Source organism: Rhinopithecus roxellana, chromosome 3 (genome assembly GCF_007565055.1).
Source record: "Rhinopithecus roxellana isolate Shanxi Qingling chromosome 3, ASM756505v1, whole genome shotgun sequence".
Lineage (NCBI taxonomy): Eukaryota > Metazoa > Chordata > Mammalia > Primates > Cercopithecidae > Rhinopithecus > Rhinopithecus roxellana.
Window position 1 is genome coordinate 109,149,681 of NC_044551.1, and position 144,179 is coordinate 109,293,859.

The window sequence follows — 144,179 nt, forward strand, 5'->3', positions numbered from 1 at the left end:
AGGGTTAAGTGACTTAGTTATCACTAATGGAATGCAAGTGTAAATAATGTGCATCACTTCCGGGCATGGGTTTTAAGAGTGGATGTATCTCTCTTGGTCGGTCGCCAATTTTAACCAGTTTCTAGCAGATGGCAGTGGCAAAAGTTGGAAGGAACCCAAATTCCTAAATCATAATTTGGAGAAAAGCCACCTACTAACTACCAACTCCAGTCTGTGATATGAGCAAGAATTTAATGTCTATTGTGTGTGAGCCATTATACATGTGGGGATTTGTTAACAGCAGTTTAATCTATATATGTTTTTTAAAGACCTAAGGAATAATAATAGTAGGCATGAGGGAATTAGGGCAGTAATTGGAGCAGACCTAAAAACTTTGGTCAAAATGAAAACCATTACAAAATACAAATGATAAAACCACATCTTGATTGTCTACTTAAGCATTATCAACTAATTAAAAGTTTAGAATGCTGGATTCATCATTCTGTTAGCAGCAATGCTGAGGACTTGGTTTCTTTAGCTTGTGTGTCATGCTAAAGCAAATCTGATTACAGTGCCCCATTGCAGAGCTGAACTATTTTTGACACCAACTAAAAAACATTGTAAAATATAGCATGTTGTTTTTGTAAACATAAGCATAGAGATTTTCTTTCCAAGCTGATTTTCAAAACACCTAAGTATTACTTTATGTTAGCCTAATAGGAATAGATATGCAAAACAAATTCATTTTAGCAAGTACCCATTCAGAGGTAAAGTTATTCATTCTGATGAAATGTACACTTATCTGAAGAGATCTTCATGAGAACAGAAAATTCTAGGAAGACGCCTCTGAGTAGCCAAAGCTTACTCTCAAGTAGTGCCACTTTAGTTAAGTGATGTGCCGTGACAATTTGCTAGTCAGAATTTCCCTTTTGCCCTTTTCTTTCTCGTGTATGTCCTAGTAGCTATCAGTTCTTCCTTTTTCCCCCTTGCGCCTGCTGGCTGAGCATTTAATTGGGTGGAAATGTTAAGTGCAAAGAGACAGATACTCAGACCTCACATATTTTCTAAAGAAAAGAATAAAGACATTAAAACTATGATCTTCCCAAACATAGGGAAGGCAGAGAGAAAACATTGCTTGTATAATATTCTAATCCTTTATCAAGATTGTTGTATATTGAGTTAACTAACTGGGGAATATTGGGCAGGGAACCAATAAGACCCAAACAATTCTAGGCTCTGGTTTTATAATAAACTCAGAGAAGCAGAACTACAGAATAATGTCTTTAAATTAGGAAGAAATAAAATTTTCTGAATTGGAAGAAAAGAAATAGAATTAGAGACTCTGGAATTAAAAAGAAACACGTATTTTTTTGAAAAACTCTTCTGGGTCAGGTACTGATTTGCAAAGATACCAAAAGTAGAATATGCAGGAGTAGGAAAAGTCATAGGAAGCATATGTGTTAGTAAGTATGCTAGATCAAGCAAGAGTGAGGGCCGCTCTCACCAGGAGAGGATCCTGGTTAATAACTACAAAAGACAGTATGAAAGAGAAAGATGGATATTGAATAGGAATGGGAAAGTGCTGAAGGACAGAGTGGGGCTGGAGGAAATCATATAGGGTTAAGTCATCTTCAGAGAAAAGTAAAACAAAAAAGAAACCCAGAGATTTAACAACTACAGTATTTTTGCTTCACCACCTCTTATGATAATATATGTCATCAATTTCCGAATACTCTAAAAACCAAATTCATAAGTATGTGCTCAAGGATCACTAAGAGCAAACAGTGATGCCCACATCTGCAACCTGGGAGGAGACAAGAAAGCCAGAAATCTTGCATCGGAGAGCACAAAAAAGAAATTGGGGGAAAGTCAGAATAGAAATACTTGTCAACTACCTTTAATGACTAAAGGTTGTTCCAGAGATTGAAACCTTACCAGCAAGGAGCATTTTTAGCTTCCATATGCCATAATCTGACTTAGAATTGTGATGCAATTATTATGTTAATTTTTTCCATTTAATATTCCAATAAGAGGTCTAAAAAATATCCATTGAACTTGCCTTTGCCATGTATCACATCATTCCAAGACTACTGGAATATAAGGGTCATAGGGTGGGAGTTTGGAGTTTTGAGAGGACATCTCACCAAATATGATGTCTTATGCATATCACTATGGCTATTGTTATTATATTGTTGTGATTGGTTTTTGTTGGTTTGGTTTAATTTTGCTTCGCGTTTTGGTATTTCTTGATGATTTATTATACTGTGAACTTCATGAGGCCTGGACTGTGTCTTATTTATTTTTGTATTCTGTTACTTAGTCTAGTACCTGGTACAGACTTGAAACTCAATAAATCCTTTTTGATTGGGTGAATGAAGGAATCAAGCTAATTACTTAATGATCTTATAGAAAGTTGAACTAATATGTTTGTTTAAAATGTATGAGGACTTTCACTGATAGGAAAATGGAGTAGATGCAATTTTCCTTATGCCTCCTGCAAAGTACAACTATTAGCCGTATATCCTATATAGAAAACAAATACAAGAAAACTCTGAAAGTTGGAAAGAGACTATCCTTTCCGCTGTTTTCTGCCTAGAGATCTTGAGAACCCATGGAAAGTTACAGTGGTGAGTTCTCTAGGGTTTCTTTTTGCTGCATATACCCAGAGATGGAGCTGAAAAAGCCAGAAACCCAGTGTATTAGTCTGTTTTCATGCTGCTGATAAAGACATTGCCAACACTGGGCAATTTACAAAAGAAAGAGGTTTAACGGACTCGCAGTTTCACATGGTTGGGGAGGTCTCACAATCATGGTGGAAGGCAAGGAGGAGCAAGTTATGTCTTACATGGATGGCAGCTGGCAAAGAGAGAGCTTGTGCAGGGAAACTCACCCTTATAAAACCATCAAGATCTTGTGAGACTTACTCACTATCGCAGGAACAGCATGGGAAAGACCCGCCCCCATGATTCAATTACCTCCCACCAGGTCCTTCCCACAACACACAGAAATTATATGAGCTACAATTCAAGATGAGATTTGGGTGGGAACACAGCCAAACCATATCATGCAGTAAGGTCAACAGTCACAGGCCAAAAACAAAAGGTCCCAACAAAAACTTGCTGGTTCAAGCCAAAGGACCAGGAAAGGGACAGCCTAGCAAGACATAAAACCTTTGACAATAAGTGTACTACTCTAGCCAGACACCACAGAAAACTATGTCCCAATCTGTATCCATATCAGAAGAGGCCAGGCACAGAGCTGAAGTTCTATAGTGAGGCACACCAATTTTCCTGCTAGGGAGGTATCAGATAAGGTTGAATGGAGATCCTGAACTTCCACCCCTGCCTGGCAGCAATGAGATGTCTATCCCTCTGCCCACTGGGGTAGTATCAGAGGAGGCCTGATAGAGAGTAAGAACTTTCATCACAGTCTAATGGTAATCAGATCACCCCACTCCACTCCATGTCTCCCCTGGTCAGCAGAGACTATGTAGGGAGCAGTAATAAGGCACTATCATCCTTTCCAGCAAGAGAAGTATCAGTGGAGCCTAGTGGGGACTGTAAACTCCTAACCACACTAGAAGTAAAAAGAAACTGGATACTCATTCATTGCTGGTGGGAATGTAATATGGTTCACCCACTGTGGAAAACAGTTTGACAGTTTCTTAAAAAATTAAACATGCAACTACCATATGATCAAATAATTTAGCCCAGAGAAATGAAAACTTGTGCTCATACCAAAACCTGTATATGAATGATAATAGCAACTTTATTTACAAGAGCCAAATATTGGACACAGTCCAAACACTTCCACGAGTAAATGCTTAAACATTCTGATTGACATCCTTATCATGGAATACTACTCAGTAATAAAATAGAATAAACTACGGATACACTAAACAATCTGTATGAATTTCCCAAAAATTATCCTAGTGAAAAAAGCCAGTTTCAAAAGGCCACTTACTGTACAATTCCATTTATGTAACATTCTTGAAATGACAAAATGATAGAAATGGAGAAGAGACTAATGATTTCCTGTGGTTAAGGGGTGAGAGTAGGCAGGAAGAAGATGGGTGCAGCTGAAAAAGGGCAATGTGGGGAATCCTTGTGGTGATGAAAATGTTTTACATCTTGATTATATCGTTGGCAATATCCTGGTTGTCACATTGTACTATAGTTTTACAAAATGTTACATTATGAGAAATGAGTAAAGCATACATAGTAACTTTCTGTACTATTTCTTAGAATTGCATGTGACTACAATGATCTCAAAATACAGAGTTAAATTTTAAAAAAAGTACTTTCTTACACAGTAGAAAAAGAATATATGAGGACATATTCACTAGAAATATAATGGTCAATCTTGCATGGAGCACCACATTTCTTTATATATAGTGTGCCTTCCACAAATCTGGTTATTATCTTTTAATATCATTTCATGGTTCATCACACAGGATATATCATTATGATTACTTTTGATATTTTTGCTTTACAGAAATTTTAAGGTTAGTTTTAATATGTTCTCAATTTTCAGAAGAAAAAGGAGATGAAGATTACATGTACAAAGTCTATATTAACTGGAAATGAAGCTATAATCGAGATTTATAGTTGTGTCAGTACCAAAAAAGTGACAAACAGTGGGATATAAAATGCCAAAAATCTTTTGCTGGGAGCATTAAAATCCACTGTAAATCAATTTTTCAATCCAAAATACAACAGTTTTCAAATATTAAAATTTCTAGTCTGTACCTCTGTTAAATGGCCTTCTGAATGAGAACTAGAGTTTCTACTGAATTCTCTCATTGAGTTCATAGGGTCATGAGAATTTTTGATAGCTAGTCTTGATCTGAGAAGCAAGTTTTTGAATTTTTTTACTCCAAGATCTGACACAGACTTGATGGGTAACTTTGAAACAGAAATAATATTTCTTTAAAATTTCCTTTGCCTGTCAGGTTTATGAGAATTGCAGATACCAAGGTCCCTTAGTGTCTCTTTTTACCTTCTCTTGGCGAGACTTAGGAAGAACAAGCTGAAGGACAGAAGTCAGAGTCATGGCCTTGGCTGATGCAGAACAACACAACATACATCTATGGAGAGAATCAATCCACAACCATCATTCAGTGGATGATAAACCCTTCCCTTCTGTAAAATTCATTTCAGTTTCTGTTCTCCCTTCTTCCTCCAGCTTTCTTCATTTGATACAAGCTCCCAAGAACTTCAAGGCTCCACAGAACCTGCTGGGACAGAGTGGGGGTACTCATTGCCCTGTTTTCTCTGGGGCTGTAGAAGGACACACAAGACATTCCTGGACTGCCTTTTCATCTGTGCACTCTTCTCTACAAGAGGAAAGTGGAAGGGCGGAGGAAGAATGGGTCCCTACAATATTTTACTCTAACTCACTGTTAATTTTCTGATAGAACATCTCTGAGATCATCAGAATAGAAATTGCCCACTCAGTGAAGAAATGCTTTGCTTTACAGATACTCTACAAAATGTCTCAGATGAATGCCTACCAGGACTGCCAAAAACAGTTTAGCAGCTCCCTGGAATTTACATATGCATATTTAGGACTTTCCACCTTTAGATCACAGTCAGCTAAAGTAGGTGTCAGGTTATTGCCCACCATGAATTACCCAAGGCTCTAACAATCATGGCATCTGTTCTGCCTTCCCTTTGCAGTTCAAATAAGCAGAACTTTCCAATGTTGGGAGCTCAAGATACTATCAGATGTCTGTAAAGAGGAATAGTTTTTAAAACCAGGAGACTTGAATTAAAACCATCATTCTAAGAACCAAAGTAGACTTGGTGAGAAATAAAGCTTGCGAGGAAATGTATTCTATCCATTGTTTGTCAGGGCTTATCTATTCCGGAAGATAAGTAAGCATCAGCATCTTAGAGATGGAAGGAAGTAACTCCGCCTCCCTCAAGTGCCCCACTGTAAGAATAAAGGCAATGGGCACATTATTAATGATATAAACAGGACTAGACAGTGGGCACATTGTTAAGAATACAAATGGGATGAAACTTCTTTCTTTTATTTCTTCCATCATTTATTCTTTCAATAGACATTATATATATACACACATACATGTACACACATACATGTGTGTGTATATAGTATGTGTGTATATATATATATGCATGTGTGTATATATGTGTATATACTTAATATATCTATTTAGTAAAAGCCTGATATGTGCTTCTGCCATATTTATTCTGGAAAGTTCCAGTACAAATTATTCTTACCTTAGAGAATTGTCTCTGAAGAATCGTCTATAAGTCATGTTTATCAGGATCACCTGGGAAACGAATTAAAAATTCCAAGTTCCTGGGCCCTAGTCGAGAATATGTTATAGAATATTGCAAGCTCTATACAACTTGAAAGATTTTAAGTCATTTTTATATAAATTGCATTGGCACAAAGAATCAAAATTTTAAAAATTTAGGCTGAATCAACAACTGCAATTTCTGTTTGAGGAGAAAGGAGGGACTCTTGAAACTTTTTCCCCAGTAGTCACGGCTAGAGAAGGACAACACCCCTAGTTACAATTTAGATAAAATTTTCAAAGATATAAATAATCAATGAACCCATAGAAACTTTTATCTAAAAAGATTTGAATCCATAAATTCACATTTCTTTCAAAATGTTCTTATCTAAAGTGTTGCAGGGGTGTGGCAGTTTCCTATAAAATAAGAAATATATAAAATTCAAAAACACACACACTAAGGAAGCATGGGTGAGAAAACAGGTAAGTGAGGAAGAGGACACTTTAAATACGTGAAGGTTCTCTCCCTGCCCTTGGAATACAAAGAAAGGCAGACAGGTATTTGTCACATTGTTTATAAACAATACCGAAGTTAAATCTTTCCCCTGAACAACTTCAGTCCCTTTGTAGTAAGTAAGGAGTAAATAACTATGAGTTTTGAAAACATGTTGAGTTTATAGCTCACTAGGTTGTCTTTACGGATTTGAGAACGTTTTCAAATTTGGAAAATTAGTGTTAGACTGAAATGTAGCTTCTGTAAGCACTACAATGACTTTTTGATGAGTGACACTGCAAGTACAGTTAGCTATATTTATATGAGGTGGGTTTTTTTTTCACATGTATTATTCTACAAGAGTTTTGTAGGTTTTTTTTTCTTTTCAACTTAGTCACTTACGAACAGAGCAATTGAATCTCAGTTACTGAGTCTTGAATAAGTGAGAATTTCTTCCGTAAACACTAAACACTAAAAATTATTTCAATCATTATATTCAAACAAGAAAAGACATGGACTTAAATGCCATGAATGTGAAGTAATTACCTTGCTAACCATATCCAGTCAAATAAAGCTGTCAACGGTATATACAGCTGTCCCAGGGTATCCTGGGGGATTCATTGGAGGACTCCTGAGGATACCAAAGTCAGATTTCTAACCTCTCCAATGACACTGTAATGACTCTTTTCTTTTTCTTTTTTTTAATTCAGTAGCTGTTGTATCTCCCCTTTCTCTAGAATAACTGAGTATAGACCTAGCATATGCTTGAGGCAAATTTTAATGTCTAATCCTACACATCAATATGCATTTGTAAACAACCTATGTACATCTTCCAGTATACTTTAAATCATGTTTAGCCTGAGCATTATGGCTCATGCCTGTAATTCCAACACTCTGGGAGGCTGAGGTGGGAGGACTGCTTGAGGTCAGGGGTTTGAGACCAGCCTGTGCAACATAACAAGACCTTGGCTCTACAAAAAGTGAAATAAATGAAAAAAAAAAAAAAATAGCTGGGCATGGTGGCATGCACGTGTAGTCGCAGCAGCTTGGAAGACTAAGGCAGGAGGATCACTCGAGACCACTTGAGCCCATGGTTTTGAGCATACCACTGCATTCTAGCCTAGGTGACAGAACAAGAGACTGTCTCTAACAGAAAAAAAAAAAGAAAATATATATATCTAGATTACTTCTAATACGTAAAACAGTATAAATGCTTTGTAAATAGTCGTTATAGTTGTTATATTGTATTGGTTTTTAAATTTCATATGACTTTTATTTCTATATTATACTTATTGTTTTTGTTTTTATTCACCCAACATTGGTTGACTCTGAGGATGCAGAACTCATGGATACAGAGAGCCAACTGTAATTTATGTCACCTCCTCACTTAAAATGGTGAACATAGAATTTCATTTTTACAAACAAATGGTGGCACAACAGCAAGGATTCATGTCATTCCAGGGCCCTCAATAGCAATAAAGGCTTCCAAGCATGGGTGTTTTAATGCTGGCTGAAGGCTGAATGCAGTCTGATCTACTTCCTAGGGTAGTTTCAATGTTATTGTCCAACATTCAGTGAGAAAATGACTGGGGAAACACCAGCAACCATGTGGATTGCACCGTAAGGTTTTAACTTTTGAGAATTTGTTATGTTATCCAATATGCCTTAACTATCTCTCATTGGCTTTCCATTTCACTTCTCTCCAGGGGACAGGGAAGCTTATAAGAAGAGCAATATTTATGCAGAATAATTCAGAAGTGAAACTTTCGGGGAATGAAATATGTATGTTGGCCAGTGAAAAGGAAACTGCTCATCTTCCCAAGACTCATGAATAATCCTTGTTTACTCTATAATAGCTATGAATTTATCAAATGCGCATGCACACACACTCTCAAGTATTCGCTGGAATTATGATTGAGGAACCCCGTGCTGCCATCTTGTTGGAAAAACTAAATAATATGATTTGTGCTTCAAAACACTGTTTTGATAGCCTAGAATTATCAAAATTAAGGATGGTAATAATCTGATAATTAAAAGCAATTTATTTTATCACTACAGAAATGGCATGATACAAACAACAGTGACCTATAATTTCCTTCACATGAGATTTGCATATATTATCACTAAATTTGTAATTACCCCAGCAGTCACCCAAAATATTGCTTATCATTTGCTCATAAGATGTCAGGGATGTTAAAGTGGACTGGATCACCCAATTTTCCAGAGCTACTGAACAAAAGGTCATTGCAAAAGAGAAAACTAAACACAATGTGACAAGTACAGCGAAAAGGTAATTAGTGTCATTATATCTTTCTTGCTAACTTTTTGGTAATAGACAGGTATGTATATATGCAGAATTTTTTAAAGCCAATTTATTTCGCTTTTGTGTTGCCTCCACTGTAATTAAAACTGGAATTAAATAGCAGAGGGTTAAAAAGTTAAACAAAATAAACAGTAACTGAATTCTAATAGAGTTTTATTCCTCTCTGGATCTATGCCTGGATTTTCCTTTGGTGTAGAGGCAATCTGTGAATGAACATCTTGCTGCCAGGGAGACTTTCATTTGAGCTTTCAGAACTCAGATTTCTAACTTCTCCAAGGACACTGTACTTCCTGGGTTTTTTTTTTTTTTTTTTTTTTTTTTTTTTTTTTTTTTTTTTTTTTTTTGAGACGGAGTCTCGCTCTGAGTTTCAGGCTCCCTCACCTCTAAAGTGGGCATGAGACACACATGCTGCCTTACAGGATTCATATACGCTATCTGTCAAGTGTGATGCAAACATGTACGAAGAGGCTTTACAAACTGTGATGTTCAATTCACATGTAAAGAGTTCGTGCTGATATTCTTTTACTGTCAGTAGAATGGATGCTCTAGAGATGTGTATAGAATATGTACTCTGTTAAGTTATTTTAGAGAAAGGGAGATAGAACAGCTACTTCCTGGTTTTTTATTAAGTAGCTGTTCTATCTCCCTTTCTCCAAAATAACTTAACAGAGTACAGGACTAGAATATGCTTGAGGCAAAACTTTAATGCCTAATCCTACATATCCATATTCTATACACATCTCTAGAGCATCCATTCTACTGACAGTAAAAGATTATCAGCACTAACTCTTTACATGTGAATTGAACATCACAGTTTGTAAAGCCTCTTCGTACATGTTTGCATCACACTTGACAGATAGCGTATATGAATCCTGTAAGGCAGCATGTGTGTCTCATGCCCACTTTAGAGGTAAGGGAGCCTGAAACTCAGTTGACATGATTTGCCTAAGAGCCAGGAAGGGGGGACCTTGGGGACAAGTGTACTACTTGGTTCTCCGTGAGCAGCCATTTTCACTACTTAATAGCCTGTATTTGTCCACAATATTTGTTTTCAGATTATTGAGTTTAAAGAAAGAAATTTGACTGAATAAGATTCTTTGTAGACTGGAGAAGTTATTTTCATCAGGATGAAGGTAATATGACTTCCACACATGAAAACATAGACATCACCATTTACAAAAAGTTAATGAAAGACAAGATTTCAAAAATTAAGGTGTATTTATCTTAATATTGTTTGCTTATATGTCTAAGGTAATAAAGGCAGAACATATGTGCTTTTCTTTGATTGGTTAGTTGGTTCACTTTGAAAAATAATATTTTACATGGCAATAGAAATCAAACAATATAAAAAGCTAAACAAAGAATAATACATTTATCTTCTATCCTCATTCCCACTCTCATCAGAGCAACACCTGCTGTCAGTTACTGACTGTATTCCTAGAGAATAAGACTACACACACACACACACACACACACACACACTGCCTGTACATATAGAGGGTATAATATTTCAAACAAATACTGTATGCTGTACACTGTTTTTTCACATAGCACTGCAGCCTAGATATTATTCATATAAGTCATATGTTTGCTTCACTCTTTAAATGCTGTAACACTTCCATTTTATAGCTGTACCATGCTTTATTTAACCTGTGCCCAACAAAGAAACATTTGTGGTATTTCTGTGATTGTGTGATTACAAATACCACATCAATACATATCCTATATAGATATTTTGTGGGGGTATGCAGATTATCTTGGAATTACTCTATGAATTATATACATATATATTGCAAAAATCAATGTTCATAAAGCTGTTTACCCAAAGAACTTTGACTTTGAAATATATCCTTTATTGGCTAGGCGCCATGGCTCATGCCTATAATCCCAGTACTTGGGAGGCAGAGGCGGGTTGATCTCCTGAGGTCGGAAGTTCAAGACCAGCCTGACCAACATGGAGAAACCCCATCTCTACTAAAAATACAAAATTAGCCGGGCATGGTGGCACATGCCTGTAGTCCCAGCTACTCAGAAGGCTGAGGCAGGAGAATTGCTTGAACCCAGGAGGTGAAGGTTGCAGTGAGCCGAGATCATGCCATTGCCTGATCATGCCTGGGCAACAAGAGCACAACTCTGTCTCAAAAAAAAGAAAAGAAAAGAAAAAAAAAGAAAAGAAAAGAAAAGAAAAGAAAAAAAAAGAAAAGAAAAGAAAAAAAAAGAAAAGAAAAGAAAAGAAAAGAAAAAAAAAGAAAAGAAAAGAAAAAAAAAGAAAAAGAAATATATTCTTTATTTAATGAGGCTTCTTTGAAATTGATAGGAAATGCACCAAGAAAATAAGAGAAAGTGAGAATCAGGATTGTAATAGTTTATTAGAGACTATACTCCATATATAACTGCAGCCTATCATTTTGTAATTTCACTTTTTACTTTATTCCTATTTACCTTTAATATCTGAAAAATAATGATGTTGAAGAAAATGGTTTTATTAGTCATTTTATATATATATAATTTCTAATTTTTTTGTTAAATATTAAGATATACAAAAAAGAAACAAAACTCACCACATAAACTTCACAGTAACATAAAAAATTAGTATGCACATATGGTTAGTAAAAATCAAACATTAAAAAAAAAGTAAAACTTTCCCCTCCCATAGATAAACTCCCCATAGGATCTTCTCTGAAAACTAACCACTGTTAGATTCTTATAATTCCTTTTAAATAAAAGAGGAAAGAATTTATATACAAATTACGTATGCTTAATATATATACATACACATATGTTTTGAAAAAATAAACAAAAATGTCTGCACTCCTGACAATGAAATATGCATTTCTCCAAATATCAGTATTTGGTATAATCAAATTTTGTATTATTTAGACACAAAAAAGATATTTTATTCTTCTTTAAAAAATTAATCATGAATAAGTTTGAAATCAGCCTTTTTTTTTTTCCCCCAAATTCCAGCTTAAACATCTCACTGTTTTCTTCTGGGTGTCCATACTTTTATCTATGAATTCTATTTTGTTTGCTTAGAAAGTTCTTTGTCACTTGAAAATCAGATTTGTCTCTTCTTTCTTCTAGAACTTCCTTTCTTTTCAAACTTCTTTTTCATTTGGCGTTTATGTTGGTACAAGGAGCGAGGTAGAAATGTTGCTGCTCAGTGCTTGATGCCTTTCAACCAAACCATTGAGTAATATCCTTTATTCCAATAAATCTGACATAGCGCCTATATTGCAAACTATATTGCTAACTGTATTGGGGGCTATTTCTGAACTTTCTATCACAGACATTTCTAGTATCTCCTGGGTGCAGAGAAGCCAGTGCTTCTCAACCCCTTTGCAGTTAGGCAAGGCCATTTTTTTATCTAATTACTTCATTGCCAGGCTGAGACAGAGGAAATAAATATTCGTGATTCTCCAAGTTGTTTACCCTGCTGGGAAGATTGAAGAAAAACTTTGTTGAGTTGATACTGCTAGAACGTATGAGTCAACATTACACTGCGTTCCTGAATGACTACACAGATCTGAGCCCCCTACACTTCACTGACCAATAATAGACTTGAAGTATGAACGAAAAACTTTCATTCTGTTAAATCTTCAAGATTTCAGGGTTACTTTGTTATTACCTAGCTTACCCCAGATAAGATTCTCCATATTATATTTCTTTGATGTGTTTATTGCTTCCATAATATTTCATATAGTTGTGGTTGTTATGCAATATAAGTTGGAAAAATCTTGAAGAAAAAACAGTGAGAGAATGACCCTACAGGATAACAACCACAACTATATTTTATTTTTCCTTTTTTTTTTTTCTTGAGACAGAGTTTTGCTCTTGTTGCCCAGGCTGGAGCGCAATGGCGCCATCTCAGTTCACTGCAACCTCCGCCTCCTGGGTTCAAGCAATTCTCCTGCCTCAACCTCCCAAGTAGCTGGAATTACAGGCATGTGCCACCATGCCCAGCTAATTTTGTATTTTTAGTAGAGGTGGGGTTTCTCCATGTTGGTGAGGCTGGTCTCAAACTCCCGACCTCAGGTGATCCACCCACCTCAGCTTCCCAAAGTGCTGGAATTACAGGCATGAGTCACTATGCCTGACCACAACTATATTTTTCAAGATAGATTTTAGCATTGTTTTAGGTTCTAGGTTCTAGGCAAAATAAACTGCTATTTTCATGGAGATTGGATGAATGTATAGATTAATTGAGGCAAAATGAACATGTATAATAGGGCTTAAAACAATTTACCACATACAGACTTCACAATTTTTGTTAATTTGCATCTAAATATTTTAATTTTTAGTCACTATCAGAAACACTTTCTTTCAGTTATATGATCTAATTACTATTTATATATAAGAAACATATTGAATTTTACAGATTGATTTTTAGAAGGTACTAGCTTGCTGAATTCTCCTAATCTTTTAAATTATTTTGGATGTTCTATGTAAACAATAATATTCATTGTTCTAAATAATTATTTTCTTCTCATTTCAAACATTTTTGCTCTTTATTTCTTTCTCATGTTTAGTAGTGTTGGCTACTGTGTTTCCAAAGCAGTGGTGAAACATCATGGCAATAACTGCTAATCTGGTTTCTGTTACTATAGAGAAGTTTGCATTTTCTAGCATTGTAAATAAGTAGAATCCCATAGTGTGTACTCTTCTTTCTAGCAATGGCCAGGGCAAGAGAGGTGGGGGGAACAGGTGGTAAGGATTACAAAGGGATTCAAGGAATTTTTTAGGGATAGTGAATATGTTCATTATTTTACACATAGTAATTGTTTCACAAGTGTACACCTATGTCAAAACTTACATATTTTAAATATGTGCAGTTTAAATATGTGCAGTTTATTTCATCGTAAAAGAAATCAACTACACCTCAATAAAAATGTAAAAAACAGTAGCGATAATGAGTATCCTTCTCTTGTTTCTGACTTTGGTTAAAGATCTATCTTTAGATTAGATTGGCCAGATGATTGATGATTGATTGATTGATTGATTGATTGACAGATAGACAGAATGTATATATTTCTTATGTTAAAGAACTATCCATCTACAGTATTCCTACTTTCTCAATTTTTGGCATCAGAAATACATGGCAAATATTGCCAAAAAGCTTTTTGGCAATATTTAAATGACTGGTGGTTTTTTTTATTTCATTTATCCAAGAACATATTGTATTATCAATAAATTTCCTAATATGAATAGGCCTTCTATTCTAGAAATGAACTATAATTGTTTATGGAATATTTATAACTACTGAATTTGATTTGTTAGTGAAATTTTTTTTTTTTCACTTCAGGATAATGTACGTTCTGAGAGATTTGCCTAACTATTTGAAAATTGTCCAAGGTAAGTTCATTCTGTCCATCAAAAGCAACGGGTGTGCCAACCAACTTATTTTAAAACATTATTAATGGCCGGGCGCGGTGGCTCAAGCCTGTAATCCCAGCACTTTGAGAGGCCGAGACGGGCGGATCACGAGGTCAGGAGATCGAGACCATCCTGGCTAACACGGTGAAACCCCGTCTCTACTAAAAATACAAAAAACTAGCCGGGCGAGGTGGCGGCGCCTGTAGTCCCAGCTACTCGGGAGGCTGAGGCAGGAGAATGGCGTGAACCCGGGAGGTGGAGCTTGCAGTGAGCTGAGATCCGGCCACTGCACCCCAGCCTGGGCGACAGAGCGAGACTCCGTCTCAAAACAAAACAAAACAAAACAAGAAAACCCCACATTATTAACATAAATAATATCATAAAAAACAAGATAATTATCTTAATAATATAGTCTTGAAAACAAGCTAAACAACATCTAAAATGGCAAGAGAACAAGGTTAACATGCTTTCTAGTGGTTACATTACTCTGAAAATTGCCTCAGTTCTCTACATCATTTTCAATGTGGATGGGCTGAATGCCCTTCTTACCAGAAGGAAGAGAGCACCTAAGGTACTTAGAGTTCCCAAAAGCTTTTTAATCATATTGAGCAGCTTCCTTAACTGTTCAGTGATCACATTACTGTGATCTGTCTAATATAGAACAGTCTTTCTCAGCGAGTGGCCCCCTGACAAGCAGCACTAGCCTCACCTGAGAAGTTGTTAGAAACACAAATTGTTGGATCCATTCCAAGCCTACTGAACCAGAAATTCGGTGATGGGGCACAGCAATCTGTGTTGGCATCCCAGTAATTGTGATGCACACTATAGTTTGAGAACAACCCATATACAAGTACACTTAAGTTTAACTCTTCAATCAACTACTTTAACTTAATATCCTAAGCTACTTCCATTCTTTTCAAAAAAATTCTGAATTATTTGAAGACAGTCAATGTACTTACTCCAAGCTCATGACCCAGCAGAGTATAAATGGCATTAACACACTTGTAATGTTTTGATATTTCTTTAAAAAAGAGGAAATTTTTAATTTTCAGGTATAGCTTCAAGAAAAATGGATCTTTTCAACCTTTTGGAAAAGAAGAGAAATGTTTATGGTGATGCAATTCAGCACACACTACCTTCAAAATGTGGCACCTTGGCATTTGAGAAAACAGAAGCAGGAAGGTCACTTTCACCTTCCCTCATCCTTCTCTCTTGATACAGGTCATAAATCCTAGAAAATATTCTCTGACCTTACACTGAGGCAGGTCATAAGACCCTCACTTGAGAGGTGCCTTCCCTATACGCAGAGGAAAGTAAAATCCTTATCTCTAAAGATAACAGGGTCACAAATAAGAATCTGAACAAATAGTTCTTACTAAATTCTTCCTGGTTTATATTACCATTAAATCATACTTTTAAATCCAATCATCTTCTCTATTTCATCCACTTACTCCTCAAAGCTAGTATAAAAAAATACACGGGTTCTGCCATTTCTTCTGGTCTTCATTTCCTTATGAAGGCTCCTATGTCATGTAAAACTTACATTATTAATAAATGTCATGCTTCCCTTTTGTTAATTTGTCTTTTGTTGCAGGGACCCCTTCATAAATCTGGATGGGTTCAGAAAAGATATATCTCCTCCCCTACAATGAAGTGATATCAATGAATGCAAATAATGAATAAACTAGGTATTTCTTAATGAACTTCAGTGGCAGCAAGCAATAGACACATTAAATAGCCTCACAGAAAAGCAAAAACAGCTTAGTAAATTATCTCAGCAACTTATTATCAGGCAGCAAAGAGGACCCAAAAAAGCATAAAACTATAAACTGGAAACCAAACACATTGACAAAGCAGTAATGTTTAAAAAAACAAAACAACAAAAAACAGCTGAGATGAAGATTATGAGAAAGTAGGTTGTTGAGCACAGAAAACAAACAAAAAAAGGACAGCTCTCAGGGAGGCAGAGGCGGGAGGATAGCTTTAGCCCAGGAGTTCGAGACCTGCCTGGGTAATACAGCGAGACCCCGTTCTCCACAAAAAGGAAAAAAAAAAAAAAAAGACAAAAAAAAACAAAACAAACAAAAAACAGCTGAGATGAAGATTATGAGAAAGTAGGTTGTTGAGCACAGAAAACAAACAAAAAAAGGAAAGGCATACAAAAATTGGAGAGCAGCGGGCAAGAAGAGGCAAAGGAAATCCATACATAAAACAAAAAATGTGAGCATGAGAATTTGTAGAAAAGGTCAGAGCTGGATTTAACACTAAAGGAAACAGCTTTCAGGATTAGGAATTCTTCAGCTAAGAGACGGTTTACTTTTAATTGAGCCACTCAGAAACGAAGAGGTAAAAAGATGCCAAAAGCTACAGTCAACATAAAATGAAAGAATAAAGTAAGTGCTTTTATTGTTGAATAAATGACCCCTAACTAGGCCATTTTTGAAAATTTCTGTTTCACTCATGTGATAGAAATAATTTAACAGAATCTATGGTTTCTTCCCTCAGCTCCAAACTCTCCTTCTCCGTGTCCCCTTCCTTCTTTATCCCTTTCCCTTTTCATCTGCCTTCTTGATGAATTTCATTGTTATAGCTATTTGCCTACCATCACCATTTCTTTATTATTGTACCTTGTTTGCACAGAAGGAGTCCTTGCTGTTATTTTATTTTCATTAATGCTTCCATCTTGAAATTTTCAAAAATGCAGTTTTAAACAGAGGATGCTCCCAGATTTGCCCTTGCATCATGACAGAGAACATTTCAGCCCTAGCCAGTGGTGTGCCCATGGAAACTGGGAGTCATTGTATCCTAGGAAACTATGGCAACCAACAGAGACAAACTGAAAACAGCCCATTGTCATCATTTTTAACGAGTCAAAGATGTGAGTATCCTCTACAATGAATTCAACTGTCATTTGCCAAAGAGAAGATGCAATTCAAGTTGGCTCCAATAATTAGAACAGATAAGTATTTGAAAGCATACATATATGATTGATTTTATTCCTATTGTTCTTTAACAATAAACACTTATTAAGTGGGTTCCAAAAATAACCAGAAAAATCAACAGATATAATCAGCTCTTATGAGCAGCTTCTTCCACATTATTATTAAATACGTTGCACTATCCAATGTTCTAGCAATTTATCTGTGTACACAGATAAGTGGTTGTTATCACAGCACAAAGATGCTCAGAGATAATTTCGATTTCTTCTGTGGTTTTGTGCATCAAAAATTACTTGAATAATGAATTTAGATTCTTACTGTTTAGTGTTGGTTTATCCACTTTGGGCTCCCAATTATACTGAGAATCTTCTTCAGACTCTACTAAATAGTTTAGCTGTCTAATCAAACCAAGTTAATGAGAGGCCATATAGGTCATCCACGTAGATATAGCATCTATTATTTTGACAAATGAGTTTACAGCATGAAAGCAGAACTCCCACTGCATTGCAGTTTGTTTGAGTTCATTTATTTTGCATATCATGTGTAGTTTAATTCCAAAACTTTTCTCCCCAAGGAAATCTGGGTCATATCTTTCATTTATCCTTACAAAAATAGAGCTGGGTAAAATAATATTTACAAGAAGTCTTCATGCATGTGTGTGTGTGTGTGTGTATGTGTGTGTGAATGTGTGTGAGAGAGTGCATGCACACACATATATATTTATTATTTTGAATTTAAACTTTTTTTTACAACATGTCAAATGATATTTATTGAAATTTAGTTGCTCCCAGAAAAACAAAGGTTAGAAAATAGAGTGGAATATTGTTGACAGTGATTTGCAATCTTAAAAGTGTACCCCCACAAGTAAAGTGCCACACAAAGAAGAAAAGCAAAAGATTCTAGACAAGAAACAACTATTATTTGCAGAACTCATGCATTTGCTAAACTCTGGTCTGTTCCTTGGTTAAAGCAGGAAACCAGAAAAGTGAAACATATATTCTAAGTATTTCAACTTAAGTATGTAAAACAAAGTAATTCACAAATATTTTGTTAAGGCCTTTTGTTTGATAATGAGTCCACTGATTAGTTTCCTATCGTCTTCTTGGAGTAATGCATTATCTATAATCTCAAATTTTAGTTCTTTAAAAAATATCGAAAACTCAATGTTCTGTGGAACAATGTAAGTATAAAATCTTTATAGATTTTTACATATTTCAATCTTTCACCATTTTCTGGCTGACATCTATTTTGACAGCATTATTTATTAGCACATTACTTTTCCAAATACGTATTTCACAGATGATATTTTCTTAATTCCAAACGTATTCATCCATTTACATAATATTCAATTAAATCATATAATTCTTAAAACAGTCAACTGGAATTAACAAGTTTGGGAACAAGCAAAGTGATTACTGGTAAGTATAATCAGAATTATACAGACATACTAGGGAGTGGCCTGTTATCCATGAACATTCAGAGTAGCATGAGAAATACTGTGTATGTTTTAGAAAAGAAATTAAGGTACAAATTGGTTGTGTTGAGACTACTGAAAAGAGTTTCTACTGTATATACTTATTTGTGGGATGGGCAGCAGCAGGCTGTAGAGGTTACACCTTAGTGGTATACAGGTTCCCCATGTGAGTGTAGAGATTGGACCAGATTTAGGTCCAATAAGATAGATTTAGAAGAACGTCATAAACAGGAGTGGAGTAATCTATACATGCTGTGTGTTGAAAGATGCTCAAATCCATATTTTATTCAAGTGTAGATGAAGAGGTACAAAATAAAGTACTGGGCCTACTGAAAAATAGTAGAGACCAAGAGAGAAAAAATAACATTCGGAAAATTCAGAGGAAAAAGATGCCTTTGAAAAATGATCTGTAGTATGGAGAAGAAAGTTCCAGGGAATTGCATGCTCAGGATAATGCAAAAATAATCATAATAATAAAGCTGAGGAGGAACTTGTAAAAGAGAAAATAGATAAATGAAAAGAGAATACCTTACTAGGGAATTAATGGCTTAAAATAAAAACAATACAATTTATTTTGGAGTCAACAAAGGGAAAGACTATATGAAAAATCTAATGAGAGATAGAGAGGAAAATCTCAAGGAGGTTTCCCAAAATTCAGAAGAAAACAATGATACAGTTTATAGATAGAAAAGAGAAACAAAATTAAACATAAACAATTTGGATTCTCAAAGAACATAATGGAACAAGTGGAACAAAAAACAATACTGACAGATATAATAGAAGAAATTTTTCCTAAGCTGGCAAAAAGATTCATTTATGTAGAGAAAAACTGAGGCTCAGGAAAGCAACAGTAGAATGGATAAACCGCAGAGCTGGATGTTTGCAAAATGTATACTGAAAAAGATAAATTCTAGAAAGATTTATCAGGTAAAATAAAAAATCAGAAATGAAATATAATCAGATAGTGCAACAGGATTATAGTCAATAATAATTTAACTGTACATTTCAAAATAACTAAAAGTATAATTGGATTGTTTGAAATTGGATAAAGGCTTAGGGGATGGATACCCCATTTTTCATGATGTTATTATTACATTGTGCATGTCTGTACCAAAATATCTCATATGCCCCATAAATATATACATCTACTATATATGCAAATAAACTAAAAATCAAAAAATATTTTAAAGAAATATAACCAGAGAATTATAGATTTTAAAATCCTATAGAAAATATTTCATAAAGGGCCAAGCGCGGTGGCCCAAGCCTGTAATCCCAGCACTTTGGGAGGCCGAGACGGGCGGATCACGAGGTCAGGAGATCGAGACCATCCTGGCTAACCCGGTGAAACCCCGTCTCTACTAAAAAATAAAATAAACTAGCTGGGCGAGGTGGCGGCGCCTGTAGTCCCAGCTACTCGGGAGGCTGAGGCAGGAGAATGGCGTGAACCCGGGAGGCGGAGCTTGCAGTGAGCTGAGATCCGGCCACTGCACTCCAGCCCGGGCGACAGAGCGAGACTCCGCCTCAAAAAAAAAAAAAAAAAAGAAAAGAAAATATTTCATAAAATGTCAATATATTTTACTATATGTGAAAACCTTGATAATGTATATTTTAGAAAGCATAAATTATCATATTTAACCCAAGAAGATTAGAATTCTAAATAACCCTTGAAGAATTTGAAAATGCTGACAAAGAACTACTCTAATATTTAACATAATCCCAATAAAAGTTTCAATGAGATCTCCTGAAGAACTTGAAAGATAATCCCGATGATCACCCAGAAGAGAAAAAAAAAAGCAAGAATAACCTAGATCTTTTTTACATTAAAGATTAATAATGAGAGAGAAATTATCCTATTGGTTAAAGTATATTATAAAACTATAGTAATTAAAACTTAGTGGCACTGTGAAAAAACAGTGGATTGGATCTGTGGATTGGAGTGGAAAATCTATAAATAGATCAAATGTAAGCATATAATAAAGGTATCAATTCAAATAAAAAAGGATGGGTTATTTAATACATTATATTTGAAAACTGTCTATTCATTTGGGGGAAGTAAAGATATCTACTTTAAATTTCACCCTAGGATAAATTCCAGATAGATTAACGACATAAATATGTAAAAAAAGAATAACTATGGAACCTTCAAAAGCATATAGATTAATATTTATATAATAGTGAAGACATCTTTTTCCTTCCTAAAAATGTGATATGTGGAAACCATAAAGGAAAAAAATTGATTGATTTGACTATGCACAAAGTAACTATATATATGTATATATATACACACACACATACTTCCACTCAGAATGTAGAAAGCCATAAGTTAATATCACTCCAAACTTAACTGTAAGAAAAAGACAGATGACCTACAAAATCATACCTTCTCTGGAGCTGAGCAAGCTAGGCACTAAGTGAACTAAATTCCAAAGAGAGGTAAATCCTTCCAAGCACAGACAAGGCATACAACTATTTCATCTTTGACAGAGCGTGAGAAAAAGAAGTAGGCAGCATACAAGCAAGTAAGGAGAAGTCAACTAAAATTTTAAGAAATTAATTAAGGCCAAGCATGTACTACTAGACTGTCAGTATAGAATAGCCGGGAACTCCAGACTCATAGTGAGCTTCCTGGCTACCCTGCTTTCCCACAAGAAAGCCTGGAGGCAGAACAAAGGAGGCAAAAGAGAATCTCCCACCTCTACCCCACAAAGTTAGTCGGATGTTGCAGCCTGCAGGAGGTGATCAACAGCTGCTGGAGAGAGGAAAAAACACTGCCTATTTCCCCAGACCCTTCCCTCCTATGAAGCAAGTGCCGTATCTGCCAGCAGAGGGCAGCAAACTCTCCTGCCCCAAGGCGCAGGCATACACAGCTTACCAGGAGGGACAGGGGTTCAGACAAGTCTCTCACTGGGGAGGGGATGGGAAGCCATCTTTCCCACAGGACCTAGGGGAAGAGGCACTGTTACTAGGAAACGGGTTAGAAGCAAAAGATTTCTGCTCCTGGGAGAGAAAACTCTCATCTCATCCTTTCATTCTCACATGTACCTAACTCTTGCCCTTCTGTGCTCACCAAGCAAGTTTATACTCACCTTAGCACATTTTTAAAAATTGAGGTAATATTCACATAACAAACCACTAACCATTTTAAAATACACAATTCAGTGGCATTTAGTACATTCACGGTGTCCTCAACAATCACCCTTACCTGTTTCCAAAACATTTTCATCACACCTGTAGAAAACTCCATAAAACATAAGCAGTCATCCTCCACCACCACCCCAGTCCCTGGCAACGATTAATCTCCTTTCTGTCTTTATGGACTAATCTATTCTGGATAGTTCACATAAAAGGAATTAAAAGGAATGATACAATATGTAGCCTTTTGTGACTGGCTTCTTTCACTTAACCTAATGTTTTCAAGGTTCATCCATGTCATAGCATGTATCAATCCTTCATTTGTTTTTAAGGCTGAATAATATTCCATAGCATGGATATACCACATTTTGTTTTTCCATTCAACTGCTGATGGACATTAGAGTTGTTTCCACCTTCTGGCTATTGTGAATAGTGCTGCTATAAATGTAGCAGGACGAGCCCCAGACAAAACTCTTCAGACACCGAGTTAAAGAAGGAAGGGGTTTATTCAGCCACAGGCATCGGCAAGACTCCTATCTCAAGAGTCGAGCTGCCCGATTCAGCAATTCCTGTCCCTTTTAAGGGCTCACAACTCTAAGGGGCTGCGTGTGAGAGGGTCATGATTGATTGAGCAAGCCGGGGGTATGTGACTGGGGGCAGCATGCACCAGTAATTAGATCGGAACAAAACAAGATAGGGGTTTGCACAGTGCATTTCTATACAATATCTGTAATCTATAGATAACATAACCGATTAGGTCAGGGATTGATCTTTAACTACCAGGCCCAGGGTGCGGTGCCGGGCTGTCTGCCTGTGGATTTCACTTCTGCCTTTTAGTTTTTACTTCTTTCTTTGGAGGCAGCAATTGGACATAAGATGATATGAGGGGTGGTCTCCTCCCTTATAAATACTCGCCTTCAAACATTTATGCCAGCTGTTCTCAATATCTGGAACTCCTTTCTGGAGAATCACTGCACACTTGGCTCCTTCTTATCATTCAGGTCTCACTGTAAATGTTACCTCTTTGAATCGGTTTCACAATCACAATTCCAGTGCAACTCCCCGGGTGCTGGCTGCCCCCGTTCTCAGCTTAGCATGTCTCCCTGCCTAAGATTCTTCCATTTGTTTGCCTATTAGTTCTCCCACTAGAATTATATCCTCATGGAAGAAAGGAACTTTTCTGTCTTGTTTTATACTTTCCCCTCACTCCTTGAAGAGTTCCTGGTACATAATAGGTATTCAATAAATACCTGTTAAATGAAGGAATAAATTAGATAAGCAAAATAAAATAATACACAATATTTTTTGCCTGTCAGCTTGACAGAAATTTAAAAGAGCCCTGTTAATCAATAGAACTACAATGAGGTCTCCAGAAAACAGCCGTCCCATCCACTGCCAGAGGAAAGATAACATGAAGCAAACTTTCTTGAGAGCAATTTGGCAATAAATACCTGAAAGCTGAAAAATACCTATTCTTTGCATCAGTCATCTACTTCTGCATATTTACAGAAAAAAAAAAAAAGTAGATCTCAAAGATGCAGACCAAAGAATATTTTTGCAACATTTTAAAAATAGCAAAAAAATAAAAAATAAAAAAAAATAAAAATAGCAAAAAGATGAGTCCCTATGATATCCACTCATAAGACACTAGTAGAACTACAGGGAATCAATCCAAGGAGCTGCATAGGGTGATTACAGGAGATAATATGAATATATATTAGTATGAAAACATGTTCATAGATTTTTGCCAATTATAAAAGCTAGGTACAAAATGTATGTAAAGAAGGATTTAATTTTGGTAAGAAATTATATGTATGGTGACACGAAAGGGAGAACAAAAGAGAGGAGAATGATAATCATTATGATTGGGGGATACAATTATAGCAAATGTTTTGCTTTTTTGACTAATAGTTTTTATTCTTACATCTTCCAAAAGACACCTCTTAATTGTAACTATAGCCAGGCACAGTGGCTCATGCCTGTAATCCCAGCACTTTGGGAGGCCAAGGAGTGCTTGGATCCTCCCAAGGAGTGAGTGGATCACCTGAGGTCAGGAGTTCAAGACCAGCCTAGCCAACATGGCAAGACCCTGTCTCTACTAAAAATACAAAAATTAAGCGTGGTGGCGCACACCTATAATTCCAGCAACTTGGGAGGCTGAAGCAGGAGAATCACTTGAACCTGGGAGGCAGAGGTTGCAATGAGCTGAGATCAAGCCATTGCACTCCACCCTGGGCAAAAGAGCAAAACTCCATCTAAAAAGAAATAATTGTAATTATAAAAACAAACGATGAAAATAAAAATAATCTCAGGTACATAATGCAGTTAGTTCTTCCTCTTGAAAATATGAAGCAGAAATAATATTCTTATTTGAGACATGTGTATCATTTAAGTAGACACCAAATTCAGGTGGAATTTTCTGAATTTCAGAATACTTAGCATTTCTGTATTGACTCATCCTAAGTGTGATCAATAACTGTTTTTCCTCTTAAAATTTCTAGCACTATTAACAACACATTTAGCAGATTATATATAATTCCCTATTGTCAATGATCTTTGAATGTTATAAAGTATGCTAATGATTTCACCCTTCAGGAACTCTTTTGAATTCAGTGCACTAAGTCATAGACACACAGGACATTTTCAGGGCATGCTACCTATTATGTCTCCAGGGAAATCTGAATTTAAAATTTTCTTAGGGAAACAACAGTTTTGTCTTTTGCTAAACGCTATGCAGGTGGAGAGTACGTAAATATGCTTGGGAAACAAAACTCTAGAATCCAGGAATAGTTAGGCAGCTTGCAAGGATACTTATCTAGGATCTGAATGCAGCCACAAAGGAAGCTGAGCAATGCAAAGCATGGTGTCCAGCGGGGGCAGAGTTAGGAAGATGCTTATAAAGCCAAAACAAGTTTACGAGGTTAAATATGTGGTGCGGAGGGTGTGGCATCTGTGTGAGTGCAATCAGGCAAGCAGTAGTTTAATGCAGTTGAAGAGCATGGTGATTCTGGGCCACCAGATGATTCACTGGGGTGATAAAGAAACCAAGACAGGAGCCTACATGCAAAACACAGATCAACACTCTGGAAAAGGAAAGGTCTGTGGCTTGAATGCACAGCATGGTTTGCACTCATGTCTGGCACACCACCTGCCTGATCTAGAACAGTTTAACTTGCAGCTCTGACTCAATGAGGGCTGCAGCTGCTGCCTTGTCAAAATTAAGCAAGGGAAGAGGTTGTGTTAATCTTGGCCCATAGAGTGGGATATAGGTGATTTCTGCAGAGAGGGTCAAAAAAGGCAGACATTGATGCTTTAATTGACATAAAAGTGAATAAAGCAGATCCTCGACAACAAAGTGCTTACCATGTCATCAGGCAGGAAAGACATAACAGTAGAGATAAAGAACCTTATGTGTAGTGAAAAATGGGGCAGGTGCGTTTTGAGTTATAGAGGAAGGCCAGCTGCAGCAAGTCTTGAAAGCCCAAATGCGGTGTTCAGTCTTTATCTTATAGGCATGGGGAAGCCTTCATAGTTTTTGAATAAGGGGATGACATCATAAAGGTAATATTTTAAAGCAATAGATCTGGTTGTAATGGGTAGGAAGAGGCTGGCGTGTTTACTAAAGATACATGTTTTAAGTATAATCTCTCTCTTCCTTGTTGGAGTTTTTCCATTTTTTCCCTCAGTGTCCTCAGATTCCTGACTCTGCTCTGTCATATACACCAACATGCCAGCACTCTAGGGCCTTGACATTCCAGAAAGGAGTACAGTAAAAATGGCAGCAAGTATGACCATAGCAGTAATAATAAATATCATTTTGTAGCCAAGTGGAGCTCATAGTTGCAAACAAACTTCAATTCATTTGGGTACTTTTTAGAGATATATAGACTGTCACTCTTCACATCTCATTTTCAAAATTCAAGAACCCTACCTGCTAATGGACAAGTACTCAGAAGTTATTTAAAATATTTGATTCTTTGTTCTAAGAATAATGGAAGCCAGAGAACCACAGAAAAGAATTTTTGTGACGAAGTCAACTTAAGTATGAATTAACTACATCTAATTAAGAGAATTCTTTAAAATATCAAGCACTAAAACTGACAAAAATGAAATGTCATTGGCCATACTCTTTCCAACATCCTTCCTAACACGTGAGTCTCCTGAGAATTGTTTAATCTTAAAGAGCCATGAACTCACCTCTGCATTGTATGTTTCATGTGGTGATGATGAGCTATTAGAATACGATGCCCCATTCCCAGTTCCTTTCTCTCCCTTTGGGATTTTGTCCATCTTCCTTTTTATTTGCATCATCTTTCAGATTCCTGGAGTTGTTCAGTGCTAAACCTAGGCAACTTGAGGGCCTTAATGTTCTATGAAGTAACAACAATATTGTCAGAAGACAGTAGAAACAGTCATCAGTAGTGATAACATTCTATACGCATTCTATCACTACATCACTAATTGCAACATGACCATAAAGCTGTGGAACTTGAAGGAGAAAAGAGATGATGAGGTCATCCAGAGCATTAGTCAGTCTTTCTAATTGCTAGCATACAGTTCCAAGGTTTCCAGGAGAAACCCTTATTTTCAGGATTTTATAACTTGGCACTTGTGATCCACTGCCGACTTAAACTCGACATGAAAGGCCCCAGGCATAGGAACATAATTAATATATTCTGAGTCATATAAAAAAGGGGCAACCAACATAAACTCCAATCATTCACAAACGGCTCTGTTTTAAAATGACCTTTTTCAAGCAGCCATTCCTCAGGTGCTCATGCAGCCAGTGGTGCCATGGTCGTCCCCATCCATCACCCACAGAGAATTCTGGAAGGCAGGAGCCACACATACCGTCAAATAACCTCACAGGCTCTTGGCAAAGATATGATTTTTCAGGCCAGGTCTCTATGTCTATTGTTTCAAGCCCATGAAAATGGTCTGCATATTAAAGATTTTATTGCTACTTAATTTTTTTAAACTGTGAATTTGTACCAAAAATGTGATTTAAATACGTTTTGTGGCAGTTACAGCACTTTTCTTCCCTTATTGGCACTACTGTTCTGGTAATGACTGGAGGCCACAATTAACCAACCAGCTGCCCTTGGCTAGCCTCTGCTCAGGGTGTTCAAAGCCCATCAGATGATTCGCAACATGTCATTATTATTGCTAAGCAACAACTGACTACAGCCAACTGAGTAAAGCAAGTGGTGTTTTAGAAATTCTACAGAAAATCGGCCGGGCGCGGTGGCTCAAGCCTGTAATCCCAGCGCTTTGGGAGGCCGAGACGGGCGGATCACGAGGTCAGAAGATCGAGACCATCCTGCCTAACATGGTGAAACCCCGTCTCTACTAAAAAATACAAAAAACTAGCCGGGTGAGGTGGCGGGCGCCTGTAGTCCCAGCTACTGGGGAGGCTGAGGCAGGAGAATGGCGTAAACCCGGGAGGCGGAGCTTGCAGTGAGCTGAGATCCGGCCACTGCACTCCAGCCCGGGCAACAGAGCGAGACTCCGTCTCAAAAAAAAAAAAAAAAAAAAAAAAAAAAAAAAAAAAAAGAAATTCTACAGAAAATCTTCATTGTGCAAAGACCCAGAGGACTACCTGGGGAAAAAGAGGTTATGATAATAAAGCAGTGCTGATGAAAATAATAATAATGACAGTGGTGTTTATTTTAGGACACACCCACAAATAAGGAAGTCAGCAACTCCTCATTACAGTGTATCACTCAAACTGACTTGGGCAGATTTCCTTAGCCTATACTTATTTATTAACCATTTACACATATTGAGCAATGTAAAAAGTCAGGCTATAATTCTCATCTACAGGGGCTTATGAGCTAGTTATAAAGAAGTTAACACATACCAAACAATCTGTGGAAACATCAAGACAATAATTAAATGTTGATTTGTGAGAGTTGAGAGAAGATGAATGGGACTGAAATAGTGAGAGAAGCCTTGGCTGAATCATAGGGTTCTGATCAGTGGAAAGAAGAGAAGACTCATTGCAAATGAGAGCATCCATGTTAGAAAAGGTAAGAGATTGAAAACATACCAGTTACAGGTGAATCTTAAACTCTGCATAGCACCTAAGCAAAATACTAGGAAGTCACTGTTAACACTTAAAGGCTGTTTTATTCTGACAACTGAGCATGTAAGAAATGAAGACTCAGACCTGCCCCAGACCTATTGAATCAGAATGTGCATTTTAACAAGATTCCCAGGTGATGCTTACCTGGACTCTAGTCAGATAAACACCACCACAGACTATGCAGGAAAGACTAGAAGGCCAGAGAGGAGACTAGGAGAGCCTAGGACACCACCCAGTTCTGTCACTTACTTGCAGGGACAACTTGGCAGATCATTTAACTTGGTAGGACCTCAGTTCCCCCATCTATAGAGGAAGGTAGACTAGAAATGATCATCAAAATTCTCTAACAGAAAAATGATTTTTGTCAATTAAAATCTGATATGAAACCCAAATGTGTCAAACCAATACAAGTAAAGTGCCCATCTACTCCACATAAAATGCATCTGAAGGCCAAAACTGGAGGACATTGTGTGATGCCAGAAAGTACTGTTTTTCTTCATTCTGAGGGGATATCTTAGAATTCTTTTGTTACCCAGGGATAAACACATGTAAAGGAAACTGTGGGGTGAAGACTCGATAATATTCCTCTTCTCTCTGTGTGAATGTCTCTCTAGCCATAGTATCTCCCACTGGAGAATGGACATCGACCTCATTAACCACTTCAAGTCACAAGTATTTATTAAGCGTTTCCATTTTATCTAGATCCTAAACCATTTCCCAGGAAGAAGTCAACATAAATATTAAATACATATATATGTGTGTGTGTGTGTGTATGTGTGTGTTTACACAGAGGTGTTCTCAAATGTGGCTGGCTTTAACAGAATGACAAGGAGAGGCGCATCAGGAAACCAATCTTTATTAAGCACTTACTAAACACCAGATTCTATGCTAGATAACTTTCCATGAATGATCTCATTTAGTTTTAACAGCACCCCCACAGAAAGGTGCTATTATTATAATTTTAAAAGTAGGACACCAAAGTACAGAGGTTAAACAAAGTCACACTGCTAGGAAATGATGATGACAGCTTTAGATTCAATCTCTTTCTCCATAGGCTTTTTAATTAACCCCAACTCATGATAAACCTGTCAAAAGGGAAAGGATTGCGAACTTCCCTACCCCCAGGGCATCATGATTGCCTTGACGAAATCTTTCCAGATTGATTTTTCTCAACCTTGGTTATATAATAGAGCTACCTGGGGAGCCTTTTGAAATCCAGATGGGTAGACTAAATCCCAGATGGATCAAATGGAACCAAGTTCAGGCTTGGTCCCCAAAGTCCCAGCTGAAGTGATCAGGAGGCTGAGGATTTAAAAGATTTGTTGACTTTCTTTCTAGGGAAATGTATCTAGGAAAGCTTTGCCATGGTCAATAACTAGAGATGCAGTCTACATAGACAGTTACCTACGTTTTGGAGACTAGACATGCTAGGAAGCCTTCTTTTAAATGTAGGTCTTCAGATGAAAATACTATATTTTTGAAATTTTTCTAAGACTTCTTTATTCATGTACAAATGTACCTTTAACCAGCCTTTTAACTAACAACAACAACAAAAATAAAAACACACGATGAGGTCTGTGAGCTGTCTGGCTGAGCCTCACTTGAAAAACAATTGAAAATGAACTGAGTCCACTCCGGCTGTCACCACATCTGTTGTGTCCTGTTTATTCCCTTGGCAGCTGCCACTAATACACATACTCTGGGTCTGATGTCAAGAGGGGATCCCAAAAGAGCCTGCTGGATCCCAAAATGCCAAGGGGGAAATGAGAGAAGGATGGAGAGCAGAAAAGATTGCACATTCTAAAACCTGAGCACCTTCAAAACATGGTCTTTAAAAAAAAAAAAAAAATCAATTAATGCCATGTGATATCTTAATTGGAACTAAGAAAATCTCAGAATGGGATTTTGGGAAATCTTGCAGATAGGATTTTTTTAAATTAGCATTATGCAAAATAAGCAAGAAAAATTTTTTTTTTTTATTAACATCCTGCAAAATTACCCAAATGCTTTGAGTCTAGTAGGAGTACTGGTTCCACAACTGCCACAGTGAGGGACAGGGTTGCCAGTTCTGCATGTGGGTTCTTTTGACATGCTTTGATCACCACTCTTTAAGCAGCCAACTCTGTTTTTCCAGCCCCTGCTGGATGTATTCAACTATCACCAACAGTGACTTCAATGAGAGTTCACAATTCCCAACAAGAGCCACCAAATAGACAAGTAAAAATGCATCAAAGGTGAACTATGAGTGTGACATTGCCAAATTCAGAGAGAAGAGAATTTTCCAATCATCAGACAAATAATAATAATAATAAAACAAACAAAACCAGACACTCTTACCTACCTTTGATAAACAATGTCAAAGAGAGTCACAAGTTAATCTTCTCAGAACCCAGTCAATTCAAGTCCTGACTTGAATCCTTATCAACTTTGTGGCTCTCATGAGTTACTGACTATCTCTGAGCCTGTTGTTACAGTTTTAAAACAGAGTTGTGATAGCTCCTACCTCATGAGGTTGCTTTGAAGAATAAAGAAGGTAATGCTTAGACCAGAGTCTGGTATATAATATATTCTCGATAAATGGTAGCTGCTATCATTATTGTTGCCTCTATCAGCATTTCCAAACAATTCATCTCTCTGGGTCTAGTCTATTTAAAGATGAGAAGTTATCAAGTACTGGTCTGTTTGTTCCTAATTGTCTTTGTAAACTAATGAGGCTGTGATTTTCTTAAGAGCACTAACTAAATATGGCTTTGTTGGAGATGGAGCAGGGTGGGGGACTGGGGGAAATCAAAACAAAAGAAACAGCAACTCAGCCAGTCATGCAGATGCCCTCCCTGTGCTGTGTGTGGGGTCTCTGGGGACAGCCTCTGCTCTGCCTTACTACGCAAGCAAAAGCCTCGCTCTCTCTTGCCACAGCTGTCTGCTCTGTCTTCACCTACATTCTTTTCACTGAAAGCCACTTTCTATCAGGCTAAATTGGCCAAATTGAATGAAGTTCAAACAAGAACAAAAGAAAGCTAAAAACTATGGTACAGACATGCTTTCAACCAGCAGCATCCATGAATTTCAGCCTTCAGAGCTTAATCAAATATTTGGGTTACTATCCCTCATCTATGAAATAAAATTCTAACTCTATTTTACTTATCAAAAAGTATCCATAGCAATAAAAATCAATTTAGTTCTATCTTATATATTACTTAAATAATGTATACTATAAGTATACATCTAGTATATAACATATATACTATGCTATACATTGAGGAAAAAATGGTATAAAATCACCAAATAATAGACTGATAGAGGAATGGTTTGACTATATAATATTTCTGTTATTTTTTTAAGAGTGCCCATAGCTAATATACAAAAAAGCAAAAGTAGGTTATCAACTTGTCATTAAAAAGTTATGTTGCATAAAACACATTCAGATAAATCCCATAGTATAATAATGAGAGACAGAAGTGCCCTGGCTAGTAGTAGCAACTGGGTTCAAATCCCAGTGCTGTCACCTACTGCTATATGACCATAGACAAGTTAATGACTCTATTGCTTCTCTCTAGATTGGGGATAATATCACTAGTACTAGGCCGGGCGCGGTGGCTCACACTTGTAATCCCAGCACTTTGGGAGGCCGAGGCATGTGGATCACAAGGTCAGGAGTTCGAGATCAGCCTGACCAACATGGTGAAACTCCATCTCTACTAAAAATACAAAAATTAGGCAGACACAGTGGCAAGCGCCTGTAATCCCAACTACTTGGGAGGTTGAGGCAGAAGAATCACTTGAACCTGGGCAGCAGAGGTTGCAGTGAGCTGAGATCGCATCGCTGCACTCCAGCCTGGCATCAGAGTGAGACTCCATCTAAAAATATATGTATATATTTATATATATGTACCTTATATATATATATCACTAGTTATTATCACATAGGATTGTTTGAGATTAAGTTACTATCTTTCTATAAGTTAACATATTTAAAGCACTTAGACTGGTACCAGCACATAGTTAATGCAATTTAAGAGTTTACTTTCATTATTATTATTTTGTAAAATACCTAATCAGTCTTTTTTGAAAGTGAGTATTCCTGTGGGGTTGGGTTGAGATAGTGTTAGTTCCTTCCCAAGATATAAATAACCACAGTCCCTTTGTAACTGCGGGACCCGCCCAAACTTAGCCTACTATGTTGATAACAAAATATTGAGTTACCTAGTAGGTGTGACAGAGCCAAAAACAAGTCATGTAGCCTGGACAATACAAAAAGCCTTGGTCTCTAACAATACTTAGGACCAGCAATTCCTCTCCTCAGAGCCAAGACTGGGACATGACCAGAACCTGAACACAAGAGCTCTTTCAGAAGCAAGGTGTCCATTGGCCTGGAAGATCTGGGGCTAAAATCCGCCTCGGTGTGCCTTACCATAAATTGTCGAGTTTGAAGCCCCTTCAATCAGAACTGCCAAGCCAACATCCCTAAATCCTTTCCCTTTCCCTCTGATTCCTTAAAACTTGCCCCAGACCCTAAACCTGGGAGACAGATTTGATCTTGACTACTGTCTTCTTACTGGCTGGTTTTGCAATAGAGGTTTTCTTTTCTCAAAAGCCACTGCCATTGCAATTGGCTTTTGTGCACATTAGGAAGTGAGTCTATTTGCTCAAGGACACCCTCTTGGGTGGGAATCCACAATCATGTTTTCTTCTCTTAACTCCTGGAGCATTCAGAAGGTATAATTTTCCATGTATCATTTGTGACTCTGTCTTTTTTAACCTTTTCCTATACATTTAAATATCAAATATACTCTAAGCATTTGAGGGAAAGGAAATATGACTTACTGGTTTTCTGATCCCTTTAACACCGAGCACCTAGTAAGAGCTCAATAAATCTTTGGATGAATGAATGAATGAGCCTGATCTCAGCTGATTAACATATTTGGAGACAACTTGGATGAACACCTGAGTTCATGATTATCCAATTAGTTGAAAACTTAAGACTGTTAACTTTCTGAGAACAGTTAGAACCACTTAGAAGACTCAGCACCAGATCCTCAACACAGTACATAGAAACTTTGAGCAACAGACCCGATATTCTAGCTTTCCTTATTATCATTTTAGTCTCAGTAAAGTTAAATTGCTTGCATTTTCCCAAACATATCAGGCTCTTTTTGCTCTTATGATTTTCTTTAACTTTCTTTTTTGGATAACTCAAACTCATCCTCTAACTTAAAATAAGTGAACTTCTTGTGTACTGTAAGAAGGTCTTATATAAGTGACCTTCTTACAACTCTAAGAAACCATCCCTAAAACCCAAATAGATGTTCCACTTATCTATTACAGTGTAACAATTCCCCCACTAACCCCACCCCCCAATGAAAATTTCAGTAACTTAAAACAAAATTGCTTTTATTATTTCTCATGGTTCTGTCAGTGGACTGGGCTCATGCAGGTTGTCCCATGAGGTTATAGTTAGATACTAGCTGGCAAAGCAGTCATGGAAAGTCTTGACTGGGCTCGGTACTCAAAATGGACTGTTGTTATGGCTGGCAGTTGATCCTGGCTATCTGTTGGGAGTTCAGCTGTGGCTACGGATAGGGGCACCTACACAAGGCTTCATCAGGTGGCTTTGGAGTCTCACATCCTGGCAGGTGGATTACCCAGAGAAAACACTGCAAGAATAAGCATTTCCAGATACCGGAAGTAGAAGCTGCTGGCAATGAACCATATGGTTAGGACCTGCAAACTGGCACAGCATCGCTTCTGCCATGTTCTATTAATCAAACCAGTCATAGAACCCAACCAGAACTAAAGGACAGGGAACACAAACCCACCTCTCAATAGAGAAATGTCAAAAAATTTGTGGCTGTCTTTTATCTGTCACAATGGTCATACGTGCACCTTTGGACACCTGGATATACCTAGTTTAAAATTTTAAAATTGCAAAATGTTGATATCAAAACACTTGGATTCTCACTCTAAGCTTCTTTAGTAAGTGGCAAGCACTGTGCTGGGTACAAATTAGATATTAAGTACATACACATAGATTGAATTAAATTAACATTAGCTTGGGAGAAATAATAAATATTTTGGAAGAGAGACTCAGTATTCAAAAATCTCTAGAGATGAGTATGAACCAAAACCCATTTTAATTTATATTTCCAGAAAATTATGTACTGTTCTGGTAATAATGGCTTTAGAAAAAAAAAAATTGATTGAAGACTTGTAGAAAACATTAAGTTTTAAATTACAAACAAAATTTTTATAACTTTTTTTGCTTATATCTCTCTTTCCAGATGCAGCAAACTCCTTTATTTCTCTTAGTTACCACATTTAATGTGTCTAATGTGTTTCCCTCAAATTGCCTCTGACCCACATATTATTTTCATGCATGCTCAACCAGGCTTCCAGCAGCCAGCCTCTGCATCTTTAAAGAGTAGATGTGAGAACTACCAGAGGAAGTCCCTGTCCAATGACTAATGGATGTGGGGGCATAAATGCCCCTTCTCCTTTACTCCTTGGCAGGATAATTCTAAGACTTGTGTTTTACACTACCTTTCTAGATTTTCTCCATGCAATTATGCTACACCACTGTGAGAGGTGGCCTAATAATTCACTTGTTATTTTCTCTTTCCTTCCCTGTATCAATTCCCCTTGCCCAAGCCAGTGTTCCTTGACTTCCAAATAACTTCTGCACTCAAATTGTTGACTCAAGATCTACTTCCAGGGGAACTGAAACTAAAATAGTCAATGAGCAAACTCTTAAGAAAATAATACGTATTTCTTATGACTAAAATTTTAGTGAGATACAAGCTTAATCTGACTCAAGTCTGCTCCTGGACAGACTTAAAAACAAAACCTGTTTCATAAACAGGTCACTACTTCTCACCTGTCAGTGTCAATATTTATAAGTAACAGGCAGGATTTTAATCCAGTCCCTGAATGTTTATGGGTTCATAGGCTAAAGTAATCACCTAAAACTCAAACACAGATGAACCGAAAAAGGCAAAGTCTTTTTTTTCTTTTTAAAACAACATGACAAAAGTAAGTAAAACAAAATGGTCCTCCAGAGACTCCAAGCTTTCTCATGACTGTGCTTACTAAGAAAGCTCCACGAGAACCCGCACGGGGCTTGGGAGGCCGGGGATGAAGGACGTGTCTTGAGGAAGTGGTTTGTATGGGATGGTCAGACCACGGTGAATAGTATTTGACATAGTTGATATATATGTACTGGATAGTTCTTCAGCTGTATAAGGATCCTGGGAATGAATGTTCAGTATGTCAGATTGATCTGTTTCTTTACTCAGTTCTAAGTATCTATCCCATTTTTTTCCTCACATACTTGGAGAAAGGTCTGCTGCTCTGGTTTGAAGTTTTTTTTTGTTTTTTTTTTTTTGAGATGGAGTCTCGCTCTGTCACCCAGGCTGGAGTGCAGTGGCCGGATCTCAGCTCACTGCAAGCTCCGCCTCCCGGGTTCACGCCATTCTCCTGCCTCAGCCTCCTGAGTAGCTGGGACTACAGGCGCCGCCACCTCCCCCGGCTAGTTTTTTGTATTTTTTAGTAGAGACGGGGTTTCACCGTGTTAGCCAGGATGGTCTCGATCTCCTGACCTCGTGATCCACCCGTCTCGGCCTCCCAAAGTGCTGGGATTACAGGCTTGAGCCACCGCGCCCGGCCTGGTTTGAAGTATTGAAGGAGAATGAACATGGTAGGGACTGTCACCAAATCCTACAGACTTCCTCTGTGCTAAATGTCCTTGTGGCCAGGCCACTCAGCCTCTGAACAGCACTGTCCTCCACCCCTAGTTTTACTTCTTGTATTCAGGATGCTTGTTAGGCAAGGATGCAGGGCAAGGGCACTAGTGGGAGAGGCCCACCCACCCCAGGACTGCCTCAGGGATCTGGATAGCAAAGGGCCTCACTCAGTGTTCTCTCACACTAGGCTTGGAAGCAGCCTAAGCACAACTGACTCTTGTGGTCCAACAGCCACCATTTCCATTTCAGGCCCTTGTTCTAGGAGAGCCAGTAATGGAAGCAAAACGAGTTTATCCAAAGGAGCTTGGCTCAAGGTCTCTACAGCCTAATATGGAATCTCCTTGCCTCTTTGTTGTGGCCAATATCATCTTGGTCACGTCACTTAGTTGCTCTGAGCCTCAGGCTCTTATTTATTATTTTGTATTTAAATTAGCTCACACTTAGCCTGATGCCAGGATTTGTGTAAGTGCTTGGTAAGTGGTAAATATCATCTTCTCCTGAAATGCTTAGATAGCCTGCTCAAAATTCAGCTGGGTGTGTTCATACATTTATTAACTAGCTTTACTCTGAGTCCTAAAGCCCTGCCTGGAACTCAGATGATTTCAGTAGAAGGGGTTTTATTTCTCTTACATTGAAAAATTCTAATTTCGAGGTCTCATCCCATATCAACTGAAATCAAATGTCTACAAAGGAAGTAAAATTTGTCAAGTTTCTCCAGGCAATTCAAATGCATTGGCAGGGTTGAGACTCCTTAAAGTCATCTTACTTGGCCAAAACAAGCTGGAATTTGTGGAGAGATACTGTCATTTCGTGCAGAGGTGACTGGTCTGATAAAACTCTGAAAACTGAAAACTTTTTTCTCTGAGAAATGGTTGGAGGAAGTGAATATGTCTAACCTTGGGAAAGAGGTTGAGGGGGAGACTCAGGTGGTGACCTGAAAACTTTCTTCAAACATTTGAAGAGTCCTAAGATAACTATTTTTATTTTTTATTTTTTATTTTATTTATTTATTTATTTATTTATTTTTGAGATGGAGTCTCGCTCTGTCGCCCAGGCTGGAGTGCAGTGGCCAGATCTCAGCTCACTGCAAGCTCCGCCTCCCAGGTTCACGCCATTCTCCTGCCTCAGCCTCCCGAGTAGCTGGGACTACAGGCGCCGCCACCTCGCCCGGCTAGATTTTTGTATTTTTAGTAGAGACGGGGTTTCACCGTGTTAGCCAGGATGGTCTCGATCTCCTGACCTGGTGATCCGCCCGTCTCGGCCTCCCAAAGTGCTGGGATTACAGGTTTGAGCCACCGCGCCCAGCCTATTTTTAAATGAAATGATTAATCATCTTCTTTGTATTGCTCTGAGATGTAGAAATTACAGGTATGCAGATTTAATCTCAAGCTTCTAGTAATTTCCCCAAAGAGAATGACTCTCTAAAACATAATGAGTTTCTAATCACTAGAAAGGCTCAAGTGAGGCTAGATGATTATCTTCAGAAAGAGATTAGACTGACGATCTCAAAGGTTGCTTCTTATCTAAGATTTTATGAATTAAGATTAAGTAATTTTTATTCTCTTTTGTAATAGGTCTTCCCCCTCTCATGTGCCATGGCCAAAGGAATGCTTTCAAATGAAGCAGAGGGCTTTCAAAAGCCACTTGAAATAATAGAGTAAAAATAAAACCAACATAAGAAGTATTTGTTTCATTTAATTTGGCCTTAGTATTCATAGATTTCCAAGAGTTTTCACAAAATAATAAGATATTCTTCTTTAAAAAAAAATTGTTCTTATCTCTCTGCCTGAATATTGCAGTTGTAGACTTTATGGAAACACATGGCTACATAAACCCGGCACAACCTTGTCTTTGTGAGCCAGTTCCCATATCACACACACACTTGATAGCATCTTTCTATTGAGAAGCTCACAAAAAGCAGACAAATGCAGGGTCAAAACCCTGAGATCACAGGCAGTTATTTACAGGGAAGGGATTAGGGAGTCCCTGTCAGATGTCAGTCAACTCAGAAAAACCTTCAGGACGTTTGACTTCTTCCAAGTGAAATATGTCAAATGCTTATTATTTTGATATTTACTACTGTTCAGAAAACAATAATTGGTCTCCAATATGGTTGCCACCTAACTAGCCCTCCAAAGTGATATGCTGAATGCCATAATAAGACGTTTTTAATAAAGTCTCTTTTTTTACTCAGGATCATTTTTATTTTACAGACCCTTTGCTATAAAAAGGAGCACTGGTTCTTGTCGTCTGCCTGTCAGGATTTATTCCTCTTTGACGAGAAGGAATTTTTAAAAACTGAACTTCCAGAATAAACAACAATCACTGTTAGAGCTTGATGTTAAGATGCAAAGCAATGATTTGCAGCTTTAAGAAAAGACTTCAAAAGCATCAGAAGTGAAATGCAGAGTTTTTCCCACGCACTTGACTTCAACTTGGAGAAAAAGATAAAGATGAAATACATTTTCTCTCTTATGCATGCCTAGCTTTATTCGTGTGGCTTAATTTTGATGAATGGATTAAATTTTTCTCTGAGTTATACCTTGTCTTTTTTTCTTTGCTTAGAGCTTACTTCAGTCAAAGAGTTTAGAGATACAGATTCTGATTGTCCTCAGCACTGGAACAAATTATATTAGATACTTTTGAATAGTCAAGGAAAATAGAAAAACTGGCCTTTTCACTTTGTTCATTTGCTGTTCTCTCATCCACCTTGGTATGAGTGTGCTAGCCTGTTTTTTTGCCCTTGCAGCAGCAGGTTCATAAATAGCCCTAGTTATTGTGATAAACCTCTATAGAAATTATATTTATTCAAAAAAATCAGACTTCTAATGTTTAATAGAACATATTTTAATACCATTATAAGGAAGACAATGGCACAAACATGCATTTGATTGAAGTAATTTTGTGAATGTATCTAAAATAAATTCTTAAATCCTTATTCTTGAAAAAATAAATGTCTCTCCCAACTTGGAGTCCAATCACTTGTGGATGGCGATCAGCCTCCAGGAGAACTGACCACAGGCCTGTCTGGGGATAAGGATTTGCTGAATGAATCAGCGAAAGTACTAGCCAAGGTGGAAGTGAGATAAAGTAGGCAAACCCCAAAAGGCTCCCATAGAGAAACATTTTCATCTCCCATCTTCCTTTGCAATCCTGAAGGTAACTCTAATTGGCACAGAAAACAAACAAGGGACTCTTTAAATATCGAATGCTAAAATTTGTTGCTACTTTAATAAATAGAATATGTGATAAATGCATATCTTGCTATACATATTCTATCTACTTTAATAAATAGAATCTGTGATAAATGGTGGTTATTGATATCTCTTCTAATATTCTGATAAAGCATCTATAAAATCACTAAAATATAAAAATCACATAGTGACACTAAAAAAAATACTTAAAAATTATAAGAAAAATCTACTTATACAAAACCTACAAGTAAGCTTTGATTAATCTTGGGCAACTGACACAGGCTTTAGCAAGAGAAAACAAGCCGACACAGCAGCCTGAAGGGAACTAGACATACTCCCCTGTTTGAGCTGCTCTTCTGCCTGTCCTCCAACTCAGTAACCCAGCCCTGTACCATTTAGAATCATCAGCCACAGCCCCACTGCTATAAGAGGTGGCTAGAGAAAAGCATCCCAATAGAAATCCTGTTATATTCACCAGACAGTTTCAACTCCACCATAACAATAAAACAGGAGTAAAGGGAGGAAGGAGCTGTGTCGCTTTTCATCTTGATAAGTTTAATTCCTGTAAATTTGTCCAAAAATTTAAAAGAGTGGACGTCTTTTTAAAGCCTCAAAGCACTACATTCTGGGGAGTATGAATTTTCATCCACCCTGCTGAATAAGGTTATCAGTGAATCAAATGGGATTAACACAGGAGAAGAGACCTTTACTATGTCGACTGGCAAGTACTGGGTCTGCAGAGATCTCCCCTCATTCCAGGATGAATAAACAAGAAAACAGCAAAAACAAGAAGCAAGATACGTAAGAAGATATACATCAGGACAGTGAGAGAGAAATACCATCCTAATAATTCAGAAGAAGATTATAATGGATATCTTTTGGGTTTGGTGACCAAAAACCTACTTCCTTTCCTAACAGATCTTTTTATATTTGAGGAATTCATATTTTTCTATTGGAGGCAATACCTTGAGACTGTATTTGGGAAGTTCTGCTGGTTTCTAGCCAAGAGGCAGTTATCTGACTCAATTGAGATAAACTAGGTACCCCTGTCTGGCATTTTAGTCTTGAAGAGGGATTGGAGGTTTTCATCACTACAATAGTGTGTGATTCCTACCATCAGCCTGTGACCTTAGCTCCTTCCAGTCCCCCTGGTTTTGTAAGTCATTGAACATATTTCTTCTTCCTTAATTTAGAGTCATTTTCTGTTGTATGCACCAAAAAAATCTCAATGGACACAAGGAACCACTCTCAAAATTATTTCTGATGAGCAACCGGAATAAAATTAAAGAAATAAATGAATGAAAGAAGTGTTGTGTTTGGAGAAATGGAGTAAAAGCCATGATGAAAGAATTCAAGAGAAAATAAAAGGTAGCAGTATAAGACAAAGAAAGGATATAAAGAAACTGAAGCTATAATTCACAATTAAAATATACTTCAGTGCTAGTGTAAGAAGCATTTTTGGATCTCAGGAAAATGGAGTCAGTGTGAAGACACTTAAGAAGTTCTCAGATAGGCAGAGAGATAAAAAAAATTAGAAAACATGGGAATAGAGGAGAGTTAAACAACAATATATAATGTTTCAAGAGGAGAGATCAAAATTACTGGAACAAAATAAGCAACAAGGAAGGAGAAAGAGAAGGAAAAAAATAGAGAGCAAAAAAAATACAACTTTCCAGATCCTTCAGATTGAAGGCATTATGAAACCACCAAGAGGCCGGGCGCGGTGGCTCATGCCTGTAATCCCAGCACTTTGGGAGGCCGAGACGGGCGGATCACGAGGTCAGGAGATCAAGACCATCCTGACTAACACGGTGAAACCCCGTCTCTACTAAAAACACAAAAATTAGCCAGGCGCGGTGGTGGGTGCCTGTAGTCCCAGCTACATGGGAAGCTGAGGCAGGAGAATGGCGTAAACCCGGGAGGCGGAGCTTGCAGTGAGCTGAGATCCGGCCACTGCACTCCAGCCTGGGCGACAGAGCGAGACTCCGTCTCAAAAAAAAAAAAAAAAAAAAAAAAAAAAAGCCACCAAAAAAACTCATGAAAAGAGATTCAGATGTAAATATGTACTAATCTACAAAAATGAAGAAAAACATCTTTTCAGAATCTAGGCAGAAATGAAAGTGTATCTGTAAATGAAGAAAAATTAGACTGCCTCAGAATTATGTAATATAACACTTCATCCCAAAAATAACTTTGAAAATATTCTTAAGTGTTTTTAATCACCCCGTTAGCCATAATTTATATAAATAAAATGTATCCATTTTAAATGTACAATTCAATGAGTTCAGATAAATGTACACATCTGGGTAACGACCATCTTAATCAAGATTCAGAACATTTCCATTAGTCACAAAAATGTCCTCATTCTTCTTTGTTGAGACTCCCCATTTCTTCTCCCAGCCCATCCTGATTTGCGTTTAGGGACTATAGTTTTATCTACTATAGGCTTTCCTATAAAAGGAATGATAAAAATATATCTTCTTTTAGTTTGGTTTCTTTCATTCAGCATAATGTATTTTATATTCATCCAAGTTTTTGCATGTTTCAGTAATTTATTCCTTTTTACTGCTAAGTAGCACCCAATTGTACAAAAATACTATAATTTGTTTCTTCATTCATATGCTGATGGATATTTGGCTTGTTTCCAGGCTTTGACAATTTTGCATAAAAGCAGTATGGGCATTTTTGTACAAACATATGTTTTCATTTCTGGTTGTATGGTTAACTTTATAAGAAATTGTTATACTGTTTTCAAAAGTGCTTGAGCCATTTCACATTTCCACCAGCAGTGCATTAAAGTTCTAGTTGCTCCATATCTTCATCAACACTGCATTTTAAGTCTTTTCAATATGAGTCTTCTTAGTGGATATGTAGTGTTAATTCCCTATAATTTGCATTTCCATAGATTATCGGGGGAACCTGCCCCCAATATTTCAACATAGGTTCTATTTTCCATAAGTGTCAGCTGGCTGAGAAATAAAGAGAAAGAGTACAAAGAGAGGAATTTTACAGCTGGGCCACCAGGGGTGACATCACATATCAGGAGGACTGTGATGCCCACCTGAACCACAAAACCAGCAGGTTTTTATTAAGGGTTTCAGAAGGGGAGGGGGTGTATGAACAGGGACTAGGTCACATGCTTCAAAGGGCAAAAAGCAGAACAAAGATCACATGCTTCTGAGGACACAGGACAAAGGACAAAAGGCAGAACTTCTGATAAGCGTCTATGTTCAGTAGTGCATGTATTGTCTTGATAAACATCTTAACAGAAAACAGGGTTCAAGAGCAGAGAACCAGTCTGACCAAAAATTTACCAGGATGGAGTTTCCCAATCCTGAGGGTACAGCAGGAGACCAGGGCATATCTCAGTCCTTATCTCAACCACATAGGACAGACACTCAGAGTGGCCGTTTATAGACCTCCCCCCAGGAATGCATTCCTTCCCCAGGGTATTAATTATTATTATTCCTTGCTAGGAAAAGAATTTAGTGATATCTTCCCTACTTGCATGTCTGTTTATAGGCTTTCTGCAAAAAGAAAAATATGGCTGTATTTTGCCCAACCCCACAGGCAGTGAGGCCTTATGGTTGTCTTCCATTGTTCTCTGAAAATCGCTCTTATTATTCTTTTTCAAGGTGCACTGATTTCATATTGTTCAAACACACATGTTTTACGATCAATTTGTACAATTAACACAATCATTGCAGTAGTCCTGAGGTGATATACATCCTCAACTTACAAAGATAACAGGATTAAGAGATTAAAATAAGACAGGCATAAGAAATTATAAAAGTATTACTTGGCAACTGATAAATGTCCATGAAATCTTCACAATTTATGTTCCTCTGCCGCACTCTAGTCGATCTCTCCATTCAGGGTCCCTGACTTCCCGCAACACTAGATGACTAATGATTTTGAGCATTATTTTCATGTAAAATCCCATTAGAAAACAAGTCAAAGATTTGAATGAACACTTTGCCAGTGAGTATACCGTAGTCTCTCGTTATCAGCACAGGATAAATTCCAGGAGTCCCCATACAAACTGTCCCTCAGTATCCATGGGAGATTTGTTCTAGGCACCCTGTGGCTAGTAAAATCTGCAAATGCTCAAGTCATTTAAATAAAATAGCCCAGTATTTGCCATATAACCTATGTGCCTTCTCCCATATACTTTAAATTATCTCTAGGTTACTTATAATACTTAATATATTATAAATGCTATGGTAATAGTTGTTCCTTGCTATAGATTATGAAAAAATGACAAGAAAAACATCTGTATATTATTACAGTGGCAACCATTGTAGACCTAACTACAATTTCAAGCCATGGTTGGTTGAACCCACAGACACAGAACCTGTGGATACAAGGCTGATTGCATTCTATGACTTTTTCCTATATTTACTTACCTATGATAAAGTTTAATTTATAAATTGGATATAGAAAGAAATTAACAAAATTAATAACAAAATAGTACAATTATAATAATAGAGCAATAAAAGCTTATATGAATTTGGTCTCTTTCTCTCAAAATATCTTACTATTTTCAAACTGCAGTCAACTGCAAAAAGTGAAACTGTAGATACAGGGGAACAACTGTATACAGATAGCAAATAAACACAGGAAAAGATATTCAATGTCATTAGCCACTAGGGATAGGCAAATTAAAGTTACAATGAGATACTCCTATATTACCTATTAGAGATACCTATTAGAATGGCTAAAATAAAAAATACTGATAATACCAAGTGCTGTCAAGGATGTAGAGCAATCATACCTCTAGTACACTGCTGATGGGAATGTAAAATGTAGTGTCTCTGGAAAGCAGTTCAGTATCTTCTTTTTTTTTTTTTGTATTTTTTTTTTTTTGAGACGGAGTCTCGCTCTATCGCCCAGGCTGGAGTGCAGTGGCCGGATCTCAGCTGACTGCAAGCTCCGCCTCCCGGGTTCACGCCATTCTCCTGCCTCAGCCTCCCGAGTAGCTGGGACTACAGGCGCCACCACCTCGCCCAGCTAGTTTTTTTTTGTATTTTTTAGTAGAGACGGGGTTTCACCGTGTTAGCCAGGATGGTCTCGATCTCCTGACCTCGTGATCCGCCTGTCTCGGCCTCCCAAAGTGCTGGGATTACAGGCGTGAGCCACCGTGCCCGGCAATAAAAATAATTTTTCTAAAAGGCAAGGAGGGGTGATATAAATTTACCTGGAGGAATATATAAATACCAAGCGGTGATTCCATACCCAAGGTTTCCTTAAAGTCACCAATTCAAATAATTCTCTCCCAGAGACCTTGTGAGTCTACAGACACTGTCTCCACAATCATCCCCCTTTACCTTTTGGTTGAGAAAATATGCTCACCTCTCTTACTGTGTGTATGGTTTAAACTTGATCTATGAGAGTCAAGTGACTGGTTTTATCTTAGTAAGTAAATAATACCTGCTGAAAAATTAAATTCTATGCTACATTCTTGGCATTTTTGTTCATTTTTTTAAACTGCTCTTTTAAGTTCATTCCCTGTTATTGGTAAGTAAATCACATAATTTTGAAACTGTGAAAAAAAAAAAAAAACAAACTTCCTAACAGGGAAATATATTCAGTAGCTGATTTACTATGAGTGATTGGAAAAATGAAGGCAAAATGGTTTCCCCAAGGTCTCCAGGTAAGTTACCACAATTTTTAGGTTTTCACACACACACAAAATGATTATGGAAATTTTAAATGGAAATATACAACTGTTTAACCTCCTGGTAGCCCTGCATATTAAAGAAGACAAACGGGGAACCAAATCAATCATGTCAGGAATACAGAGCAATATAGTCCTGTCTGTTACAATTAGGGAAAAATAACTTTTCTCAATATTGTTTTTATGCCAATTAAACTGTAACTCATTGCCTTGAGATATATATGTATAAATAGGAATTACTATATGTGGATAAACAATGTATCTTTTATTATTTATTTTATAGGCATAATCATTTACTAGAAAAATATTTCAACAGTTAAATGATGGTAGACAAGGGATCAGGAAACTTTGTTCTGTAAATATTCTAAGATATTTGTTATCCTAAAAGGTTGTGTGGAATTCACAGCAACTACTCAACTCAAAGACACTACAGACACAAGTAAACAAATGGGTGTGGTGATGTTCCAATAAAACATTATTTATAATAACAGGCTGCAGGCCAGATTTGACCTGATGGCCATATTTGCCAACCCCTGCTCTGAAATATGATGTGTGTATGAGTAGTGCGTGTGCACCCAGGTGCATGTAGTACTATGTGTCACTGCACCTACCTTTCTCTCACATCAGAACTGCTCAATACGAATTTAGTTCCCTTTGGCAGTTTTCCTCAGATAGTGCTAAAGGTGAGTATTCGCTTCAATGGACATATTATACAGCATATAATAGTGATATATCCCTAAATATAAATGGTGATAGTGACACCCTATCATTATTACATGACGTATGGTATACAGTTAAATGTATCATGTAATGTGTATGACATATTCCTAAATACAAATCCTATAATAATGATGATGATGAGCAAGATCACTGCAATTATGAGCCAGAAAACTTACCTTAAATAGATGATTCTCATGGCAGTCTTCCAAAATGAAAACAATTTTCCTCACTTCCCTTGTCTCCAAATACTAGCCCTGAAAATCTGGTTTATTCTATTTCCCTATTTCATAATGTTTCCTGGAATGTGAACATGATATGCAGACCAGGGAAGCTTGGTTAAGCTGATTATAATTTAGCGATTATTGTATTTAATAAGAAAGTGTTCAAGTTATACTCTGAAGATTATTTCTAAGAGGAATTATCTTTAAGAATTTTTCTTTTAATTACATATTTATATTAAACAAAAAAGCCTCTGTTTTCTCAATTTTATACATCCAGTAAATCCTTTGCTTGTTTTCTGTCTCAGTTTATATGTAACTGTTTCTCTCATAAAATAAAGGCTGAAAAGTTTCACCATATATTTTGATTGGATTGGATTTTTCCTGCAAATTTTAAAGCAAATAAACACCAGATTCAAAAACAGGAATAGGAAGCAGGGTCAGCTTCATGTTCCATTCAGCAGACCCCCATGTTTGGTTTAACGCTCTGCTGCTGCCATCTCAAAATTCTTAATTTTGAACAAGGGCCTCATACTTCATTTTGCACTGGGCCCCAAAAATTATGTAGCTGGTCCTGCAGGGCAAGATTAGAACTCAACAAAGGCAGAAAAGCTGTCTGAATGAAGCAGTTTATGCAAGTTTGGATCCTGAAATCTCAATAAAAGATCGATTTGCTTGACTTCAAATGAAGTTCCCCACTGATGTCAACTCTTCAGAAGGCAGAGAAAACAAGAAGGGTGTCACAGAGGATAAATAAAAAATTCGCTTTGCATTTCTGAAAAAATAGATAATAATAATAATTGCATTCCTTTTGTTTCTCCTAAAAATGTCAGAAACAGCCAGGCCAATTATGGAAGACTGACTTTTCCTCCTCCATCCCAATGATTTTCCTAATAAAGTGAATGGAGGACAAGTAGGCACCATGATTAATGTAAATCCTGATATGAAAAAGGAGAAAGAAGGCTGTCCTTTTATTCAACAAGGCATTGGAATAAGTTAAAGATGTAAGTAGGTAACACACACATAATATGTTTTATCCTCATGGCTTAGTATTTTTTTAATGGGCTAAATTTCTAATCCTGGGCTCTTAGCAAGGATTATCTCAATTTTAATGAACTAACTGAATCAGGAATCCTAAAATAAGGGACACAGTGCCTGTCCTGAAGTATTTAGGATTGAGGATGAGCCAAAGAGAAAACTTCAGCAGCTAGGAGATGGACCAAAAATAATAACCACCACTACCAATTTTTTGAAACTTGCAACCCATGCTCCTCAGCCCTTCGCTTATTCTATTTTCTCCCATAACATTTTCTCCTTTTCACCTGCTTTATAATGTAAGCTCCAAAAAGGCAGAAATGTTTGTTCACTGTGTGTCCTGAGCCCCCAGAACAACGCTTGGCACCTAATTGCTGCTTAATAAAATATCAGCTAAATGATAACCGAACCATTGGGTGGATTTTCAATTGTAGTTGGTCTCACACACCTGAAAATTGTTTCTGCTGGGAAAAAGCAGATAAAAATCAAAAGCTTAGAGAGAAAAATAGGCTGGAGCAGAGAGAGTAGTGACTGATAATTATTATGAAGAAAACCCAGAAAATTTGAATGAGGTTTGAAAATGAGGAGGATGACAGGAATTACAAGAGTCCTCTCTGATATTCACTATTTATTCTCCCAAACTCTTTTGAAAATGTTGAAATCTAAAACATGTAGACCTACAAAGCCCGCTTTCTATTTACAGTTTTCTGGTACAGACAATGCATGGGTTAAAGTAAAACTGTCTTCTAACAGGTTACGTCTGTGCTAACAGGTTAGCTAATGGGGCTTAATCCTTGCTGGATGCTTTAGGCTTATGTGTGGCTTTGTCGGCTTATTTGTGACTTTTCCTCACATCAGGGGCCCAATTACCTCTTTGGTGCTCCCTTGTCATCCATCCTTCCCAGGGCTGGGGGCCCTTAATAGTTCTCAGACTGGGCAATTCTGTTTTCCTCCAACCCCCTCCTTCCCACTGTCTGCCCTGAATGTAGTCACAGAATACACTTGTTCCATTATTCCTTCTGCTCTGAACCTTCTCTGCTGAAGAATCTTTCATATTCAGACCCTGCTGGGACCGTTTAGTCTTGCTTTGGTTGTTAATTTGTTTTAAATAGAATAGAACTGATCAGGAAGCACTAGGATTCCAGAGCCCCTGTCATCCTCTCTAAGTCCAGTGCCTTTAAATGTTAAGGATGGGTCAAATCTCCTTTGTCCATGTCTCAAAGGTCACCCTCCCACACAAGGCTGGGATGAGATAATGTGGATCAGAGTGCCTTGTACCTACAAAGTGCTAGATGGCAGGGACCAGGTGTGAGTCTCAGTGCTTGTAGGAAGGACTGGGGAGCCCAGAAGTTGGATTTGCTTTCCCTAAGGACTCTTTCATGACACATACCAACAAACTCTGCTTTAAGCAAAAAAGAAAAAAAAAATGCAAATATGTTATATTCTTGGTGGGGAACTAAGAGCCAAAATGCTCTTGAGAAAGAACCAGGAAAGGGATCACGCTGGGGACCTGCTTCCTCTTACCTGTATTCTTTTTTCTCTCTACAGACACACTTCCTCTCTTCCTCAGTATACTACATGAAACATGGCCATACTCATTTCCAAATTTACTTATGACAGCTTCATCCACCCACTGCTCTGGGTTTCAATACCACCATCCCCATCAGATGACTAGGTGTGAGTCAGGTGTCTACCTCTGAACTTATTAGGTTGGTGCAAAAGAAATTGTGTTTTTTGCCATTGAAAGTAATGGCAGCAACCACAACTTCTGCACCAACCTAATATTACGACCAGAAGCAAAGGAACATGGCTGCTGATAACCCACTTCATGTGTGACATCCAGTCTGCCACAGGCTCTGGGGAAGTCCCTGAGGAGAAAAAAAATATATGAAAAAATTTCAACCCAAAGGAAGAGAAAGCTGAGGCACATAGTGTGGTTTAAGGTTGAGTCAACATCTGATTGAGGATTGATTTTGAGTATATCACAGTCTGTCATGTAGATTGTCCTAAACCCAATCCCCAGGAATTGATATTAAGTCTCAGAGAAAAGAGGTTGAATTAAAGTCTGAAAAGTATATTTGTATTATGTGCCTAATTAGCTGCTGTAACAAATTACCACAAACTCAGTGTCTTAAAACAACAAAATAATTCTTTCTCAGTTCTGGAATTTAAAAATCTGAAATCAAGGAGGCAGCAGGGGCACACTTCCTCCAAAGACTCTAAGAATCCTTCCTGGACACTTCCAGCTTATGATGGCTCCAGGGCTTTCTTGGCCTGTGGTCACCTAACCCCAATCTCTGTCTCTATTGTCACATGGCCTTCCCCTCTTTTGTCTATGTCTCTTCTTCTGTCTCTTACAAGGACACCTATCTGTCATTGAACTTAGTATCCACTTAAATAATTCAGGATGATCGCATCTTGAGATCCTTAATTACACTGAGTAATTAATAATTACTTCATTATTAGTTACATTAATTATTAATACATTGACAAAGACTCTTTTCCAGAACAAGGCCCCATTCATAGGTTTCAGGAGTCAGGATATGAACAAACATTTTGGCAAGTCACCACTCAACGCACTGCAGCATCTGTTTCACTAAACAGCAAGATTCCAAAGCTTCGAATATATGCACCCATGACAGGAGGAAGAGGACGTTTTTTGCTTGGGGCTTGTACCTAGAGCATGTGAAAACATTAGGAGTCTCATAACATCAGAAGATGACAAGGTTATTAGGCCTCAGAGAGCTTCACTGGCTTCAGGAGCAGAATGAGCAGTCAGGGCAACAGCAGGACGGCTGGTCACAAGGACACATGTGCAGAAGAAGGACACGCTGATGAACCCCAGAATCACTGAGGACAAAATTGACAGGCCAAGTGTCTTCAAAGAAACACAGTTTTATGATGATTATTGTTGCTCCATTATTAACTTCCACTGGCAAGTGTGTTCTGAGGCACCCTAGTTTCAATTACATGTACATACATATGCAATTAAAGCTTTCAGTTGCATTTTCTTCTAAATAGCTTAACATTACAAACAAAATCACGATTGTTTCTGGAAAGATGAAAAAGTTTTCTTCTAATGGAAACAACATATTAGTCCCCTAAAACCTCAGTGTATATTAGTTTCATTGGAAGAATTTTTTTTTTCCCTGAATAGCAGTAAACACAAAATCAATCGGCAAGGGAGGAGCCAGGCTTAAATGCAACCATCATCTAGTACTCTGCTCTTTAAAATCCCTGTCCAGGCTGGGCGCAGTGGCTCACACCTATAATCCCAGCACTCTGGGAGGCCAAAGCGGGCAGATCACCTGAGGTCAGGAGTTCGAGACCAGCCTTGCCAACATGAGTGAAGCCCCATCTCTACTACGAAATACAAAAAGAAAAATTAGCTGAGTGTGGTGGCTCATGCCTGTAGTCCCAGCTCAGTGTACTCGGGAGGCTGGGGCATAAGAATCACTTGAACCTGGGAGGGGTAGGTTGCAGTGAGCTGAGATCATGCCACTGCTCTCCAGCCTGGACCACAGAGTAAGAATCGGTCTCAAAAACAAACAAACAAACAAACAAACAAACAAAAAAAAAAACCATCCCTGCCCAAACAACCAGAGAAATACAAAAGAACCAAATCCACTAACTTTGATCTATAGTATCCCAAGCCTACAATATAGCCTAAGAATAATTGCATCTGAGGGAAACATGAACCAACAAGAATAGCAGAAAGTACAGGAATGGGATGGCTGGATGATACATCTTGCCTCTTTCCCAATTTGGCCTAGCATCAACTGTACTTGATTAAACTCATCAAGATATAAAATGTAACCAATAATATTTCTCGGGTATGACGAATACAAGCAATGAAGAAAAATTATGTTGTCCTCCTCATGGAGAGAAAACACTTCTTAACAGAAAACAGTGAAAATGCAACTTTTTAGTTTGTTTTAACATTTTTATTTTGCATTATCTTCACCAAAATATTGTAAGTTTTTTAATGTTTTTATGTAAGTCCACTAAGTATATTTAAACACCTGGCAATAAACCTCAGAATGAAAATAATCAAAACTCTTCTCACCTTTTCACCTTTGTCAAGGATGACCACACTGTAGTAAGACAGGAGTGGGTTTTGCTGATGGAGAAAGTCTCCTTATTTTTGCCATAACACCATTTCTAACAGGAATATAATAATTAAAAAAAATGGTTCTCTCAGATCTTGTTATTTTTAAAGTATGTTCTCTCATTTGCTTAATCACATTTGACATGAGAAGGCATTTTCCAACATTCTGTCTCGTTGGAATACCTGAGCTTATAACTTTAGGAAGCCGTGGTTCAGTGTCTGGGATCACAGTTTGTAATCCCAGTGGAGAAGTTTGACCCGGTCTAGTTACCTTAACTCATCATGCAGAGGACCAGGAAGGGAACTGTGTACCCGAGGGATGCAGACAGAGAGTGACGGAGATTTGGAATTGCAGTTGAGGAGACATCAGGGAGACACCATGAGACATGGCAGGAAGTCCAGTTGGGCAGACAGGTCCCTAGAACAAATGGTCTAGAGAGTCAACATTAGGGAGATTCTATCCAACACTGGCTATCTAGGAGTTCAGATGCAGGTTGTCACTTAACATTGCATTTGACAAATTTTTTTTTTTTTTTTTTTTTTTGAGACGGAGTCTTGCTCTGTCGCCCAGGCTGGAGTGCAGTGGCCGGATCTCAGCTCACTGCAAGCTCCGCCTCCCGGGTTCACGCCATTCTCCTGCCTCAGCCTCCTGAGTAGCTGGGACTACAGGCGCCCGCCACCACGCCCGGCTATTTTTTTTTTTTTGTATTTTTTAGTAGAGACGGGGTTTCACCGTGTTAGCCAGGATGGTCTCGATCTCCTGACCTCATGATTCTCCCGTCTCGGCCTCCCAAAGTGCTGGGATTACAGGCTTGAGCCACCGCGCCTGGCCTGCATTTGACAAATTTTAATCACTCACATGCCTTCTTTAGAGTTTTGACCAGAACTACGTACCTGCTGTCCCAAATAATGTTCCATGCTCTCTTGGCCCAAGATGACATAGCCACATAGTCAAAGGCAGCAACACTCAGATCCCTGAGTAAACATTTAAAGGACAGCTGCATCAGAGGACCCTCCAACCCATTCCCAACTGTGAGTTGAGCAAAATAATATTTTTTTATTTGTAGGACTGAGTATGTGCTTCTCTTATAGTAGTTAGCATACAAGGATACTTATCCACACACAAGTATACTTCCATAGAAAGGGAAAGAGCACTATGTTCCTTGCAAAAGCCTTATCGTAGGAACGACTGAAGAACACACAGACAAGATAAAAGTGGCAGTGGCATCTGCTGATCTGTGAACCATCTACTCCTTGTATGACTTACAGACAACCAGCAGCACCGCCCCCCAGATCAGCTTCCTCTTCTGTTACTGATAAATATTCAAGCGAGTGACAGGGTAGCTCCTCTTTAGACCCTCTAAGAATGACAGACCCCTGATTTAGGAACTGCATAGAAACCAATATGACTAAAAGAAGGATAAATCTTAGCAAACCTATTTGGTCTCCTTCTATGACAGCATGACAGCCTCCATAAACAATGTGTGTAGTCTGGTTTTACATCCCATATTGGCCTGAAGTTTGTACTCAAAGAGTAAATATTAAAGCAAGGAGACCTACATTGTTCTCCCACATGTGCATGAACCGCATCATGGTTCTCCACTGTTAGCAATTTTGCCTCCCCAAGGGACATTTGACTTTATGAAGTAAATAATAGTACAGGAGTATGTACATATAGCAAAAAGTTTAGTACAGGGGTATGTACATATAGCAAAAAGTACAAGGGTATGTACATATAGGGGTATGTACATACAGGGGTGTGTACATTTAGTATGGGGTATGTACATACAGGGGTATATACATTTAGTACAAGGGTATGTACACATAGCAAAAAGTACAGGGGTATGTACATATAGCAAAAAGTTTTGAAGGTGTTGTATATGAATAACTGAAATATGGAAAACATTGTTATCTCTATCTTCAAAAGAGAGATCAAGAATTTCTTATCAAATTTGCAGATAACAGACAATTTGTATAGATAGAATTTGTATAGATTAATTTGTATTAATTTGTATAGATAGAACTCTGGAACAACAGAAATTTTTTTTTTTTTTTTTTTTTTTTTTTTTTTTTTTTTTAAACAGGGTCTCTCTCTGTCACCCAGGCTGGAGTGCAATAGTACTATCTTGGCTCACTGCAACCTCCACCTGCTAGACTCAAGTGATCCTCCCATCCCAGCCTCCCAAGTAGCTGGGACTACAGGCATGGGCCACCATGCTTGGCTAATTTTTGTATTTATTTATTTATTTTGTAAAGGTGGCGTTTTGCCATGTCTCACCATGACCAGTAGGCTGGTCTCAAACTCCTGGGCTCAAGCGATCCACCTGCCTCGGCCTCCCAAAGTCCTAGGGTCACAAACATGAGCCACCACATCTGGCCAGAAAATATTTTTAATGGCAATAATAACTGATACATCTTAGTAAGGGTACACGTAAAGTAATACCTAAGAACAAACACCCTCAATGCAAACAGAGGAGAAATAAAGGCTGAGGAGGTACAGGTGAAAAAAATCTAGGAGTAATGGTGGAGTTGAATACCAGCAAGAGTGAGAGACAGAGTGCGTAGAAAAAAGCCCCTTTATGTCAATGGCCAGGAAGCTCATTTTAGACCCCTTCCCTTCAGCCTTGTAAGAAGAAATGTGAATGCTCATGGCAAGGGCTCAAGACCTGGACACAGGGACTTTAGGTCACTGAAGATCATTGAGAAAGAAGAACTGGCAATCCGTAAGTGGCTCTGAATACTTTCTTTTTTTTTTTTTTTTTTTTTTTTTTTTTTTACCTTTTTTCAAGGCAGGCCAGGGGAAGAGAGAAGGCAGCTATTGACATGTAGTTGAGGACATCATTCAGGACGTGGTAGAGGGACATGTTCATGAAGAGGATTAAAGATAGTGGAAAGTGCTCACAAAGAAATCTCAACAGCTGTCACCATTTCACCAAGTGTGCTGAATCAGCAATGTGACTAAGGTTCAAAGGACAGGACATGAGTACCTACCAGGAGTGCTGACACTCTCATCCTAAGAGTAATGCTGGTGGCTGAGCAAAGACACGAATCTGAAAATTACCTTAGTGGCAGGGTATGGTGGCTCATGCCTGTAACCCCAGCACTTTCAGAAGCTGAGGCAGGAGGACTGCTTGAGCCCAGGAGTTCGAGAGCAACCTAGGAAACATAGCAAGACCCCATCTCTACAAAAAATAAAAATAAAAATTACCCAGGCATGGTGATACATACTATGGTCTCAACTACTCAGAGGCCTAGGTGGGAGGAGCGCTTGAACCTGGGAGTTCAAGGCTGCGGTGAGCTGTGATTGTACCACTGCACCTCAGTCTGGGCAACAGTGAACTCATTCTGAAACAAGACAAAACAAAAATTACCCTAGGATTTGATGGACATGGTAATGGCAGTGGTGGAGAGAGGGACATGACTAAGAGTACAGCACATTCCTTGATGGAGTACACAAAGAGTAAGACTGCAAAATGACTGTATTGCTCACTCATGAGGAGCCTAATGGTCCCATTCACATTAAACTGTTGACAATTACCAAGTTATTGAGATATGGTCATCCTCACAATTTTTAGATATTTGAAGAAGGAAAAAGTAGGCCTTCCTTTAGAACACCACCACAATGTTTTCCCCATATAATTTGTGTACTTCATTATGAAGTATTAATGGAATTTTTCAGTCAATTAAATGCTGTATGCCAATGCCATCAAAAGGTAATTAGTGGTAAATGAAAAGTGGCCATAAAATGGAAATTGGTGGGAGAATACTCTATTTCCTACTGATCAGTAATAGCTACCACTTGTTGAGTTCTTACTATGGACCAGGCAGTGTGCCACCAATTTAGAATCACCATCTTATAGCATTCAGTCCTCGTAGGAGCCACATTAAGGTAGATAGTAGTTTTCTGCAGCTAATACACGAAGGAGTTGAGACACAGAGGAATAAGGAATCTAAGCAAACTGTCCCAAATCAGTCAGCTAATAAGCAACAGAGCAGGTCTACTCCAATTTCCACTGACTCAAAAGACAGGCACTAAACCACTGCACACCACTGCCTCCCCATACTCCTGCGACCATGGTTTTAGGCAAGAGGAGAGGTTGTTGCTTTTGCCTTTCTCCTCAAGACTCCATTGTCTTGGATGAGCTCTAGAGTATTTCTAGAAAAAGCATATGCTGATAGGAAAAAAGTCCTGCCTTCAACAGATGAACCTTCTATTAACTTCCACAGCAGTAGAGCATGGACATTTTAAGTAGGGTCTATCAAGTCTATAACCTCGAGAAAAGTAACTTTCAGGACCTCTACTTCTGTATCTGTAAAACAGGGAGGATGAGAAAAGTACTTACCTCACAGGTTGCTAGGATGATTAAAAGATTCAATGCATATAATAGCTTATGACAGTACATGGCACACAGGAAGCACTCAATACATTTAGTTATTACTATTTTCATTATCATCACACCATGCTTATTGCTACTGAAGGATTTAGATTTGATTTCACTGACGTAGAATTCCTGCAACTCCAATCTGAAGTTCATGACTCTTTTGAAGTTGTTCCTCACGCAATGCCATTCCCTTCTTCTTTAGTTAGAAGAAAGCTAAGTACATGATTCTGGGCCCTTGTGTCTCAGAACACCCCTTCTCAAATATATCCTTACTCTTTTTTTTTTTTTTTACCCTTTTTTAGGACTTCTCCTTGCCTCCACACTCAGGGTCATGCTCCGTAAATCATCTATACATTGCAATGGGCATTAAAAGCACCACGTATAATAACCCTCTTATACCCATTATAATTGTTAACTTAATTTCCATCATAATCATCTCACCTTCAGCACCCCACACCCTCTTCCTGCCCCACCTACCATCACTCTCTATTGCATTTGCTCCCTTGTGTAAGTCAAGTTCACCCACTAAACTGGGGCACGACTGTGTGTTATTCATCTTTGCTCTTGTCCCATTACTCCATCTCCTCACCCCCAAAAGTTACTTAGTAGGCAACATTTAATAAATGATTTTTTAAAAATCAGTATGTGGCCTATATCAGGGGTCTCCAGCACCAGGTTTGTTGGAAGGACTCACAGGACTCAGGATAAAGACATGAGCAAAAGGATACAAAGCAAAATCATCAAAGGAAAAAAGATGTATGGAGAAATCAGATACAGGCTTCCAAGAGTCCTCTCCCAGTGGAGTCAAATAAGATGCCCTTAATTCTACTCCAGCAGCTAATTGTGACAATATGAGTTAAGTGTTGTTTATCAGGAAAGCTCAATAGAGACTAAGCACCCCATGACTGGGGACTGGTGATGTAGGCATCCTCTGTCCAGCATGGACTAAAATTCCAGACCCTTCGAAAAAAAGTAAGTATTCAGCATGAACCATATGTTTGCACAAAACAGGTGAGCCAGCCTTATCATTTAATGAAAGTTTTATATCAATGCTGGGGACTGTTTACCAGTCAGGCTCCCAGTTGCCAGTCAAACGCCAATCTGTCTGACTGGCCTTTCTAAGAATAGCAATCTCAGGGCTGGCTATATTAACCCCTTTCTTCACAGGTACTGGGAAACATGAAATCTAGAATGTTAGATCATCCAGCTTCTTAGAGTTCTCCTTTTTGGCAGTTGTCTATAACAATGTGAGGAATTCATAAGTAACTTAGTACTAACAATCGTTAAAGTGCCAAAATTTGCTATATAAATTGGTGAGAACTCAAGGCCATGGTAGTTTGCTTCATTTCCATTAAGATTTCTTTAATGGGAAAGAAAAGGGTTTAGGCACAACCAGCGCTCTGCGATTTGCACATGGAAGGTTCATCACACTTAGAATTTGCTGCAGAAAATAAATTGAGAAAGTTTGATCTAGTCAAGCTTCTCAATTAAAATATTTGGAAACTGAGGCCCAAGAAATGGATTCCTCATTCTCAGGAGGCAGCCAGCTTCTCATGGGTAGGCAGGTAGCCTGAGGGATGCAGCCTGTGGGCCTTGAGGTAGCCTCTGATCTCTATGTCTTCCCTTACTTGTATTCCAGAGAACAGCTAATCTGCTTGTCTTCTTCTTTCAGTCTTTTGACAACGGCTTTCAAGAATCTTTTCAAGTGGCATGATAAGATGGCACTGCATGCAGTGACATGAGTGGAAGGAAATGACGACTTCACTTCTACCATCCATGTGGAGCCCATACCATTCAAATGAAGGTGTCTCCAATGACATCTTCTCTTCTCCAGATCTGTGTCACATAGCAACTAGCTTTCATTCAAATATTCTTGGTAATAAGTTTACAAGGGTGAAATCCAATGTATCTAAGTGTTTCCTCAATCCTTTAGTAGCCCAGAGGCCTTTTTAGAATCCTGTATCCCACTTTTCAAAGAAGCAGCACATTTTTCTTAGAAGTCACCTGGAACCTGTGATTCCTTCATTTTTCCTCTTCCACCAAGCAACGTCATACACGGCATCTGATTTCTTTATGTCTCACAACTCTGACTCCTAGGTTCCCAGATATGATAAGATCATACTGTAGAGAGTTGTATTTGTTATACTGTGAGACTGATGCATTAATGTTTGGGTGGAAAGGACTTCCCTGATGTTTACGTCAACACACAACACAGAAGGCCAAGGAAAACGACACCTTTCCTCACAAATTAGAAGGAAAAAAATGGTTAACTCAAGTCTTCAATGAATGAGAAAGGAGATGGAAAGCCTAGAGAAAGGATGGTAAGAAGGAAAACAAATGGGGATAGAAAAAGAGAAAACAGACTCATCTGGGATTTATCCAAGGGGATTTTGGATTGCGAGACAAGCTGAATTCTCAGGGACCAATTATAAGAACCTTACCAACTGCTGTCTTTAGTAAAGCTGCTGTCAGTCTTTTGTGGTCCCACAGCACTTTGTCTCTGCAACTATCTCCACATACTCACTATAAAAACAATGGATTGAAAACCTATCTCCCTGGGGCACTCACATGAAGCACAGTCTTCAGAGGCTTCATCCTTGTGACTTTGGGTTACCACAGACCCTACAAAGAAGAAGGAATACCCAAGGTTCCCAATAAACTCCTCTTCAAATGACTGACTGAATAAATAAACAAATATGTAAACAAATGAAAGAATATGAATAAATGGAGAAAGTGAATGCGGCTTAAAAAAACAAATGGTGGCCAGGTGTGGTGGCTCACACCTGTGATCCCAGCACTTTGGGAGGCCGAGGCAGGACGATCACCTGAGGTCAAGAGTTCAAAACCAGCCTGACCAACATGGAGAAACCCCATCTCTACTAAAAATACAAAAAATTAGCCAGGCACGGTGGCGCATGCCTGTAATTCCAGCTACTTGGGAGGCCGAGGCAGGAGAACCACTTGAACCCAGGAGGCGGAGGTTGCAGTGAGCCGAGATAGTGCCACTGCACTCCAGCCTGGGCAACAAGAGCGAAACTCCGTCTCAAAAAAAAAAAAAAAAAAAAAAAAAAAAAAAAGGCCTGAATGAAGTTGTCAGTGTAACCCAATGTAACCCAATTCTCTATTCTGAAAGACACAGTTGCAAAAACTGTTGTCAGAACTGTTGCTAATGAACTTCTGTAGCTTTATCTCACCTTTACTAAACCCCTTCTTTGCTTCAGTCTCCAGTGTTCCTTTCATTTAGTTCTATTAGAAATGTTTCCACTTGGGTCTTTTTGAACTTTCATTCTGAATCTATGCAGTACTGTTAGTGTGTGTGTGTGTGTGTGTGTGTGCGCGCGCGCGTGCGCAAGAATAAATGTGTGTAGGCGTGAATGTGTGCACATGTGTTTTAAAGTCTTATTTTATTTCTGGATTACTAGTGCTAGTCATGCTAATCATAAAAACACAGTTATTTTTAAGCTCAAACCCCAAAAGAAAGCATGTCCTAAAGTTGAAAATGCATTCCAACCACCATCCACAGGTCCACCCTACACAACCGTGCATCTTCATCCCAAAGTGCTGGCTTTAATTCATGAGACAAATGACCACTTTCTGCCCCTTCTCTAACTGAAAGTATATTTAATATTATTTCTCTCTGAGATTTAATTACAAATGAATTATTTTTAATTTCAACTACTGAAAAAATAAGCAAAGCAGCTGGGCTTGCAATAAATCACCCTGTAAACATGTAGAAACAGTTTAGAACAAACAAGTAGACAAGCACAGCTGCCATCATCACTGGGACATTCCATTCTACGCCAACAAGGCTGATCTGAGGCATCACCTCATAATGAACAGCACTTCTCAGTTCACTGGACCCTAAAAAATATACTTACACAGGCAGAAAAGATCCCAAATGAGAAGGGAACTGCTATCCTGGAAAAGAAAAAAAATAGGCAAATGTTTGAAGTTTCTGTGCCTTCCTTTGTCCATACTACCATCTTTACCTAAAATAACAGACATAAGAAAATACAGATTTCTTTGGTTTTTAGCATGGTGGTGGCAACAAATCTGAGAAAACAGAATGACCTGAGACGGGTTCACTGGAGATTTTTCCTACAACCAGCACCCACAAGGATGTTCTCAGCTTCAGGCAGAGCTGACCTTGCTCCACACTCTTTTCCTGTAAGTGGAGTTCACCATAGTGGATCGTTGCCACCACTTTATGGTGGATGGCTCCATCTAAGTCATACAAAAACTTCTACTGGACACTGATAGGAGACAAAGCCCACATGCAAAGGGAGACGATGGAGGGATATGTCTGCTGAGTCACATTTGTCTTCTATTTCAATCGACTTCAATGCTACTGTGAAATCGGTATTTTCTTTTTTTTTTTTTTTTTTTTGAGATGGAGTCTTGCTCTGTCACCCAGGCTGGAGTGCAGTGGCCGGATCTCAGCTCACTGCAAGCTCCGCCTCCCGGGTTCCCGCCATTCTCCTGCCTCAGCCTCCCGAGTAGCTGGGACTACAGGCGCCACCACCTCGCCCGGCTAGTTTTTTGTATTTTTTAGTAGAGATGGGGTTTCACCGTGTTAGCCAGGATGGTCTCGATCTCCTGACCTCGTGATCCGCCCGTCTCGGCCTCCCAAAGTGCTGGGATTACAGGCTTGAGCCACCGCGCCCGGCCCTAACTTGTATTTCTATTGGTATGCTTAAGGTAAGTTTTTATTCCTTTAGCTAAAAGAGGTTATAAAGTAACTAGTTTAAACATATAGGATGGTTGGAGTTCAGGACAAGCTACCCCAAAATATGGCACCTTGGTGTTTGAGAAAGTATCAGAAGCTAGAAAGTCACTCTCGGCTTCTCCTTACCCCATCTCTCCTAAAACAGGCCACGAAACCCAGTAATATTTACTGTCCAAAAGCCAAGTTCTTCAACACCGTTAACTGTATTTCCTACCCAGAAAACCCTGTTTGTTGTAATGCAACCTAGAATCACTGCTCTTATTACTCCCTATTTCTTGGGCTGATCTGATTTATTTTTCCCTATTGCACTTTCCAGTCCTAATCCCTCCATTCAATCCTGCTATCCACAGTAGCTACAGAAAAACTCTCATATGACTTCTATTTTTATTTCAGCTTGCATGAGTTCCTTTAACTACATAAATTTCTTAAGAGCTGTGTTCAACTTCCTGCATGTTCAGTAATGAGGGAGCTCTGACATTTAGAGTCAGCAGACATCATCTCAATAGCCTAAAGAAATTAAGACATCAAACAATGTATTCACAATTTTAACTGCATCAAGAAAATGCAAGGGATATACTTAATTGAATAACATATGCATTTGTTGTCTGCTTTTAAGTGTATAAAGATAGGACATCTGAATTCTAGCGGAGACATGTTGGTGATCTAGATGTGTGAGCTCTATTTTTATCCTAGAAAAAGTCTCTGAGCCTCCATTTCCCTTATGGTACATAGCATGAGGACAAGAAATCTGGATACCAAACATTCAGTATTCCTTCCATGTATTGCTTATACATTAAAAAAATAAATAAATAGGAGTTTTCCAGGATTTCTACCGTGCAGTCTCAAAACCTTCTGATGATTAGTGGAAAGTTACAGCAAGACCAAAAACTATCACTTGCCATTCTTTATTCTGGGCATCTTGACTTGTATGCAGGAGGAAGGTCTTGAAGGCTTTAAAGTCATAATAAGCAAGAGTACAGATCCCACGTGTTACATTTTATTTAATGAGAGCATTTCCAAAGATCATGCAGGAAATTGAACACACTGTTGGAGACATGCTTTGTTTTTTAATGTTTAGAACAAACCTGTAGGAAATCTCAAAATTATATAATATCTGAGCTACAACAACATTTCATTTTGTGGAAGTTCATGCTTAGAAATAGGGATTGCAGGACTTATCAGGCCTCTAAACTAAACATAGAACAAAAAGAAAATATATATACACACATACATATACACACAAATGTATTCACACATGTGTAAAGACATACTCATTCTATGCATAGGGTTCTATATGGACTTCAACATCAACTTACAAGTGACTTTCAGCAATGAACTAAACTTTCCCCTTTCAAAAGCATGTTAAGAATCAGAATAACGGCCGGGCGCGGTGGCTCAAGGCTGTAATCCCAGCACTTTGGGAGGCCGAGACGGGCGGATCACGAGGTCAGGAGATCGAGACCATCCTGGCTAACACGGTGAAACCCCATCTCTACTAAAAAATACAAAAAACTAGCCGGGCGAGGTGGTGGCGCCTGTAGTCCCAGCTACTCGGGAGGCTGAGGCAGGAGAATGGCGTGAACCCGGGAGGCGGAGTTTGCAGTGAGCTGAGATCTGGCCACTGCACTCCAGCCTGGACAGAGCGAGACTCCGTCTCAAAAAATAAAAATAAAAATAAAAAAGAATCAGAATAAGATGAAGAAGATTCTGTTGTTTTTTTTTCAAGTGAAGTGTTCTTAAAACACTAATAGATTTGATTTTGTAAGAGAAAAAAAGTCCAATAATTTTGGATGTTGACTTTAAAAATTATAATAGTCTAAATCAATACTTAGGGGCTGAGCAAAATAGACAATGGTGAGCTTTCATAAAAACTATTTGAAAGAAAAATTACATGGCACTTACATCTATGCCATGTACTATTTTCTTTCATTTTGTTCAAGTCATTTGAATTTAGGTGGAAATTCAATCTACATTTTGTAATTCATTTCCACACAAATCATGGGCACACACTGTGTTGAGTGTTTGATGTATTTTCAGAACTTTTTAATAAGTTTTTATGCTTCTTCCTTTAACCACAAGAAGTGGCACCTGGCCAAGAGGAGGAGAACTTAAATATGGTATCTGTAACTACTGCTCACCTACTCAGGGGGTGAAAAGTTTGTGGGCTACTGGAGAATGGAGGTTTGGAGGAATAATAATGAAGCTATGGGTACACTTTGAAGTTTGTGGCATTTTGAGCTCATGGGACTAATGGTGTTGAAAATCTAAGAGCATAAATAAAAGTATTCCAGTAGGTTTCTGTAGAGTGGTGTATAGCAAGGTGACCAAAGCACATAAAAGGAAATAGTTTACCCATGAGAATTGACTTATCTCAGCTTTGTGAATTATTTCTTCCACTGGAAATTAATGATGGCTTTGTTCTTGGTCAGTTTTCATTTCACTCTTTTAAGTGAGACTTTTATTCCTGGAAGAAACGTCCTCACCCAGCCTCAGAAAAGGTCTACCCAAGTTAATTTATCAAGGCACCTTAAAAGTGAGAGAGCCCCCCCCCTCCACAATACAGGAAGCTTAGTAAGAAAAATGATGGTCTAGGATCCTCGCGGGAGCCTCACTGACCCACAGTAATCAAATAATCAGAACTCAACTAACCAATTCCACTGTTCTCCTTTCTGCATTCCAGATTGCAAAGTGACCTATATTTTTAGAAGTGGGGAAGGTAAGAAGCAACAATCTTTAATCTCTGATGTTTACACAGATTGGACTGAATTACTGGCAATGAGTCTGTCCCTCAATTTTTGGCATTAAAATATCCTACATTAACCGATTTCACTACTGCTGCAGGTGAGGGAGGAGAAGAAAGAGAGCTTTATGATCAATGATAGGGAATAAGATGATAATGAAACAGAGGCACCAACATAAGATCATACCAATTTTAATCATTGCAATTTGGTATTTAAATTAAATTTTAAAACTGAACCAATATACAATTGCCCCTTGATGTCTGCAAAGGATATGTTCCAGGACTCCCATGGATACCAAAATTCACTATGCTTAAATCCCTTACATAAAATGACATTCTACCTGCATATAATCTACACACATCCTCTTGTATGTTAAATCATCTTTAGATTACTTATAATACCTAACATGCTACAAATCACAATGGAAATAGTTGTTATACTGATTTTTTATTTCTATTACTTTTATAGTTTTATTGGCATTTTTATTTTTATTTTTTAGAATAGTTTTGATCTGCGGTTGTTTGAATTTGCAGATGTGAAACCCACAAATGTGGAGGGACTACTGTATTCTGAAAATAGCCTAATTTAACTAATTACAAGCAAAGCACTGTCCTAGATGTTGAAACTAGATCCAAATGCCCCTTTAAATACTTTGGAAGTACAAGAAAGGACTTCTTTGACTTAGGCAGTAAGAAGGCAGAAAGAGGGAATGCAGCCTGGAGGTTGGTGACTGTGCTATGGAGGAGAAACACAGGGGTGCACAGGAGGTCCTCACTGGGTGGTATCATCCTGTCTAGGAGACTGAGAGTTTGGGGACTTTACTTCAAGCTCAATGGTAGAGAATGAGACAGAGCTGGAAGAGAGATACAGGCATACCCTGAAGATACTGCAGATTTGGTTTCAGACCATCACAATAAAGTGAGTTTAGCAATCAAGCAAGTCACAGCAATTTTTTTTGGTTTCCCAGTGCATATAAAAATGTTAGCATTATCCTGCAATCTAGTGAGTATGCAATAGCATTATGTCAAGAACACAGTGTACATACTTTAACTTAAAAATGCTTTGTTGCTAAAAGATGCTAACAATAATTTGAGCCTGAAGTGAGTTGTAGTCTTTTTGCTGGTGGAGGGTCTTACCTCAATGGTGATGACTGCTGACTGATCACAGTGGTAGTTGCTAAAAGTTGGGGTATCTGTGGCAATTCACTAAAATAGGGCAACAGTAAAGTTTGCCACATCAATGAACTCTTCCTTTCACAAAAGATTTCTCTATAGCACGTGATGGTGTTTGATAGCATTTGATAGCATTTTAGCTATAGGAGAATTTCTTTCAAAATTGAAGTCAGTCCTCTCAAAACTTGCTGCTGCTTTATCAACTAAGTCTATGGAATGTTCTAAATCCTTTGTTGTCATTTCAACAATGTTCATAGCATCTTTACCAGGAGTAGAATCCATCTCAAGAACCACTGTCTGTGTATCCATAAGAAGCAACTCTCTTTTTTGTGGCTACATTATTCCATGGTGTATATGTAGCACATTTTCTTTATCGAGTCTATTATTGATGGACATTTAGGTTGATTCCATGTCTTTGCTATTGTGAATAGTGCTGCAATGAACATATGTGTGCACATGTCTTTATAAGAGAACAACTTACATGAGACCATGTCCTTTGCAGGGACATGTGTGGAGCTGGAGGCCATTATCCTTGGCAAACTAATGCAGGAACAGAAAACCAAATACCACATGTTCTCACTTATAAGTGGGAGCTAATTGGTAAGAACACATGGGTGCAAAGAGGGAAAAACACATACTGGGACCTATTAGAGGATGAAGGTTGAGAGGAGGGAGAGGATCAGGAAGGATAACTAATGGGTACTAGGCTTAATACATGGGTGATGAAATAATCTGTACAATAAACCTTCACAACAAAGTTTACCTATGTAACAAACCTACACGTGTACCCTGAACATAAATTAGCATTAAAAAAAGAGGCAACCCTCATCCATTCAAGTTTTACCATGAGATTACAGCAATTCAGTCCCAAAATTAGGCTCCACTCCTAATTTTAGTTCTCTTTCTATTTCCACCACATCTGCAAGTACTTCTTCCACTAAAGTCTTGGACCCCTTAAAGTCATTCATGAGGGTTGAAAGCAACTTCTTCCAAACTCTTGCTTCTGTTGATATTTTGACTTTCTCCTATGAACCACCAATGTTCTTAATGGCATCTAGAATGGTAAATCCTTTCCAAAAAGTTTTCAATTTACTTTGCCCAGATCCATCAGAGGAATTACTATCTATGGCAGCTATAGCCTTATGAAATGTATTTTTAAACAATACAACTTGAAAGTAAAAATGACGCTTTGATCTATGGGCTGCAGAATAAATGTTCTATTAGTAGGTATTAAAAACAACATTAATCTCCTTGTACATTTCTATCAGAGCTCTTGCTTGACTATGTACATTGTCAATAAGAAGCCATATTTTGAAAGGAGTCTCTTTTTCTGACTAGTAGGCCACAACAGCTGGTTTAAGGTGGTCAGTAAAGCAGGCTGTAAACAGATGTTTACAGATGTTCAGACCTTGTTGCTCCATTTATAGAGCCCAGGCTAAGTTGATACAGCAAAATTCTTATGGGACCTAGGGTGTTCAGAATGGTAAATGAGCATTGGCTTCAACTTAAAGTCACCAGCTACATTAACTGCTAATAAGAGAGTCAGCCTGTCCTTTGAAGCTGGGCACTAACTTCTCGTCTCTAGCTATGAAAGCCCTAGATGGCACCTTCCTCTGACATAAGGCTGTTTTGTCTAAATTAAAAATCTTTTGTTTACTGTAGCCACTTCATCAATTATCCAAGCTAGATCTTCTGGATAACCTCCGCAGCTTCTACATCAGCACACACTACTTCACCTTGCACTTGTAAGTCATGGAGACAGCTTCTTTCTTTAAACGTCCTGAATCGGCTTCTGCTAACCTCAAACTTTTCTTCTGCAGCTTCCTCACCTCTCTCAGCCTCCACAGAATGGAAAAGAGTTAGGGCCTTGCTCTGGATTAGGCTTTGGTTTAAGGGTATGTTGTGGCTGGTTTGATCTTTATTCCAGACCAATAAAACTTTCTCTGTATCAGCAATAAGGTTGTTTTGCTTTCACATCATTTGTGTGTTCACTGGAGTAGCACTTTTAATTTGCTTTAAGTACTTTTCCTTTGCATTAGCAACTCATCTGTCTGGCACAAGAGGCCTAACTTGCAGCCTGTCTCAGCTTCTGACAGGCCTTCCTCACTAAGCTTAGTAATTTCTTGCTTTTGATTTAAAGTGAGAGACATGAAACTCTTCCTTTCACTCTAAGTGGAGACCACTGAAGGGTTGTTAATGGGCCTGATTTCAAGATCATTTTATCATGGTTCAAGGGATGCCAAAACAATTACAATAGTAACACCAAAGATCACTGATCACCGTAACAAATATAATGATGAAAAAGTTTGAAATATTGTGAGAATTGCCAACATGTGACACAGAAATGTAAAGTGAGCACAGGCTGTTGAAGAAATGATGCCAATAGATTTGCTTAATGTAGGGTTGCCATAAACCTTCAAATTGTAAAAAAAAAAAAAAAAAAAAAAAAAAAAAAAAAAAAAAAAAAAAACCCAAACCTCAATATCTGTAAAGTGCAATAAAGAAACGTGCAATAAAGTGAGGCATGCCTGTAGTCGAGAGGGAGATTTTCAAACTGAGGGATTAGGATATGCTAGCAGTTCTTAAACTCCTTGAACTCAGAACCCCTCATTTAAAAATCACTGAAGCTCTCCAACAGGCTTTTTTACATGAGTTATATCTCTCAATATTTGAAATTAAAACTAATTTTTAAAAATTTTATTCATATATTTCAAGTAACAATAAATCTTACATATTTTTATTTTTTATTTTTATTTTTTGAGAGGGAGTCTCGCTCTTGTTGTCTAGGCTGGAGTGCAATGACACGATCTCAGCTCACTGCAGCCTCCGCCTGCTGGGTTCAAGCAATTCTCCTGCCTCAGCCTCCCCAGTAGCTAGGATTACAGGTGCCTGCCACCACACCAGGGTAATTTTTGTATTTTCAGTAGAGACGGGGTTTTACCATGTTGGCCAGGCTGATGTTGAACTCCTGACCTCAAGTGATCAGCTCGCCTTGGCCTCCCAAAGTGCAGGGATTACAGGCGTGAGCCACCAAGCCTGGCCCTATTACATATTATCACAAAAATATTTTTGTGAAAATTGTGTATGTCCAAATGAAAAAATTTAGTGAAAAATGCAGCATTTCTTTATTGATTTACACTTTGAAAATGTCTTCAGTCTGCCTGAATAGAAGATAACTGTCTCTTATTGCATTCTTATATTGACTTCTGCGTTCAGTCTGCTGCAATATGTTGCTTTGGTTGAAGTATATGAAGAAAATACAGTCTTATTCGAAAATAAAGTTGGAAAAAGAAGGAGCATATTAATAGCCTTTACAAATAATTGTGTATATTATTTTTTGATGCTCCATTAAAATATGGCAAGTATAGTTCTTAAAGAAAAGATGTAATTTAGAAATTTGAAACTATAGAAATGAGTTTTTCATGCCCTGGTATATGAAAATCTATTGGTCTACGTTGTCCTTTGAATGGATCTTTCATTCATGCTTGATAAATTATCAAAGTCATACATTGGTCAATTAGAAAATATTAGATCCCTGACTCAGAGGTCTAACTGAAGGTGCTCCAAATGTTTACATATTATATTATACTAACAATAAAATTACATGCATTAATATCACCACCAATTTCATAGGACAGTCTCTATGTATTTGGAAATTATCAAGCTCCTAGTGACAGATTTAAGGTTTTTTAAATTCTAATTTTGCTCAAAAACCTGAATTTTATCATTGACAACAAATATTGTTGATTGTTTTCCTTGAAATGATAGGCTTGTGTCATTCACTTTAAATAAAATTTCTAGGCCGGGCGCAGTGGCTCAAGCCTGGAATCCCAGCACTTTGGGAGGCCGAGACGGGCGGATCGCGAGGTCAGGAGATCGAGACCATCCTGGCCTACACGGTGAAACCCCGTCTCTACTAAAAATGTGAAAAACTAGCCGGGCGAGGTGGCGGCGCCTGTAGTCCCAGCTACTCGGGAGGCTGAGGCAGGAGAATGGCGTGAACCCGGGAGGCGGAGCTTGCAGTGAGCTGAGATCCGGCCACTGCACTCCAGCCTGGGCCACAGAGCGAGACTCCGTCTCAAAAAATAAATAAATAAATAAATAAATAAATAAATAAATAAATAAATATAAAATTTCTACGAAATACCTAAATTTGAATGGCCATAATTTGTCTGTCAGTCATGCGTTCAAATAAAAATGGCATTGACTGTAAAAAGTGGCTAATTCAACTCGCAACTCAAAGAATGACGCGTTTTTCCTCAGGGTATCCATTGTATGACACTTGCAAGTGAAGTGTTTATGTTTATGTGTACTTCCCATTTTCTCACACAGAATATTAAAACGATATTATTCAAGTATCTAGATTTAATAGAATTAGCCATTTAGGCTACTTGATTGGGACCTTCTTATGTGAAACTAGCAATTTCTTTTTTTTTTTTTTTTTTTTTTTTTGAGACAGAGTCTCGCTCTGTCGTCCAGGCTGGAGTGCAGTGGCCGGATCTCAGCTCACTGCAAGCTCCGCCTCCCGGGTTTAAGCCATTCTCCTGCCTCAGCCTCCCGAGTAGCTGGGGCTACAGGCGCCCGCCACCTCGCCCGGCTAGTTTTTCACATTTTTAGTAGAGACGGGGTTTCACCGTGTTAGCCAGGATGGTCTCGATCTCCTGACCTCGTGATCCGCCCGTCTCGGCCTCCCAAAGTGCTGGGATTACAGGCTTGAGCCACCGCGCCCGGCCAAACTAGCAATTTCTTATACTGTGAGCACATGGCAGTAGATTCCAGCTAAGGTGCCAATAGTTTTGCCAACCATTGCTTTTATACCATTATTGCAAACGTCAACACAATGCCAAAGGCAAATAAGATCTTAGTATTACTGTGAAAACAGTTTCGACCCCATCCAAGTGTCCTGGGAACGTCCAGGTGTCTGGAAACGACACATTGAGAATCATTCGTATGTGAGACAGCTTTAGGATGAATAAGACAAGAGTGAAATGTGCGAGACGCCGTATCATAGAATCCAACAGATCTCCATGTGATCCCTTTAATTGTTAGTTACAAAATCTGCAAGCCATGATATTTGATTGTTCTTTTCAAATTTATATCTCTTTTTGTTGGTACAGTGTCTAAACACATTAACAAGCATCCCGCAAACATTTTAAGTCATAATACTGATCAGATGCTATTCTTATCAAGCTAATTACTATTGAAAAGTCCTCAAGTATTTCACCACTCAACTCTACATTACCTGTTAGCTTGAGATGCCTATTTTGGGGGTATATTCTTCTACTTCCATTTTAATTACAAAATTGTTTGAGAATGAATGCTGAATTCTATTAGATGCATTTTTTGGCATGTAAGAAATGGATCCTATGTTTGTTCTCATTTGAACTACAAATATAGTTCAATAATAATAAATACTACATAATATCGAGCCAGACTTGATCATGAACCTTAGATCATGAACATACTGTATTGACTGACCAGCATCCTCTTCTTTGAGAAGCGACTTCTCGCCCATTCCATGTTTTTGGTGGAGCACTCAATCGTTGCATATACGGAAAGGCACAAAGACAATGTGCAGAAAACAATAAAGTGGGTTGACCCAGAGGTGGGCATACCACACAGTATCGGCCAGAGTTCCTTCCTAAGGGGGCTATGAAAGTGCTGGAAGAAAGACAGCCTCTTGCAACTGGCATTTCTGAGCTTCAAGAATATGAACCTCAGGCCGGGCGCGGTGGCTCAAGCCTGGAATCCCAGCACTTTGGGAGGCCGAGGCGGGCGGATCACGAGGTCAGGAGATCGAGACCATCCTGGCTAACCCGGTGAAACCCCGTCTCTACTAAAAAATAAAATAAACTAGCTGGGCGAGGTGGCGGCGCCTGTAGTCCCAGCTACTCGGGAGGCTGAGGCAGGAGAACGGCGTGAACCCAGGAGGAGGAGCTTGCAGTGAGCTGAGATCCGGCCACTGCACTCCAGCCTGGGCCACAGAGCAAGACTCCATTTCAGAAAAACAAGAAAAAGAATATGAACCTCCAGTTGCTGACTGCCATCTCCCTTTCCCCACAAGGAAGGTGTAGTCAACATGTTGAGAGAAGTAGAGCTGAGAAATAAAAGAGAATGCCATTATTTAAGCCTGTGGATACTTTTATGTCTAACGTTACATTAATTCCTGGTCCTACTGGATCCATAAACCGCTATGGACTCTTAAAGAATCACAGGTAAGTTTCACATGGCAATCACAAAATGTTAACACACCCTACTTGATCGGGGTTAACATTTTTTCTTAAGTTCTATTGAAATTTTTCTACTTAGAGTTGCTTTATTAACGTCCATGTGTGAGAGTAATCTGTTTTATGTGTGAGTGTGTATGTGTTATTTTGTCAAGGTTGACTGGCTTTGTTTAAAAAAGAAAAAGTAAAAGAAGAAAGAGAAGAGAACGAAATGAAACCAGACCAAACGATACCGCAACAGCAGAAATAACAGGCATCACTTGTGGCTTAAAGAGTTAAAAAAAAAATTACATGTGAAACTATGTGGGCTCAAATCTTTACAGAGATTTTTCAGTATTCTCATCTTTTTCATGAATATTCATTTGGCCAGGTCTTTAAACTTTTCTCAAAATGATTTTGATAATTCATATTTTCCTAGGAAACAATTTCCTTCATTAAGGTCTTCACATAAACTAGCCTACTCTTTGATACTTTTTTTCATATCCTATATGTGAATATTTCACCTTTCTCATTCCTAATTATGTGTTTGTGTTTTCTCTCTATTTTTCATAAATAGATGAGCTAGTAACTTATTTGAATATTTTTATTTGTTATCATTGTTTTCTTATTATAAGAAATACTATAGGACGTATTTAATAATTTTGTTATTTTATTTTATTTTTTGAGATGAAGTTTTACTTTTGTTGCCCAGGCTAGAGTGCAATGGTGGAATCTTGGCTCACCACAACCTCCACCTCCCAGGTTCAAGTGATTCTCCTGCCTCAGCCTTCCGAGTCGCTGGGATTACAGGCATGCGCCACCATGCCTGGCTAATTTTTGTACTGTATTTTTTAGTAGAGATGGGGTTCCTCCATGTTGGTCAGGCTGGTCTCAAACTCCTGACCTCAGGTGATCTGCCCGCCTCGGCCTCCCAAAGTGCTGGAATTTCAGACATGAGCCACCATGCTCGGCCAATTTTGTTATTTTCCTAATTCATTAATTCTTGCATTTATAGTTATATTTTTTCTTCCTGCTTTACTAAGTGTAATTTGTTGTTCTTGGTCAGTTTCTATGAACTGCATGATTTTTTCATCAGCACGTAACTCTCTCTTTTGGGAGTCATCTCTCCTACAGTCTTGCGACCTCCCCCACCCAAGACTTATTTCCACCAATATCCTACTAATTCTTTTCTGACTTTTTCTTTTTATACAGAACATCAGTTCCTTCAGCTGGAAAAGGAAGCACTTTCCTCATTACATTTCCCTGTAGTTAGGTGGAAAGAACATTTTCTAATGCTTTAGAGAAAGTCATTCAGCCAAGCACAAACTTCCACAAAAACTAAATGGATCAAATAGGCCACGTTGGTTACACACCCTGAACAATCAGGAAAACAGCTCTGAGAGATATACGAATAATTTTATCAAGGCAGGAGCCAACCTGGGTCTTGGGAGGAAAGAGGAAAAGTTAAGAGCCTTATTAAAATAGCTCACATCACTTCACTTTGGGCACTGGATTTAATCCTATGCAGTTTATTGAATTAAACTTCCATTAATCTCGCTTTAGCACTGAAATTGCCAAAATGCCTGAACCGGTTAATGAAAAATATTACACAAACATACCACAAAGAGAACCAAGGACCTGTGCAAGGGCAAATGGTTTTGATTTAATGTAAATCAGTGTGATGATTTTTTGAGAGGCACTACTAGAAAGGCCAAAAGAAATGGCTTATGGTTTTAGCTACTAAAAGAGAATATTTATAACAGCTACGACTTTTCCAACGAAATCCTATAGGTGATAGGTCTGTAATATAAACTTATAGTGTCTGCAAGTTCCAAGAAAAAAGAAACGTGTTCTAAGGTGTTATAATATTGTTCATGCTCTGACATAATTTTTGTCTAAATCAGGAAAGGAGTTTTTAGTCAGTTGAGCTGGATTGCCAACTCATGGGGGGTTTGTAATGGTACATTCAGATGATTTCCAAGAAGCCATTTTCAGGCTATTGTATTATTAATAGAAGGATTAAAGTGTCCCCCAAAGGCCTCTGACAAGACAGACCATAACTGCTCCAAAAGGGCTATTATACTCTAGTCTGTTGGTGATTCAGAGATTTGTCAAGTGCTTGGGCCCTAAGGATGAGCAGCCAAGAGAGAAGGACCATGACCGAATTGGGTTTCTTTTGTCATTGCACAGGTAGGAGCTGTTAATCTGTATTTGCTTTCTGTTTTGAATAAAGGAGAGGAAATTATTCTCCTCTGGAAAAATTTCTACCCACCCCCAAAACTCCCCTGTGATTATAGTTGAACAAAAAATGTATCCTCCCTTTTATAAACCAAGACTGCTGTCTCCTGTTCTGGAGTATCGAACAGCTGTTGTCTGCTGTGCCAGGGGAGAGGGCTACAATTCAGGGATTAATTGAAATAATTTTCCTAGAAACATAGAGTAGAACTTGTGTGGGTAAGTCACTCTGCAAAGACCAGAGGAACTTTGTAAAATCATATCCATCCTTCATTTAGCAATCATAGAATCTTAGACAGCTTCTAGACAAGGGTGGATCTTGGTAATATTTTCATAGTGCATTTCCAAAGTTCATTTGATTCTAAGTTACTATTTCCATTTTAGATATAAGAAATCAGGACTCCCAAAGTTAAATAAATTGCTTAAAGTCACTTTTTTTTTCTTAGTGGCAAGACCAATATGAGGCCTGCAGAATCAAAGTAAATGCTCTTTTTCAATGACATCTAAGTAGCAGAGTCACAGAGATGAAGAGCAATAAAGAAAACAAACCAGGGGTTGAAGCAGGAGGATCACTTGAGGCCAGGAGTTTGAGACCAGCCTGAGCAACAAACAAAGCAAGAACCCCATCTCTACAAAAAAAAAAAAAAAAATTTAAAAATAAGCCAGGCACAGCAGCAGGCACCTATCGTCCCACTACTTGGGAGGCTGAGGTGGGAGGATTGCTTTAGTCCAGTAGTTCAAGGTTGCAGTGGGCTGTGATCATGCCACTGCATTCCAGCCTGGGAAACATAGCTAGAACCCATCTCTAAATCAAATCAAATAAAATAAAAATAAATAAAGGAAAGTAAGAAAGCAAACTAACTGGTAGAGTATTTTCTAAATTAGCTTGAAGAAGTTAGACCATTGCCTGGCTCGTCTTCATCTATTCTTCAAATCTATTTCGGTTTCCCTAACAGTCCCATGTGATAAGGCACTATTATTACCCACGTTTTAAAAGTTAGGAAACCAAAGCACAAAGGTTAAACAACTTATGAATGTCACAAGAATGGGAAGTGGTAAAGCTGAGATTTGAACTATTAATAGATCAGATCTGGGCTCTTAACTTCCTCTATTCAACAGTGAATCAGTGTATCTAATTTCTTTAGCTTTGGGGGTTGTGGGACCCATTTGGGAATAGAAGGAGGAAGGGACAAAGGGAGAGGTAAGAGGCAGTTAGTTAAAGAAGGAACAAGGTTAGGTAGAAACCAAAAAAATAGTGTTGTTTAATCCAACTACTTATGAAGAACTATTGGGGAGTTTGAAAATTAATTTAGAAGTCTAGCATTTTTTCTCTTACTTGAACATGGTCCTTTTTTCTGTATCTTCTGTCTAGTCTTCAGATATTGAAATAAAAATTCAGAGTCTATAAAAAATACAATCAACTGGCCATTATCTAAAAGGTAACAAAGGTCTTAAAAATTAAACTTTTGTTTAGGAAGAACAAAAAAGATTTTCTTTTAATTTAGTGTTAATTTATACAAGTGATGACACAAAAAGTTAATCACCACTGTTGACAAAAACAAGACAAACCTAGTCGTGGGGAAAAATTCTGGGCATATTTTGAAAGTTTGGCAGCTGAAGACATATCAAGATCCATTCTTCTTTGCATCAGAGGAGGCCACATTCTCATTTAGTTTATTTGTATTTCATTAGAAGCAGGAAATACACATTAATCTCACTTGGCCTATTTTAAAAGAAAAGAGTACTGCCAGAGCAAGAGTGATAGCCCAATGGTGTTGTCCAGCAGCAGACAGGAATGGGAGTCCAAGCAACTAAGAAAATCAGCATAAATACTGAGAGTTAAGTAACAGGAGATCCTAGCCCAAAGCAGTTAACATGGTGGAGGAATCAGGCAGCTCCTGGGTCATAGAGGTATAACCTAGAAGCTAGTTCAATCCCAGACCCCCAGGTGTCTCTGCATTCCCGGTGACTTCCCTTCCTGTGTCCATTCTGCTTCCAAATTTCTATTCCTACATAAGTTTGCATTCCACTCTTCTTTCAAGACGGGTGGCCTCTTCTGCCCCCTCCTTTCTGCTCAGCTCTGAACCCAGTCTACACGAGTGTCTTCACTGCTGCACACATGAATACACACATGTACACAGAGACACATACACACCAGTCACTAAAAGCTTTTTCTATGTCGTACACATTACTGAAGGCTTGGGGAAACAGATGAATTGACTTCTAGCAATTAAAATAACTTAACATCTAGAAGTTCTTCAGCCACTCTACTGTGTTGTTTAGTCATCCACTCTGCCCTTATTCCCAATACCCTCACTAAAATTCTCCCCGTCCTCCAAATCCCTGCTTATCTTTTATGAATAGCAGATTAGCAATCTTTTTTTGTTGTTGTTTTATTCAAATCTGTACTCTAAGAGACAGATTTCAATATAACTATCAAGGAATTTCCCAAACGAAGACAGCTCCCCACCTTGTGTTATAGTCATCCTTATTACTGTAACTATTAATATTATTTTAATTTTTACTTATCCAGCTCTAAAGTCAAGTTGTCTTCTGGTTTTTCTCCCACTTACTGAATCCTCTTTTACCAACCTCCAAATATCAGAAAGACACAAGGATTCAGTATTGTGACCTTATTAGCTCTCTATTAGAGTCTGCTCCTATGTAATCTCATCAAATCACAAGACCTTAAAGAACAAATATGCTATTGACTTCCAAATGTTATATCTCCAGCTTTGCTCTCTCCCCAAACTATAGTCTTCTATATCCAGTGTGTCCTCTACATCTCTTCTAGATGTCAAATAAAAATTTAAAAAATCAACAAATCTAAAACAGCATGTTAACTATTTTCCCGAAACCTGTCTTTTTATTTCCAGTGTTGTCCATCTCAGCAAATGGAAGGCCAAGGTGGGAGGATCACTTGAGCCCAGGAGGTTAAGGCTGCAGAGAGAGCTATGATCGCACCACTGAACTCTAGCTTTGTTAAGACCCTGTCTTAACAACAACAACAACAACAGCAACAACAAAAGACATTAACGAGAAAATGAAAATGTAACCTACTAAATGGGAGATAATATTTGCAAATCACATATTTGAAAAAGGTCCACTATCTAGAATATATAAATCACTCTTACAACTCACTAACAAAAGGAAAAATAAAAAGGAGGGGGCAAAGGATTTGAATAAATGTATCTCCAGAAAAGATACACGAATACAAATGATCAATAAGTACATGCAAAGATGTTTAACATCATTGGGGGTTAGAAAAATGAAAATCAAAATCATAATGACATACCACCCACCAGAATTACTGTAATTTTTTTAAAAATCAGAAAATAAAAGGAATTGCTGATAATGTACTCAAATTGGAACCCTAATACATTGCTAGTGGGAGGTATATTGGTATAGACATTGTGGAAAATAGTTTGCTATTTCTTCAAAAAATAAGTAACATGTAATATATTCATACAACTGAATGTTAGGCAGTTAGAAATAAAGTGCACATGGAGCAACAAGAACTTTCTTTGATTGTTGCTGGGAATGCAAAATGGTATAGTCATTTTGGAAAATAGTCTAGCAGTTTCTTACAAAACTAAATGTACTGTTATCATACGATTCAGCAATTGCATTTCTGGATATTTAGTCAAAGGTTTTGTAAACTTATATCTACCAAAAAATCTGCACACAGATATGTACAGCAGCTTTATTCATAGTTGCCAAAACTTTGAAGCATCCAAGATGGCCTTCAGTAGGCGTGCAGATAAATAAACAGGTACATCTAGATAATGGAATAGTATTCAGTGCTAGAAGGAAATAAGCTGACAAGCCATGAAAAGACAGGGAAGAAACTTAAATGCATATAGTAACTGAAAGAAGGCAATCTGAAAAGGCTACATACTTCATGACCTCAACTATATGACATTCTGGAAAAGTCAAAACTGTAGAGACAGTATAAAGATCAGTGGTTGCCAGGGGTTAAAGAAGAAGGAGATGAATAGCGATTGGGTTCAGAATATACTTCCCCAAAATATGGCACCTTGGCATTTGAGAAAGCAACAGAAACAAGGTCACTCTCATCCTGCCCACATCCCCCTTTCCTGAAGCAGGTCATAAAACCTAGGATGAATTTTCTGACTTTCATAAGAAATGGATGTTCCTGTCCTATAGGTACATGGAGGGTACGTCTCACATGGGGGTCTTATGAATATCCGTTTCTCTGAAGACAAAGGGTCACAGAGAAGAATCTGAACAAATGGGTTTCACTATAGTTCCCTCAGTTTGTTACCGTTAGATCATACCCTTTTTGACCTAGCACATTTACCCATAACTATCCACTTTTCATCAAACCTAGCATAGAAATACGCAGGTTTAACCATTTATTTGAATTTTCACTTCTTTACAGTGATTCCCATGTCACATAAAACTTATATGAAATGAATATGTATGCTTTTCTCTTGTTAATTTGTATTGTTTAAGGGGTGCCAGCCATAAACCTAGGAAGAGTAGAGAAAAATGTTTTTTTTTTTTTTTTCCACTACCAGCATTTTCTGGAGCCCAACATGGGATGGCTGAAAAACCCCATTTGCTCTAGAGCTACGGATGGCATTCTAGCAAAACTGATAAAAGCTGGCCAAAGGTAAAAATTCTTACTAAAGTCAGCTCTCCCAGATCTTTGTCTGTAGTGCCTGGTTGAGAAAAGAAGGTAAAAATTTCCTGCCAGTTATTTTCCAAGTTCAGATTATCAAGAGAAAAACATACGTTTGGATGTGACTAAATCTGTATGCTTTCTTCCTGCTAATCTATCTTTTGTTATAATGTCCTCAAACATCAACCTAGAATGTGATGAGAAAAGGTATATTAACTCCCCTATAACACGCAGAAGAAGAGAATATTCAAGGCAGTGAAACTCCTCTGCATGATGCTATAATGGTAGATATATGTTATTATACATGTGTCCAAATCCATAAAACATGTAACACCAAGAGTGAGCCCTAATGTAAATTATGGTCTTTGGGTGATTGTGATGTGTCAATGTATTTTCATAAATTATATCAAATGTACCACTGCAGTGAGAGATATTAATAATAGGGAAGCTATGCATGTGTGGGTGGGGGGATGTGGGAAATTTTTGTACCTTCCTCTCAATTTTGCTGTGAATCTAAAATTGCTCTACAAAAATAAATAAATAAATAAAAAATAAAAACAAAGTAAAACTAACCTACAAAATTGTCTATTTTAAAAAAGGTATAAAGTACTGATAAATGCTACAACATGGATGAATCTTGAAAACATTGTTCTGGCCAGGTGCAGTGGCTCACGCCTGTAATCCAAGTACTTTGGGAGGCTGAGATAGGTGGATCACTTGAGGCCAGGAGTTCAAGACCAGCCTTGGCCAACATGGCAAAACCCCATCTCTACTAAAAATACAAAAAATTAGCCGTACATGGTGGTGGGCGCCTATAATCCCAGCTACCTGGGAGGTTAAGGCAGGAGAATCACTTGAACTCTGGAGGCAGAGGGTGCAGCGAGCCAATATCGTACCATTGCATTCCAGCCTGGGTGACAGAGTGAGACCCTGACTCAAAAAAGAGGAAAAGGAAACAGCCTGGTGCGGTGGCTCACTCCTGTAATCCCAACACTTTGGAAGGCCGAGGCAGGTGGATCACCTGAGGTCAGGAGTTCGAGTCCAGCCTGACCAACACAATGAAACCCTATCTCTACTAAAAATACAACAAATTAGCCAGGCATGGTGGCAGGTGCCTGTAATCCCTGCTACTCGGGAGGCTGAGGCAGGAAAATTGCTTGAACCCGGGAGGCGGAGATTGCAGTGAGCCAAGATTGCCCCACTACACTCTAGCCTGGGCAACAAGAGCGAAACTCCATCTCAAAAGAAAAAAACATTGTGCTAAGTAAAAGAAGACAGATATAAAAGGTCATATAAATAGGTATATAAATGGCTATATTATATGATTCCATTTAAGTAAAATGTCCAGAATAGGCAATTCTAGAGAGACAGAATAGATTCGTGGTTGAAAAAGGGGTCAAGCAGGAAGAGAGCAAAAGCTGGGATATATGCAGTTTCTTTTGGGGATGATATAAATGTTGCAGCCTTGACTTCCTGGGCAGTTGTCCTGCCACAGTCAACCACAGAGCTGGCACCACAGGCACTTGCCACCATGCCCGGCTAATGTTTTTTTTTTTTTTTTTCCGTAGATACAGGGTCTCACTTGGTTTCCCAGGCTGGTCTCAAAGTCCTGGGCTCAAGCAATCCTCCTGCCTTGGCCTCCCAAAGTGCTGGGATTATAGGCTTGAGCTACTGCACCTGAACTTCAGTAAGTTTGTTGTTGTTGCTGTTGTTGTTGTTTAAGGATAAGGCATATTGTTTTTTATCCCTGGAACGGTAACATAGTGCCTGGCGTGTGCTCAAATATAAATCAATCAATAAATGAACCAAAGATGTCAGGTACAAAGAATTAGAAATATTTAGTTTGGGTTGTGTGGGTACTGACGTTCTACACGCCAAAGTTAAGTCCTGGGAGGTTAGATAAGGAAGGAACCAATGGTTTGCCAGTGAATGTTTACCAAACAGTCTCCTTGGTAGGGGGAAGGAAGCCTTAATTTACAAATACTCCCAATCTGGCCGCTTTCAAGCCCCTCAGCATCACTGAACACGGAGTTGAGAAGAGATATGTAAAATACAGGCTCCTATGAGCTGGTAAAAAAAAAAAAAAAAAAAAAAAAAAAAAAAAAAAAACACCTCTAACTCTTGGAAAATCCACAATCTGGGAGATGAGAGAGAACCAATGGTGAGCAGTGTGTGGCGAGCATCTGTCCCAGGGCAAAGGTGCTTTGCCATCTGCACAGGTGGGAATTATAATGAGAAAAACATCAAACTCCTACAGGCACATGCTATTTCTGATTAAGATGTTAGGCTTTCCTCACAAAGAGGGCATGGGAGAAATAAAAAAGAAAAACCAGCCACTGCCTTTGGTCACTGCTATCCTGATGCACATAGCAACTGCTGGCTGACATATACAGATACATCACAGAAAGTCAATACAAACTAGAGCTTTGCTTCCAGAAGCAGAAACTCACTTGCAGGAGCACTTGTGAAGGCAGCTCAGGTCTCAGGGTACCACCGCATTGCTCTGCTGTGTTTCCCATGTTAATTTCACTCTGTCTGTCCTGAGTCAGAGGGTTTGGGCTGCCTAGTCCACACCTGCTTGTTTACTGCTCCAGGTGGCTGGGCTTCCAGATTGCCATCTAAAGTAATTTGGAGAAAGTAATTTAAATGCCCACGTGACACTCTCCAAATGTTTTAAATTATCAGAGAAAATATTAATTTTAAATCTCATAAATGTCTCCAGAATCTATCAAACCAGAATAGGGGCTGATTGGCTCAGAGTAGAAGGATAATAAGTTTATTCCAGAACCATTGACAGTATCAGTGGTTTGGGATGGATTGGGCAGTACAATCCATCTGGGCAGTACATTAGCAAATCTACATGTAATAATTAATTTGTGACTGGGGAAAAAAGAAGATATCAATAATAAAAGTCTTGTAGCCATCAAAAACAGGAACAAACAGTGAAAAAAACTTTGTCAAAGCATATGTATCACGAACTTAGCCTACTGGTTGATTGCAAGATAAAGCTCCTAATAAAGCTCCAACCCAACACACAAGGGAAAGTGGAAACAAAAACTAAGCTTCTTGCATATAGTAAGAAAATGAATATACCATCTTTTTTTGTTTGTTTGTTTTTGTTTGTTTTTGAGGCGGAGTCTCGCTCTGTCACCAGGATTGAGTGCAATGGCACGATCTCGGTTCACTGTAACCTCCGCCTCCCGAGTTCAAGCAATTTTCCTGCCTCAGCCTCCTGAGTAGCTGAGACTACAGGCGTGCACCACCACGCCCAGCTAATTTTTGTATTTTTAGTAGAGACGGGGTTTCACCATGTTGGCCTGGATAGTCTCGATCTCTTGACCTTGTGATCCACCTGCCTCAGCCTCCCAAAGTGCTGGGATTACAGGTGTGAGCCACCGCACTGAGCTGACCGATATCACTTTTTTTTTCACAAGACCACAAACATTACAGCCACACTCTTCCTTAGTTTTGTTTTTATTTGTTTGTTTGTTTTTGAAATGGAGTCTCATGGTTCTTTTTTTTTTTTTTTTTTTTTTTTTTTTGAGGCAGAGTCTCACCACTCTGTCACCCAGGCTGGAGTGTAGTGGCATGATCTTGGCTCACTACAACCTCCACCTCCCAGGTTCAAGTGATTTTCTTGACTCAGCCTCCCAAGTAGCTGGGACTACAGGTGCGCACCACTATGCCCAGCTAATTTTTGCTTGTTTTTTTTTTTTTTGTTTTTTTTTTTTTTTTGAGTAGTGATGGGCTTTCACCCGTTGGCCAGGCTGGTCTCGAACTCCTGACCTCAGACGGTCCACCCACCTTGGCCTCCCAAAGTACTGGGATTACAGGTGTGAGCCACCATGCCCAACCTCTTCCTTAGTTATTAATAAACTAAACAAACTTGACAACAGGATAAAATGTGAAGAAGGACAATGATAAGACAGAAGACATGTTAATTAATGGTGTGTCTTCCTCAGGATGTATTGCTTTCCTGCCTTAGCATCTTAAATAATTGAGCAAGCTCTTGAGGCAGTCTTTGGAGGCTGTTTTTAACAGCAACCATGTTTAAAACAATTAGAATAAGCAGATCGAGTCATTGGAATGCTGTGAATATAGACTTTGAAGCCACAAATTAATAGTGCTTCAACTAGGTGAGCAGGGCTGCAACTAAGTGGGTAGAATTTCCTGATACAAACTTGCAAAAAGGCAAATCATGCTTATTTAGAATTATTTAGTACCACGCTATAAAAGGCAAGGACTTGACTTAGGCTAGTACTTTCAAATCTATGTTCTCTCAAAAATTACTATTCCTCAAAAAATATTATCTGGTTAAATATGTAAGCACTACACAAACAAGTTTGGAAGATATTCCATGCTATAGTTTATTTTTTGAGTTGGAGCATATTAAAGCTCTGAGAAATTCTACAGCACAAAAGAAGTAAAAGTTTGTTTACCCCATTACTTACCGAACATTTTAATTTGAAAAATTTATTCAGATCTAAAGCCAGGCGCAGTGGTTCACACCCATAATCCCAGGACTTTGAGAAGTGGAGGCAGGAGGATAGCTTGACTCTCAAGAATTCAAGCCCAACCTGGACAACAAAGCAAGACCCCATCTCTACAAAAATAATAAAAATTAGCCAGGCATAGTGGCATACCACCTGTAGTCCCAACTACTCAAGAGGTTAAAGCAGGAAGATCTCTTGAAACCAGGAGGTTGAGGCTGCAGCATTAAGGTATGGTTGTGCCCCTGCTCTCCAACCTGGGTAACAGTGACACTTTGTCTCGGGAAAGAAGAAAAAAATGTATTCGGATCTAAAAGAATACTAGTGTGCTTCAGAATACTGTTTGGAAAACCCTGGTATAAGATCCCTTTCAAGGTACCTATAACGGTAAGTTCTTCTAACTGGAAAATGAGTTGGGAAATATTTACATTTTTAAAACCAGAGAGAAAAGAAGACAATTTGTAAAAAGTATTGTAAATGTTCTTTAAATGTAGCTGCCCTATACTAACTCCAAAGGAAATACAGCAAAACACTCAGCCAGTGAGTGACTCCAATCCAGAAAGACTGCAGGAAATGTAGTTCCCTGCAGGATCAAATCTTATACATGCTCTTGCTACTTATTCCATGTGGACAGTGACCACAGAAAGGCCCATCTTGTAGCACAGGGACAGATAGCAAATCTGATAGGCTTTGTGGGCCATGCAGTCTCTGCTGAAACTACTCAACACTGATGTTGTCGCATAAAAGCAATCATAGGCAGGTAAACAAATGATCATGGCTGTACTTTTATAAAACATTATTTAAAAAAATAGGCGATGGGCCTGATTTGGCCTGGAGGTCACAGTTTTGCTATCCTAACACAGGGTATAACATTAGCTGCCATGTTGTGGAACCATTCTGCTTCTCAGTGTTGGGAAAGCCAGTCTTCTTGCTTACTCTTCTTTAACCACATAAAATGGCAGTTGCCTGCTTGATAGATCCTTGGAATTAAAGGGCTGGCAGGTGTTAACAAAGTATAGGCCTTGATTGCCATGTGCCCATTATTTAATATATGCCAGTGGCAATAAAAGGGAATGAGAATTGGATAATTTAGAAGAAGTTAAAGCAGGAATCAAATTTGTTGAATGTACACTGTCTTTTCATTTTCTGGTATATAAATAAGTATATGTATATATGTAAACAGTGTAATGAAAACAGAAGACATCCTTTTGATTAATAGATAATTAACATGTTTTCTAAAACCTGGACCACCCACAAGCATATCTTTCCAGTTGTTTAAACAATAAAAATCCAGTAATTGCTACCTGAGGGGTGCTTAATGGTATTATATATGACTGTGTATAATAGAGAGATTTCTTTTTAATTAGGACCTTTATCTAAAAGTTACACTTTTGGCAGAATAAAAATTCTTTTCTTTTACCCTAGTGTACAGGAGAGAACACATGAGGATAAAGAGATCAGAGGCCAAACAGGATATTGAGATACAGAAAGCTGCAAGACAAGGTAAGCAGCAAAACTATTCCTGGAGTTTATCTAACAAAGTGGGCAACCAGCATTTTGTAGAGTGAAGCTTTGCCAAAGGCTATATTTGAAACAAACTTGGAATGTTTTCAAATGCAAACATTAAAGCAATGTTTCTTAAAGTGCAATCCATGGGCCACATACATTGGAATGACCTAGGCATGTTTGTTAAAAACACGGACAGTTGGGGCCCATCCTAGACCTATTAAATCTGCATCTCTGTGAGTGCAGCCAGGAAGCTGCACTTTCTTTTAAACAAGATCTCCAGATACTTCTAATGAATACTACCATTTGAGAACATCAAACTAAGGAGTAATAATGAAAAGGAAGTAGTAAAGATCCTACATTATCTTATCATGGATTGGCATGGGGCAAGAATGAACTAAGCCACAGAAGGGAAACCCAAAGACAAAAAAAGGAAAGAGGACCAGAATATAGGAAAGCAGAAACCATGTCCTTTGCCGCATTAGCTAGAGATTTCCAAAGGCCTTTGGAAAGGAGGGTCTGGAAGTTGATGAATACTCCTCTTCCCCAAAAGTATGTATAGATAGTCCCCAACTTATGTTTTTTTGACTTTTCAATGGTGCAAAGCCATCTGTTTTTCTCTTTCAGAATAATATTCAATAAATTACATGAGGCATTCAACACTTTATTATAAAATAGGCTTTGTGCTAGATGATTTTGTCCAATCATAGGCTAATGTAAGTGTTCTAAGAATTTTAATGTAGGCTAGGCTAAGCTAAGATTTTAGGTAAGTTAGGTGTATTAAATGCAGATGTTTTCAACTTATAATGGGTTTATCAGGACATAACACCACTGTAAGTTGAGAAGCATCTGTATTTGTATTTATATGTGTGCATATGAAATGTTAATTAAATGTATACTATGCTTATGTTGGTACCCTGAAAAAGGCATATATATCATTTTCAATTTGAATTTGGACACTCTTTATAATTCCTCTGTCATCTTTAAAAAGTTATCTACTGAAGCCAATAAAAATTGTTCCCATTATTGATATATATAAATACCAGAACTGAGGGCCTGACTCTGAGCATCAAGACTCTCGTGCCTGGGACAGGTGTGTGTATAAAGGGCTTGGCCAATTACCAGTCATGTCCCATGGTGCAGACTGGAACTGCAAGAGAACAGGGTCAGCAGTTGCCTGCCCAGGTCTCCCTGCAGGAAGGGGTTCCTTGCCTAGTATAGTTGGGCCCACATTAGAAGTGTGCTCCAGGAGAGACATCACCACCCTCCTGCTGCTCTCCCTTTCTATAAGGCAAGTGGGAGAACAGGCTTGCAGGCAGGGATTGAGCAGCCTGGGTCAGTCATTTGCTGTGCAGGGAGCTATCTGGAAACACCAGCTGCTAGCCCCTGGTGAACATTTGGTGTGAAGTTGGGTTTAGTTGTAGCTCTTCCAACTGCAGAGAGGCAAAGCCACCGGCCCCAAGGGAAGCCAATTTGAAGTGCAGTCATTCCCTGAGAATTGGGTGAGCCCCTATTCCCAGCTATCTCATGACTTGACCCATGGACAGAGGCAACTCTTCACCTTCATTCCTTCCATTCATTGGTCAGTCAATCTCTCCACAGGGCAAACAAATGCTTATAAAATGCTGTCTAACTAAGGAATAATTCTAACTCAATGTTAAATGCATGTTCAGAAGCATACACATATGTGATTACACACACACACACACACACTCCCACCAGAGTTTATCCATATAAAACGTAGCCACATATCTTTCCTAAATTTTCACTTTTTTGCTGTGTTTTGAATAGATTAGGCTGAAGGAATGACTAATCTTGGTTGTCCACATTTAAGAGTGTGGTGTCAGCTCTTCCATCAATAAGAAGTATCAAAATCAGTGTTCTACTCTGCACTCCACTGGGCCCAGCTGCAAGACTGTAGGCAAATCACTTTATATCTTCTATTACTCAGTTTCCTCATCTGCAAATGGGGATGATGAGATGTGTGATAAGCATTAATTAATGTTCGCAAACTATTTTGAGATCCACTGATGAAAGAGACAAAGTATTATTTTTCTCATCATGGGCAAACAAATGTTTGGTACCAGCTAAATCATGCTGAGTTAATTACCTGTAAGCCTTGAAACTGTTGCATCAAATCTATTTTGCACTTTCCTACCCTGGGCAGATTAGCACCTGTAGTGTTTTACACTGAATCACCAAGAGAAGTCAGCAGACAAATTGGGTCAAAGATATGACTGTAGTTCTCATAGACTCCTGTTTGCCTGAGATAACTATTTTGGAAGCAAAAAAAAAAAAAAGAACCAAATTTTTAAATATGTGATAAATGCTGGGTTATAGAGGCAGCCTGCAGTAACCAATAATAAGCATGTAATTTTGAATAATGAACAAAGATCAAGATGTGGAACCATTAAAAAAATAATGTGCCTACCATTCTTTGTGTATCCCAAAGATAGATAAAGAAGTAATGTATCTTTGTAGCAAAGATATATATATATATATATCTTTGGGATACATAAAGAATGGTAGGTATTCAACAAAACTAGCAAACAAAGGTTGCTAGTTTTTAAACATTGTTTAAAAGCCTCAGACAAGTGAGACATTTGATGCAAAAATACAACTTTCTGAGTGATGCCACTTGCTAGAGAAGTGAAAGGAGCACATTGGAGGCTTTGAGTAAGACTGTTTAAATATCATATGTGAGCCAGAGGTTTAGACGAGCAAATCCAAATTTGGAGCATATGACAAGAAAACATATGCCAAAAAGAAGTCTTGGATAGTGGGAAGGCAAGAGTGGCCCTTCAGATTTGCAATAAATCAAATCACAGTTATTTGTCCAATTAAATATAATTGGAGAGCACAATTTTAGCAAAAACACCAGCTCAAACAGAAGTTCCAGTTTGCCTTACAGAAGGTGAGCAGATATCTTTAAGTCCTCTTGGGTTCAAGGAAGGATGGTTTTGCTGTAAGGAGGTAGGCAAAAGTGTAAGCAGAGAAAAATTCAGGCATCACTGGAAAAGTCTAGGGTACTTATTCTCAAAAGTGTGGTCTGAGATCAGCAGAATCAGTATCATGTGAAACTTGTTAGAAATGGAAATATTGGAAATATCAGAGTCGGGCACAGTGGCTTAGGCCTATAATCCCAGCACTTCAGGAGGCCAGGAGTTCTAGACCAACTTGGGCAACATGGAGAAACCTCATCTCTACTAAAAATAAAAAAAATACTAGCTGGGTGTGGTGGCGCACACTTGTGGTCTCAGCTACTTAAAAGGATGAGGTGGAAGGATTGCTGTTGAGGGAAGTCAGGGACCCCAGAGGAACCAGCTGAAGCCATGGCAGAACATAAATTGTGAAGATTTCATGGACATTTATTCGTTCCCCAAATTAATACTTTTATAATGTCTTACGCCTGTCTTTACTGAAATCTCTGAACATAAATTGCAAAGATTTCATGGACACTTATCACCTCCCCAATCAATACCCTTGTGATTTCCTACGCCTGTCTTGTCTTTAATCTCTTAATCCCATCATCTTCGTAAGCTGAGGAGGATGTATGTTGCCTCAGGACCCTGTGATGATTGCGTTAACTGCACAAATTTTCTGTAGAGCATGTGTGTTTGAACTATATGAAATCTGGGCACCTTGAAAACAGAACAGGATGACAGCAATGTTCAGTGAACAAGGGAGATAACTTTAAACTCTGACTGCATATGAGCCGGGCAGAACAGAGCCATATTTCTCTTCTTTCAAAAGCAAATACGAGAACTATCACTGAATTCTTTTTCTAAGCAAGGAACATACCTGAGAAAGAGAATGCGTCCCTCAGGGGAGGCCTCTAAAATGGCCACTTTGGGGATGACTGTCTTTTATCATGGTAGACAAAGGGATGAAATAAGCCCTGGTCTCCTGTAGCACTCCCAGGTTTATTAGGACAAGGAAGTTCCTGTCTAATAAATTTTGGTCAGACCAGTTGTCTGCTCTCAAACCCTGTCTCCTGATAAGATGTTACCAATGATAATGTGTGCCCAAAACTACACTAACAATTTTAATTTCACCCAGTCCTGTGGTCCCGTGATCTCACCCTGCCTCCATTTGCTTTGTGATATTTTATTGCCTTGTGAAACAAATGTTCTCTGTGACCCACTCCCTATTCGTACACTCCCTCCCCTTTTGAAAATCACTAATAAAAACTTGCTGGTTTTACGGCTTAGGGAGCATCACGGAACCTGCCGACATGTGATGTCTCCCCCAGACACTCTCTCTTTTGTACTCTTTCCCTTTATTTCTCAGACCAGCCGATGCTTAGGGAAATAGAAAAGAGCCCACGTGAATTGTGAATTATCGGGGGTGGGTTTCCCCCGATAGATTGCTTAAGCTCAGGAGGGTGAGAGTGATGTAAGCTGTATTCAGGCCTCTGCACTCCAGCCTGACTGACAGAGAGAAACAATGTCTCAAAAAAAGAAAAAAAAAGAAAGGCAAATAAATATCAAGTTGTATTCCAGATTACTAAATCTGAAACTTTGTGGGGTTAGGGCCTAGAATTTGCACATTACACCAGGTGATTATGATCTCTGCTAAAGCTAGAGTCACTGGTTGATAATTGCCAGTTAGTATCAGCTTGAATGTGAATCAACTGCATCAATAAAAAGTGGCCTTTAAATTGACTTAAAGCACGGGAAAGGTGACAAAGTGAGAAATGCAAGTAAAGAGAGTTGATACTGAATTCGGGAATTTGAGGTTTCATGAATATGATTATTTAGTGGACAGAATCTGTGGTAAGTAAAGGTAGCATGCTTTTTTCTTCTGGAATCATTCTCCATCAGCAAATAACAAAGCTGTAAAAGGGTGTTACCAGTTAAGTCAGCTGACTGTCCACCAAAATACATATTCCCCTTCCTTTGGCCCAAAACTACATAGCAATTAGGCATGGCATGTGATTGAGCTCTCTCCTCTGGCATGTTAGCAGAGGTGATGTCTACCACCTCCAAATCTGGACCATAAATGATTTGCATGTGCACTCCTCCATTCTCTTTCCCAGTTTAGGTTGACTGTGATGGCAATGCTCAGAATGACCTAGCTGGAAGCTGCACATTAAAGATGTCCAAGCAGCCAACAGCCTTGATTTCTGAATCACTACATGGTGAACAGCTTCACAAGAACTGAATTATCAACCAGAACCTTGTATGAGAAAGAGAGAAACATTTTTGTTATTTAAGTGACTGAATTTGAGAAATCTTTTTTTTTTTTTTTTTTTTTTTGAGAGAGTCTCCCTCTGTTGCCCAGGCTGGAGTACAGTGGTACAATCTCGGCTCACTGCAACCTCCACCTCTCAGGTTCAAGCAATTCTCCTGCCTCAGCTTTCTGAGGAGCTGGGATTATAGGTGCCCGCCACAACTCCTGGCTAATTTTTGTATTTTTAGTAGAGATAGGGTTTCATTGTGTTGGCCAGGCTGGTCTCAAACTCCTGGCCTCAAGTGATCCACCCACTTCAGCCTCCCAAAGTGCTGGGATTACAAGTATGAGCCACCATGCCTGGACAAGAAATCTATTTTTTTAGCCTCAGTTTACCCATCCTAAATAATATGTTGATTTTTAGATTTATGATACCCCATGAATCTACCACAACTAGACCAAAATGTGATCATCTTCTCAAATTAAAATAAGTATATTCTGATCATTTGATACTTTTTAAATTATTCCTTAGAACATACATACACATATACACCCACACCCATGCATGAAGAAAATAACAAGAAAAAGAAAAACATTGGTGATATTATTGCAGGTCTTATTTTAATGTACATTCATACTTACATTAACAAATCAAAAAGACACAAAGTTCAGGGTAATATATTACCTTTTTATAATAGTCATGACATAAATATATGCCTGCAAAGCACAGTGTTATAGCTGTAGCTTCTACATTTATCTTTCCAGAAAAGAGAAAGAAAACCATCTGTGATTATACTGTACCATGGATGTAATATTTATTCATCTAATTTCAATGCCCCTCTGAGTTTAAACATCAAATTTAAGTTTGTTCAGCATAATTGTTTTTATATGTAGCTCTAACTCCTAAAAATAGGGCCTACCATATTCCTGCTGACTGGATACATTTATGTTGTATTTTCATTTCAGCTTGCTTAGTCTCCTTCTCATTCAGGTCTGAGAATGACTTGCTGGGTGAATTCAATTAAGTTACTTAATATATCTGTGTTACCACATACTCAGCTATTAAAAAGGAGAAAATTTTGTGATGACTTTGATGTAAGCATTGGTAAAATAACTGATGACAGGAATTCTGGACTTTCTGAAAAAGTAGTGTTCTAGGCAGAGTGGATTCTGGATTTGCCAAAAGCAAGGCAACCTCTGACCAGGCTCCCCACACAAGAAAAGCACCTGGCTTCGCAAGGCTCTCTGTTCTGCAGTAACTAACGGGGAATTCAGTAGGGGGAATTCTTCTGTTATTGCAGGGTTCTGAGGTCAAACAAGCTTGGACTTAAATCCTGGCTCCACCACTTAGTAGCTCTAAGAAGTTTCTTAACCTCTCTAAACCCCAATTTTCTTATTTATATAAATGCCTCCCCCCACTATAGTTAAATTTCTTAGAGCCCCCATATCATCTGCAAGACATGAAATTTCTTTCTAGCAGTAAGCAAGGCTCTGTACAATCTGACCTTGATCTCCATTTCCAACCTATCAATCTCTTGTCCATTCAACTTCTGGCTTCAGGCAAGGCAACTTCTTGCTTTCTGAGCATGCGATGCTCCATTGAGCTTCTTCTACATCTCTGTCAATCCTCCCTCAGCCAATCTGAAAAAATTCCTCTGTTTTAGGAAAAAATGACATTATCATCTCCTCAGCAAGGCCCTGCCAAATGCCTCCAGGCAGTCAGTCCCTCCACTTCTGAGCTCTCGTAACACTAGGCACACACCTTCTCTTTAAGACTTATTACTCTCAACTATAATTATTTACAATTACTTTGTTTGCTTGTTTAACTCTTTCACCCTGAGTGTGAGCTCCTGGAAAGCAGTGACTTCACCGTACTTCAAGATGTCCTTACCCCATATTAAAGGCTTTGCAGCAGCTGTTTCCTCCACCTGGCCCATTCCTCCCTCAGAGATCTCATGGCTCACTTTGCTCAAACATCATCTTCTTGCTGAGACCTCTCCGAAATCTCTCTTTAAATTTGCGACCTAGACTTCCACCTTCCTTGACCCCCTTGCCAGTCCTTATTAACATTTTCTGTTTTCGATCTTAGCTAATACCTTTTATTTTTGGGTTTTCTTGTGGTCTTTTTTTGTTTTCTTTTCTTTTTTTCCCTCTGTTTGAGGCGGAGTCTCACTCTGTCACCCAGCCTGGAGTGCAGTGGCACAGTCTTTGGCTCACTGCAACCTCCATCTCCAGAGTTCAAGCGATTCTCCTGCCTCAGCCTCCCAAGTAGCTGGGCTACAGGCAAGCACCACCACGCCTTTTACATTTTTGGTAAAGACGGGGTTTCACCATGTTGACCAGGCTGGTCTTTAACTCCTGATCTCAGGTGATCCGCACACCTCATCCTCTGAAAGTGCTGGGATTACAGGCGTGAGCCACCATGTCTGGCAATCTTAGCTAATATCTTTTAAAACATGCTATGATTTGCTTATTAGTTTGTTTATTGGTTATGGTTTGCTTCCATATCTAGAATGTAAGCTTCCCAAGAGCAGGATCTTTGACTGTTATTTATGGATAAACTGTAAACTCCTAGATTAGTACTTAGGACACAGTGGTGCTCACAAACTATTTGTTAACTAGGTGAATGAGTGAATCTTTGTATCTCAATGATCTAGAAGTTCAGTAACTATGGACTGATTAAATGATTAAGTAACTGTCTTGAGGTCGTTTTCATGCACAAGGAAAAGGATTCAAATTAAGTCTATCAGAAGAAAAAATAGATTATAGTTTTCTTCTCCTTCTTTTTTCCTTGAGAGAATCATTTACTCTGAGCAAGAACTCCAGTTAGACAGAACTGAGTTCAAATCTCAGCCAAGACACTTCACTGCCACTTGCCTTCTCCTGATCCTTAGTCACATTGATGTAAAATGGGCTCAAGAGTAATAACTACCACTTAGGGCTATTGTTCACAATCAGAGGTGACACTGTGTAAGCACTTAACCACAGGACATGGCACACTGACAGTGCTTTGTAAACAGTACTTGCTGATAAAATTACATGCTCACAAATGAGGTTCTCGTATTATTACCACACACGACTGACCAAGAGCTACCTTTCAGAACTGGAATTCTGAGACCAGAGTGGACACAATCAGTCTCTCTCTCTTTCTCTCACTCCTTCCCTCTGTTCCTTAAAGTAGAGAATTGTGTCATTAGAGCTGGCCCAGCTCCCAAACATGCTGGGTGGCAGAGGAGGAGGATGGACACACACTTCTATCATATCTGCTTGCCCGAGTGCCCTTTCTTCTTCCACCTAACACACTATATCCCTACAACAACAGCAACAAATCCTCAAGTATGGGTCTTCATTCTAACACACTAAATCTCAAATTAAAGTCCTCTAAATTAATTTACTTCAACAGAGATCTTTCTTTCTTTCTTTCTTTCTTTCTTTTCTTTCTTCTTTTTCTCTTTCTTTTCTTTCCTTTTCTTTTCCTTCCTTCCTTCTTCCTTCCTTCCTTCCTTCCTTCCTTCCTTCCTTCCTTCCTTCCTTCTTTCCTTCCTTCCTTCCTTCCTTCCTTCCTTCCTTCCTTCCTTCCTTCCTTCCTTCCTTCCTTCCTTCCTTCCTTCTTTCTTCCATTCATTCATTCAATCAGTCACCCATTCAACAGAATGTACAGAGGCTAACCCCCATGTGAAGCACAGGGTATCTATCAGTGGATAAATCAGACAAGGTACCTGCCATTAGAGCTTACAAGCTAATGGGGCATACAGGCAATAAACACATATGCAAATATAGAACCCAAAACTGTGATAAGTACTCTGAAGGGTATATTGAGAGATAAAGAGGGTGGGGACAGAGCTAATTAACGTAGGGTGGAGAAAGAGAGGTTACCTCTAATACCAAGACATATAACATATAATAAAGTGCTAGATTTGCAGTTGACTATTTCATACCACTCTGCTTTCCCTCTCAACCAGACTACAAGCACTTTGATAGCAAAGAAGAGCTTTAAACTACATCTGCGAGTTCTGAACAATCTGACCAAGGATGAAAGTACCTTAAGTACCTTACGTAGTGTTTGCAGAGTTGGCTTTTACTGACCTTTAGTATGTTCAGGAGGAAATGGAAAAAGGAGATTAGTAAAGTCCGTACTTAAGTTCTTAATTTCTTAGCTCAATTATTCTAAGCGAATTGTGCTTCTCACAGTGAAAATAAAACCATCAATTTTTTTCTTTTTATAATTGTAGTTAAGAGTTTTGAATACATTGAATAGGGAGAAATGTGCTCTAAAAATATATAAAACATGCAAGCTTTGAGGAAACTGAGTTTATTAGTTGACAATAAAACAATCTTTTGACCGGGCACGGTGGCTCATGCCTGTAATCCCAGCACTTTGGGAGGCTGAGGTGGGCGGATCAAAAGGTCAGGAGATCCAGACCATCCTGGCTAACATGGTAAAACCCCGTCTCTACTAAATATACAAAAACTTAGCCGGGCGAGGTGGCAGGCACCTGTAGTCCCAGCTACTCGGGAGGCTGAGGCAGGAGAATGGCATGAACCCGGGAGGTGGAGCTTGCGGTGAGCCAAGATCACGCTATTGCACTCCAGCCTGGGTGAAACAGTGAGTCTCCATCTCAAAAAAATAAAAATGAAACAAATTAAAATAAAATAAAACAATCTTCTATGACCATTATTACTTTACATAACAGACAGATTTGCATTTGTAGTTGATGTTTTGTGTAAAGGGACAAGGATCTTGGCATGGCTTGATGATATTTTTAAGATGGGAATACATGAAAAGAGAAGAAGAGACAACGCCCAAGAAATGGCGTCATACAACCACTGGCGTATCCCCCTTTCCTCTCCTGAGAATGAAGACAAACACAACTGGGATCCACTGGAAAGAAAAACTGCCTCACACTATTCATTCATGAGTTCTCAGCTGTAATTAAGCATCTAATGCTCCAGATGGCTAAGTATTCAAAATTAGTACATTTCAGCTTCACTGAAACAGTTTATTTTGAAGTGTTCAAAATACTATCCAGTGGTGCTTACAACTGAGCAAGAGATTCTTGCAAAATTCTGAAAGGTGTATTAGAATATATGCCTCCTGGAGAAACTCACAATTTGGTATTTCCTTACCATTTTCTTCTTTCTCTCTTATTGACCCATATGGTGAAAAGTTCTTAAAACTTAGATCTAGTGTACTTTTGTGTCCTGCACATAACTCCCAACCTACTTTAATGTGGTAGAATGAGTTCCTGGCCCCATTTCTTCATCTTTTTTTGAATATCTATGCTTTGCCAGGTTACAATGCAATCTTTCACACTCTACCAGTGAAGTGTACTTCCTTGCCTCTTGACTTGGGATCTGGCCATATGATTTGTTTTGGACAATGGTCTGTGGGCAAAAGTGATAGTTGACTGTGCTCAACTTAGGCTTTCAAGAACCTCATGTATTTTATTTTCACTTACACTCTCATGCCTCTGCAATTGCAATTGGATAGCTGATGCCCCTTTTTTCTGTGCTACAGAATGAATACAGATGAAGCACAACTGAACACAACCCATATTAAAAAGTCAAGTGCGGCCGGGCACGGTGGCTCAAGCCTGTAATCCCAGCACTTTGGGAGGCCGAGATGAGCGGATCACGAGGTCAGGAGATCGAGACCCTGGCTAACATGGTGAAACCCCGTCTCTACTAAAAAATACAAAAAACTAGCTGGGCGAGGTGGCGGGTGCCTGTAGTCCCAGCTACTTGGAAGGCTGAGGCAGGAGAATGGTATGAACCCAGGAGGCGGAGCTTGCAGTGAGCTGAGATCTGGCCACTGCACTCCAGCCTGGGCAACAGAGCGAGACTCCGTCTCAAAAAAAAAAAAAAAAAAAAAGTCAAGTGCAACTGGACCCTTGGCTTGAATCAGAGTTCCTCAGCCAAGCACAGCAGACTCCCAGTTGATTTGTAAACACATGATTGGGAAGAAATAATTGTCAGTTTCTATTACTGAGTTGTGGGGTAGTTTGCTATGCAGCAATAGCTAACTGATACACTATGTCTCTGCCCCATTCTCTGAGGTTGCTGAGGAAATAAGCTGCAGGAGAAAGAAACTGCCGGCCAAACAAAAAAAAAAATCAAAAATTATTATTTTTGGCATATTTGTCTTATACACTCAAAAGATTTTAAACTTCTTTGATCTAAAAAAATCTTACTGTTTATCTTTGACACATCAATACTAGCCGCTTAAAATTCTGTTGAGTTGGCTTTATTAAAAACTGGTTGATACAAATATCAGCACAACTATTCTTTTAGATAACAACCCATAGGCTGAAATTTTTATCTTCACTTAAAATTCATTTCAGCCTCAAAATTTTAGAGAAGGATACTTTTAAATGTATCTGCTGGAGAAAAATGTGGTTATGTGTCTAAGCATTATGATTATTTTTTCAAATGTTAACTCACCACACAAATGTCAGGTATTCTTCAGGACTTTTTTTTTTTTTTATAAATTACTTCATTAAGTATTTACAACAATATTTTGAAGTAGGTTGTTTAAGGTTGTTTTACTCTCAAGTTAATGAGTGGATTCAGAACGTTTAAATATCATGCTCAAGGCAACACAGCTAGTTAGCATTAAAATCCACACCAGGGCCGGGCCCGGTGGCTCAAGCCTGTAATCCTAGCACTTTGTGAGGCCGAGATGGGCGGATCACAAGGTCAGGAGATCGAGACCATCCTGGCTAACCCGGTGAAACCCCGTCTCTACTAAAAAATACAAAAAAACTAGCTGGGCGAGGTGGCGGGCGCCTGTAGTCCCAGCTACTCAGGAGGCTGAGGCAGGAGAATGGCATAAACCCGGGAGGCGGAGCTTGCATTGAAGCTGAGATCCGGCCACTGCACTCCAGCCTGGGCGACAGAGCGAGACTCCGTCTCAAAAAAAAAAAAAAAAAAAAAAAATTCCACACCAGGACCATCTGATTCCATTTTTTTCCCCAAAATACAACTGTATCTCCCAGAAAACAAAATCCTTAACAAAATGATTTGAAAATGTATATACATATGTATGCATGCTATATCCACTGACCACTTTTATTATGGCATGTTAGCATTAATGTTGAAATAAACAGATATCTCTTTATGTTTTTTTGGAGGGAGGTAAGATGCTTTGAGATGAATGCTGCCTTTCAAGTTGTTAGAATAACTTTTGATGTGTTGAGTAACTGCTACTACTTACTTTATTTGTAGCCTACCTATACAACATCCATCCTTCTTACCAAAAAGTAAGCTTGATAGGGCACGGCTGTGTCCATCACATGCACTGTAGGTGTTGTCCAGCACAGTATTGGCACAGATGAAAATTCAGCAAGTACTCATTGAACAAAAACAAAACGAGTGTGTTTTTAAAGAGTTCACCTAAACCTCTTCTTTTCTGTGTACACTGAGTCTCTAACACCTCACAGATATGTAAACCTTATTGATATATAAAAGATAAGAGGCCAGGAGTGGTGCCTCATGCCTATAATCCCAATACTTTAGGAGCCCAAGGTGGGAGGATTGCTTGAGCTCAGGAGTTCAAGACCAGCCTGGACAACATAATGGGACCCCATCTCTAAAAAAAAGTTGTTTTTGTTTTTTTTTTTTTTTAACTACTCAGGCATGGTGGCACACACCTTTAGTCCCAGCTACTTGGGAGGCTGAGGTAAGAGGATCGCTTGAGGCTGGAAGGTCAAAGCTGCAGTGAGCTGTGACTGTGCCACCACACTTCACTGAAACCTGGGCAATAGAACAAGACTCTATTTCAAAAAAAAAAAACTGTTTTCCTTTACAGTTAATTGTATCCAGTTTACTTATTCTAATCTGATCATTTTTCAACCTCTCAACCTAAATTAAGAAAATGTAGGGGTCTGGTTCTCAAACTTATCAACTATCATGGTGGTCTGGAAAACCAACAGAGTTGCCTGGAGTCCATAAGAGAAGAAATCACTATGGAGTTAGAATTAACAAAGGGTGGCCGGGCGCGGTGGCTCAAGCCTGTAATCCCAGCACTTTGGGAGGCCGAGACGGGCGGATCACGAGGTCAGGAGTTCGAGACCATCCTGGCGAACACGGTGAAACCCCGTCTCTACTAAAAAATACAGAAAGCTAGCCAGGCGAGGTGGCTGGCGCCTGTAGTCCCAGCTACTCGGGAGGCTGAGGCAGGAGAATGGCGTAAACCCGGGAGGCGGAGCTTGCAGTGAGCTGAGATCCGGCCACTGCACTCCAGCTTGGGCAACAGAGCGAGACTCCGTCTCAAAAAAAAAAAAAAAAAAAAAAAACAAAGGGTTACATGCCATGGAAGCAAATTACAACAAAAAAATAAATAAAAAGAGGAGGAGACAGTGAGAAATCTGAATAGGTGAGTGAGATTAGGAGGTCATCTGCCTATTTGGTTTAAGAATAAAAACTGAGGGAGTTGGTGGTGGAGTGGGGGGAAATAAAACTTGAATTAGAATATTAGAACAGGAAAGAGCATGAATTGCTATTAGGAATGCAGGGCAAAGGCAGGAGCTCTGGGCAGGAAAGAATCCTTAGTTGAGGAGTTAAGACATGCCAGAGGGGTAAAGGACAAAGAAGGGCTGGGATGGAAGTTCAACATTTCCCCATTGGATATTGAGAAAAGGCCTATGGGGTACAAGTTCTTATGGGAAGAGAATTCCTGGGCAGACATGGGTGATCTTGATGGCAGTGGCTCACTAGAGTATAAAAGGAAAACGTGGACAAGAAATCAGGTTATGATTATTTTTTCAGTTTCAACCATTCATTGATTCTGCTTTGCATTTCCCTCCAGGAACTCTTTCACTCTGTGGCTATGCTTTGTCGTTCCTCTCTCTCTCTCTGCAATTTGTCACTATCTCTGCCTCATCCTGTTGAGATCTCTCTCCCTCTCTTTCTATCACTTTCTTTCTTTCTTTCTTTCTTTCTTTCTTTCTTTCTTTCTTTCTTTCTTTCTTTCTTTCTTTCTTTCTTTCTTTCTTTCTTTCTTTCTTTCTCTCTCTCTCTCTCTCTCTCTCTTTCTTTCTTTCTTTCTTTTTTTTTTTTTTGACAAAGTTTCACTCTTGCTGCCCAGGCTGGAGTGCAATGGCGCGATCTCGGCTCACCACAACCTCCGCCTCCCAGGTTCAAGCAATTATCCTGCCTCAGCCTCCCTAGTAGCTGGGATTACAGGCATGTGCCACCATGCCTGGCTAATTTTGTATTTTTAGTAGAGACGGGGTTTCTCCATGTTGGTCAGGCTGGTCTTGAACTCCTGACCTCAGGTGATCCACCCGCCTCAGCCTCCCAAAGTGCTGGGATTATAGGCATGAGCCACTGTGCCCAGCCTACCACTTTCTTTCTTTCTCCTTCCATCTGAATGCTGTATTAAAGCCTTTATAGAGCTCAAACTTGATTTTCTGCATAAACTGCGTGTGTGTGGTGGTCACTACAAACACTGGTCAAGAAGACCATCCATGGTGAAAGCTGAAGGACAGCAGTCCCTCCTGGATTCTTAGTCATGAGTCTGCCTGACGCTAAGATGGGGAACCCAGCAAGGATTCGATAGGGTAGACAACAAGGTGACTTCGTGTGTGTGTGAAGGAGGCAAAGAGAGAAGAAATATTGGACTGTAGATTAGGAAGCGCACTGCATCAGAGATTAGCTAGCCCAACACCCTTATTGATTATGGAATGATAAAAGAAAAGTAAATTCTAAATGTAAAACACCACTTGGAAATGTTGTTTTAAAAATAATAGCTTGAGACCCTTAGAGTAAATCAATGAATTAAACACATCTTATATTACTCACATGGTAGCAGTAACAATTTTAATTGTATTAGGTCAGATTTGATGTGGTTTTCTAATAAAGCAGATTCTTGCTTAGAGCGACTACGCATTAAATCAATTAAATATGTGAAAATGCTGTGCATCTGGGAAACATTAATTTGAAATTTGTCATGTTGCTTTCCTATGTTTTGACTTTGGCTATTCATTTACATTTAGAAACACTGCTTCAAGGATGGGAGAGTTCTTACAGTGTTCAGATAATTCGATTTGCAGCTATGTCTTAAAAGTAAGAAAATCAGGCCGGGCGCGGTGGCTCAAGCCTGTAATCCCAGCACTTTGGGAGGCCGAGACGGGCGGATCACGAGGTCAGGAGATCGAGACCATCCTGGCTAATACGGTGAAACCCCGTCTCTACTAAAAATACAAAAAACTAGCCGGGCGAGGTGGCGGCGCCTGTAGTCCCAGCTACTCGGGAGGCTGAGGCAGGAGAATGGCGTGAACCCGGGAGGCGGAGCTTGCAGTGAGCTGAGATCCGGCCACTGCACTCCAGCCCGGGCGACAGAGCGAGACTCCGTCTCAAAAAAAAAAAAAAAAAGTAAGAAAATCCCATCTGTGTCATTAATAGGCTATTGATTCAAATTTAAACATCTTGGGCTCAAGTCGTCAATCTTACAAAAAAGACATGGGGGAGTTGGACCCTAATCTCTTTGGAAATTAGGACTAGTCTACCCGCAATACAATCTTTTGTTTGGCCCTGCTTTGTAAAGTCCTAGGTATATTGTTTTTACTGTAAACTGTTTCAAATCTTCTCTGGGACTAAGAAGGGCATAAATCCATAAATAGAGTCAAAGTGAGTCATGAATTAGTCAATAGAGAAATTGTCAAAGGAGTGCGCTTATCTGTATGGGCAGAACAGTTCTGCTGGTTAGGATTTGGGACAAAATACAAAAACACCACCCACTTCACAGGCTGAAAAAAGAATCAGGATAAGTTATAACAGCTGATAGAAAGGAAAGCCAATTATGCCTTTCCAATTTTGACTCACAAAATCTAGAGGTTGGAATGGACTTTCTGGGTCATTCAGACTTATTCTCTCGTCTGATTCTGGAATGTCCTAGATTCTGTGCTCAATCTCTGCTTGCCCAGAGACAGAGACCCTGAGTTAACCAAGGCAGTGCATCTCATCTTTGTCTGGCTCTCATCATAACAAGGTCCTCTGAATGATGGGTCAAAATCTTTCTCCCATTAGGCCAGGAGTGGTGGCACATGCTTGTAGTCCTAGCTACTCAGGAGGCTGAGGCAGGAGAATTGTTTGAGCCGAGGAGTTCGAGACTGCGGTGAACTATGATCATGTCACTGCACTTCAGCCTGGGTAACAGAGCAAGACCTCATCTCTTAAAAAAAAAAAAAAAAGGCCGGGCGCGGTGGCTCAAGCCTGTAATCCCAGCACTTTGGGAGGCCGAGACGGGCGGATCACGAGGTCAGGAGATCGAGACCATCCTGGCTAACACAGTGAAACCCTGTCTCTACTAAAAACACAAAAAAAACTAGCCGGGCGAGGTGGCGGGAGCCTGTAGTCCCAGCTACTCGGGAGGCTGAGGCAGGAGAATGGCGCAAACCTGGGAGGTGGGGTTTGCAGTGAGCTGAGATCCGGCCACTGCACTCCAGTCCGGGCGACAGAGCGAGACTCCGCCTCAAAAAAAAAAAAAAAAAAAAAAAAAAAATCCCCTTCATAGTCACTCATTCATAAGGCAAGCCCAATCTCTTTTTTACAACCCAGAAATTCACGTCTTCTATCTTACTCACCCTTCCTTAGGATGAAAACCAGGAAAATTTACTTCTGGCATGAAAACCAGGAAAATTTACTTCCCCTGAGCTGAATTAGCTACTAACTACCATCATTCTATATTGATTCATATTTTTTTCAAACTTATTCTTTTTATGTTTTTCTGTTACTTTTCCCAGATAACAAAACTACACAAAGTATATTGAGGCACAATACACCTATAAATTATCTCTGTTCATTTTTTCAGACCCTAATTAAAAGATTAGGACTTTCTTTTGTAGACTTTGACCTTGGAATAGAAGTCAGACCACTGGCCAGGCATGGTGGCACACACCTGTAATCCCAGCACTTTGGGAGGCTGAGGCAGGTGGATCACCTGAGGTCAGGAGTTCAAGACCAGCCTGGCCAACATGGTGAAACCCTGTCTCTACTAAAAATACAAAAATTACCTGGGCGTGGTGGCAGGCACCTGTAATCCCAGCCACTCAGGAGGCTGAGGCAGGAGAATCGCTTGAACCCGGGAGGCAGAGGTTGCAATGAGCTGAGATTGTGCCACTGCACTCCAGCCTGGGCAACAAGAGGAAAACTGTGTCTCAGGTTAATAAGAAAAGGAAGATTGCCTTTAAAAAAAAAAAAGTCAGACCACCTAGACTGGCATTTTTAGCTGCTCTGTTTAATATGACAGTCAGCCACACAAGGCTATTGAGCATGTACAATATGGTCACTGTGATGAAAGAACTAAAGTTTAAATGCTATTTAACTTTAATTAATTGAAATTTAAATTAAACTATGTTTCTGCTAAACTCAACTTTATTGTTTTGGTAGAAGTACATATCACTTTAACCATTGCACTGTATAAGAAGTAATTGTTATATTATAGAGTGCAAAATATTTGGTACATGCATCATTTTCAGTATACATGGAAAGGTATGACCAGTCTAACAGATGACAATGTATTGATTCAGGTTGAATCCTTTTTCCTGTTCATAGGTGTAACACTATAGTATTTTTATTTCAATATTTCAGAGAGACAGCAGGAGTTATAGTAATATCTGTGGAAATCATACTTAATAAATTGAAATACTAGTTACTTTAATCATAATACCATTAAATCATATTTTCAGTACAAAAAATAAGTATGGACACATTTTTAGATTCAAAATAAAGACATATTACTTATGCAGACTTGAATGGAAATCTTAGAAGCTAGCATTACGACCAAAATAGTAATACAAAATAAGAGACCAGAATATGTCAGAATTTTCTTCACAAAAGATGACAATTACAATTTGCTGAAGCAGAGAAAAGGGAAAAAGCTTCCTCTTTGTTGTGTAAAAAAAAAAAAAAAAAAAATATGGGACATTAGGTGGGCAAAATTAGACATTTCAGCAAATACACTGTGAACTTGATAAGAGGTTTCCTCTGAACAGACAAAAAATATTTGCTGAAATTAGTTTCTTGAAATCAAAATTAAATTGTTAACACAATCTTAAACGTCTTTTTCAGGGGCTCTGAATTTATAACTCCAGCCAGCTAGACATCTGTTTGCATCCTTACACAAAAAAAAGAAAAAAAGTTTCAGATAAAGACATGGTAAAATAAGCTACTTCAGTTATTAAGATTCTATTTGAAGGTTATAAAGAACAGATTTTAAAAGGTTTTTTACAGAAAGTGAAAGATCTTCAGTGAAGCCACCAAATGATTACACATAAATCCAATATTTTTCTAAATATAAAACACTAATTGACTCAAAATTTTTTAAATGATAATTATTTCTCTTTAGCTTTAGTTGAGTTGTATGATATGTCACCGTCTGATTAATAGTTTAATCTTTTGTCTCAAAGAACTTCCCAAATTACCAAAAACAGTTGTCAATTTCCGGCCTAAAAAATTACACTCACAGCATAGATATTTTTTAATCTTTTAAAACTATTAAAGAATTTGGCTAGATATAAAAAAAATGCATTCCTATTATGACAAGCAGTACTCTACCTATATTAGGTTGAAAACTCTGGATTTATTGGAATTTTAAAACAATGAGACTGGTATTTCCCTTATTGCTTTATACCTATACGTTACATATTGAAAATATCTGTGATTAGTCTTCTGAGCCAGATTCTATGCAAAGTCTCATAGGTAGAGTTTTAAAAATCATTCAATACAAAAGACCGGGCGCGGTGGCTCAAGCCTGTAATCCCAGCACTGTGAGAGGCCGAGAGGGGCGGATCACGAGGTCAGGAGATCGAGACCATCCTGGCTAACACGGTGACACCCTGTCTCTACTAAAAAAAATACAAAAAACTAGCCGGGCGAGGTGGCGGCGCCTGTAGTCCCAGCTACTCGGGAGGCTGAGGCAGGAGAATGGTGTAAACCCGGGAGGCGGAGCTTGCAGTGAGCTGAGATCCCGCCACTGCACTCCAGAGAGCGAGACTCCATCCCAAAAAAAAAAAAAAAAAAAAAAAAAAAAATCATTCATTACTATGAATGATTCATTACTATGAAAATTCACTCATTTGTAAAACTGTTTAAAAGAAATAAATGACAATTTTGTGATCTTGTATTCTTTGCAAATGCTTGTTGGTTGAGTTGTAAAAGTCTTAGAACAAGTTACTACGTTGTTAACTCTAATTCAAGATTTTCTTGAAACAAAAGGAATGCTTGCCAAATATGTAATAATCAAACAAAAAAATGTCAGTATGACTCATGCAGCAAAAAAAGTGACAGTGTGATTTATGTTTTCTCACTGATATAACACTGCATATTAATGAGTTATATTTGAAATTCAAAGGAAAGTAAAACCTTATTTATGACCCAGTAATATAGTATGGAAATTGATGAAATAAAAATTTTTCATAACGCAATTGAATCATGATTTTGTAATTTTAAAATGTAAATCAATATATCAAGATTTTTAATTGTAATCCACAGCATTATGTAAATTGCTTCAAAAACTAAAAGAAAGGCCGGGCGCGGTGGCTCAAGCCTGTAATCCCAGCACTTTGGGAGGCCGAGACGGGCGGATCACGAGGTCAGGAGATCGAGACCATCCTGGCTAACACGGTGAAACCCCGTCTCTACTAAAAAGACAAAAAACTAGCCGGGCGAGGTGGCGGCGCCTGTAGTCCCAGCTACTCGGGAGGCTGAGGCAGGAGAATGGCGTGAACCCGGGAGGCGGAGCTTGCAGTGAGCTGAGATCTGGCCACTGCACTCCAGTCTGGGTGACAGAGCGAGACTCCGTCTCAAAAAAAAAAAAAAAAAAAAAAAAAAAAAAAAAAAAAAAAAACTAAAAGAAAATGTTAAATAAGTCTTTGTAGATTGTACTAAATCTAAAGATCCTTTTATATTTTAAGAGACAGGGTCTTACTCTGTCACCCAGGCTGGAGTGCTATGGCACAATCACAGCTCACTGCTGCCTTGAGTGTCTGGCCTCAAATAATCCTCCTGCCTCAGCCTCTGTAGTAGCTATGACTCCACACACCTAGTTATTTTATTTTATTTATTTATTTATTTTTTGGTTCCCCGGGTGGTAAAGACAGGGTCTTGCTATGTTGCCCACACTGGGCTCAAACTCCTGGATTTAAGCATTCCTCCCACCTTGGCCTTTAAGTGCTGGGATTACAGCCGTTATCCACTGTGCCCAGCCTAACGATGCTTTCCGATTTATGCAATACCACTTTGAATTTGATGGCAGTAGTACCAAGTTGACACAGAGTTAGTGAATTTACTTAATTTGAAATATTTGAAATTATGGGGATAACAGGTTCCAAGTAGGTCAAACAAATTCTAAAAAAGATGAACTAATTTTGTAAAATAGATGCAACTATTAAAAGAACGTGACTTTTTTGTACTTATTTCACTTTTTGGAAAACTTTTAGGTATAGCTGTAGTTTTTTGGGTATGTGAATCTACATTTTGAACTATGAGTTTTATGAAATCTAAATATAGAACAAGTATTTCCAACGAAAGTTTAGTATCCAAATTAAGATATGTTGTAGGCCGGGCGCGGTGGCTCAAGCCTGTAATCCCAGCACTTTGGGAGGCCGTGACGGGCGGATCACGAGGTCAGGAGATCGAGACCATCCTGGCTAACACGGTGAAACCCCGTCTCTACTAAAAAATACAAAAAACTAGCCGGGCGAGGTGGCGGCGCCTGTAGTCCCAGCTACTCGGGAGGCTGAGGCAGGAGAATGGCGTAAACCCGGGAAGCGGAGCTTGCAGTGAGCTGAGATCCGGCCACTGCACTCCAGCCTGGGCGGCAGAGCGAGACTCCGTCTCAAAAAAAAAAAAAAAAAAAAAAGGATATGTTGTAAGTGTAAATGACATGCTAGATTTTGAAGACTTATTTATAACATATTCTTCATTTTGTTTTTATGTAAAGCCTTCAAACGTTTTATGTTGCTTATGAATGGAAAGGGTAATATTTTGGATATATTGGATTAAATAAAATACATGTTTGCATTAGTTTCACTAAATAGTCATGAATCTATACTGATATAAATAAATAATACTTTTCAATAAATACATGAGGAAGATTAAATAAATTTCCCGTGAAGAATTTCAAATAACCTATGGAGATTCTTCCCTCTCAAGGAAGTAACTCTCACCCTTAACTTTTCTTTCCAAAGAGTACAGTATGAAAAGAAATGAGAGTATAACTCTATGGTGAAGAAACCTGTCAAACACTTAGCTCAGCCAGATTATCAAGGTCATCATTTAAATATCATCTAAATCAGATACATGTGAGACTTAGGGTACAGTTCATCCTGGGGCAAATTGCCCTCTAGCTGTGAACATGTAGTGTCAAATACATTATTTGCTTCCAAGATACAAGGGTAGAACAGATATAGGCTAGACATCCCATTCCAAAAGGGAGAAATAGAAAAGAAGAAAGGGATAGCAGGTCCCAAGTAAGTCTGAAACCCAACAGGGCAAACAACATTAAATCTTAAGTCTCAAGAATAACCTTTGGGGCCGGTCGCGGTGGCTCAAGCCTGTAATCCCAGCACTTTGGGAGGCCGAGACGGGCGGATCACGAGGTCAGGAGATCGAGACCATCCTGGCTAACACGGTGAAACCCCGTCTCTACTAAAAATACAAAAAAAACTAGCCGGGCGAGGTGGCGGGCGCCTGTAGTCCCAGCTACTCGGGAGGCTGAGGCAGGAGAATGGCGTGAACCTGGGAGGCGGAGCTTGCAGTGAGCTGAGATCCGGCCACTGCACTCCAGCCTGGGCGACAGAGCGAGACTCTCTCTCAAAAAAAAAAACAAAAAGAATAACCTTTGACTCAATGTTCCACCCTCTAGACACATTGGAGTAAGGGTTGGGCCCCCAGAGCTCCAGGTAGCCCTACCCTATGGCTTTGCTGGGCACAGCCCACACCACAGCTCTTACTGGTTATAGCCAAGTGCCTTAAGCTCTTCCAGGCTAGAATCACAGCTGGACACTCTACTAGTCCGAGGTTTCAGGGGCAGCCTTGCCCCCATGGCTCCGCTAGTCATTGCCCTAGTGGGGGCTCTTTGTTGTGGCCTAGCGCCACAGTGGCCCTCTGTCTGGGTCATGTGCCCAAAGGTCCAGGAGGCTCCATCCTTCTAAATCTAAGTTGAAGTAACCACACTCCACAGCTCATGTACTCTGTATGGCAACAGAGATGGCACCACCCATACACTGCCAGGGTTTACCATTTGTGCCCTCTTGAGGAGTGGTTATTGTACCTGCACTGCACCTGGGCCCACTGGATCTAAAATCTTAGGTGGCTAAGGAGCAGTCAGCTAGAATGCAGTGAGCAGAGCCTTGAAGGGGTGCCAGGCAGCTAGTACCAAGGTCCTACAGAAGTCCATGATCCCTCCTTTAAAATCATTCTGCCCCCCAGGCTTTTGTACTCTGGACCTCCAATGAGAGGGGCATCAGTGATGGTCTCCAAACTTCCTTCATTGTTATTCTTCCATTGTCTGAATGACTACCACTTGACAACTCCATACTAATCTCCTCTTTATCAAACAGCAGCTTGGCCATAACTTTGCTGATCTCAGCCGGGCGCGGTGGCTCAAGCCTGTAATCCCAGCACTTTTGGGAGGCCGAGGTGGGCGGATCACGAGGTCAGGAGATCGAGACCATCCTGGCTAACCCGGTGAAACCCCATCTCTACTAAAAATACAAAAAAAATTGGCCGGGCGTAGCGGCGGGTGCCTGTAGTCCCAGCTGGTCGGGAGGCTGAGGCAGGAGAATGGCGTGAACTCGGGAGGCGGAGCTTGCAGTGAGCCGAGACCAAGTCACTGCACTCCAGCCTGAGGGCAGAGCGAGACTCCCTCTCAAAAATAAATAAATAAATAAATAAATAAATAAATAAATAAATAAAAACTTTGCTGATCTCTCTCAAATATACTTTCTAGTTCCTTTAAATATGGACAGAGTGATAATTTTCCAAACCATTGCATTCTGCTTCTCTTTTGATTAAAAATCCCATCTTTAAATCGTTTCACTCTTCTTACATTTTACTATCTGCCTCTAAGAGAACAAGAGAAGCCAAGTTGAAGTTGCACCCTCAACATCAACACTTTGCTTAGAAATGTCCCCAGCTTCATTTCCTATGTTATCAGTCACAAGTTCCATCTTTTCCACAAATACTAGGGCATGAACACAATTCAGTCAAGTTCTTTGCCCCTTTTTCAGCAAGGATGGCCTTTTCTCCAGTATCTAATCAAATGTTACTCTTTTCCATCTGAGACGTCATCAAAATGGACTTTACTGTCTATATTCCCACCAATATTCTGTTTATGATTTTGTGATTTCTTAGATATGTACCTCAAAACTCTCCCAGCCTCTCTCTGTTACCCAGTTCCAAAGCCATTTCCACATTTCAGGTATTTGTTACAGCACCATTCCATTTCTGGTACAAATTCTATCTTAGTTCATTTGGGCTGTTATAACCAAATATCATGAACTGGGTAGCTTATTGACAACAGAAATGTACTGCTCATAGTCCTGGAGACTGAGGAGTCCCAGATCAAAGCATCAACAGATTCTGCGTCTGCTCAGGGCCTATTTCCTTATTAATGATGGTACCTTTCCACTGTGTTCTCACATGGCAGAAGCGACTAGCTAGTTCTCCGGAGTTTCCTGGTTAAGGGCACTAATCTCATTTGTAAGGGCTCTGCCCATGATTGAATCACTTCCCAAAGGTCTTACCAGCTGATATGGCTTGGCTCTGTGTCTCCACCCAAATCTTAACTTGAATTGGACTCCCATAATTCCCAAGTGTTGTGGGAGGGACCCAGTGGGACACAATTTGAATCATGGGGGCAGTTTCCCCCATGCTGTTCTCATGGTAGTGAATAAGTCTCACAAGATTTGATGGATTGTCAAGGGTTTCTGCTTTTACATCTTCCTCATTTTCTCTTGCCACCACCACGTAAGAAGTGCCGTTCGCCTCCGGCCATGATTCTGAGTCCTCCCCAGCTATGTGGAACTGTAAGTTCAATTAAACCTCTTTTTCTTCCCAGTCTTGGGTATATCTTTAACAGTAGCATGAAAATGGACTAATACACCTGCTAATACCATCACCTTGGGGTATAGGATTTTAACAGATAAATTTATCATGGGGCAGGGGCAGGTAGGGGTGAGTAGTGGCACAAACATTCAGACCACAGCTAGGACATTATACAAAATATCTGACCAGTACCCTTAAGTTGTTAAGGTCATCAAAACAAGAAAAGTCTGAGAAACTATCAAAGTCTAAAGAAGCTAAGGAGACATGATGGATATCTCAGATGGGATCCTGGAACAGAAAAATGACATTAGGTAAAACCAAAGGTAATATGAATAAAGTATGGATGTTAGTTATTAATAATGTATCAATGACTCATGCCTGTAATCCCAGCACTTTGCAGGGCTGAGGCAAGCAGATTGCTTGAGCTCAGGAGTTCGAGACCAACCTGGGCAACATGGGAAAACCCTGTGTCTACAGAAAAAAAAAAAAAAAATAGCCGGGCATAATGGCATGCACCTGTGGTCCTCACTACTAAGGAGGCTGAGGTGGGAGGACTGCTTGAGCCCAGGAAGTCAAGGTTGCAGCAAATAGTGATTGCACCACTACACTCTGGCTGGGCAACACAGCAAGATCCTGTCTCAAAAAAAAATAAAAGTATCAGTATTGCTTTATTAATTGTAACAAACACACTAAATAAATGTAAGATGCCAACACTAGGAGAAATAGGATGTGGAGTATATGGAAACTATCTGCATCATTTTTGCAACTTTTCTGTACATCTTAAACTATTTTAAATGTTTCAACAAAAGTTAACAATATCATATTATATAGTTCCAAATAGCTAGGAGGAGGATACTGAATGTTTCCAATACAAAAAAAAATGGTCAACATTTGAGTTGAAGGATATGCTAATTATCTTCATCTGATCACTATTCATTATATGCATCAAAACATCACTATGTACCCCGTAATATGTATATTTATTCTATGTTGATTACAATTCACATTTAATTTAATTTAAAAATTAATTTCACCTGCTTCTTTTTTTTTTTTTAAATATGGTACATTTTGTAATGTGGCTACATTTTAAAATTAAACATATAACTTGCATTACTATTTTATTGTTCAACACTGCTTTAGCGAATGGAGTTGCTATGGTGCAAACAGCAGTGAACCTGCTATCAGGAAACCTCCAGTTTGAAGCTTGCCTTTACCATTTACCACACATATAACACACTCTCCTAGCCCTAGGTCCCCTCATATATAAATTGAGAATAAATGAGTCATTGCAAGGATTATATAAGATGGCTCATTTGAGGCAGGGAACAGTGGGTCACGCCTGTAATCCCAGTACTTTAGGAGGGTAAGGCGGGTGGATCACAAGGTCAGGAGACCAAGAACATCCTGGCCAACAGGGTGAAAACCCATTTCTACTAAAAATACAAAAATTAGCTGGGTGTGGTGGTGCATGCCTGTAATCCCAGCTACTCAGGAGGCTGAGGCAGAAGAATTGCATGAACCAGGGAGTCGGAGGTTGCAGTGAGCCAAGATCGTGCCACTGCACTCCAATCTGGTGACAGAGTGAGACTCCGTCTCAAAAAAAAAAAAAATGTTTAAAAAGATGGTTTATTTGAAGGAAACTAGCACAATTCCTGGCCTATAATAAACAAACTCTTACTGACTGCTACCATGTACTGTATTCCTGCTCTTGAAAGGAAGGCTAATAATCACAATGCAATAGCAGAAGCCCTGGGGCAGCAGAGAAAACATCAGAGAGAGAACATCTGATGTGGATGGCTAAGGATTGAGCAGAGGTCCTACACAGGTTCAGAAAAACTGTGTATAGCCATGTAGATACCTCCAGCGTAAGAGTTAAACATGCAATATAGACTTGTTTTCCCCTCATAGTTAAGGCTGTTTCTATCCATTTGGTCACTACTTTCTCCACTGCCTACCTATCTTATTTTCTGCATGTATGTCCCAACTTAACACTTTATATGGAAAACGAGCACACTACAATTTCTACATTTTATAATTTAACTTCTGTATCGTATGCATAAAATTATTTTTGCCTTGAACTGAAATGAGTATAATTTTAACATAGGGAATAAAAGGGCTTGCTTATCTACACTACATAATCTATTTACACAATATTTATGTTTGTCCAAATTTAGCTATACTGCTAAGAAATATGGCCCAAGGTTTTCTTCCCAGTGGGAGATAGATAATTAATTTTATTTCCAGCAGAATGCTTTAGTGACTGCACTCTCTTCTCCTGAAGTTGACTTTCTCACCGTCCATCCATCCTATTCTACCCATTCATTCATTCATTCCATGAATGTTAGGTGTCTACCATGTGTCAGGCATTGATGATACATTCTTCTGCATGAACGTGTTTTCATGCCATTTTCCTTTATGTTTGTCATAGTTTCCAGATAAAGTACAAATCACTTAAAGACCCAAATTATGGCTTCTCTCTCTCTCTTGCTGTCCTTTTACCTGCCAGCCCTCCTTCACACTCCAACCATTCTCTGTACATGCACACACACCACCATCAATATTACAGGGGCCAAGGGGAAGCCTTCCAGGGGAAGCCTCCCCTTTGCCTTCTAAAGGGTTGTTGAAAAATAAACTGACAAAAGACAGATTAATTGGAGAAAAGACATACAAAGTTATTAATGTGCACATAGGACAGAATCACAGAGTGGTCACCACAACTCCCTAGTGGGGTACAGAAGCTTATGTACCACCTTGAGGCTACAGAAAGAATGGGAGCACAGAACATGGCCAAAAACAGACTATGGTGGCAAATCCGTTTCCAGCAGCCACACAGGTTATAGGCTGGGGAGAAGAGCCTGGCTAGCAAAGGTAGTCTTGTTATACAGATGAAATCTCACAAGGAGCAGCCCTCAGAGAGAATAGAGAGTGAATGTTTCTTTCAGATCTTTAAAGGTGTCATACTTTCTCTCCTAAATCTTTCTTAGATCCAGAAAAGGGGAGGTCTCAGAGAAAACTTGGCTGCATTAATGCAGATTTTTTCTACAGATACAAATCGAGTCTCCCACAAAAGACGGCTTTGCAGGCCTTCTGAACAACCACCTCAAAATAAGTCGGACAGGTATATTTTGGAGTAAAATATTTTTATTTCCTTCACTACCAATATCCATGCCCAGTATACTTTCCTACCCAGAAGAGGGAGAACGATGTGTTTTAGACTCAGCTGGAGATAAAGAAGAAAGGGAGGGAAGTATGAGATCACCTCATTTTCTCCTAAACATGAAGTATCAGTCTTTTTACCTTCACATTTCTCCTTATTCCAGATTACTGTCATGCGCGTCGGTGTGAAGAGACCACCAAACAGGCTTTATGTGAGCAATAAAGCTTTTTAACCACCTGAGTGCAGGTGGGCTGAGTCCGAAAAGAGAGTCAGCGAAGGGAGATAAGGGTGGGACCATTTTGTAGGATTTGGGTAGGTAAAGGAAAATTACAATCAAAGGGGATCAGTTCTCTGGCAGGCAGGAGTGGGGGTTGCAAGGTGCTCAGTGGGGGAGTTTTTTGAGCCAGGATGAGCCAGGAAAAGGACTTTCACAAGGTAATGTCATCACTTAAGGTAAGGACTGGCCATTTTCACTTCTTTTGTGGTGGAATGTCATCAGTTAAGGCAAGGACCGGCCATTCTCACTTCTTTTGTGGTGGAATGTCATCAGTTAAGGCAGGGGCAAGGCATTTTCACTTCTTTTATGATTCTTCAGTTACTTCAGACCATCTGGGCATATACGTGCAAGTCACAAGGGATGTGATGGCTTGGCTTGGGCTCAGAGGCCTGACTATTACAGCTTTTGTTGTACTATTCTTCCATGAAATCCAGTTTGCAGTAATTGTGATGAAACTCGGGCTTGTCTCTTGGCAAGCTGTCTTCTTTTATTTGATAGATCACAAAAGGTTTCTCCTAAATATTGGCCAAACCAAGTGTACCAGTCTTGGAAAAGAGAGACACATGCACATTTCCCAAAGGAAATGAGGTTTTGTGGGGTTTCAAGATCTCTCTATCCAACACTTGCCATGGTACAAAACCTTGCCATGGTTTTATGCAAGTGAGGGCCAGGGGGTAAGTTCAAGGTGCTGATGAACAAACCTGAACCAGCAGTTTATTTGACTTTGACACAAACCAGATCTCAGGCACTGAAAGCAATTTAACTTAATTACTCTCCCAGTATGGAGCAAAATGGGGAAACTGAGTGCTATAATCAGTGCCAGTCTTCTTGACTGATCTGATTGTTAAAGCCGCAAAGGAAATCAGTTGCAGTGGTGGGGAGGGGGCGTTGCTTGGTTTCCTTCCTACTACTTAGTTATTATTCTGAGGAATGCATTTAATTACAGAGAGTACTCAGTTATTTGCTTTCTAGTAGCTGGCTCTTTTTTGGTTATTTCTACCGGCGCCATTCCTTTGCTGAAAAACAAAGGCCTGTTTACAACTAGACCACATCTTTTGGCTTCCATTCCAGAGCTTTCTCCCACACCAAAGGAAAGCAAGGTAGTGTAATGCAAATAGCCCCACAGTAGGCTACCTTTGCCAACCAGAGACCTATTTTCAACTGCATGCAAACTAGAACTCTCCAAAGACCTGTGAACTGTAAATAACTTGGGTTGTGAAAGAGGTCAGCTTGGTTTAATTTAGAGCTTCACAGAGCCTTTCTATAGAAATTCAAACGCCGGTGAACAAACCCCTCTGGGGCCTTTAAAAAAAATTCCAGGGCCAGCACCTCTATTTACTCTTTAGACTCCTGCCTGTCTGGTGGAGGTCTGCTATTAAAAGCTAATCAGTTCTTCTACGGTTGCTGCCGGGCTCCCATAGGCAAGCCTGCCTCCTCATACAACCCCTGAATTGAGCTGCCTGAGCTCATTGCCGACTGGGGAACCTGGTAGAGGAAGTATTTGCAGAAAAAGCATTGCTGAGGTTAATGCAGAGGCCAGGAAATGACTGGGGGACCGGCAGCTAGTGGCCAGATCTTATCAGCCACCCAGCATATCCCTCTTATTTTTCAGTGGAGAACTCAGTGGAGTCCTGCCCCACTAACACAGCTGAAGTCACCCAAGGAATTTCTTTTCCAAAACAATGTATCCTCAATTTCACAGTGGTCAGAAAAGTCAAAAAATAGTACAGAGTCTCTTTGCTCTCTGTTACCCTAGTGCTGTCTGTCCCTTCTTCAGAAGTCATTTATAAGGAGACCCAGAATCCCAAAAGATCACAAGAAAAGTATTCCAAATGAATAGATGTCAGGACCAGAAAGGTTCTAAGGACACTTTGTATCCTCCTAAATTCTCTGTAGAGGTATTGACTTCCCTCACGCTGCAAAAGGGATTTATGAAAGTTTTTAACTCTCACTTCAGCCATGCCCAGAAAGTGGCTTAAATTGTTGCAAGATTTGAGTTAGCTCTTAGGAGGAACTTTCTTACTGTAAATAATGTTAGGCATGTAATACTAAATAAGATTTTTCAATATGTCTTGCTCTAAGGGTATTTAAAATAGAGCAGATTTTTAATTTTTTTTCCTGAAGTTACAAGAACAGTTCTGCTTTGAATCAGATGATTCCCCAAAAGTGGAAAACTTCCCAAGATTTATTGGTAAAGACAGCTGCCTATTCTGGCATGAAGAATGAAAAATATCCTGGTATATACCATAAAACAAGTGAATACTCCATTATGAACATAACCTAGAACTGCTCCCCTATGAAAGAAAGTTAAACTCTTTGAAGCAGATGGTTTAATGCATGATTCTCCTTTATCAATTTATACTGCAAGGAGATACTATGACAGATCAATACTGATTTACCAGATGAGGGCAGTGGGTCCTTCATAGTTCTAAAGCAGGAGCATCTTCTCCTTCATCAGGTGAGTCTCTGCACTGCTGACTTCAATCATGGACAACTGGGCCTTTGTGGCGGGATACCAGAGGCCCTCAAAGGTTTGTCTTCCTCAAACATTTGCTCTCCACAACCCTTACACACTTAAGCATTAGTTTGTGGTTGTTGTTGTTGTTGTTGTTGCTGTTTCTAAGTTCCATCTTTGAGCCAGTCTTTGGTTAAGATAGTGCATCTGAGGTTATGCAAATATATTACCTAGGAAGGGAAATGTTTAATCTGTTAGTATCTATCAACCGGTTGGTTTCCATACACACTTTGCAAAGTCTGTGAATACCTACCCTAAAGAGTTTCCTAAGACTACCTGGCAGAAATCAAAGCCCTGAAACCTGAAAGCCCTGGACTGGGAAGGGGGTGTGTGTGTGTGTGTGTGTGTGTGTGTGCGCGCGCGCGCGCGTGTGTGTGTGCATGCATGTGTGTGTGTCAGAGGGAGAGAAAAAACAGAGAGAGAGAGAGAGAGAAAGGAAAGAGAGAAGAAGGCCGGGCGCGGTGGCTCAAGCCTGTAATCCCAGCACTTTGGGAGGCCGAGACGGGCGGATCACGAGGTCAGGAGATCGAGACCATCCTGGCTAACATGGTGAAACCCCGTCTCTATACAAAAAACTAGCCGGGCGAGGTGGTGGGCGCCTGTAGTCCCAGCTACTCGGGAGGCTGAGGCAGGAGAATGGCGTAAACCCGGGAGGCGGAGCTTGCAGTGAGCTGAGATCCGGCCACTGCACTCCAGCCCAGGCGACAGAGCGAGACTTCGTCTCAAAAAAAAAAAAAAAAAAAAAGGAAAGAGAGAAGAAAGAAAGAAGAAAGGACGGAAAAAAGGAAGGAAGGAAAGGAGGAAGGGAAAAAGAAGAAAAGAAAGAGAAATAACAAGAATACTATGACTGGGCCGTGTGCCGTGGCTCACACCTGTAATCCCAACACATTGGGAGGCCAAGGCAGGCCAATCACGAAGTCAAGAGATGGAGACCATCCTGGCCAACATGGTGATACCCAGTCCTTACTAAAAAAAAAAAAAATTAACTGGGCATAGTGGCGTGCACCTATAATCCCAGCTACTTGGGAGGCTGAGGCAGGAGAATCACTTGAATCCAGGAGGCAGAGGTTGCAGTGAGCCAAGATCATGCCACTGCGCTCCAGCCTGGGCAACAGAGTGAGACTCTGTCTCAAAAAAAAAAAGAATACTGTGATTGGGCTCAGTAGCAGGTGCCTATAATCCCAGCTACTTAGGAGACTAAGTAGCAGGAGGATTGCTTGAGTCTAGGAGTTCGAGGCTGTAGTGCAGGATGATTGTACCTGTAAATAACCTCAGCACTCCAGCCTGGGCAACATAGCTAAACCCTGTCTCTAAATTCACATTATTATTATTATTTTTTTAATAGAATACCATGTGAGGGGTGTGAAGGCTGAGTGAAGAGCGTGGTGTTCAGGGGAGCAAGACTGAACACAAATGGATTCCCTTTTCCAGTTTCATTGAGGGCAGTCTTGCACTAGATGTGCCCACTCTTCTAGGTACTCGCTTTGACTTTGAATCAGCACTAGAAAATGAGGACCTAGACTGTGAGGTGCTAGGAAGTAACCCTGGACAGGCAACGAGAATAACTATAGCAACTTAGGGAGCCTGGCAGGGTAGGCAGGAAAACTTAAATATTTTCTAAGAAGGATCACAGAAATCTGTCACGAGTGTGACTGATCAAGAAAGGGAGCTCTGAAAAGCAGCTGTTCTGTTGCTATAATATGCACACCACTGCACATATGACGCCTGAGCCTGCCCACACAAAAATGAGTATACTCACAAGAATGCACACACATGTCTGTGTATATTTACAGTGACGCATTAAGCAAGGAGCTATATGTGCAATTGGTTGACACTTTTGCTTACAAAGAACAAAATAACACATATACTCCAAAAAAAAAAAAAAAAACAAAAAAGAGCTGAGTTCTAAATCACTTCTAGAAATACCTAAACTCAATACATATTTTTATGACTACTTTCTCCTGGTAAGTTTGACCTCCTTCATTTGGTTTCATAGACTCTGTATTTGATTTCTAGATGGTGAAGATTGTCAAACACCAACATGTAGAGCTTCGTTTATTTTGGTCTTACTGTATTGGCACCCTACCACAAGTGTAAGAGTTTAAGCAAAAGCTGGGAAACCAGAGACTCTGTGGCCCTGGCCCCATTTGCCTACAGACACTTGGGCATTTCCAGCTCCAATATGAGCTTGTAGATCCTGCCCACCATGGGCAGGTGAGTCATTTAATGCAGCCCAATTAGCTGCATACCTGAATTAAGTGACTTTCCTGGGGACCCAGATGATTGAAAGCTAGATCCCCATGTCTGGATTTTATCCATGAGACTGCCTTGCCTTTCAAGCCTAACCTCATTCATAGCTTGAGATGAACCAGGTTCTTTCTTAAATGTCATTTATTTTGAATGAGCATCCCATTCCCAATTCCTTTCTTTCGGTCTCAACAGTTTGATAGCCTGTGACACTTTCCTCTGACTTGGCCCTTTCCCATTCTCACTCACTTGTATTGTTCCAGCTCATGCTTTTGGTCCTTAAACCAAAGCCCTGCCCATCTCCAAGAAAGTTTCTCTATGCTTTTAGATTCTCCTCCCTTTACAGTGACTTGACCCTGCAGAATTCTTGGCTGTCCCGGGTAAGACTCTACCCTGCCTATCTCTTTTCCTCCATAAGTAAACAGAAAATAAACTGGAAAAGGAAGGTAAATCCAGATTGTTTGGAAATGTAGAGGAAATAAGAAGGTGGAGCTGAAGCAGGAAACATTAGGTGGAACAGAGTAGAGGTCATAGATAGAAGAAGGAATGAAGGAAAGCAGGAATGGAACATGGGGGAGAGTAATCAGCTAAAATGGTTAAAAGGCTAGATCAAGATAGGTTAACCTTGGCCTAAGCAATAAGTCACTTGGATTGATTCAACCCTAGGAAACCTCCATTTACCTCAGGCAATCAAAGAAAAAGTGTGGAAATAAATGTCTTAGCAGAGAAAACACTGAAGGAAGTAAGATTTCCAAAATGCAAACGAAGAAAGAAAATGAGAAAGTCTGAAGGCCATCAGCTGGAAAATCCATGATGGAGAGAGACTGAGAAAAATGTGTGGATAACTTTCAGAGAAGCAGCAGTCATCCAAACTTTTACAGGGCACAGCCCCTCTGCAACAAACCCTTTACAGTTCATCCATCACTCATTAAAAGTGCACCAAATGAACCTTAAGGGAGATAGATGACCTTTCATATTTTTTCATGAATAATGTTAGTGATGGTGTCTTTCATCTTCGTGGAACTGCTCAGGGCCTAAAATAATTCCCAACCCTCTCTGCCCTTAATACAGAATGAAGTACAAGGCCCATGGCGGAAGCACTGGGAATGTTAAGCATCTGTTTACTATTTAATTTTACCAGAGCACATAGTCCTTACAAGCCAGTGTCTACTGTAAAATCTCTTTGGTGAGTCAGCATGTTGCCAAATTATTCTTTTAAGCCTTAGCACAGCTGTGACATGAACATAAAAATACAGCTTCTTCACAGTAAACTGTAGAAGTAGAGTCCATATTCCTCTAGAGAAATAGCTCAAGGAGCTAAACATTTTCTCTTCTCAGTACCAGAGTACTATCCGGTAGAACGAAATATTAGTCACTAAACAAGATTCTTGGAACTTGATAATGAATAAATGGAATTTGAAAAGTGATAAAAGGGCATAACTCAGATGCTTATGAAGCTCTGGGCAATATAGTGCAATGCGGATACTAAATATTAATACTGTAATAGAATTCTAAGTTAATTTCAAGTTGAAATCCCCTGGAATATGTTCAGACTATAGTCAGTATTCATTTTCTGATTAATTTTTTTTTTATTAAACTTACTTTCTCTTTTTTATCTAGGTAAAAGAAAAGAGTTAGAAAAGGTTTTAGTTGCAGTAAGTATTTCTTTTAAACCAAATTGGAAAAGCAAAAATCTAGACTTTGAAACCTCAAAATACCTGCTTTAATTATTCTTTGTCATTTTGGGTAAAGATAATATCTTCCTTCCACATTATTGGAGTATTTATTGTAGTTTATTGTAGGAGTAAAGAGTCTTCAGAAGGTTCATGGAAAAATCAACTCACAAAAGGTAGATTAATAAGAGAAAAGGCACACAAATCTATTAGCATGTACAGGAAAGAATCACAGAGTGATTATATAAAATCCCAGTGGGTCACACAGGTTTATATAACCAACTTCTGAGGGGAAAGGACGATAGGGGAAGTGTGTATAATTTTAGGGAGAGAGTAAATGATATTTAGGGGAATTCAGTAGGCTTGAAGAACATACAATGACCTGCGACAAAGACTGTTGGGACCACAGAGAGGACAATGATTTGTGACAAATGTCTGTCCAGGTTTGTTGACAGACTTCGGTCGTCCTTCCTGTGATATGAGGTCAGTTAATGAAAACTTAGGAAGAGGCTAGAGGGAATTGTCTTCTTCTTTGGCAGGTACAGACTTTAGGCAGATAAGGAACTTCAGAGAACAACTTCCTGTTCTTTGGGACAGACAGAAGCCTGAGAGACAGGAAGGCTGGGAGAAAAGGTCACAGAGACCTTGTGGCATCTTCTTCAGTTTGTCAGAGGCATGTGATCCACAGCAACTCCATCTTAAACAGGAGCTGGATAAAATGAGCCTGAGAAATAATGGGCTGCATTCTTAGACAGCTGGGGCATTCTAAGCCACGGGATGAGATGAGAAGTCAGCACAAGATACAGATCATAAAGATCTTGCTGATAAAACAGGTTGCAGTAAAGAAGCCAGCTAAAACCCACCAAAACCAAGACAGCCATGAGAGTGACCTCTGCTTGTCCTCACTGCTACACTCCCACCAACGCCATGACAATTTACAAATGCCATGGCAACGTCAGGAATTTACCCAATATGGTCTAAAAAGGAAACGCATAAATAATCCACCCCTTGTTTAGCATATAATCAAGACATAAGCGCCAGATACAGTGGCTCATGCCTATAATCCCAACAGTTTGGGAGGCCAAGGCAGGTGGATCACCTGAGGTCAGAGGAGTTGAACACTAGCCTGGTCAACATCGTGAAACCCTGTCTCTACTATAAATAGAAAACAATTAGCCAGGTGTAGTGGTGCAGGCCTGTAGTCCTAGCTACAGGAGGTGGAGGCAGGCGAATCGCTTGAACGTGGAAAGTGGAGGTTGCAGTGAGCTGGGGTCTGCCATCACACTCCAGCCTGGGTGACAAGAGCAAAACTCTGTCAAGAAAGAAAGAGAGAGAGAGAGAGGAAGGAAGGAAGGAAGGAAGGAAGGAAGGAAGGAAGGAAGGAAGGAAGGAAGGAAGGAAGGAAGGAAGGGAAAGAAAGAGAAAGAAAGAAAGAAAAAGCGGGGAGGGGGGAGGGATTGCATTGGGAGTTATATCTGATGTAAATGACGAGTTGATGGGTGCAGCACACCAACATGGCACAAGTCTACATATGTAACAAACCTGCACGTTATGCACATGTACCCTAGAACTTAAAGTATAATAATAAAAAATAAATAAAAATAAAGGAAAATTAAAATAAAAACATTTTAAAAAACAAAGAAAAAGAGAGAAAAAGAAAGAAAGAAAGAAAGAAAGAAAGAAAGAAAGAAAGAAAGAAAGAAAAAGAAAGAAAGAAAGAAAGAAAGAAAGAAAGAAAGAAAGAAAGAAAGAAAGAAAGAAAGAAAGAAAGAAAGAAAGAAAGAAAGAAAGAAAGAAAGAAAGGCAGAAAAATGGGCAACCAGCAGCCCTCAGGGCTGCTCTGTCTATGGAGTGGCCATTCTTTCATTCCTTTACTTTCCTAATAAACTTGCTTTCACTTTGCTCTATGGACTTTCTTTGAATTCTTGTACAAGATCCAAGAGCCCTTTCTTGGGGTCTGGATTGGAACCCCTTTATGGTAACAAGTGCAGCATGTCAAAGTGCCGTATTTTGGGGTATGTTTCTGAGCCCCGACGTTATCAACTCAAGAACATCTGCATTTCTAAATTTCCTCTGGCTAAGAAAATTTTATCCATGAACGAACTATATATTTAAATATAAAGTAATTTAGAAAACAGAGACATATATTCAACTTTGTACCGTCTCATTCCCCAATCTATCAACAATTTGCCATAGGTTGTTCACTGAAAAATCAGCACACACACACAAAAGATTAATAGGAGAAATGGCACACAAATTTATTAACGTGCATGAGAAAAACCACAGAGCGGTTACCCGAAGCTCCCAAAGGGATACAGAAGCGTATATACCATCTCGAGGTTATGTAAAGAATGAGAACTCAGAGCGTGGCCCAAAACAGATTATGATGGTAAATCAGATTCTAGTGGCAAGACAGATATGGGAGGTGGAGAAGAGGAGGCCTGGCTAGCAAAAGTGGTCTTGTTATACAGAGGAAATCTCACAGGGAGCAGCCCTTAGGGAGAATAGATGGCAAATGTTTTTTTCAGATCTTTAAAGGGTCGGACTCTCAGTTAATCTTTCTTAGATCCAGATAAGGGAGGCCCTTGCAGAAAGCCGGGATGCATCACTACAGATTCTCTACAGATGCAAATCTCCCCCACAAAAGACAGCTTTGTGGGGTTACCTCCGTGTGCAGGCTCTCTGAACAGCCATCTCAAAATATGTCAGAGAAGTTTGTTTTGGGGTAAAACATTTTTGTTTCCTTCAAAGCCATATTAAAAGAAAAGAGAAAAGAAAAAAAGGATGGAATAAATAAAGAGAGAAATGGAGGGAGGATGGAAGAAAAAGGAAGTAAGTTAGTTTGAGGCCCCCTGTGAAACCTCGTTGTGATCCATTCATCCTTTCTACTTATGGGGTCAATCTTCAAAGTGGCTTGTGTTCGAAATAACTTGTGTATACACAGTGGGTTTCCAAGAACAGGAAAGGAGTAGTATAGTTGTCTCTGTCAAGAAAACAATTCCTCACATCTTTCACCCATCACAAGCCTGCTCAGAAATGTTTTCCTTCCATGGATGCAAATGAAGAGATGGGAAGAAAAAGGTTGGAGAAGAGTGGTAGTAGTAGGAAAGGGCTAGCTGCATCGATGTTAACCATAAAAAAGTATATATAATTTGAAGAGACAGAGATAACTGTCTCTATCCTCCTCATATCCCCGCATGTATACCCTAGTGTCTAAGTTCTATCACTAGAAATTCCTCTGCCTCTTAAACCAAAGGCTTCTTAATGTACTCCTTCCTTTTTTTTTTTTTTTTTTTTTTTTTTTTTTTTTTTTTTTGAGACGGAGTCTCGCTCTCTCGCCCAGGCTGGAGTGCAGTGGCCGGATCTCAGCTCACTGCAAGCTCCGCCTCCCGGGTTCACGCCATTCTCCTGCCTCAGCCTCCCGAGTAGCTGGGACTACAGGCGCCGCCACCTCGCCCAGCTAGTTTTTTTGTATTTTTTTAGTAGAGACGGGGTTTCACCGTGTTAGCCAGGATGGTCTCGATCTCCTGACCTTGTGATCCGCCCGTCTCGGCCTCCCAAAGTGCTGGGATTACAGGCTTGAGCCACCGCGCCCGGCCACTCCTTCCTTTTTAAAACAGATTTATTGAGGTATAATTGACACATTTTTAAAACTATACCTATTTATGTGTACAATTTGGTAAGTTTTGACATAGGTATACATCTGTGAAACTATCACTACAATTAAGAGAATGAACATATCCATCACTCTAAAGTTTCCTCCTGCCCTTTTGAAATTCCTCCCCTCCACCGAAAGTAATTTATGTTTCTATAATGACTTTGTCAGTGCTGTTCTGGCTGTTCCAGATCCTTTGCATTTTCATATGAATTTTAAATCAGTTTGTCAATTCCTACAAAGAAGACTGTTAGGATTTTGATTGGCAGTGCATAAATCAATAGATTAATCTGGGGAGATTAACATTTTAACAATGCTGTCTCTTCCATCTGGTGAACACGGTAGAGCTCTCCATTATGTGGATCGTCCTTAATTTCTCTTAGAAATGCTTTGCGGTGTCCTGGATTTGGGTCTTGTACGTATTTTGTCAGATGTATCCCTGAGTATTTCATGTTTTGATGCAAGTGTAAGTGGTACTCTTTATTTCAATTTCTGGATATTCACTACTAGTGTATAGAAGTATAATTGATTTTGTATATCGGTCTGATATTTTGCAACCTTGCTTAACTCATTTTTTTGTTGTAGTTCGTTTCTGAGACAGGGTCTTGTTCTGTTATGCAGGCTGGAGTGCAGAGGTATAATCATAGCCCACTGCAACCTCAAACACCTGGGTTCAAGCAATCCTCTTGGCTCGGACTTCTGAGCAGCTGGAGCTGGTCCCACAGAAGTGAGCCAACACACCCAGCCTTTGAACTCACTTATTAGCTTTAGTCGTTTTTTAATACATTCCGTCAGATTATCGTGTCGTCTGAGAAACAAAACAGTTTTATTTGTTTCTTTCCCATCTAGAAACATTTTACTTCTTTTTCTAGTCTGAGTGCACTGGTACACACAGGTCCATTCTCACCAGCTCTATTCACATTAGACCAGAGGCTAGAGTGGCCATCCTTGTTTTATTTTTTTTGTTTGTTTGTTTTTTGTTTGTTTGTTTGTTTGTTTGAGACGGAGTCTCCCACTGTCACCCAGGCTGGAGTGCAGTGGCCGGATCTCAGCTCACTGCAAGCTCCGCCTCCCGGGTTCACGCCATTCTCCTGCCTCAGCCTCCCGAGTAGCTGGGACTACAGGCGCCGCCACCTCGCCCGGCTAGTTTTTGTATTTTTAGTAGAGACGGGGTTTCACCGTGTTAGCCAGGATGGTCTCGATCTCCTGACCTCGTGATCCGCCCGTCTCGGCCTCCCAAAGTGCTGGGATTACACGCGTGAATCACCGCGCCCGGCCATCCTTGTTTTTTTAGTGATTTTAGAAGTAAATTATTCAATCTTTCACCATTAAGGACGATATTAGCTGCAGATTTGTTTTATAGATGCCTTTTATTAGGTTTAGGAATTTTGCTTCTTTTAGTTTGCTGAGAGTATTTTTCAGGAACAGATAGTGGATTTAGTAAATTGTCTTTTTTGTATTTATTAAGATTATCATATGATTTTTTTATTTTTAGTTTGATGTAGTGTTCAATTACATTGATTTTTAAATACTGAACCAATTTTGCATTCTTGGGGTAAGTCTTACTGGACATAATATCCTTTTGACAGATTGTATTTGATTTCTTAAAATTTTATTTGTAATTTTTGTATCTATAATTATGAAGGACATAATTTTGTACTTTTCTTATAATGCCTTCATTTTACTTAATATCAGGGTAATAACAGTCTCATAGAATGAGTTAGGAAGTGTATTAGTCAGAGTTTAATGAAGAAGGAAATAAGTTTGAACAGGAAAGTTTAACACAAAGAATAATTAATGGTCCAGTGGGGTGGTTTATGCCTGTAATCCCAGCACATTGGGAGGCCGAGGTGAGCAGATCACATGAAGCCAGGAGTTCAAAACCAGCCTGGTCAATATAGTAAAACTCCATCTCTACTAAAAATACAGAAAACAACTGGGCATGGTGGTGCACTCCTGCTACTCGGGAAGCTGAGGTGGGAGGATCGCTTGAGCCTAGGAGGCAGAGGTTTCAGTGAGTTGGAATCATGCCACTGCACTCCAGCCTGGATGATGCATCAAGGCCAATAAGTCTGAAAAAAAAAAAAAAGAATATCTATTTCCTATAGATCTCCTAGGGCTAAACTAAAGCACCCAAGGAAGAGTCACAACTACTGGAGAGCTAAGATCCAGGCCTTGTTAGACAGGGCACAGTTGTGGTTTACCAATGGCAGAAAAGCCACTGTGGTACCATGCCAACAAAAGTTGACAGAAATCTACCATCCAAGGACAGGCACAGTGGCTCAGGTCTGTAATCCCAGCAGTTTGAGAGGCTGAGAGGTTATGACAGCTTAAGCCTGGGAGTTCCAGACCAGCCTGGGTGACACAGTGAGACCTCATCTCTACAAAAAATTTAAAAAAAAATTAGCTGGTCATGGTGGTGCACGCCTGTAATGCCAGCTATTTAAGAGGCTGAGGGCCGGGCGCGGTGGCTCAAGCCTGTAATCCCAGCAGTTTGGGAGGCTGAGACGGGCGGATCGCGAGGTCAGGAGATCGAGACCATCCTGGCCTACACGGTGAAACCCCGTCTCTACTAAAAAAAAAATACAAAAAACTAGCCGGGCGAGGTGGCGGCGCCTGTAGTCCCAGCTACTCGGGAGGCTGAGGCAGGAGAATGGCGTGAACCCGGGAGGCGGAGCTTGCAGTGAGCTGAGATCTGGCCACTGCACTCCAGCCCGGGCGACAGAGCGAGACTCCGTCTCAAAAAAATAAAAAAATTAAAAAAAGAAAAAGAGGCTGAGATGGGAGGATAGCTTGAGTTTGGGAGGTTGAGACTGCAGTGAGCCTAGATTGTGCCACTGCACTCCAGCCTGGGTGACAAAGATCCTGTTTCAAAAAAAAAAAGAAAAAAGGAAGAAAGAAAAGAAATCTACCATCCAAAACTCGCTAAAAATCTCGTTTCCAGGTTGTTAGGGAAGCTGTTGGTGGGGAGCTGTCTTGGTAGAGGTAGTCCCTCTAAAACTGCTGAGGGGGAGTTGGGAGAAGCTGCTGGCACCCGAGTGCTATTGACAACTACGCACTGCAAAAGCCAGATACACCATCAGAGAAGCTGGCTACACTTCAGTAGCTCCCTGCAGGAGGTGCCATCTACACTGCAGAAGGTGGGCACTGGGGAAGCCACGCACCCTGCAGGAGCCAGATGCTTGAAATTGTTTCACAACTCACCGATGTTTGGCTCTTTTTAAAAAATTAGTTTTTCTCTGTTTCATTTTCAATAGTCTTTATTGTTATTTGTCCAAATACACCAATCTTTCCCACTACAATAGTTATCTTCCATTAATCTGATCCAGTATATTTTTGATCTCATACATTCTAGTTTGTATCTCTAGAATTTCAATTTAGAATTTTTTTATGACAACGTTTGAACATAGGGAACATAGCTATAATAACTATTTCATGGCTGGGGACGGTGGATCACGCCTGTAATTTCAGCACTTTGGGAGGCCGAGGTGGGAGGATCATGAGGTCAGGAGTTTGAGACTAGCCTGGCCAACCTGGTGAAACCTCGTCTCTAATAAAGATATAAAAAAATTAGCCGGGTGTGGTGGCATGCGCCTGTAATCCCAGCTACGTAGGAGACTGAGACAGGAGAATCGCTTGAACCCCAGGAGGCAGAGGTTGCAGTGAGCTCAGATGGTGCCATTGCAGTTCAGCCTGGGCGACAGGATGAGACTCTGTCAAAAAAAAAAAAAAAAAACCTGTTATTTATTTATTTACTTACTTACTTACTTATTTATTTATTTATTTTTGAGACGGAGTCATTCTATTGCCCAGGCTGGAGTGCAATGGCATGACCTCAGCTCATTGCAACTTCTGCCCTCTGGGTTCAAGTGATTCTCCTGCCTCACCCTCCCAAGCAGCTGGGATTGCATGTGCACCACCACACCCAGCTAATTTTTGTATTTTAGTAGAGATGTGGTTTCACTATGTTGACCAGGCTGGTCTCAAACTCCTGACTTCGTGATCTGCCCTCCTCGGCCACCCAAAGTTAAGATTACAGGTGTGAGCCACTGCGCCTGGCTATAATAACTGTTTTAATGCCCTTGTCTATTAAGTCTATCATCTGTGTCAAAACTATCTGAGTCAGTTTTGATGTATTGATTTGTTTTTTTTTTTTTCTTCTTCTTCATTATTGGTTCTAGTTTTCTGTTTCGTTGCTTGGATGGTGATTTTTTTTTCTTTTTCTTTTTTTTTTTTTTTTGAGACAGTGTTTCACTCTTGTCGCCCAGGCTGGAGTGCAGTGGCATGATCTCGACTCACTGCAACCTCTGCCTCTCGGGTTCAAGCAATTCTCTACCTCAGCCTCCCGAGTAGCTGGGATTACAGGCGCCTGCCACCATGCCTGGCTAATTTTTGTATTTTTAGTAAAGATGGGGTTTCACCATCTTGACCAGGTTGATCTTGAACTCCTGACCTTGTGATCCACCCACCTCAGTCTCCCAAAGTGCTGAGATTACCAGCGTAAGCCACCGCACCCGGTTCTCTAATCCTTTCAAGATGGTCCTTTCCCTGGTGTGCATAGATTTGTACTCAGCTGAAGACTTAAGACTGACTTTACGCAGATCTCCAGAGCTGTCTGTTTCTGTGCAGTGCTCTTTTTCCAGGTGCCCTGACCTGTAAACTCCTACCTGCTTTGACCTCCCTGTGCTCCCAGCTCTGTCTCTTCAAATCCTAGAGACTACCAGGCCCTATCTGTGTTCCCCTGCCCTATGCTATGTCCTGTAGGCTCTCTAGGCAGTGAGCTGGGGCAATTATAAGGCTTCTCTCATTTGTTTCCTGTCTCTAGCAGATCACTGTTCTCTGTTATTGGATGTCCAACATCTTGCAAACTTGTGGTCTGATATATTTGTCTGTTTTTTTGGTTATTTCATGTAGGAGGATAAATCCCAATTCCTGTTATTCCATCTTGGTCAGAAGTGAAAATCTCAATGTTCCTCTTCTTGAAAAACAAATGTCTGTGTGATAACATTCAAAGCCTCAATTAACCAACATTAAACATATTAAATTAAGGCATCATTGAGAGTGAGATTTTACTGAAATGAGAGCTAGAATTAAATGTCCACTGGTGTGTGGCACTGCAGGTTCAGGAAGAATGAATGCAAGTATTAAAGTAAATACCAAAGTGGGAGATGAGATGGTAGCTGTACCCTGTACATTTTAAATCCTTTTGGCTTGAGTAGTTCCAGCCTGTCTTCCACATTGCAAAGGTGAAAACTGACTGTGTTGTTTCTGGAGTGTGCTGCCAGCCTCTTACTTTCTGCCTGCCCAATGGCTTCTGTGACATCTAAGCATGGAGCAGCCCCAGGAACATTCTCAGCACTCAGATATGTATTGCTGCATAGAAGTAACTATGGAGGGTTGCTTTCCACTTTCCCCTAGACAGACACTTCTAAGGCACCTTTCCTAAAACTTCTCAGGAAGTCCCTCAGAATTTCATATCAGTTACGTGTAGCACTGATACAGGAGATAGAAAGAAATTATTTAGGCAGATAGGGTAAGAGAGTCCTCGGCAGAGCTTCCCTCTTAATGAAAAGCAGCCCCCAAAATCATTTCATTTCTATCAAAGAGCAGCCTGAAAAAGATCCAGCTGCAGACATAGATAAGCAAGCTGGAAGCTTGCATGGGTGAATGCCGGCAGCTGTGCCAATAGAAAAGGATTACCTGAGGCCCAAGCATGTTCAACATGTAGGCTCCATCTTCCCTTTTTTTTTTTTCTTTTTTTGAGACGGAGCTTTGGTGTTGATGCCCATGCTGGAGGGCAGTGCCACTATCTCGGCTCACTGCAACCTCTGCCTCCCAGGTTCAAGCGATTTTCCTGCCTCAGCCTCCCAAGTAGCTGGGATTACAGGTGCCCACCACCATGCCCAGCTATATTTGTTTTTTGTTTTTTTTTTTTTTAGTAGAGACGGGGTTTCACTATGTTGGCCAGACAGGTCTCAAACTCCTGACCTCGGGCCGGGCGCGGTGGCTCAAGCCTGTAATCCCAGCACTTTGGGAGGCCGAGATGGGTGGATCACGAGGTCAGGAGATCGAGACCATCCTGGCTAACACGGTGAAACCCCGTCTCTACTAAAAAAATACGAAAAACTAGCCGGGCTAGGTGGCGGGCGCCTGTAGTCCCAGCTACTCGGGAGGCTGAGGCAGGAGAATGGCGTGAACCCGGGAGGCGGAGCTTGCAGTGAGCTGAGATCCGGCCACTGCACTCCAGCCCGGGCGACAGAGCGAGACTCCGTCTCAAAAAAACAAAAAATAAAATTCAAAAAAAACTCCTGACCTCAGATGACCCACCTGCTTTGGCCTCACAAAGTGCTGGGATTACTGGCATGAGCCACTGTGCCCAGCTCCATCTTCCCTGTTCTTTGTCACCACATGTAGAGCAAAGGAACAGACAATATGGCACCAGCCAGGTAGAAAACCCATATGCATAATAAAAGATTAGAGTGGGGTGGCCAACTTCTTCTCACACTATGCAGATGGCACACCTAGTCCTAACCAATTCTTCACGTGCTATGCAAATGGTATGCCTGGTCTGACCAATCTTTTGTGCCCTATGGAAATCAGACACTGCCTCCTCAAGCTCATTTGTAAAACCTGCTGCACTTCATCATGGACCAGAAGACCCACTCAGGACCCCTCTCTCTGCAGCAGAGAGCTTCTCTCTTTCTTTCAACTATTAAACCTCTGCTCTTAACCTCACTCCTGGTGTGTCTGCATCCTTTATTTCCTTGACATGGGACAACAAACCTCATGTATTACCTCATACAAATGACGCTGCTTCAACAGTAGCCAATTTAGGTACACATTCTTATACTGGCTTTCTCTCCTTTTCTGTTGTACTTCCTGTGGTGGATTAGTCTCAATTCTTTACTCTCTTTCTATAAAATTGTATATCCACACCAATCCCGCTCCACAGAGCAGGAAAACTATATTTTCCCACACTTTGATTCTCAACTAGGACACATGATTCAATTTGGTCAGTGGGATATTAGCAGAAATGACACAAACAGAAATTTGAAACGTGATTTCTTGTGCTTCAGCCATTCTCATGAGAAAAAACATACCCCGCTTAACTGCTGTCCTTTCAACCCAGGTCCCAGAATAAGACAAATGGAGTAGAATTGCCCCAATGGATCCAAAGAAGTGAAAGTGAGAAATAAATGCTAGTTGCTGCATGCCAGTGAAAATTTGCAGTTGTTTGTAAATGTTGCAAAATGTGGGTGATATAACAAATGGTACCCACAAGTAGGTTGTTGATGAAACAAAACCTTACCTATATGGCATTGATTTTAAAATGTAGTAGAAGGCAGCAAAGATGCTGTTATGGGACACGTGTCTGGTGACAGTAGTGCATGGGCAACTTTAATAATCACAGCTTGATAAGACCAATGCAGCTAAAGTCCTCAAACCCTCAGGGGTGAGGATCTGGGTCAATCCAACAGACAAACAACTTAGATCAGTCAGAGGACTGGTTAAAAATAAAGAAAATCAGAATAGGAGTGAAGGAGCAGATACTATGGTGGTTTCGTTTGTGTTAAATTTCTGCAGATATTGTGGCCAACCACCAACATGAAGAGGACATAATGTGCTGTCTGAGTAAATCTGAGAGAATGGACTGCATTGCATGCCTCCTGTGCATCACTTTAAATCCTCTTGGCCTTATTCCACCATTAGTATAGCAGCAAGTTCTGCGTGGGCTTGAAGCAACTTTGCGCTCTATTTTGACAGCGCCTCACCTTGGCCTGTGCATGCACTTTTGGCTTCTGACCTTAGCAATTCTGTGATGTCATCATGTGACACTCTAGTGGTTACTCCCTTGACACGCATATATAATCAACCCAGACTGCAGAGGAGTTAATGCCTCAGAGGACCACCCTTGCCTAGCCAAGAAGAGGATCCTACGTAGACAATCCTGTGTGATTGCACCATGTGCTGCTGTAGCAATGGTTAAAGTGCCTTTAGATTGGCTTTCACTGCTTAATTCTCTCAACCCTCACTCCCACTCCTAATATCATATTCTAAGTAAGTTATCTATACATAGTCTTTATCTGAGGCTCTGCTTTGGAGAGGACTCAGACTAAGACTATTTCACAATTTATTTAAGAATAGGTAATACTGGCTCAAGCCTGTAATCCCAGCACTTTGGGAGGCCGAGACGGGCAGATCACGAGGTCAGGAGATCGAGACCGTCCTGGCTAACACGGTGAAACCCCGTCTCTACTAAAAATACAAAAACTAGCCGGGCGAGGTGGCGGGCGCCTATAGTCCCAGCTACTCGGGAGGCTGAGGCAGGAGAATGGCGTAAACCCAGGAGGCAGAGCTTGCAGTGAGCTGAGATCCGGCCACTGCACTCCAGTCCGGGCGACAGAGCCAGACTCTGCCTCAAAAAAAAAAAAAAAAAAAAAAAGAATAGGTAATACTAGGGGCCAGAGTATCAAAGCCCCTGAGAAGTATGCAAATTCATTAATTCATTCATTCATTCAGTCAGTCAGTCATTCAACAAATATTTATTGAGGGGCTACTGTGTCACTGGCACAGTAGTAAACAGACTGCTTTTGTCAAACTTACATTCTAGTAAGAGAAGACAGACAATAAGTAAATACATATATCTTATACCAAATAGTGAATGCTAAGAAGATAAATAAAGTAAAATAAAAGAAAGAGGGAGAGATGAGAGAGATGGTTTTCAAAAATGTGGCCAAAGCTGGGTGTGGAGGCTCACGCCTGTAATCCCAGCACTTTGGGAGGCCAAGGTAGGTGGATTGTCTGAGGTCAGGAGTTCGAGACTAGCCTGACCAACATGGAGAAACCCCGCATCTACTAAAAATACAAAATTAGCCAGGCCTAGTGGCACATGCCTGTAATCCCAGCTACTTGGGAGGCTAAGGCCGGAGAATCACTTGAACCTGGGAGGTGGAGATTGCGGTGAGCCGAGATAGTGATACTGCACTCCAGCCTGGGCAACAAGAGTGAAACTCTGCCTTAAAAAATAACAAAAAGAAAAAAGTGTGGTCAAAAGGTCCTCTTTTATAAGGTCATATATGAGCAGAAAAGTGAGTAAAGTGAGAAAACTTGTCATGAATAAATACAGGTGACAAACATTTCCAAGAAGAGGGACTGTAAGTAAAAAGTTTCCACAAATGTGGTGTATTGTGGAAGCAGGAAGAAAACCAGCGGGACCGACTGGAGGAGACAGGGTGAAGGGGAGGCTGGACGGAGAGAAGATGAGAAAGACAGTGCAGGGCCCTAATGCATGGATGCATGGCACCTTGTGGGCTGTTACATGATGGAAGGGTTCTGAGTGCAGGAGTGCTATTCAGAAGGATCACTCCAGCTCCTGTGTGCAGGGCAATGAAAGAGGAAGCAATACGGAGGGTGGCAATAAGGCATGGAAGAGGATGAAGATAGAGACTTGTTCTGAGGCAGCAGTGTGGAGCTGGTAAGAGGTAGCTGAACTCTAAAAATCTTTCAAAGGTGGAGCAGTCTACATTTCCTAGAATGGGATGTGGGGTGTGAGAGAAAGGGAACAACAATGAAATCTCTCTCCCTTTCATTGCGTTGGATAGTTTTTGTCCAACTTGAAACATGGGGTTGACTTTTAGGAAGATGCGCAATTTCATTCACAAACTTAGATGGTCAAGGGGATGAGGGGCCTTCCCAACCTGTGCACATGGGCTTCTCTGGTCTAGCTTTTCCTTTCAGCTATTGGCTTGCCCCTCTCTCACCCACATGATAAATTCAGGAGTTGGAGAAAAGCTGCTGGTGCTATCTAAGGCCCTTTTGTCTAGACACAAATAGCCTCATATACCGCACCTTTGAAATGATAGCCTGGGTAGGGTTTGCCTTTGGATATCCAAACATCCCCAAAAGTACTGAAACCTTTCATCTCTCCTTTTTAGGACTCTAACAATGGGGCAGAGCTTAGGCTCCTTTCTGAGACCCGCCATAATTGTGCTTCCCTTCTTTGCTTTTCGATTTACTCCCTCACTTTCCCATCCCTATGACAGTCACAAGAATTTTCAGCTAATCTGAAATCTATTTTTTATAGCATAAACTTTATATAGTGAGTGTTTCAAAGTTTCCAAAACATGTTCTTGCAGCTTAAAAACTGTATTATATTTTCCCTTAGGCAATGAGCACCAATGACTAAACTGGGGAAGAGGAACTCAAGGGATAAGGCAGCTCAGAATCAAAGATACTTAGAATTTGAAGGGGAAAACTCGATCTCTCGGAATATTATTTTATTATAAATAGCAATCATGGCTAGGTGCGGTGGCTCACACCTGTAATCCTAGCACTTTGGGAGGCCAAGGTGGGTGGATCACCTGAGGTCAGGAGTTCGAAACCAGCCTGGCCAACATGGTAAAATCCATCTCTACTAAAAATACAAATATTAGCCAGGCGTGGTGATGGGCACCTATAATCCCAGCTACTCGGGAGGCTGAGGCAGGAGAATCGCTTGAACCTGGTAGGAGGAGGTTGCAGTGAGCTGAGATTGCCCCACTGTACTCCAGCCTGGGCAACAGAGCAAGATTCCATCTCTAAATAAATAAATAGCAATAATGTTTATGTTCTCCCATGAGGGGGGACATAGTCTTACCAAGTTACTTTTTTCTCTGTTTTTACTAATAGGAAAAATAAACTTAGATAGAGATATGATTGAGAAGTCTTCAAATATTAAATAGTTCATGGATTTTGAAAACATGCATGTCTACTTTGTATAGCTATTTCATATTCATATATAGTCAGATTTAAATCAAAAACTCATAATTTAGCATATAGGAAATTAAAGAAGGAAAGATCCATGATTGATCTATCAGCAGAATTTGATACATTTGATAACTTTCTTCTCTTGGCATTAAGAATGACAAAGTCTTCCTACATCATTTCTTTTCCTTCTCAGTCTACTTTTTTTTTTTTTTTTTTTTTTTTTTTTTTTTTTTTTTTTTTTTTTTTTTGTATTCTTTAGTAGAGACGGGGTTTCACCGTATTAGCCAGGGTGGTCTCGATCTCCTGACCTCGTGATCCGCCCATCTCGGCCTCCCAAAGTGCTGGGATTACAGGCTTGAGCCACCGCGCCCGGCCTCAGTCTACTTTTTTAATTAATTAATTAATTTTTTAAAAAAATAGAGTCTTGCTGTGCTGCCCAGGCTGGAGTGCAGTGGAGTGATCTCGGCTCACTGTAACCTCCAACTCCCGGGGTTCAAGCAATTCTCCTGCCTCAGCCTCTCCCGAGTAGCTGGGATTACAGGCATGTGCCACCATGCCCGGCTAATTTTGTATTTTTAGTAGAGACAGGATTTCTCCATGTTGATCAGGCTGATCTCCCGACCTCAGATGATCTGCCTGCCTCGGCCTCCCAAATGCTGGGATTACAGATGTGAGTCACAACGCCCGGCTTTCCTTCTCGGCCTTCTTTGCTGATATTTCCCCTCCTCCAAATCTCCTAGCATTGAAGTGCCTGAAGGCTCAGTTTTGGGTCATCTTTTCCATTTGTACTCCCTCAGAGATATAAACCGCTCTTATGGTTTTAAATGCAACATATAAGCTGACATTTTCAGGCTTGGCCTTTCTCTTGGACTGAAAACTCATATATACAGCTGCTCTCTCAACGTCTCCACTTGAATATCTAACAGATCATTCAAACCTCGCATTTCTAAAACTGAATTTTTGATATCCCTCCACCAATCTTATTCTGCTCACAGCTTTTCCCAGCCCAGCTGATGGCAACTCCATTCTTCCAACTGCTCAGGGCAAAGGGCATCTCTTTTTCTCAGGTCTGACCTCTAATCCATCAGAATTTCCTTTTTGTTCTTATGCCAGGCATGCTTTGACCTTGGAACTGTCCGCACTGTCTGGAATGCTCATCCCCGCTCTTGGCTGCCCCTTCAATTCATTTAATACACTGCAGAATTTATTTGCTGATTTTGTTTCGTGTTTACTGTCTCTTTCTTTCCCAAATCCTTTGCCAAACCCACCGCTGACTAGAATACAAGTTCCACTAAAGGGTGGATTTGTTTTTCTCTGTTTTGTTCTTTGATGCATCTCTAGAACCCAGAACAATATCTGGCACATGTTAAAGGCTCAATACATATATTTAAGTGAAAAAATAATAGTGAGAAGGCCCAAGTGGGAACTAGATATATATAGTATGTGAGACCAACAGAGGGAAATTCCAGAAACAAAGTTCTCCACTTTGCTAAAAGCTTGGTAGGAGCTTCATGTAACAAGCATATAACAAGCTGGATTTAAAAAGGAGTGTCCACTGAAGTAATCAGGATCCCATAAATCAGGGGTCCCCAACCCCTGGGGGAAAGGAAGTGGGCCGCACAGCAGGAGGTGAGCAGCAGGTGGGTGAGCATTACTACCTGAGCTCTGCCTCCCATCACATCAGCGGTGGCATTACATTCTCATAGAAGCGGGAACCATATTGAGAATTGTGCATGCAAGAGATCTAGGTTGTATGCTCCTTATGAGAATCAAACTAATGCCTGATGATCTGAGGTAGGACGGTTTCATCCCAAGATCATCCCCTACAACCTCTCTGTCTGTGGAAAACTTGTCTTCCACTAAACCGGTCTCTCGTACCAAAAAGGTTGGGGACTGCTGCCACAGAGCCAAGAAAGATAGATGAAAGAAGAATGAGAAAAACACAAATACAAAAGCCAATAGAAAGAGAATTTGGAAAGCATGGTTTTAGAGAATTCTGAGTATAAAGATTCTCCCTAACACACATACCTCATCCGTGAGCATTGATAGCCATAGGCACTGATGAACACACCCACAATCAGAAATTTGGCCTCATGGGGCCGGGCGTGGTGGCTCATGCCTGTAATCCTAGCACTTTGGGAGGTCAAGGTGGGCAGATCACAAGGTCAGGAGTTCAAGACCAACCTGACTGACGTGGTGAAACCCCACCTCTACTAAAAATATAAAAATTAGCAGGGTGTGGTGGTGCACACCTGTAATCCCAGCTACTCAGGAGGCCAAGGTAGGAGAATCACTTGAACCCAGGAGGCAAAGCTTGCAGTGAGCCAAGATTGCACCACTGCACTCCAGCCTAGGTGACAGAGCAAGACTCCATCAAAAAAAAAAAAAAAAAAAAAAAAAAAAGAATGAAAGAAAGAAAAGAAATTTGGCCTCATGGAAATAGTAGAGGGAGATAATGGTTGGTTTTACACACCAACAGTGCAATTGGTATGTTTTAAAACAAATGTTAAATTAATACATATCTGAGGTTATAAATGCCACCCATTTATCTTATATTTGCAGATTTGGGGTGAGAAATTAGAATTCACCACTTCAATATATTCTATGAGGTTAATTAGATGAGTCAGTTGTGAAAACGTATCTGCCTCTGGTGTTAAAACTTTAGTGGTGTTTAGGCTGTATGAGGTGTAGCGCTGCTGAAAAAAGATCAATATAGAAACAGTTCTAACCACGCAGCATGAACAAAATCTCCCAAAGCAATTTGTTCTAATTCCACAATGGTAGATGCTTGTATTCACTCTCCATAGAATGCTTTTCATTTAATACCTCCTCTATCAAATTGACACATGAAATTATATATACGTCAACTCTACTACATAGCTGAGATCTAGAGATCTAGTAGAATAGGGATGAAGAGAATATCAACACTTATGTAAAATAATTACACTTCTGACTTTTAATATATAGAAGTCAGACCTTGGATTAGAAATAACATTACAATTTATAGGACAAAAGAATCTTTTTCTTAATAGGGAATAAGGTAGCACGCATAATGTAGCAGAAGTCTCTCTGAATTGGGAATTAGAGGACATGTTCTAATCCTCAACCCACCACTTATCAACTGTCACTGGGGAAGCTTCTGAGTATGTTGCAACCTCATTCCCTCCTTTGTAAGATTAAGATGATCATATCTGCCTTGTATATTTCATATTGTGCTGTTGTAATCAAGTGAGATGTGTACAAGCATGTTTAGGAAACTATAAATGATAATTGATATTTTTATATTTTGCAATACATTCCCTATCTATTATTACATTTAATTATAAACCAATGAATATACGTTATTATGCAAGTTATTGTTTTATATAATCCTTTACATTGTAAACATTAGCCGTGGCAGGATTCAATTCAATCACATGTGATTGGCGAATAAGTTTCACAATGCATGAAATACAGTCATTTAAGCTGCACTTAAAGGAAACCACGTTTTGAGGCATCACTGTTTTTTTCTTTCAAAGACATCCAAAATGGCCTTAGAATACACACTAAGCCAGAAATAAATAGAGGTAGGACACTAATAAAATTGTTTCAGATTTGCACTTCTTGGAATCTAATGTCACGTAGTGAAATCATAAGTAGTGGATATATTTTCTCTAGCTATCTACATTGCTATAAAGACACAGTGAAATATATCTTTATTTTGTTTGATAGCACTTGGTAAACATTGTTCACTTAACAGACGTTATAAATTACTCACTGCCACATAGCAAAAAAGAAAGTCAGCCTTTACAACTAAGAAGTAATCAAAAGGCTATATTTAAAAACTTGGAGGCCATAGTCATAAAACGTGATTTAACGGAGGATTTTATGGCACGCTCATGAGCAAGTAAATCAGAATCTTCAGTGTTTATCTCTGATAACTTTTGGTTTCACAGCCCATCACCCAGGAATGAACTGTTCTGATTAACCCTCAATACACAGATTCCCAAGCAGTCCACAGATCATGAAAATGGTCATAGATTCTTCATTTTTTTGGTGTCACTGAGAGGATACTTTTTAACTTCCTTTCCTTGATTGAATATCAGATTCAATATCTTAAACAGGGTTGAGGGAAAGACACTTTCTGAAATACTATCGATGTCAAAGTAAAACTTGTTTATACAAGAAAAAATATTTTTCAAAAAAATCTGTCAAAAGTTATTAATGGAGTCAAAGTATAGGTAAATCTTTCTTTTTTTTTTTTTTTGGTTTTTGTTTTTGTTTTGAGATGGAGTTTCACTCTTGTTGCCCAGGCTGGAGTGCAATGGCACAATCTCAGCTCACTGAAACCTCCACCTCTTGGGTTCAAGTGGTTCTCCTGCCTCAGTCCTCCAAGTAGCTGAGATTACAGCATGCGCCACCATCGCTGGGTAATTTTTTGTATTTAGTAGAGATGGAGTTTCACCATGTTGGTCAGACCGGTCTCAAACTCGTGACATTAGGTGATCCATGCAAAGTGCTGGGATTATAGGTGTGCACCGCTGTGCCCGGCCAAAGCATAGGTGAATCTTAATCTACTTAGTGTTCTGCTATTATTAAATAAATAAAAATAAGCACGTTATCTATGGAATATTAAAACAGGAGTTGGCGAACTTTTTCATAAAGGACCAATAGTAGATATTATAGGCTTTGTGGGCCATATAGTCCCTGTCACAACTATTCAACTCTGCCATAATAGCTTAAAAGTAGCCATAAATCATACAAAACTAAATGAACACAGCTATGTTCCAGTAAAACTTTATCTATGGACACTGAAATTTGAACGTCATATACTTACCATGTGTCATAAAACATTTTTGTTTTGATTTTTGTCTACTTTTTAAATGCATAAAAGCCATTTTTAGCTCATTGGCCATACAAAAACAGGTGGTATGCACGATTTGGCTTGAGGACTATAGTTTGCTGGCACTGTTCTAAGCTATCATTGACAGTATTCACCTAAAAAAGGTCATTTTTCTTGGGGCCTCTGAGTCTTTATCTATTTTATTTAATTTTTGGAAGATAAGAAAATAAAATCTCTGTTTTACCACTATTACAATAAGCTCTGATTATGGAATTATCACAGAAGCTGACTTAACCTGTCTGCTGAAAGTAAGTAAAGACTACAGGATGCAGAACAATCCCAAAACCCCAAAAACCTCTCCATATTTTCCTTTCATAGTTACCTCCTCCCATCCCTAACACTGATATGTTCTTTCTCACTGTAGTGGGCATGGTGGTGGGTGCCTGTAATCCCAGCTACTCAGGAGGCTGAGGTAGCCTCTAATCCGTGGCAACCACTGATACGTTCTGTCTCACTGTGGTGTTTTCTTTTCTTCTTTCTTTTTTTTTGAGATGGAGTTTCACTTTGTGCTCTTGTTGCCCAGGCTGGAATGTAATGGCATGATCTCGGCTCATTGCAATCTCCACCTCCTGGGTTCAAATGATTCTCCTGCCTCAGTCTCCCACATAGCTGAGATTACAGGTGCCCACCACCACACTCAGTTAATTTTTGTACTTTTAGTAGAGACGGAGTTTTACCATGTTGGCCAGGCTGGTCTCAAACTCCTGATCTCGTGAACCGCCCACCTTGGCCTCCCAAAGTACTGGGATTACAGGTGTGAGCCACTGAGCCCAGCCGTGTTTTCTTTTTGAGAATGTCACATAAATGAAATTACTCAGTATGTAGCCTTTTAAGATTAGCTTTTTTTCACTAAGTACAATGCCTCTGAAATTCACCCAGGTTGTTGTGTGCATTTCTTTTCTTTTCCTTTTCATTTTTGAGAAATTTAGTATTCCATTATATAAATGTATCACGATTTATTTATCCATTCAGTCACTGAAGAACATTTACGTTATTTCCAGTTATTGCTGATTACAAACAATGCCTCCATAAATACTCATGTACATGTATTTGAGTAAACGTAAGTTTTTGGTTCACTTGAGCAATTATCTAAGAGTGGGGTTGCTGGGTCGTATCATAAGTTTAACTTAATAAAGAATTCCTAAACAGTTTTCCAGAGTACCTGTACCATTTTGTATTCCAGTTTCTTTACACCTCAGTGCACTTGATATTGTCAGTTTTTATTCATTTTATTTTAGTCTTTGTAATAGATATGCCATGATTTAATATGCATTTCCCTCCCTGATGGCCAGTGATGTTAAATATCTTTTCATATGCTTATTTATCATCCACATTTTTTTCTTTCACAAAATGTCTGTTCAATTCTTGGGCCCACTTTTAGTTTTGCTTGTTTGTTTGTTTGTTTGTTTGTTTGTTTTGTTTTGTTTAAGACAGGGTCTTACTCTGTCACTCAGGCAGGAGTGCAATGGTGCAATCAGGGCTCAGTGCAACCTTGACTTCCTGGGCTCATGTGATCCTCCCACCTCAGCCTCCTGAGGAGCTAGGACTACAGGTGCACACCACCAAGCCCTGCTATTTTTTGTACAGACAGGGTTTCACCACATTGCTCAGACTGGTCTCGAACTCCTATGCTCAAGCCATCCACCCACCTCAGCCTCCCAAAGTGCTGGGATTACAGGCATGAGCCATTGCACCTGGCCTTGTTTTCTTACTGTTGAGTTTTGAGAGTTCTTTGTATGTTCTTGAGAAAAGTCATTTATTGGATATGTAATTTGCAGACATTTTCTCCCAGTCTATAGCTTGTCTTTTTACTCTTTCAACACTCTTTCAATCATTGTAGGGGATTAGGTCAAGACAGTGGAGCCCTCGGGAATGGGAAAGCTTACTTGCCACTTCTGCCATGTGAGTTTACAGCGAGAACTGTCTACAAACCTGGAAGAGGACCCTCACCAGGCAATGAATATTTGATCTTGGCCTTCCAGGCTTTTAGAACTGTGAGAAATCAATTTATATTACATATAAGCTACTCAGTTTATGGTAGTTTGTCATAGAAGACCAAACAGACTAAGACAATATGTTGTAGATGATTCCCTAACTTTATATCCTATGTCCCCTGATTAGATATATTAAAATTGGGATAGGGCAGAGAAGGCACTGGCTTTAAATACAGCTTTTGAAACTATCTAGGCTACCCCAAGATTCTGGCATAGTCCCGGAACCAGAGAAAGAGGACATAAACAAAAAGGCTTCCCAGGGAATCCTGTTGTGCTCCTGGATTTCAAACCATTCCCATTGGGAATACTTGATCGTTACCACTGTCCTCCTTAAAACCCTTCCCTGGCTCACTATTACCTGAATAATAACATCTAGTGGGCTTTACCTTCTATGTTTGCTGCAATCTAACCCAAACCAGTTCATTTCCTGCTGCTTCCTTCCACACTACCCCCATGGGCTCCATGCCAATACCCTGATTTAATGATTTAGGGCAGTACTCTGGCATCAGTGTACATCTGGTTACCGTGCAACCAGAATAAATAAGCTTCCTAGCAGAAGAGCTGTGACCTTCCATTCAGGTACCTAACACTGGAAGAATCCTGAATTTTCATAAGATTAGGTCTAGTCTTTTATCTTACAGCCTTAAAAAATCACTATTTAATATATAAACCTAGAATAACATCACATTTTTACCTCTTGAAATTCACATATTCTTAAAGATTCAGCGCAAGTAACAAATTCTTCAGGAAGCCTTCCCTAATCACCCTAGACCAAAATCAATGTCTCTATCTCCAAGTTCCCATATTTCACTTGTTTCCCTGTATAGTACTTTTCACGTTCTGCTTTACAGTACACCTAAGAAATTGCAATGTAAGAAAAGCATGGTTCAAATATCAGCTCTTTGAATTATGTGTTATTTGAGTAAAGCCAATTATCAATTCTCAAAGCTTCAAATACTTCATCTATAAAATATGAAAAACAAATGTTTACTTACAGTATTAATTACAAGATTGAAATCAGACACTTCAGTGCGCCCCAACTTTCTTCATGGCATGGTACCTAGAAAGTGTTCTTTCCACAGCTCACTGGTGGAGTCCACTTGTGGTCAGGGATAAAGGCTGCAGGCTTCACCTGCTTTGGCCCTGCTCAAGTGCTCAAGGAGTTAACAAGAATGAACTGCACACAGCTGTAAACCATTCAAAGCTTACTAATTGGCTTCCTATTGAAAGCACATGGACAGCATTACAAATGGATGCTTGCGGCTGGGCGCAGTGGCTCACATCTGAAATCCCAGCACTTTGGGAGGCAGAGGCGGGCGGATCACGAGGTCAAGAGATCGAGATCATCCTGGCCAACATCATGAAACCCCCATCTCTACTAAAAACACAAAAATTAGCTGGGCATGTTGACGTGCGCCTGTAGTCCCAGCTACTCAGGAGGCTGAGGCCGGAGAATCGCTTGAACCCGGGAGGCGGAGGTTGCAGTGAGCCGAGATTGCTCCACTGCACTCCAGCCTCGCGACAGAATGAGATCCGATCTCAGAGAAAAAAAAAAATTGATGTTTGGATATCACCCCCTGATTTAATTCGTCTGAGGCACAGTCTGGGACATCAAGAGTTTTTAAAGCTCCCCAGGTGGTTCTAATAGGCGCCCAAGGTTGAGGATCACTGTTCATAAAAAAATTTGCGTCAGAAACTACAATCGACATAATTAAGGAACTTTTGGGTCATTCATATTTTGAGGGTGGAGAATGCATATTATTCATTGCTATAAAACATTAGCCAATCCCCAATCATTAATGGCACTGTCCCTTTAATAAATGTTCCATAAATATTTTTGGAATTCGATTTAATTCAACAAAAGAATAAAATTTAAAAGGTCAAGGCAAGTTGAGGAGGTCACTGAGGAAAGCATTTCTGAAATACATTGGACATTACCTGAATGGAGTCAGGACCCTTTTCACAGCTGAGCTCTCAGGCTTACTAAAGCAGATCCATGCTGCCCTATCATTAGGATGTCACTACTGTTCCTCAATTTTACTCTCGAGAATAAAGTAATGAAACAAGTGTTAAAGTTCTATATAGCCAGAAATATTTTCAGGCCTAGTACTTTCAAAATACAAGAAAGCAGAACATCTTCAATCCTGAAGAATGTATGCTCCTCAACTTGTTTACGTTCTTTGGTTTCATGGTAAACAGAATTATGTCTTATGGAATCTGCCTCCAATGTTTGGAAACCTTGCAATAGTGAGAAAAGAAACTTCTTGATTATTCTGATCCTGATTCTGATTACTGAAATTACTTAATGTATGGTGCCCATTGTTATTAAGTCATCAGAAATTCTAAAGATCATAACTGATTCCATTTATATTCAGAAAATACTAAATACATTTCCATGGAGTCTTTCCCTGCAAGATAATAGGCTCAAACCACTAGCTAATCTCACCAAGAAAAACAGAGAGGCAATTGATCCCAAATGAAGCATTCCATCTGTGTTCAAAAGCTTGAAATGCATGTGGACAGGCATGTAAACAAAATTCCACATAGTTTTATAAATGCAAATCACTGTCTTCTCCCACAACCATTACCACCACACACACATATGACATACATAGACCTTAGCTATTTGTGTCATGAAACGTAGTAGGTAGAGTGCTTGGGCTTGAGTTTGACTCTTCTTCTAGAAGAATGACATTGAACATGTCATTCAAATCATGTTTGTGCCTCAGTTTCCATACCTGTAAAATGAAGAAGTCATAGTTATTAATTCCTTTTAAGCCTGACTATGATCTTATAAACTTTTACAATAAATGAAAGGAAAACTAGCCTTTAACAAGCACTTGCTTTAATGGCATGATTGTGTTTAACGAGTTTAACAAAAAAGAACTATGTTGGGCATCGTGGCTCATGCCTGTTCTCCCAGCACTTTGGCGGGGGCAAGGTGGGAAGATCACTTGAACCCAGGAGTTCGAGAGCTGCCTAGGCAACATGGTTAAACCTGTCCCTACAAAACATACAAAAACTAGCCAGGCATGGTGGCCATGCCAGTAGTCCTACCTACTTGGGAGGTTCAGGTTGGGGGATGCCTTGAGCCCAGGAGGTTGACAGCCAGGCTATAGTGAGTCATGATCGTGCCACTGTATCCCAGCCTGGATGCCAGAGCAAGACCCTGTCTCAAAAAGCATTAGTAGTATGCAACGGAAGACATTATAACAAAGCCTATTAAGGCACTAGGTCCGGAAAGTGGGCATTCCAGAGCCAATATCACTCTCATTAGATTCCAGGGTCACATAGGCTCTTGTTGCTATTCTCTTTGAGCACTGGTTTTATTTGTTCTCTCTCTCTACCCAGTGGTTTTCTTTGAACTACTGACTAGCGGCCCCAATGGTAAAAAACGATCAGCACATCCCTGGCTGACCACCTGACTTCTCTCCTCCAGTGCCCAAGACCAGGTAAGTAGAGCCTCTCTGTCCCAGTATCAAATGTGCAAAAGAGAGAATCTGATCGGTCTATCTTGAGTCAGCTACACCCCTATGGCTGGGTCACCTAGAGAAGGGAAAGTGTCCTATGGTTCTGACGGGGAGGCTGAGGCCCACCCTTTCCCAAGGGTTGTGACTTACAGATACCTTCACAAGAATTAACTAAGAAGTGTCTATACCAATTTCCGGGTGTCAGGCCTTTTTATCTATCTCAATTTATTTTACTTTATTTTATTTTATTTATTTTATTTTATTTGAAACTGAGTCGAGCTCGCTCTGTCACCCAGGCTGGAGTTCAGTGGTGCGATCTTGGCTCACTGCAACCCTCGCCTCCCGGGTTCAAGCAATTCTCCTGCCTCAGTCTCCCGAGTAACTAGAACTACAGGCATGTGCTACCACGCCTGGCTAATTTTTTGTATTTTTGTTAGCCAGGATGGTCTTGATCTCCTGACCTCGCGATCTAACCACCTCAGCCTCCCAAAGTGCTGGGATTACAGGCATGAGCCACTGTGCCAGGCCCATCTGTCTCAATTTTTGCAACAAATTCACGACATAGAAGTCTATTCATTTATTTTGAAAAAATAAATGAATGATGCTCAGGGAGTGAGTGGGTTGTTCAGATCCCCGTGGCAAGTGGCAGTTTTGAAGCCGGTGAAACATATGCCTCCTTGGTGGAAGTTACACATTTTAAATTACATTTAGTATATATTTTTATTAATAAAGCAAAGATTTAAGAATTATATAGTCATTTGATGGTTTTGTTTGGACATTCTAGGCATTATAAATAATGTCTTTATTTGAAATTCAGGTATAATTATTACCATCATAAAAGTTACAGTGAAAGAGTAGTTGACAGCATGATTTGGGCTATGAAAGCATTGTAAATATGGAGGAGACATTTATTTTTATTGGTTTGTTTTTTATTCTTAATTTTTAAATATTTGCTTATTTGCTAAATAATAATTGTACATATTTATGGAGTCCATAGTAATGTTTCTATACATATAATATACAGTGATCAGATCAGGGCAATTAGCATATCCATCATCTCAAATATTTATCAAACATTTGTATTGGGAATGCTCATCCTTCTTCTAGATATTTGAAACTATACAGCATATTTGGAGTTTCCATTTTGCAAGATGAAAAATTTCTGTAGGTTGGTTGCACCATAATGTGAATACACTTAATACTACTGAACTGTATGTTTAAAAAAGGATAAGATGGTAGATTTTAAATTATGTGTATTTTACTATAGTTAAAAATAAATTTTAGGCCGGGCGCGGTGGCTCAAGCCTGTAATCCCAGCACTTTGGGAGGCCGAGACGGGCGAATCACGAGGTCAGGAGATCGAGGCCATCCTGGCTAACACGGTGAAACCCCGTCTCTACTAAAAATACAAAAACTAGCTGGGCGAGGTGGCGGGCGCCTGTAGTCCCAGCTACTCGGGAGGCTGAGGCAGGAGAATGGCGTAAACCCGGGAGGCGGAGCTTGCAGTGAGCTGAGATCTGGCCACCGCACTCCAGTCCGGGCGACAGAGCGAGACTCCGCCTCAAAAAAAAAAATAATAAATAAAAATAAATTTTAAAAATTTTAATGAAACTATACAACATATTAACTATAGTCATCTCCCAGTGATATAGACCACTACAATTTCTTAATGAGAAACAACAGTGAGAATAATTATAAGATATGATAACTCATAATTTACGCGGTTGCTCCTCCTTAGCACAGGCCTTCTAAGAACTAACAAATGTTCTATGTTCAGGCAGAATAAAAGTAGTTTCGGTTATCTATTATTATAATGTGTTAAGTAGGGTACTAAATGTTTTGCCTGCACATCTCATTGATTCCTCAAAACAAACCAATACTGGAGCTACTGTTATTATCCCCATTACCCAGAGGAAAAAACTGAAGCTTGGAGTGGTACATAATTTTCCAGGGTCTCATATCACATAGTGGCAGAGCTAGCATTGGAACTTAGATCCAGCTAATTCCATAACTCACACTCTCAACCAAGAGTCTTTTCAGCTTCCCAACTCTGAGCCAGTAAGAACATGAGGATGAAATCTGAGCATATACAAATGATCATTAATACAGACATATTTTAAATTTGACTTTTTTGTATCTATTTCCTTCGTATGTCTTATATGAATGCATGTATTAAAATACTAGCTAATATTTGGCATACATTTAAAAACACCAGAAATAATTTACGAGAAGTTTTTCATCCAATATTTATTGGAAGTCTGTTATATGCCAAATACAGAGCTGGGGTAGTTTATATTTTAATTTTTTGCAGGCAGAATAGAGTCAACTGATTATTATTATTATTTTTTGCAAGGCTGCAGTCTGATTATCCAGAATAAAAATTAAAAATCTTCCTAAGAAACAAATCTACTCTGCTTTTGTTTGTCTCTGATAAGAAAAAAGGAATGAAGTCTGTCAGTTGTCAGCAGATGTTTGCAGCTTGCT